Source organism: Chelmon rostratus, chromosome 4 (assembly GCF_017976325.1).
Source record: "Chelmon rostratus isolate fCheRos1 chromosome 4, fCheRos1.pri, whole genome shotgun sequence".
NCBI lineage: Eukaryota > Metazoa > Chordata > Actinopteri > Chaetodontiformes > Chaetodontidae > Chelmon > Chelmon rostratus.
In genome coordinates, this window is record NC_055661.1 from 24,630,371 (window position 1) to 24,732,079 (window position 101,709).

Consider the following 101,709-nt stretch of genomic DNA (forward strand, 5'->3'; position numbering starts at 1 on the left):
AAAAGACTCAACTCTGCAGTCAATGTAAGGAGTTCATATTTTGAAGAATGCTGCCAAGCTTTTATTATCTGATAACAAGTACAAGATAAGTGTCAGGCGTGACAGGACTGCAGGGTTTTGACCTTTGTTACATATTTCCAGCGAAGACGAACAGAAACAAAACACGTCCGGAAAAGCCTCCTCAGGGATTCAAGACTGCCAGGAAACAGCAGTGTCCCTCTGCGCTGTGGGAATTAAGTGGGACGTTGTCGTACTTGAGAGACGAAACAGACCCTTGGAGATTGTTGAACCATGGAATACTGACCCATGGTGCTGAGAGGGAAGTCAAACTGGATGATGATAGCTTTTATTTCGCCCTCCTCCAGCCAATGTTCTTCAACATTATGTCCTGAAAGTCAAGTGTATTAATGAACTCTCCTATAGAAACAGCAGTATAAAAGCATTGCAAAGTTTGTGGGTTTTAACAAGCTCTCAGTAAAGTTTGGACATCAGATTTTCCGCTACTGATAGTGAGTGCAACACACTGCATTAAGTGGCTTTTTTCTTAAGAGAGCCAAAAGATATTTTTGTTGTCATCTGCAGTGGCGAGAACTCTTGAGGATAAATAGATTTTTCGGTCTGTGCGGTGGTGTTATTCTCTCACTGACCCCATTTAATAATAGCGGTTTAAAAGCAGCGGTTGCCGTCGGCACCGGCTGCACAGTTTGTGCCTGTAAAAAAAAAAAAAAAAAAACAGCTGAAAAGTGACAAAGCTTTCCCTAAACGGACGCAAAGAAGGTGAGACACGACTGTCACGCTTGCGCCTCAAAATCCGTTAGAGGGGAAATAGAGTCGAGGAGTGCAAGCGGCTAGCCCCACCCCGCCCCACCCAAAACGGTGACAAAGTCAATTTTGAGGCATTTCTTAAAAGGTCAGCAGAGGATGAGATGAATAGACTGCGGTTCAGGTGACCTCTGCAGAGGCGCAGGTGGACTTGTAAATAGAAAACAAATTGCTCAGCGTGAGTATTGGCATTGTTTCTGTGCACTATGGGAGACCTAAGAACCAATATTCACAGCCTTTCAAAAAGAAAATTGGAAGCGGTTCACATCCTTCTGCTTAACGCTGATCCTGGACACAAATATGGTGACGGTATTGTAATTGTTATTGAAGCGAATATCTGGCGAACACAGGACAAAAAGGTTGGACTGCAGAGTGAAAAGACAGACCTCGGGCTTGGCTGCTGATCGTTCGACAGGGATTCACTTACAGGGAGAGCAAATGCAGCTGCCGCTCACCGGACGAGGCGTGTGTTCGGGGGATGATAAGCTACATGCAGACACAAGTCATTCAGGGAAAACAAAAGAAATACAACCCTCGAGAATGTTTCAGTCGAGAAGCAGAAAAGCGGCGTGTCCTGCTGTTCGCTTTCTTCATTTTAGGGCTACCCGACAGGATGGCGCAACATTCAGAGTGACAATTAATGAGCTACTTTGGAAAGGGCCGGCAGTGTGTTACAGCTGAGAGGAAGATTAATTCTGGGACTGTGGGTGGAAGGTTTGCCCAAGAACATGAAAATAAGAAATCATTTCAGTCAGGATATGAACAATGCAAGGAGTTCATTTAACATTTAATTTCCTACTGTACACTCTACCACAGCAGAGCCTGCAGGAGTTATGAACAAAGACACATCCTGGCAGCCACTGATGATGCTGTTATCAGCTCCCTAGCAGGATTCACACAGCAGAAGAAGAATGGTTTTTATGTAGGTGTATTTTCTACAGCTTCAGAAACTTGATGAAAAACAACAGTGAACGGAGGAAATAGCTCCCTGAAGCTCACCAGTGAGATCAATTTAGAAGAAAAACATCCCATTCTTCTCCGCCAGAGTTCTTAATTAACCCTCGTGCCCTAAACATGAAAAGAAACACTCCACAGAATACTCGTACTGCAATAGATTAATCAGACACGACTTTTCTATCATTAAAGGTCCAGTGTGTAGGGTTTAGTGCCATCTAGTGGCGAGGTTGCACACTGCAACCAGCTGAATACCCCTCTCCTCACTCCTCCTTCTCCAAGAGTGTAGGCGAAACAACCGTGGCTGAAAAGAAGAAAATCTCTCTCGAGTTTGTCCATTCTGGGCTACTGTAGAAACATGGCGGTGCAACATGGCGGACTCTGTGGAGGAGGATCTGCTTCCCCTGTAGATATGAAAAGCTTATTCCAAGATAACCAAAACACAACAATCCATATTTTCAGGTGACTATACACTGATGAAAACATGTTCTATTTCTGCCATATTTTGTCCTAAATCTTACACACTGGTCCTTTCAGCGTTGTATGTCTCTGTTTAACATGTTCATGTTGCAATGGCAAGCTAAGTGAAGGGATACAGACAGGAAACAGCCGAATCATCTTTCCTGGTGGTGGGCAGTTTCTGGGAAATAATTGTTAGAGGTCATGAAACACAGTTGCAATTTTATAACCACTGACATCAAGTAATGATTTGTGTACCTTTCTCGTGTTTTTCTAAGAGTGTACAGCAGTGCTGTGAGGCTGTACTTAGTGCAGCAGCGCTTTGAGCTAAATGCTAACTAAGGCATTTAGCTAAATGCCAAATGCTATCAGCACGCTAACATGCTCACAGAGATGCTACTAACGGCTATACCCGTCATTCTATAGCCGCTGCATGTTAGTATGCTAACATGTACTAATTACCACTATGTACAGTAACAGTTTTTCAGGTATTTGGTCATAAACCAGACCTGATGATAGGACGACAGGAAAAGTGGCATCAGTAGGATGCATCCTCTGGGCACCATGAATGTCCAAATACAAACTTTTATAACACTCTATCCGACAGTTGCAGACCAGACCAACACTGCCATCTTTAAAGGCATGCTGCTAGCGTGCACTCGCCACGTGGTTTCTTACATAGAACCATCGGGGAAGAGGTCCTTGGAAACAGTTTGGAAAGGGGCAAGCACTCAAAAAAAAAAACAAACATGGCAGGTGATTGGACAATCAGATCAATGAATCATAAGACGTAGCAATAGAGTAGTAATTGTAGTAATGGGAAAAGCCTTCAGTGGCGCTCTTTGTTCTCCGACAAACAGTCGCTTCTCTCGCTGTCGTCACATCTAAGCCACGCCCACAGCTGCCAGCAGTTCCTTATAGGACGCTCATTGGTCCAGACGACTGCGGTTCAGCCACAAGCACATAACTGGAAGCCTTGCCACGTGGATTCTCGCCTCTCGCATGAGCTCATGTGATCTTGTTATCTCGCGAACCCGGCCGCTTGGCAAGGTAAGCTAGCATGGCTAAATTCATAGAAGCATGCAGAGCTGCAGTAGTATGTGTAAGACTGAGCAAAGGTGTCCCCCGACCTTCAGTTGTGACAGCTGATGCAAACTGATTGGTGCTCATACAGTATTATTGAAGTATTTGCAGTAAGATGACCTTTCTTGGTGAATGAATATAATCGAGGAAAAGTCAGATTTTGGCATTAAAATTGCCTGCTGCATCTGCAAAGGTTTTCAAGGTACTACATGTTTCTGGCAAGTTTTAATGAATCAGTGTTGCTCTGAGTGCCAGCTACTGTTCCAAAGAAAGAATCATTGGAGGCATTGAAATATGCTTGGAATTACAGTTAGAGCTGAAATATCCACAAATACCTGGAGAGATTTTTTAACTGTTTTTTCCCTCAGAAATGTCAATGTCAAAATGTTGAAGGCAAAAGTTTCAAGCAATTCAAACTACTTCAACTAAAATGTCACCTATCAGATTGGTATTTTAAAGGGCAAAGCAGCTGTTTCATGCTATTAAGCTGTGCCTCAATTCACCAAGACAATTCCATGTCCAGTAACATTACTAGGTCCCTAAAAAAATTAGCTTTTGCACCTCTTATCTCCATCCGTTTGCAATACCTGGGATTTTACACTTCATTGAAAGTCATTTTTTTTCCCAGTGAGGAGATGATTTACAGGGAATAAGGTTTAATGAGTAATTTTGATTTGAGAGCTTGAGCAAGCCAGTCCTCTAATGTAATACTCCTAACGCTCTCTGTTTGCAGTTTCAGAGAGATCCTGTCCCCAAATCGAGATTGAAGCATCGAGGACCACAGATACATGAATAATAAAATAATGAGCATGATCAGGTTGCCAAGCAGTGGGTTTGACAAACAAAGCCTGACACTATAATATTGCTGCTGGTGTCTGTGGCTTTAATATTAAATTTTCGTCCAGTCTGCCCATTCAAGACCAAAGATAACTCTGTACAGAGAAAAACACACAGTTCTTCTGCACGATTGATTTTCTGTATCGCTCTCTTTTTTTGTAATTCAACCAAAAAAAATGTAGTTTTGACATCTTGATTAGACAACCTGTTATTTTTCAAACAGAGCGGTGTATGAATGGACAGGCTTGTGTTTCACTTGCTCCCTGCAGTGCCACTGCTTACACTGTACAGTCTGTAAATATCAGACTTTCATTGAGGCTATTCAAAAATAGACGTTATTATCTTACACTGGTGTTAATTATAATTTTCATTCATCTTTTAGTTATTTAGTGTCTTCATGTGCTAACCTTGTTTCTGCTCACCTTGTTCCTCCCTTTTAGTCACTCTGAAGAGTAATTTGACTAGAAATACTTTCAGAAGTGCATCATAAATTTATCATGCTAATCACATTCATGACTGATTTTAAGTCCAAGGTCTCTAGAAAATGGAAGCTGGATCAACTTGGGGCTCTGCAAGCATTATAGCTACATTTTAAGCCAGTGATTTTTTTCATCAGTGTCATGATAAATGAGTTGTAAAGCAACATTTGTACTAGTGTTTCGCTGAACAGCTCATCCTGTGCAATAATCAAACCATGGCTGCAGCCGTAGCTCATAAAAATTATAAATAGAGTGTGATGAGTTTCACAGAAAAGTAATTTGCCTGACATGAATACACAGAAGGGCGATGACGCACCTATTTCCTCCCTACCTGGCATCTGTCCAGAGAAGTCAAACACCGAGGTGGAGGACGCCCGCTCTGACTTACGGAGCCCCGGAGATGACATGGTAAAAGAAAAATTAAAACATGCGCACAAGATACTAATCCGTTCCCACGAGATACTAATTCGTTCCCTCAAGATAGTAATTCATTCCCTCAAGATAGTAATCCGTTCCCAAAAAATAATAATTTGTGGCCATGAAATAGGTATAATGTGCGCACAGACAGCTCCAGCGCACCCTCTGTGGGGTCAAAGGAAGAGGCATTAGAGGGGCTAAAGCGACCCGATGGACAGGAACAGTCTGATAGAATTTTGTTTTAGGCTCGGAATGAGCTACAAAGACATTCACTCGATTTGCTTACCCAGCTGTCTGTGTGCACATTATACCTATTTCGTGGCCACAAATTAGTATTTTGTGGGAACGGATTACTATCTTGAGGGAACGGATAACTATCTTGAGGGAACGAGTTACTATCTTGAGGGAACGAGTTACTATCTTGTGGGAACGAGTTACTATCTTGTGGGAACGAGTTACTATCTTGAGGTAACGGATTAGTATCTCGTGCACACGTTTAAATTTTTTTTTTTTTTTTTTTTTACCATATAATCTCCGGGGCTCGGTAGTTCTATCTTGAGGGAACGAGTTACTACCTTGAGGGAACGAAATAGTATTTTGTGGGAACAGATTGCTATCTTGTGGGAACAGATTACTATCTTGAGGGAACGAGTTACTATCTTGAGGGAACGAGTTACTATCTTGTGGGAACGAGTTACTATCTTGTGGGAACGAGTTACTATCTTGAGGTAACGGATTAGTATCTCGTGCACACGTTTTAAATTTTTTTTTTTTTTTACCATATAATCTCCGGGGCTCGGTACTGACTGGAACTTTTTTGTCCAATTTACATCAGTTAAATGGTTATTACCTATATTTGGATATTAACAGTGGCTCACATGACTACTTGTATTTGCTCATAGTGATGAACCCACAGAGAATTTTGACCCAAATTTAGCTTTTTCCTTCAGTTTCATGGCTGAGAAGCTTTGTAGGGTGTTTCGTTTACAGGTTGTTCCTGCTGGCCCCAAGACGACAAGAAAAAAAATATTTAAAAAAAATGCTAGCAACTCTTCTTCACACCACCTCGATGTTGTCATTCATTTGTAGTCGTGTTTCTTGTCATCTGGCAAATGTAAGTTTAAAATTGACTCTCTTTTAGCTCTGTCTTTGGTCTCTACCTGCTTAGGAAATATTTGGCTGTTAATGCTAAAGAGCTCCATTGTGTTCCATTATGTTCAGCACGGAGTGGCTACTCATGCCTGTCCGCTGGTTGGCGCTGAGCAGGTAGCAAGTCGCGAGCTGAAGTGCTATAAAGCCGAGGGGAGCAGCAGATTCAGGTGATAATTATCTGTGTGTTCGACACTACGAGCGATACCTCCCACACAACACATTGTCATTTGATACATTCAAATTAGGAAAATATCAATTATAGCCACTTCACAAAATTATTCTATAAATGAAGTAATAACGCAGAGGTTAATTTTTTTTCATTTCACAGCCTTTAAACCACACTTAGACGTACCCTCCACGTTTGTTTTCTTTCAGTCAGCTGAAGTGAAGCCTGAAGCTCTGCTTTACAGCTTTTTTCTAATCATTAAAAACTCAGGAGTGGGCTTAGACTATATTGACTGCTGCGCGAGTGTCTGCCACCAACAAAAACCTTTCAGTGATGATATTTCAGTCGTAATGAGGCTTTGTTCTCTTTCTGTATTAAAGATTTAGGTGTAACTGAACAAAGTTATTCTGAGTTTCGAGGGTGCAGCAGTTCAGAAAGAGAACAGGCAGACATGACGGACACATGCAGTGTTGTCAGCTCCTCTGTGATCTACCGACGTGGATAAATATAACGCATGCAGCTCAGCATCACAGCAGTGCTTAGAGCCCACAGAGACACACAGCTTCCTGTTACTTCACACATGTGCTCACGCATCATCTGCAAGGACTTCATATCAGATGACCGACAGCGGCTTGTGGCTTCTTTGTGTTCCTGCAGCGCTAATGGCCTCGACCCCAAGAACTCTGTGCTCTGATACTGTCCGAAAAAAGGGCTCAGCGTCTAGTCTTGTACTTCTGAGAGAGTGCAACCACAACATCTTAAAGGAGCACAGACACCACCCACTGTGACTTCAGTATTTGCTTGTCTCTTGGCGTGAGGTGACACGGCGAGCACAGCATGTTTACCACACAGCGAGGCCTGTGGAGATACAGTAAATGTCTGCTCCGACTTGTGTGTTGTAATTGAAATGAGGGAACCAGCTGAGCGAGCGGATGCGTCTCGCTGATATAACATCTGCCGCAAGCTGGAACGTGGAAGCCCCAGCGCAGGTAGTCTTCAAAGGAAAAAAAAACAACCATTTAGAATAGAAGAAGAAAAGCACTGTTCCTCAAGGGAATGTATTGATTCCAGAGCCAGCTAGTCGAGGCAGAAATGTTGCTGTTCGGCATGTGGGCAAACATTTTATCAGTAAAGAGCATATTGCAATATCGATGGGTGTTTATCCCCCACATTCTGGCACAAACAACATCAGGCCAGGGATTTCAAACGACTTTTTGTCTCCCGTTTCCCAGAGATTTATTTTGGCTTGAGTGTGTTAAATCAGCCTTCTCGAGAAACTACTACAGCATCAGTTTGACCTTTTCTGTTTTCAGAATTTTTCGTCTTGATAATGTCACCACCTTCCAGCTCACAGAGAAGCCGATTTTTCACATTCTGGTTTGTATCTCAGTCCTCTATCCGCAAGTCCTCGCCTGGGGCACCTGCGGTATGCTGAGACCAGCACAGTATCGCCGGGCGTATCCATCTGTACAAGCTGTAAAACATGCAGCATGATTGGAAATATAATCAAATTGTTCCGCGAGCTTTGTGCAGAAACTAGTTTCATTTCGGAGGCAAATCCTTCCACCCTTTTTTAAATGGTCTTATAGGTGTGACAGTGACACTGCAGCTTCTTTAAACAACACAAACCTCTCTTCAGGAGAGAAACATCTCTTTGCTTTTGTCTGATTTAGTGAATGTCGTGCCTGAGGAGGTGAACAAAAAAATTTTTAATGAAAAACTGAACAACCTTATAAATCCTCACGTCATTTTCTCTGATGTGTACTACAGCGACACAAAACGTACAAATGCTTAGTGGCCGTGTTTTATCACACACCGCTCTGTCTCCACCTTCATTCGCGCTCCCCCGTGCAGTGACTGATATCACGAGACAGCACTGAGGTTTACGAGGATAAGGCTGTCAGCGCCAATATCCAATCAAAATGCCCCAAACGTATAGAGGTTTAAGTGAACAAAGTGCTACTGTGACACACAGAACAAATATCTGGGTCACGACTAAATTGGTTTATTACTCAGGAGGAACATCAGACATGGAGCGTTGGCTTGTTGGCTGTGATAAAAATCAGGCCTGATCGAAGTGCAAGCAACTCGCCTTTTCATATCCTCCTGCAGTCTGCGGCGTCCTGTCACAGGAGATCTACAGGTGATCTCCTCAACTAAGGCACAAACCAGGGACATGTTATCCTGCAGGGGGGGAACCACAGTGCCTTTAAGGCAAAATAAATAAATAAAATACACACAGCCTTCATGTTTTATAATATCTTTTCTCCTGCCCTCCATGACCCACTGATGTGTTTAGATAGATGACGCACATTTTGCTCAACGCTGCAGCAGTATTTCCATCATCATTACATCTCGGCGGTGTTATCCCGCAGGGCGTGAACCAAAGACATTCATTTATCTTAGATTCTGACAGAGAAGGACCAAAGCAGACTTTAAATTAAGTAAAGTTATGTAAATGACCTTATTCAAATGTCTCAGATTGAGTCACTTCAGCATGAGGCACACGTCTTACACACATGAAAGTACCACAACAATATCTAAAAAAGAAAAGAAAAAGCCTTCAGCATGTAAAAGAGTTACAACGCCTTGATGATCAGCGCCAGAGTCACTTTATGCCAGTAGAAATCACCGAGGGCGCAGTGATCATGAATGTCTTGGCAGCATAATGTAACCATTCAACCTTTAACCCTGTTTGTCATCGGCCTTTGACAGCTCGTCCAATCAGGTGACAGCTGACCAGGAAGTGCAGAAAGTGTCTCTCAGGCCTTGACTACATATTTAGGCCTGCAGATAATTTCCTAAATGGATGTTTTTCCCTATATTAAAAAAAAAAAAATCTGTCCACATGATTTTTTTCATTTTCCTAAATATCTCCGTGCACACAGGAATGCAAAACTCAAAACTCAAAAAAGCATGCTAGGGGTGGCGATAAAGCCTACGCCACATACATCAAACACCAGAAAGGAACACGAGCGAGAGCAGTGCGCTTATTCTGTTCAAATAAAATGATCCAAAACTGTAGGTAACCACTAAGTTGTAAATTTATAATGCTAGCTAAACACAAGCTGACTGGTAGTCCGCCATGTTGTTTCAGGTGCGTGCTCATTACACAAAACAACAATATGCTTGCTTGAAACGAGGCAATGAAGTCATCATTTCCTCAAATGCTCAAAGACACCAGAGCTGTGAAAATTGCATGAAATGAAAATGCATGCTGTGAAAAATGCAAAAAAAAAAAAAATCCGTTTTAGTGACCTGAAGTGTTCTAAAACGCAGAGAAAAATTTCGTTGTGCCAAATTTCCATATACGTGTGGGCAAGACCTACGTTTTAAAGGGACATACATATATGGGACACATATCAGTTCTTGTTAATGAAATATAGAAATTATGTGAATGAATTTTGCCACCTGTAAAACTGATACACACACAGGCCACAAACAAGGCTCTCCATCATGATGCCATCGCTGGGTTCAGCATGACAGAAGCCAGTTATTGTCAACAAAGGCTGCTTTGAGTTTCAGGAACAACAATTGAAAAGTGAAATTCATTATGTGAAACATCAAACTCAAACGTTAAGTCTCCACACGGGAAGCCACTCACATTAATCAGCAGGTCTGACACACATAACAGCTTAATTACCTCTGCACAGGAGAGGCGTCTACTCAACAGATGTCAGTGACATTTCCTGGGAGGTTAGGCAATGGGCCAAAAGAGCTTAGTAGTCGTTAGAGTAGTTTTTGGTGTGAACGGCGCCACCATGTGGCATATTCGAATGTGCTGAACTTCAAGGTGTAGAAGCTAAAAACTTTTCTTCCTGGGTCCAAAACTCAGATTTCCGTCTCTTTTGAATAATTTGCTCACTTTAATTTCATCCAAAGCTCATCATGTTTGATTTAATAATAATATAATATGTTTGGTTGATCCCAGTTTCTTGTGGGCATGAACTATTTGTCATACAAAGTCATAAATCCTTACTGAATTGTGCAAATGCAACCAAATTTAGTAGAATCGTGTTCAAAGAAAGTATAATGTGGTGCTTCGGTATGATTTTAAATGGCTGTAACTCAGTGGTCATGTGTGAAATTTTATGAAATTTTTGTTTTTTTATGTATATTTGATACAGATCTAAATTTTCTTTTAATCTCACCAACAAATTTAGAGGATTCTTGTTGAAGCGGTTCATTCTCTGAGTGCTTTTAAAGCTTAATGATATGCAGCACATTTGCTTTTACCTTTGAAGCTCCTGTGCTCAGGTTTCTTGCTTCTTCTCTTGTGTTGCCCACATCCTGCCTGGCCATCAGATGTGAAATATTGGTGACCCATATTAACAGGGGCTATACACTCAATATTTGAGGCATCGTATAATGTGGCAGGAACACCTGAAAAATACAACCCTGATTCCAAAAATGTTGTGACACGGCGTAAAATAGAAATGAAAAATAAAATCCCTTTTTGACATATACAGAATAAGATTCAAGATTCAAGATTCAAGAGTCTTTATTGTCATTGCACATGTCAATGAAATTTTCATTGCAACCCCCATGTTAGATGGTAAGAAAGATAAGACTAGAAAGAGTGAATAAAATTAAGATAACTACAATAAAATAAAATAAACCAACATGCAATAAAAAAAAATATTCGTGAAGCAATTAAAAATATAACAGAATGAAAATATACTTAGGCAATAAAATATACTAAACAATAAACAATAAAATATGGAAGTGAAATGTGCAAACAGAATAAAATATACAAGCAGAATAAAATATAAAATATACACAGTGAAATGTTCCGACAGAATAAAATATGCCAATGAAACTGAAATGTGCTGATATACTAAAATGTATATAATTATAGTATATGTGTGTACATAAAAGTCAAGTACACAGAAGGTGCAGGTGGAGGTAGAGGTGTAGGTGTAGGTGTAAAGTGCGGTGTGCAGTGTTCACAGTTCACACAGTCTCTCACTGCAGTGGGGGGCTGCTGGGGGTAATAGCTCTAACAGCTCTGGGGAAGAAGCTGTCCCTCAGTCTGTTAGTGGTGGTGCGGATGTTCCTGTACCGCTTTCCTGATGGAAGAGGTACAAACAGTCTGTGGCCCGGGTGGCTGGGGTCCGTGGCGATGGATCTCGCCCTCTTTCTGACCCGACCTTCATATATAGAGTCTAGGTCAGGGAGGGGGCAGCCCACGATGCCCTGTGCAGTTTTAACCACCCGTGCCAGTTGTTTCCTCTCCTGTGCCGTGCAGCTGCCATACCACACTGTCACACTGAGGCAGAGGATGCTTTCAATTGTGGCCCTGTAGAAGTTAACGAGCAACCGAGAGGAGAGTCCAGCCCGTTTCAGCTTCCTGAGGAAGAAGAGCCTTTGTTGTGCCTTCTTCACCAGGCGGGAGGTGTTCATGGACCAGGAGAGGTCAGATGTGATGTGGAGGCCCAGGAACCTGATGTTGTCCACACGCTCCACCACTTCTCCGTCCATGAGGAGGGGGGCGTGATCCGTCTTCCTGGACCTCCTGAAGTCCACAATGACCTCCTTGGTTTTCCCTGTGTTCAGCACCAGGTTGTTGGCTGAACACCACTGGGTGAGCTGGTGTATCTCCTCTCTGTAGTGGGTCTCGTTGTTATCTGAGATGAGACCCACTACTGTAGTGTCGTCCGCAAACTTCACGACTGTGTTGGTGGGGTGGATGGCAGCACAGTCGTGAGTAAACAGGGTGAAGAGGGCTGGGCTGAGCACACAACCCTGTGGCGTGCCTGTGCTGAGGACCAGAGGGGATGATGTGATGTTCCCTATTCTCACCACCTGAGGCCTGTTGGTGAGAAAGTCTCTGATCCAGTGGCACAGAGACGCAGGCAGACCCACCGTGTGTAGCTTCAGCGCCAGCTTGTCTGGGATGACGGTGTTAAAAGCTGAGCTAAAGTCTACAAATAGCATCCTGACGTAGGTGTTGGGCTGCTGCAGGTGGGTCAGGGCTGTGTGCAGGGTGATGGAGACAGCATCCTCTGTGGACCGAATAAGCAGATATTCTTGTAAATATCATCATCATCATCTTACAGATGCTGACATATTTGTATTAACAGCCTTTGGGCACTAAGCCAGAGAGGAACATCTAAAAAAAAAAAAAAAAAAAGGCTATCAGCAAGCTCCATTGAATTTCTCTACACTGTATATATACTATGTCTGTCAGTCTTCATGCATATACACATTTCTGCACTCTTTGTTGATGCATACATCTACTACTAAAAAGAAAAATACAAAAAATGCAGCTGTTTAGACCTTCTGCTGTGTGTCCTATTAAGATGCACTGGATGAACAGTCCAGCTAATAACATTAATAATTCCTGCATCCATTTACAATCAAATAATATCAGGTCTCTGGTTTTGTACATGCTCACAGACACAGTCAACTGGGGCACCTAAATGCAAGAGTCATCATTAACGTTATTGATTACACCTGTGCTTTTCCACCAGGTGAATATCCACGGTGAGCAAGGTCTATTTTTCTTCTTTTGACATGCATGCAGAAACCAAGGTGCTCATTTATCTTAGCACAGCAAACATTTGACAAAAAAAGGAAAAATACTTTGGGGCACTGCAGCTCTTTAGCCCTGGAATCATTCATCATCATAAGAATTAGCTTTACAGCGCATATCATCTTTAGAAACTTAAAGATAGCAAACAGCCAAATTTTTAGCAAACAGCTACATTTCTATCATCCACTGAGGATGCCATCTCCACTGCCTTCACAGACCATGAAAATAACAACACCTGCATCAGAATGATGTTTGTCGACTTCAGCATGAAAGTGGCGGTCGAAATCAGCACTTTGGGCTTAAGTACCACACTTTGCAACTGGATATTGGACTTCTTCACAAACAGACCCCAGACAGTTCTGATTGGCAGTCACACCTCCTTCACTCTGATGCTCAACACTGGAGCCCCCAGGGCTGTGAGCCCGCCCCCTGTTCATGGCACAAACAGCACATACACAGTACAACAATTTTTGTACGTAATACAAGACTTAAAATGTAAATTTGCTTTTATTTTGAAATGTATTTCTAAAATTAAAAACAAAATCTCACACTTTTGGAGCTGGTTGACGGGTAAACAAGAGGTAAGACCCAAATGTAGACCCTGGAGGCAGAGCTGAAGCGCTTCAGCGGTTTATTCACACAAAAAAAGGTGCAGAGCTTACAGCATGGTGGGGCAGGCAAGGGCCAAAACCAGGGACGGCGGTCCAAACAGGCAAACAGGGAGCACGCAAGTCCAATAACAGGCAGGGTCCAGGAAAGTAAAGCAAAGGTCCAAAAACAGTGGGAAAGCAAGGTGAGAAGCTGTAGGTGAGACACAGAGGGGTGGGTGGAGATGAGATGTGGCATTTTTTTTCATGAAATAACTAAATATGTAATTTTGCGACTGGTTAAGAAGGCCGACTCTTCCCTGGGATGCCTCCTCGACCCCGTGGAGGTGGTGGGAGAAAGGAGAATGATGGCCAAGCTACCATCCCTGATGGAGAGCATCATCCATGGCGCTCTGGGCAGCTCCTTCTGTGACGGGCTGCTTCACCCGCTGTGTGTGAAGGAGAGATACTGCAGCTCCTTCCTGCTGCTGTCAGACTTTACAATCGACACCCAGCAGACCACACACACCAAAACTGACAATTCACTCACGTGCAATATCAATATTCCCCATATGCAATAATGTGTCTGTTTCACTTGTTATATTATTTACATTTTTTATCATATCATGCTTTTTAATGATGCTTCTTACTTTTCCATGATCCCCTTTGCTGCTGGAACACTGCAAATTTGCCCACTGTGGGATTGATAAAGAATTATCTTATTTTGTCTCGTTCTGATGAACAAGGAGGAGGAGTTCAATCAATGCCAGGAGAAGAATAAGGATGCATTCAAGAGGAAGCACTAAACACTCTCATTTTACAAAACTTTCTCATTGTTTTGCTGTTTGTCCTCCACCAAAACATTTTGACTCCAGGACGTATTTCACACGATTTCTCTTTTAATGACACAAGAGCATTTACAGCAGTATGTGGATGCTTAAATAATGTAATTCTTACTGTCAGCGCATGAATAAGTAAACTAAATAAATATATTGTATTTATAAATACAGAACATGATCTGAAAAAAGTACACTTCTTTCTTTTAAGCTGCCACACTGTCCAACATCTGCAACTACTGCAGGACTCAGGAATAGAAATCACTTCTTACAGGCTGTGCGTTGCAGAACTTTGTCACAAAGTGTAACACGATGCTGGTTTAATAGGATATGAAGCGTTTTGTCTATACGGAGGTGCAGTCCTACAAACAGCACATTTTTCTTAGATGTTTTGTGATAAGTTGTCTCTCTCTTTAAATTCTAACCTTCCATATAAATTACATGCAGAAATGGTATCAGTGCCTACAGCATTCAGAGTCAGAGTGCCTCTGGTTTTGAATCTCTATAGAGCGCCGTTGCTTTGTTCCTCCACAGTGATGTTGGCCACACCGTGAACCTGTGTGAGCTGCTTGCAGTCCAATGAGGCCAGTAATTTCCTCGGCCCGGGCAGGGTGGGGACAAAGTGCTCAATGAGAGACACGGTGGCACGGCTGCCAATATCTCTGCGGGTAGGACAGGAAATGACAGCGGCAATCGCAAAAGATAGACGGGGTAGTTTAAAAAAGTGGGCACAATATGAAGTGTGTTTTTCCTCCTCACCCGTGATTAATCTTCCGAGCAGTTAGAAGGCCGAGTCCTTCCACGTGGAAAATCACCGCCTTCAGCACCTGCGGCAGCGGGTTAGTAAATGAAATCTCTGCTGCCATCTTCTCTCCTACCACGGCCTTCCCGATTGGCTGTGTGGCAGAAGGACAACAAAATCAGATCTGAATTTAGATTTTAATCATCTCACCGTGAAGTTTTCCTGCTGAGTTGTTTGGGTTACCTTAATGATGAGGTCTGGGGTCCTGAGCCGGAAGCTGAACTGGGTGGCCAGGACCTGCTGTGTTTCTTTGACTCTGCCCGACAGAGTCAGCATCAGGGCGGCCTGGTCTATCAGCTGGTCCTTGTAGTCTTTGTACTCCAGGGTCCACGTCAAAGTCTTTACTGTAAACAGGGAATATAGACAAATAATGCTCAATGTGTATCTTCATCTTTGTCACCAAACGTTTTTTTTTATCCTTTTTTAATCCCTTTATTCGATTGTGTTTGATGGAGAGATTTATAAGGTTTTTTTTTTCTTCTCTTCAGTGTCAGCTCACACTAGAGGATTTTAAACATATATTAAGCTTTATAGGGAAGAAGATTCAAATTTTTTTGTTCATTAAAAATTATTATCAAGCATTGTTAAAGCCAAAATTTGACATTTTGGCTTCAAGTCAAATCAAATTTGATCTACACAGCCCAAGATCACATATCACAAATTGCCACAGGGGGTTTATTGGCTGTCTTCCTGAGAGTTAGATGAGATGATTGATACCGTTCTCATATACGTTCAGTAAAATTAAAGTTCAATAAAAAACTTAGCTAGCTTAGCACAAAGACTGTAAAAAGGTGGAAACAGCTAGTCTGGCAGGTTATTTCAACAAGCTATGCTGGTTGTTGACTGGGACCAGTCAAATGTTAAGTAGTTATTCTCACAAGGAATAAATGTTGAAGGACACCTGTAGGGTAAAACCTCCCTGTAACCCACGCTGACTGAGAAGCTCCACTCACCCTCGTTGGGCAGCAAGTCCACGTCCGTCCTGTCCTTTCTGACCGTGGCCTTGTGGACACCGGTGTAGTACATGACTGCCAGCTGGCTGTGCAGGATGACCTCGCGATGCTGTGAGCTGCTGTTCTGCAGCGTGATGGTCAGCTCCGCGTCCCGTCCCATCTTCGGACCTTCGCCGTCCATGGTCACCTCTATAGAGACGTCCTCCGCTGTGGGAGAGGAGTAGGCCTCTGCTTTGGAGCCGTAGCTACACGCTGTTTCCACAGCGATGCGTTCCTCCACCGTGCCTGAGAACGACATGAGAGTAAACGCCTTGGTTTGTATCTAATACTAAAGGTGTGATCTCTGTTGAGTGAGAATGTCAGTGTGTGCAGTTCATTTGATGATACCTTCAGGTTGTTTGTAAAGGTCTGTGATATCACATCGTTCATCAGAGCCAACTGCCTTTGTGCTGATGTAGTGGCCCACAGTCTTCTTCTCGCTGTAGATTTGAGAGAAGGTCCCATCTACATTCCTCTGCCAGTAGATTTTATCACTGTTAACCTGGAGGAGAGGCAGGGAGGTAGAAAACAAAGCCCTGAGCAGATGGGAAACGACACGCATCTTCTGATGTATGCCATATGGCTTATTATTACACAGCACACGTATAATCTGTCAAACACAGCACAGCAACTAAAAGATCAGTTGTTCAGTCCTGTAGGTCAAGTATGTGAGGAAGCAGAGGGTTTTTCTCCTGGATCAATTTTGATTTCTTGCAACTTTTGGCAACTTTCTGCAAGTGCAAAACAGTAAATTATATATTCCACAAACCTCAGCGAACACAAACGGAGTGTCGTGTTTGAGGTAGACCTGACCATTGCGGACAGCAGCAACAGAGGCGGGGCCACAGCGGAAGGTGCCCTGGCTGGTCTCCTGAGGCGTGGCGTCGACAGCCTGCCAGCCTCCATTGCCTGGAGGCAAGTCCGGACGAGCCATCCAGCAGCCGGTCCACACGTGGAAGTTCCTTCAGGAAAAGACTTGAAGGTCAGGCCCATAAACTAGAGAGCGATACACGAGGTATGGTGACAGGGCATACCAGATAGAGTCGGCGTTGAGGACGTCTATAGGCTCCAGGTTCTCGTCCAGGTAAACGTCTGTCGTCAAGGAGACGTCCGTGTCGTGAGCTGAGCTGAAGTTGGTCACAGTTCGGCTGGGAATGCCTAAACACCGCACAACTGAAGACCAGAATCAGAGGTGATCATCTGTGGCTTTCACACACAAGTACAAGCACACAGAAAAAAAAAGAAGCTCACCTGTAGTGAGTGTGCCAGCAAAGACCCAGCACTGGCCATACTTCACGGGGGTGCCGCTGTTTTGATGGTATTCCTTCAGGATTTCCACACTCCCGCTCCAAACTGTTGGACTAGTTCCACTCGAATAGTCTCCGGACCAGTTTCCCTCCAGGACACCACGGTCGTCTGGAGAGTTTATCTGCATCAATTGAGAAAATGTTTGGTTTTTGTTTTTGAGTATTCTTCTGAGTTTGAAGGCATAAACTCACTTTCCAGAAAAACAGAAACACTCATTTTAACAGTTTAAACTTTTTTAATAGGCTAGCAGCTAAAACTGGATTACATTTAGTGAACCAGATGAAACAATGATTGTATTTTTGTGACAAATAAATGGTTATTGGTTATTGTGGTTAAATAAAGGTTTATTAGATGCCAAAACACTGTACAGAAGGTTTTAATACTCAGAGAGAAGATTTTTCTTTGGGAAAACAGTAGACTGTCTGGTTAGAAAGTCATCTACCAATTATCTGTGCTTGCATGTGGCCAACACAGCGCCTCGCCGGATGAGCGTGGTTCAGCTTTTTTGCCACATGACTCTGCACTTGTTTGACAGCCCTGCATTGACAGCCTTTACCTCCATTCAAATAAATGCAGGGCTTAGAAGGTGATTCACATTAATTGCTAACATTAGCATGCTATCATGCTTAAAATTACAATGCTAAAATGCTGATGTTTAGCAGGTGCAATGTTTACATCGTTCACCATCTTAGCACAGCGTATTAGCATGCTAACATTTGCTAATTAGCACTAAACACAAAGCGCAGCTGATATTGATGGGAGTATCATTAGTTTGACCTGCAGGTGGCGCTAGAGGGAAAGTCACAGGATCACCAAAGTCGTCAGGATTCATCCTCTGAGCTACAGGAGTGTCTTCGCCAAATTGAATGCCAATCTAATTGCAATACAATAGTTGTCGAGATATTTCACTAAAACCAGAAATGTCGACCTCATGTTGGCGCTAGAGAAGAGTTATTGAGCTTTATTCTCTGTGGAACATTGATGACTGTACAGAATTTCATGGTAATCCAGCCAATAGTTGTTGAGACTCTGACAGTCTGGCACATTTACACATTACTTTGTGTCTAAATGGACCATTTTACATTAGTGCTCCATCTGAATCCATCATCCTAGACCCCGGAGGTGCTCCAGGTGTCCTGCTGAACCTCCGCCAGGATGTGTGGAAAGTGTTATCATGGTGGTTTAATATGGCACTGAGCGAGGGGTTTCTACCTGGTCACTGTACACTGCACATTGTGAAGAGAAATATGAATGAAATAGTCAACGCGGCCTCACCATGGCTGAGATGACTCGCACCACATTAACCGGATCCCCCCAACCAGACGGAGGAGTTCCACTCTTTTCCAGCAGAAAGAGGCAAGCAGCAAGTATCCCATCATCAAACTGAAAGCACAGGGAGGGTGGAGAGAGCCAGTGAGTTCCTGCTGCTCGGCCGATTCACCACACACAGACAGAGCACACAAACCACTCACAAACCCCTCACCTGTCCGTAGTTCCACGTCCGCACCCCGATTTGATTCTGCGTGCCGTAGTAAATCCGTCCGATATCGTTCAGGACGTATTCCTGCCTCTCGGCCTCAGAATCCATGAACACGGCGTCCTCTGATGCAGAACAAGTGTCACACCTTCAACGACTTTTGCTCATTTATCACCACATTTTGATGTTTTTTTTTTCCACTGTGTCAGTTACAAATCTTATATCTGCTGCTAAAACCAACACATGCAAAATATTCCACAATAAATGAAGCTTGTTTTCAGCCGGTCTGTGAAGATTGAGTTTGACCTGTTGCTAAGCAAAGTATTTTTACTCTTACTATTTAAGCACGTCTCTGACTCATACAAATACTCCTGACTGTGACCTCGTCCACCACGTAAAAAAGGAATTAATACTTTATGTCCCTTTTGTGGGCCTTTTCCTTAAAGTTACACATTTCTGAAACATTTGCTCTCTCGTCAGGAGGAAGATGAAACGATGAACATCACTCACGGCTTGCCTGTGGCTGATTGGCTTATCTTAGCATGAAGACTGAAAGCATGATTTAGAGCTGGTGTAGAAGTCTGAAATGATAATATGGCTGTTATTTGCCAGTTTTCTTATCTCTGAGCAGTTCCCGTGTCACCAGCAGATGAGATACTGCTGTTCTGTACAGATTAAACAAGATACAGCATGTTTATTTGGGAGCTTTGGAGGTGCCAGCTGTTTCCCTCCTCTTTTCAGTCTTAATGCTAACTTGAGCTAACTCTGCACACCAACTGCAGCCCTGTATTTAACACACACAGGAGTGGGATCAATCTTCTTAACTATCCGCCAGAAGGCAAATAACAATTCCTTTAACACTGCAAACTAGAGCATCAAATATGACCACAGAGTTGAATGAACTCACCTTTTTGCCTAAAAAAAGTCAAAACATTATGCTTATTCACCAAATCTTTGCTTGCTGCAGCATATGTTGCTGTACTGCGAGGTGTTTCTGTACCTTCACACCAGGGGTTGAACAGCATGTAGATGTCATTAGCAGGATCATGGGTTGATATGGACTGGCCGTTCGCACAATTCGTCTCCACTAAGAGCTGATATTGGCCAATGACTGCCGTGGGCGGAGAATTGACTGACAGCTTTATCCTTTTGTCATCTTGCTTCACAACAGCAGCCTCCCAGCGACTTTCCTTCAAGTCGTCCACCAAAGGGATGATGACATGGGTTCCCTTTGACACTGTTGGCAGTGAGCCTGGGAAGGTGAGATGAGACACGCATCATCCACATGTGAAGGAAGACGGCATGTGGAAACTGTTGCCGGCTGTTGTTCGTACCATGCCCGAACAGAGGCAGAGCACAAAGCAGCAACCTCAATCCAATGCCCTCATCTTAAGCCACACCTGCATACCTACCTGGAGGGTAAGTGTGAATAAACAGAAACCAAATAAAAAGAATCCGGAATGAACTGTCCTGACAAGGTACACACACACACACACACACACACACACACACACACAGCATGTCATGACAGCATTAGATCTCAGTGTAGCTGTGCTATAAAAGGGATCTTTGCTTTGGCAGCAGCTTGCTGTTCAGTTGTTGCACTGCACTGTCTGTCATCACAATACTGTAACTGCAGGGCTTCTGCACCCTGGGTACGAAGAGAGGAAGCAAAATCTATAATGGGAACTTGGAAAAGCTCACGATTTCCAGTATCACATACAGCTGCTGGGGAAGGCTCCATTTGCAGCCATATTAAAGAGCCCCTGAAGTGAACGTGGAAAAGTGCACCTCCCTGATTTTCATCCGCCCTCGACGGGCGTGATCTCGTCTTTGTTTGCTGTGTTTACAGACGCCTCAACAGAACTGCGTCACCGTGCAGCCGTTTCATCACGAGATGAGCATTTGGACAGATGGGCCGCTGGTTGTGTGTGACAACAGCGATCTGAGCCTGCCTCCAGAGAAATCAATGAAACTGAATTAAGCAGCGCCAAGAAACAGAAGGCTACTTTTTCTGGTGACCTCAGTAATAAACAGGAATTCAAATTATTACCTTTCTGTCAGTGCCGACAAAAACAGGAAAATTATAAGCTTCGTAAATGTAGGATTCATGGCAGAGCTGGCTTGTATTTGATTGTTCGAGTGCACCCAATGAAGTGACAGCTTAGTGTGCAGTAAGCTTTATAATAAGCTCGATACTGCTCTCATATCAGTGCAGTAAATATCCAGAATAGTCCAGGAAGATACTGCTCCTGGTCTCATTAGCCCTCTAAAACACAACCTGACATTGCTACACTTCAGTTTTTTAATGACTAAAACAAACAGGTGATATGTGTGAACTAGAGCACTTTAGAGGTGCTCATGTAGGCGGATTTGTTATCTTCAGCATAGCTGTTGACCCCCGTTTCCAGTCTGCACGCTCAGCTAAGCTGCTGACTGTAGCTGTGTGTTTACTGAACAGAGGTGAGAGCGGTACTGATCCTCTCATCTGACTCTTGGTAAAAAAGCAAATAAGTGAATCTTCCAAAATATCTAAATATTCCTGTATTCTACCCCAAAGCCAAAATGTCAATTTTGCACGTAACATGCCTCATAATCTCAAAATCTGCAATTTTCTGAATATGTTCATCCTCCCAGGGGGGTTAAATCTTTTTGTTTCCACTGACATCGGGGCCTTTCATCTGCCACCAACTAAACTCGTTACATTTTCAGTAAAATAGTGAGTGTGCGGTTCACTCCGCCGCTTGCTCTCATTCTGCGAGGCGTTATGAAAACTGTAGCCTCTCAGAGTCCTTGGCGAGGCTTCGGACATTGAAGTGCACCTGGCGCCACAGCCAGAAGTCAGAGCATTCAACTTCGACTTTCACTCAAAAACAACCTTTTGTGTTGTTTCAGATTGGGCTGTGATTGGCTTCACGCTGCGGGGCGCAGTGTTTGGACTGAGTACAGAAAACACTGAACTGAGATACGAGCAGAAAAATGTCGCTTTGCTGGTTTTTAAATGAAAGTGACAAAATTGGCTTTATCTGCAGCTTATTGCTTGTATGACAGATGGCTTTTTTTGAAATTTTTGGATGATTATTCATAATCAGTGTTGTGATTTTTTGACATTTTTGTCACTATATTGTATTTTTTTTTCTTTCAAGGAAATAAAAATGGCATTATTCTGGTTACGCTTATTTATAAAATAACCATCCATTACACCATGCATGCTTCCACAGTATTAACAATGAACATATGGATGCACAGCCTTTCTGTTAAAGATACACCGTAATTATTCTCTTCAAGCTTCTCTTGCTATCACACACAGCTATAATTGTGGGATCTATATTTGGTCTTTGTCCTCTGCCTCGCAGCACTCAGCACAATGAGAGAGGGAGCAGAGGCACAGATGAACGGTGGGTTAACAGGTGGCGGGCTGAGGCTCAGGCAGTTGGTAGTGGCAGCACTGGATTTTTAGTGAGAGCAGGACAGAGGACTCGGCATCTGTAAAACGCTCTCCCTGGAGCATAGCAACGAGAACTGTTACCATAGCAATAGTAGCCAAAATTCTCCCTCTCCCTCCCTATCTATAAATCTATGCCGCACGCAAATGCAACAAAATCGAAACACTCCAGCAGGAGTACGAGGATAAAAGGTGCGTCCTGTTTCCTCCCACGACCCTCAAGCCATCTCCGTCCTCTCTTTCCTGTGACAGCCAGGAAAGAAGGAACTCTTGATTATCACGTGCAGCTCTGCACAGGGTGCGACACAGGGTCAGGGAGGTATGTGGGCGTGGTCAGGCCGGATTGTGTCCAGCTTCACACTTGGCCTTTCAAGATCAGAGTCATGTGTCATGTGGGAAATTCATAGAAACTGAATCTGTATTAGTAAGCATGTCTGTTGCTTATGGAGTCTTAAAGGAGTCATTAAACACAGCAAACCTGTTTTAAGTTCAAGGTGCAGTTTGTCAGTGGGGGGGTTGAAAGGTCGAGACAGGGTGATCCACATGTGGAACGTCTGGCCCCTGCGAATAATGAAGTCATCACTTTGGTAGAGATTCGTGTGGTGCTCTGTGCGGTTCCCCCCTGATTTGCTTTTCATCAGGTCTATCGATCGCACTTTCAGGAGCAGTTCTGCAAGAAGCAAACACAGGAGAGTGAAGTGCATCATGGGGCTGGATCCACTTCCTTTGATAAATGGCACAAAAACTACTCTGCTTGTTACCATCGAGCTCGCTGTCATCAGTCGCAGGCTTCTCGCCATTTGTCTCCTCCCCCTTGTCCAGGTCATCAATCCCTGTGACCAGAGTGTCTGTGATGTCGTCGTCGTCCGGCCTGGGGCAGCAGCACGGGCAGACCTTACGCAGCCAACGCAGGCATGCATTGTCTCCCTCGGCGCCGTTCTCCTCCGGCTCTTCCGGCTCTTCCTCTGTGTCTTCCCCAAATCTGAGAGTGACGGTCGGAAACCGACCCACCGCAGATCTGTCTCTGAGTGACCGCGTCTCTACAGGCATCCTGAGATAAAGGCCAGCCGCATGAGTAAATCTGGGGCTTTGTCATTGATCATGCATCAGTCCCTTCAAAGACAATAACCATTTTCATACAAGCTTCTCCAAAACGTTAATCATCTTTAATAGGAGTTATAATCCTGGCCTTCACACATCTGATAGCACTGTCAGGCTGTGTTAAAGTGAATCCACTGTCCAATTACTTACAGAAAAGAGGAAACATGCTCTTTGTACACCTTAGAGCTGAGTTTAGCATCACTTTTAATCCTTCTTATCGACACACTGTCGTGATAAGGGCTGACAGCCCCATTACTGCTGGATCCTACACAACAACATGTTTTAATACTGAGAAATTGTAGAGCGAGGCACTTTTTGATTCGAGTCGGTCACGTGCTGGCAAACGCAATCTTGAGCGGTGTCTGCCAGTTGAAATTAATGCTGGAAAGCAAAGAGATAATGTTCAAATGAAAGACTTCCTGTGTGCCTCCTCTAGAGTTCCAGAGAAATTATTAACTTAACTAGCTCAAAATCTTAAATGATGGATTTATTATAGTGGTCACACGTCCCACAGCTCTGTCGTATGAACCGCAGCCTCTATCAACGCCATCCTTCATGTTCCAGTGTGTCCATTTGAACTGATTATGGATGATGTTAACACTATCAATTATGTGTAGATGTGAGGTGATATTGTTATATCATCCATTATATAATCAAACTGCTGGTCAACACAATAACTTAAATGGAAGTATGATATTTTTTTCTGAACGGTTCGATCCACTTATATTGCTGCTGAAAGGACAATGAATCATTCAACTACTGTATCTTGAACTGCTGAACTTCTGTGCACAGAGAGTTATCGCCTGTGGCTTGAAACAGGGAGGCTGCTTTGTCTCCGTCTTCATCGGGACACATCTGGAGCTGGTTCACGGACAATGAATTACAATTTGATTTATTATAAGTCAGTGAAAGCATCCAGGAGGTATTCTGGGGAGGCGAGCACGTGCTCTGATTCACAACTGTGCTATGAAACATATTTAAGACCAGCACACCACAGCCACCAAAGATTTACAGAGTCAATAGTTCACGGGGTGAACTGTCCAAGAACTGAAGGCAAATTCTGCTAAATGTGAGCAGTGAGCTTCGAATCCATCTAATTCCTCTGCCATCTCCTCTCTCGGCTTCTTTTGCTTCTCATTTGCTCGCTTCACCCTGATCACTCTTTCAAGCTTGACTTGCATCTGTCTCTCTAGAAGCAATTCCACCTTTAAAGAAATGCTGCAAAGCCGACGAACGCCTTTCCCACACACACACACTTCGCATTCCTGGGAAACGGCGACTGTTATATGGCGCCCAAACAGGCTCCGATGAGGCAATAGCAAGACTGACAATGAGTTCACGCTGTATTCATATGCCAATGAAGCTCAAGCTGTGACTACAATAAATCACACACAGTGTAGTTGAGCGAGACGCCTCCTCCCAGCTCAGGACTGTGTGTCATATGTGCTGCTGAAAGACGAGGCTAAAGGCGGCTTAACAAAACAATGTGCATTAAAAACAAAGATTACATGACAGCATGATAAGAATGCTTACTGCTACTGCATTAACTTCCTATGGTCTTGTTCTTAGCAGCTAAACTGGGCTGCATTCGTTTAAAATACAGCATGTTTATTGCTAATTGCATTCAATAAAAGTATATGAAACAGTGAATATATGTAGCCTGTGTGTGTGTGACATATAGATGGAGAAGAAGACCACAGCCATGCTAGCAGCTCTGTGAGGCTATAGTTTGGCAGATCATTAAGTATTTTGCAAAATTGAAATGTAGTCTTGGCTATATGAGCTAATTTGCACCAGAGCGACAACAATTAATTGACTAATTGATTAGCCAATCAACTATTCTGATAATGAGCCAGTCATTAATGGTAATAATTCTGAGCAAATTTCCCTTTTTAAAGCTTTTCTTTGTCTAATGTGACAATAAACCACAAACATCTTTAGTTTTATGTTTGCCAGATAAAAACAAGCTATTTAAGACGTCGCCTTGAGCTACAGGAGGTCGTTCAGGCATTTCCCACAATTTTCTGACATTTTAAGTACTAAATGATTAATTAAGTAGCTAGCTGGCAGAGTAATCATGAAAAGGTCAAGAAAATAATTGTTAAATGCAGCCTGAGCACTAAACAAACAAAGAACAGCTGAGGCTGATAGGAATGTCATTAGTTTTGCAAGTATTCAGTCTTGAATTGAAGTTTTGGATTAATTCACATTTCAGCCTGATGAGGGTGTGAGACGAAACGTTAAGGGAGGTTGCAATTCATCCTGAGGGGGACGTTAATATCTGAAAGTAGCTCTGTTTTAGATTTGCCCCTGAAGTATTTTCATCTACAATACACGACAACAGTTATAACTGGGACGCCTCAGTGGGTTTTGAAAGCTCACTGCAGGCTGGGCCCTCGCTGGCCCCCCACAGCGCCTGCCTCAGTGCCAAACATATAAGGAGGGTAGAGGAGAAACATGCATGAACCTGTGCCCCATGTGGTACAGATTACAGTCTGCTCGCAGACCCAGAGAGGGGACTCGCCCACACAGATCAGCAATAAAATCAAATGTTTGAGCTGAACATGAGGAGGGGAAACCCTTATCGAGCTGCACAGCAATGAGAGCGAGACATGTTGCGGATGATAGGACACCCGACAGCTGAACCTGGATCCTGACACATGTCAGGGGTGTCTGCATGAGTCCCACATACCGTATGTACGACTGACTCATACACGCAGAGCAGAAAAATGCGGTCAAGAGTAAAATGAAGTGGGTCTAAGTTCACTCTCACAGCAGCAGCAGCAGCAGATGTAACATGCATGTGATGTTCATAAAAGCTGGATATTTTCCTCCAGGAGGGTGGTGACCCAGTCAGCATCCCTCAGCTGCACTCATGACTCGCCGCCTTGGGACCACTCATCTTGACCCGCAAAGAGGGAAACACCTTCACTGACATGTAGCTCACATCAGAAACAAAGCACAGAGCTCACGCTGATTCGACCCTGAGACAAGTCACGTAAATGTTTTTGTCCAGTATACGGATGTGTCTGCTAACTCAGAGATGTGACTGTTGGACGACTCCGTGCTGCTGGAGGTCATATGTGATACAAAACATACTGAGGATCCCTTCAAATCCTCCTACAGTCAAATATTGGTCTCATGGAGTTGTGAGTGACGACTGTAAATCCATTCAGGAAGCAGATCAACATTGTAAACAAAGTCTAACAAACTTAATCATGCAAGAAATGCCACTCATTGAACTCTTAAGACTATAATTTCCATCATCTTGGCATCACAATAGGACATAAATACAGCAACTCTTTCTCCGTTTCATATAAATCAAGTGGATTACACTATGAGAGTCTGTCCTGTGCAGGAGAACAGTTTGAATGCAAATGAATGTGAGTTAACTTGGTGTTAACAACAACATCGAGTAATAAACCAAAGGCAGCGAACAGACAAAGCTACTGATTCAAACTCACTCAGATCAACGGCAGAATGTGACAGTGCGGGCAAGAGGAAGAAATCTTCTGTTCGCTGCGTCTTTGTGTTTCCACACAGGCTTCAAATTAAGGCGTCCTTTAAATAGTTAGGGGCTCAGACATGCAGCGAGGACACGCCTTCCCGCCTCACAGTCTGCAATCAGACACTTTAACAGCGACTGGAATCCTTCTGGCGGGGAGCCAAACAAACACTTTTACATTCAGTTCATAATGAAGAACAGATGTGTGAGATTTCTAATCGTACTTTCATCACTGTGACTCTTTATGACACCTTTCTAACATCTCTCAGTGAGTAAAGATCATTAATCATTATTAGTTCTATTATTATGAGCAATTGTGATGGTACAAGTCCAGAATGTGTAAAACGTCATCTGCCACTGAACTGTGTTAACAAAGTGTCCCTGAGTCCATGTATTAATCTCCTTTATCCAATCACGTGTTCACAAAGTGTTGAACCTCGCTCCATCCTCGCTGTGAACCACTGAGCCTTTCCAGGATGCTCCTTTCATACCCAATCATGATGCTGTCACCTGTTACCAATCAACCTGTTTACCTGTGGAATGTTCCAAACAGGTGATTTGGAGCGTTCCACAACTGCCTCAGTCTTTGTTGCTTCTGTCCCAACTTGTTTTTAAGTGAGCTTATGTCAAAAAGGATTAGTGAATTATCACATTCTGTTTTATTTATGTTTTTCATGCAGTGTCCCAGTTTTGTAGAATTGGGGTTGCAGTATTTGAGTCCAGCCTCGTGTCCCATCCTTGTCCTGAATGAATCATTTATTCACTCATTCATTAAACTGCAGTAGATCTATTACTTTTTTGAAAGAGAGAGTGTGTGTGAAGGTTAATACAAACCTCTAAAAGAGTAAGAGAGTACAGTAAAAGAGGGGAAATGAAAGGCTAATAAATAACTTTAAAGATAGGATAAATTAACCAATAGGTCTTTTTCTCAGCAGACATTTTGACTTTTGACAGGAAAAAAATCATGCACTATATTTCTGGCAGAAAGTCGTGGCAGCGAGCCAGCATGCACAGCACCAGGACGCCAAAACCGAAGCAGCTAAATGTAACTCAGCCATTGTTAATTTGCTGTTTTACACCCGTGAGCCTCCTGCTTTGGGTGTCTTATCTGTGTCCATCACTATGACAGATGGCCCACCCACAGTGTGGGACGGTCCGCGCCTTGACTCACAGAAAGGTGCGTGTCTGCCCGTCTACTCTTGTGTAAATCTGATAGCTCTGACATGAGTGCAGTCATCCTCACTGACTGGTTCAGTTGGTTTTCACTGAGTTTCTCAACTGTACGATGGGTTAACTCTCAACGACAGCACCTGAATTCTCTTGCATCATTACTATACTGAACACGTGTTAATTAGAGTATTCGATAAATCTTATGATGCCAGTGGACATGAAGCGACCTCACTGTCTGTGCGCACCTGTAAAATATTATTGTGCTAATTTGACAGGATTAAAAACGATTGCTCAGTTTGTAGTCGTGCTAGCAGCGTGGATCTCGTAACAGCAACGTAGGTCCTTCTGTTGGTTGGTCCAGGAACTTTTGAGATGTTCATGGTGCACGGAGGATGCAGCCTGCTGACTTTGGTGATCCAAGGACTTTCCCTATAGCGCCACCAGCAGGTTGAGGAACAGCTTCTTCCCCAGAGCTGTCAGGGCTATCACCCCCTGCAGCCCCTTACTGGAGTGAGAGACTGTGAGGACTACGTGCCACTGCACACTGAACTTTGTCCACCTTCACCTGCACCTTCTGTGTACTTTACATTTAAGTACACATACGCTTAACTAATTGTCAGCTGCATTTCAGTATATACATTTTAGTATATTCAGCTGTTTTTGGAATATTTTTATTGTCGTAGTATATTTTTATTGCATTTATGCATACTTTTTACTGCATGTTAGTTCATTTTATTCTACTTTCTTTATTTTATTTTATTATCTTTCTTTCTAACACAGGGGTTGCAATGCAAATTTCGTTGACATGTCCATGCTCAATGAGAATAACAGCAATCTTGAATCTTGAAGTTGACATTTGTGGGCTTGAGTTTTAACTATTGGATGAATTGCAATAACTTTTCTAACTTTCAATAATTAGTTCCATCATCAAATATGAGATTGTCCATTACTTTGGCTATGACCAAATACCTTCAAAACTAACGACATTCCCACCAGCTGCAGCTGTACTGTGTTCAGTGCTCATTAGCGTGTTAGCATGCTAAACTAAGATGGCAAATAAGGTAAATGTTAATAGCTAAACATCAGCATGTTAGCATGCTGACATTACCTCACAGAGCAGTTTGCAGGGCTGCAGACCTGCACTGTGTCTCCACAGGGGCTGAATTTGATCGTCCAAGTGAGGCAAATGATTTGTGAGAAACTGCAGATGAAGTTTTATGTTTTTTTCCCTTTGTGCCGTGAGCTGAAAGGTGTGGTATTTTCAGTTTGATCTCATTTCAGTGTATTTGTTATGTTTAGACACTCCCGTATGACAGTTTTGGCCCAAAGGTTTAAAATGCCATGGCATCAGCGCAAAACAAACACCAACCCGATATGTCGCAAAGTCGAATTTGTCACATGAAAAAGATACACAAATGAACAAAGACAACTATGTAAGTAGAAGCTGAATCAGATGACACACTGCTGGCACACCTGTGAAACGCCTTGTGAATGTGCTGGGGATGAAGGAAGGTCTGTACATGTGATGCTCGTTTTTCTCTGACAGTGACAAACACCAGAGGCTTATTGGAAGGCAGTGACACAATGTGTGCTGTTTTATTACTGGGTCTGTGACTTACTGTGCAACAGTATATTGTCATATATTAAATGCTTTACACAACCTTTTTAAAAAATGTGAATGAGAATTATGCGACGCTCTGAACATGAGTTACAAGCTTCTCTTTAAATTCAACCGTTTGAAAGCTTGTAGAAGCATGCATTTGATGTTATGTTATAATAAGGACATCCGTGCGCACACACGCGCACACACACACACACACACGCGCACACGCACACGCACACGCACACACAATTAAAGAAATGCAACATTGGTTTTTATGCACTCACTCACATGCACGCACACGCACGTACGCACGTCTAGACATTGAGCTGAAGGTGTTGGAGAGGTTTCTGACATACGCTCTGAAGCATCAGCCTTTCAGACCCTCAGGGGGACGATGTGATTGACGTTCTCCCAAACAAGTGGAACAGAGTCACAAGACGCTTGAAAAAACACCCACTTGCTCTTTCACAGACAAACACGCCAGAGAATGTGAAGGACAATCGAACGACGGGACGACGGTGGCAGTGATTCCCGATCAGAGCAGGAGGTCTGTGACTGAGGGCAGCAGCCCGGCCAACTCCGACTCGATGTTGGCCGTCTGAGTGACAGGGTTGCCACGGAGATCAAGGCGCTTCAGCTTGGGGCAGGAGGCCAGCGGCTGAAGGTCTGCCAATGTGGAGATTTCTGTGCGTTTGGGTTAATGGAAAAGCCTTCCTGTGTGCTGTGGTGAGCAACATAAGCAGCAATGAAGAGGAGGAAAAGGACGCACATATTCCCGACACTGGTGCAAAGGTCAGACCCTCATGTCGAATATGACACTGGGATATTAATTAATTTTTCTAAATATAAATCTTGGAAGCCTAAAGCTACACCGCACAGGACTGCACCGAAACTGCAATTCACGTGCAAAGAAAACAAAACGTGAATGCAGCGCCAGAGTCACGACCTGCAAAGCACATTAATTCCTCTGAAGCGCATCAGCAGAAGCGAAGCATGAAGGGGGAAAGAGTCTGCGGCGATGATGCGCCGTTAAGTGTCTCTTCCCTTCTTAATGATGCCGCTGTGCTCTGTGAAATTGCAGTGCTGATTTTATTTACTCAAAGTTTCAGGTGAAAACAAATTATTCATGCATTGAGCAGAAGAGTCTCGTTACCGCCGCAGTTTTCTAAACTCTGTAAACACCGTCCTTGTGCGCGGTGCCTCTTTTACACCACAGCCTTCGCACGCCGTCAGCTGCTCGCACTCTTTAGCGGGGCTGTTTTGCTGAGCCTTGCGTTCTCAGAGTTGATTCACACATTTCTTGAGTCACGAGCACACTGTGAGAGAAGTGCGCAGATATGCAATGATCTCCATGACAATGATGCCACAGGACTAACACAGATCGAGAACAGGACGCTCTCCAGCAAACAAACTAATCAATGTGAACGACGGATTTAAGGATACTGTTGTTTTTCAAGAGGACTTCCTCCAGTTTGGGAAGGTGGTACACTCCTTCCAGGTTTTCTATGGAGTTGTTATCAGCCTCCAAGACCTGAAAGCGTGAAGAAACCATTTAACCATGTGGAAAAAGATGCAATCAATACCTTTTCCTGGTGTAATCTGCCAGTTGTGGGACACAAAAGATGGAAGGAAACACCGTCCATGTAGGACAGATGATTGGATTTGAATCGCAGCTTTATTACCTCCAGGCACTGCAACATGGCGAACTGAGGAGGCAGCCGCTGCAGCTGATTAGAGGACAGATTGATATGGGTAACCAATAACAGCTGGTCCAGGTGGCATAAGGTGGTCAGGTTCTGTTAGAAAAAACAGGAAAAATGACTTTTCACACATTCCTTAGATGGCAGAAAATAATTTCATGATTGAATTCTGAACCAACCTTGTCAGAAATACTGAAGACGCGCACTTCGGCATACTCCATTTTCAGGATGGTGTTTTCAATCATAAACTTGCTGCACAGGTCACTGTAGTATGCAGAGCGCATGGAGTCCACTTCCTTTATGAAGAGGGAAGTGAGAGCCCTCAGTCAGTGATCTGTCACTCTTTTCTGGTCAGTGCCACACACTGTACACGGTTCGTACCCACCTTCAGCGTTTGGAAATGAGCAAGTGTCTCCTTCTCATATCCCAGAGGGTCTAGCGCCCTCATCAGGAGGATAATGGTCAGTAAGCACCCTGCCAAGGCGAGCAGAGTGTTTCAGTGGCGGCATGAAAACGTCATGATCAGCAGCAGCAGCACACATCACTATTATGTATTAATGTGAAGCTGGCGGTTTGGTTGAGTAAAGAACGAGGAGCCACGTGGATGTAATGCATTTAAAAGCGCTTACACTTATTGAGCGGCTCCAGTTCTTGCAGCTGGTTGCATGAGTGCAGCTCCGACTGCAACACTGAGGTCTTCTCCACTGAGAGTTCACTCCTACAGAGAAAGAGCACAGTCGGTTTTCACACGTTAAAGAAACTCCACAATGTGCCGCCACTGTTCCGAAGACAATACCTGAACAATTCCTGATCCGTAGCGGAGTCCCGACACCAACTCTCGGTTCGACCTTTGGAAGTTAAAAGTTCACAGTGTGAGGACGTTCGAGGGAATATGCGTTAGTAAAGATCACATGTAAGGCTGCACGACTTGCGTCACCTGTGTACAGAGCACAGTCTCTGTGAGTGTGTTTCTCAGTCCAGTGCACAGTCAGGTTGTGTTCATTTGTGATGTCGCTTATCGTTCCAGGAGGAAGAGCGCAGATCTGAGCCGGTGTTAAGGTTTAAAAAAATAAAAAGGACACAATGGCCACAAGTGAAAAAGAAGAGTTTGATTCTGACATAAATTAGCCGCCTTTGAATAAAACCCACCCAGACCCACGTGTGAGTGTGCATAGTAAATCTGTGGCTCATTTCCATGCCAATACAGCAGACTGAAGTGACGCTTTAATGAATTCACTTGGATTTGCTCAGACCAGAAAGACATTCGATCAACGAGTGTTGCTCCTGATTTTACATGACTTTGTTTTTGAGGGAACAGAATTAGGATTCAGTGCCGTTTAATGGAGACAGCAGGCTGATGTAACATTCATGTGGTTCATTCATGTGACGGGAACAGTAGCTGCAGTCGCCAAGAGACGCTTCACGCAATCCACTGCACTGCTACTGTACTCGATCTGAGGTAGTGTGTGTGTGTGTGTGTGTGTGTGTGTGTGCTGAGCATGATAGAGCTGTGGTGGTATTAATAAGTACTCATAGTGGTACTCGGAAGCAGCAAGTACCCAAATGAAAGGAAAAAAAATGTTGTGCCAAGAAATGATCTTTAATTAAACTACATTCCTGGAATAAAACCATCATCATCATTTTTCAAATCATTTTTTTTGCTAGTTCCCATAAACAGGAAGCTCAGCCTGACAAGTTGTATGCAGAGAGCAGGGAATTCAACAGCTGATTCCTCCTGACATGCATGTACGTCAGCTATCTCTGACTAAACTCCCTCTGTGTGTGTCACTGTGCCCTGACAAGTTAGACAAGCTTTACAAAAAAAGCCATAAAGTCCTACTACATGTCTGTGGTAGAGGGAACAAAGAAGTTCCATTCCAGACCACAAAGTGTTGTGAGGAAACTCTTTCTCTTCATGTACATACCACAGCGTCTTATCGACATGTGATATATGACGAACAACGAGAACAGTGGATCTTGTTCAATCAGCAGCACAGCCAATGATAATGTCTGTGGCACTGACCAGCCAATGGAAAAGGATACCCAGACAGGGCTGTGTTTGAAACGCGGGTGGACACTCCTCCACTCCACCCTCTGGGGCTGACCGTCGAGCACCAGCAGCAGGCCGACAGACTGCGCCTAACAGACGGGAGGCAGGAAGAGAGGTTGGCGAGTAAACGCTGCCGTTAGTTACACATATGTCACAATACTGAGTTCACTTTTAAAAAAACTCCTCACACGGTCAGCGAGGATTCATCTTTCATGACACAAAGCTTCAGCAATGAGAGTCTGTGTCGATTCTCTGATTGGTTGAGATCTCAGAGTAACTGTTGAGCTCTCCTCATCCTCAACCAGGTGCTTCTGATTGATGTGGTGAACACCCCCCCCCCCATAGAGCCGGCAGCAATAATACTTTCAACCATGCTTGTTCATGCTGTGTGCAACCATAAGACATCATTACGCAATCTAGTTGGAATATTGCCATTATCACAACTGGGGCTGTCAAAATTGGGCAAAAATGGCATTTTAATATTCCCTCTAAAAAGAAAAAACAAAAAAACACACCATCTGATTATGGACCCTATTTTCCCACGTGTTTTGTGTCCAGGTGACTAATGGAGACAACCACTTTTTATGTTTTTTCAGTGAGTGAGAGCGCAGCAGCTGGCTGCAACAAAACGAGCTGCAATTTAACCCCTCCAGCACACTGCCAACGTACGTCAGATGAAAGTGTTTGTTTTGGCAGATGCCATTAAGTTCCATTTAAATCTATTAAAAAATGAATATACTAATTCTGCAGTGTACTTTATTGTAAATGTAGTGTTAAGTAGTACTTAAGTGTATTTCTAAAAAGTGTACTACATTACAATTGCTTTTAATAGTAATAAAGTATTATTATTATTTCCAAGTCCTTTGTAATACACTATTGGCAGCTTAATTAAAGTGCACTTTAATTTCACTTCATTTTAAGTATATTTAAGTATATTTCCAACACATTGGTGACATAATACTAGTGTGTTTTGAATGCTCCTGAATCACTGGTGGACTTCAATACACATAAAGTTTGTAAAAAGTCATTTTAACATACTATTTATACTTCAGGTACACTCAAGTATTACTCAAGGACTATTCAAGGACACTTAGGTATACCTGAAGGTGACAAAAATAGCACAAGGTGTACTTAGAACAGTACACTCTTCAAAAAAAGTATAATTTAAGTGCAATATTTCTTAACCTGGGTATTTTCTTTTTAAATATCAAAATCGATAAAAAGAAAGTTGTTCTCACGGAACAGACAAGGGCGTATTTTACGAAACTACAGTGACTGTGTGTGTGGCCTGTGAATGCTGCCAAAACACTGGTGACCTACACTCCATACTGCACCTGAACGCATCCTGTGTACACACAGATGGAGCACTGAAGCTGTGCTAGCTTCAATGCTGCTAACACTACACCTCCCTGTGCACACTGTGATTCATTTTTTTTTTTGGTCATTATGAGGGACAAAGTGTTCCTTGTTGGGAGACATTCATTGTCGCCGTTCTGGTACAAGAGTTGATCCTGTGATGTGTAGAAAGTGTTTTGGCTGCATTTTGTACTGTTGTGCTGAGCTGCGTGTTGATAAAAAGGACCGTGGGCAGAGTTTTAAAAAAGTGAACTCTAGAAGTCTAGAAAAGTGTGTGCAACCACAACATTGCAAGATTGAGAAAGCTTCATCCATGAAAATAAGTGAGGATGCTCACATTAACAGGCCTAGAGAAGGCGACGGCTACTCTCTCCTCATCCCGACTGACATATACACAGCTTATCATCTCCTCACGTTCGGCTGTTCAAAAGACAGAACATTTTGACGTATGAGAAATGAGTCAGGAGAGCAAATATTTGCATGTACAGAAAAACTGGTATGTGCCTTCAAACAAATTTGTACATATAGACACAGGTGGACATACCTCTGCCTAGCAACCAGCGATAGTAGAACCAAGCACTCTGGTCGTTGGGGTCAGTGAAGAAAGCATTCTGTACAAGCTCATATTCTGGGAAGGAAAAAGATGCTAAATATGCTGAGCTGCAAAGCACAACTATTTATAGTCTTTATAAAGCTCTAGAGTGCCCCCTGTCGTCACTATTAGGTACTGCTGACTACACAACCTGGCCATTCATTTGCCAAGTTTTTGTCAATTTTACCTTTGAGGAGTTGCTCCTCACAGACGCGATGAGAGTGGGTTTGTGGAGAAGGTGGAGGGGAGGACTGGGGAGGCTCGCGGCACGGTGATGGGGGCTCAGGAGACTCTGGGTGGAGCTGCGGCAACAAGGTGCTGCGATAGTGCCAGCTGGAGTAGTTGGAGAAGTTGGAGCCAATCAGACGATCAGTGAACCCCAACTCCTGATCCACAGGCACACCAGAGATCTTCACAACCATCCGACGGTAATCCCAGCAATGGACTGGTTGAGATGGGAGAATATGGCGTGAGACATGCACAGAAATAGCGTAGTGACGTACTAGGTTGAGATAAAATGACAAGAAGCCTTATCCAAATCTCTGCGATTCTCATATCTCCTTTTTCCAACACTCACAGTTGCGTTCATCCAGGCTGAGGCAGCGATCACATAGGCTCAGTTCTCTGGCCCAGTCTGGTCGAGGCAAGCGGGCTGAGACCCAACCGCGGTGGTGCCAGCTCCCGTAGGACTTTGGGTTCACCTTCAGGCAAGACTCTAGAAATGACAGCTCGGCCTCGTAAACCTTTTGCACTTCATCCTCGTCCCTGGAGCAGATATCAAGAAACAAAAACATAACTCTCCTATCGTAACTCAGATGATTTATCATTGAAAAAGTGTCATATTGAGAATCTGCAGTTGACGAGAGAACTGGTATTGATCTAACTTCACAGTCTCCAGGTGCATTAGGATCTCTCTTCTGTAGTTCCACAGGGTTGCAAAGTCAGGGTTGGATGATAGTAGCTGCTGGGTCAGCTGGAGAGCCTCATCATCCCAAATGCCCTCCTTCCTCTGTCATATAGGACAAAGGTGTGAGGCAAATACACAGAGGGACAAACAGGCAGGCAGGCACGGGAACAGGACTTAGTGAAATGAGCAGGGAACAAAGCAAAACAAAAATATGATAAACAGGCATGGCTTTGTCACTGAAGCTGTTCAATATGCACTAAACATGATGCTTTTTAATACTGCATATTAACTATGGAGCTTACAGATACAAAGGATAAGGCTGATGTTACTCCACCTTTCTTCCTAATGAGGACACAAATATGTAAAAAAAAAAAAAAAGGTATAAAGTTTAAATTTAAATAAAGGTTCAGTGATTTCCCTTAACAGCTGGACATTACAACTTTAAACAAACGCTACTCAAACAGGATAGGAATTTTCCATTTTGTGAGGACCATCTTCAGTTGTGGATCAATGCACATGAAGTGCTCTACTGAGTATTTACAGCAGCAGGACGGTGTTTTTGTAATTCACTAAAAATTTTGTTTTTGTTTTCATTACACAGGACTGCTATTTATTGTTTCATGTGTTGAGTCATTTCACTTATCTGATCTTTATGTGTGGCTCATATTGTATTTCTTATTAATGCTGTGATTTTAAATTGTCGTTTCCAGTATTATCCAGTATTGTCGTGGACGCCAGGACGTCCGGCAAACACAGCTAAGGTGGAATAAAGAATAAACTGATAACACATAGAATCAATTCATTGTTAGTTTTTGTCTTTTTCATTGATTTTGTTTTTTTTCTTCAAATAAGAGTAATGCCGAGTATCACCCGCTCTATCATGTAAAATCTATGGTGGAATCTGTCTTTCTACAGAACCTTAGAAAAGCAGGCATCTCGTGCAGCCACGTATATCTTCAGTTTCTTCTCCCGCTCCTTTCTTTTCTCCTCCTCCTGCTGGGCTGTAGATTTAATTTTCACTCGGCCATGCTGTCAAACGAAAAAAAAAAAAGATCAGTTCACTCTGCTGCTGAAAGGTTACTATAAATAATTGATCACTCCACATGCAATATGAACAACTGTATGAAAGCAGTGAATGTGCCTCCATTTCAAAAAGGAAATGAGCAAATGATAAATCTCTTACCATCCTTTCTGTTGGTGATGGAGACCTCCCCAAAAAATCTGTTTATGCTGTAAAAGGAGGAGTGATATTCAGGGTTAGGCCTGAATAACGTTTACACGACACAGACGCAAACAAAAGTTATGACAAGTCATTATCATAAACTGAGCCGCTAGCTAATCATCGCTGTGTTACATTCAGCCCCCAGTAAGGTTAAAACAGTCAACACAAACAGCTCGAAGTGTGAAGTTAGCTTGCTAATTAGCTCCGTTGTCACTACCAACGCTGGGCTGGGCTCATCCACAGCTCATTCAAGCCCAGGACAGAATAACAGAAACCCGCGATAGAAAATACGTTTCCATCACAGGAAAGCACTGGACCCCGCGTCGCTTAGCCCGTAAAACACCCACCTGTCTCTTGACTTGTCTTGCTTAGTGTTTTTTCAGAGTGCAGTTTGATTTGTCATGTCACCATCAGCAATTCTAACGACTACAATTTGTCACTTCCGTCTCAGGAAAATTGCGTCATCGACAGATTTTTCATATGCGCGGTGTTTTGCAGCCCTCTAATGGAGAGAAGTGCGAACAGCAGCTCAGATAAACTAAACTGACCGGCAAGGGATGCCATGGCCAAATGAATTCCTTTTCCTTTGCAGAAAACATAATAAAAAGGGGGGAAAAATGTGAGAAATAATAAATGTGAATCCATAAAACAACAACTATGTTCAAAGCATGTGATATGACTGAGAACATTGCTTACCCAAATATAATGTTACTAATAATAAGAGCCGGTGCCTCTGTCTTTCCGATTTTGGCCAGACGCTAAACAAAAAAAAAAAAAAAAAAAAAAAAAAAAAAAAGAAAGAAAAAAAATCTACCACTACTATTAATAATAATAATAGCAAAAACATTAGCAACAATTATAATAATAATACGAGACGAGACGTGCGATCGACGTGCTAAAAAACAATAAACATCGTTCAAAACGGAGCACAGCCAACCTTAAAGCGAGGTTTGAGCAGGAGAGGGTAAGACATGCTATTTATATTGTTATTCGATATCAAATATGAAGCCTAACATACGGTTCATTTGAATTTTATTCCTCACCTTTTACCCGACATGATCCGCCGTCACGTGTGCTTCGGGCAAACGGTGTCGGTGACACCTGAGAGAGACAGGTGTGCTGGCGACGGCAGTTTCTACTTCCCGTCATATTCCGCCTTTATTAGTTTTGATCCTAAATCCTCAGTTAAAATTTCCAGTTCATAATTAGAAATTTCACTTTCACGTTTTTTTAGCTACGTTTTTTTATGACTCATTGCCACAAGATCAAAGCACTACAGAGCAAGGATATGAATACTGAATAATGCCCAAATTTCTTGTAAATACATCAGACAGTAACGTTTGCACTCAGTATTATATATAGAAACTTAACTGTTAGAAATGGCCAAGACATCAAGTTATCGATCTATGAGAGAGCAAGTAGTTTTTATGATAAACGACATTCTTTCCATTGAATCAGGCCAGTACCAGATAAAAAAGTTCCTGGGGCAGGGTGTTTATGGAAAAGTGGCAGAGTGCATAAACCTCGGCACTAACGAGAAGGTGGCCGTGAAGATTGTGCGGAAATCCTTCTGCTTGGTTGGTAAAAGAGAGACAAGGATGTTTGAAGAACTTGAAAAAAGCCTCGACCAAAACTTGATCAGAATAACTGAGCATTTTAAATATCAGGGACATCATGTTTGTCTGGTGTTTGAGATGCTGGACATCAGTCTTTGTGAACTGGTGAGGAAGCGGTTGGTTCGTCCACTGTGTTTGTCTGAGATTAGAGTCATCTCGCAGCAGATGCTGGTGGCTCTTAATGCCCTCAAGAGCATACGTGTGGTACATTCAGACATCAAGCCAGACAATATAATGCCGGTTAATCAGAAGCTGCAGCCCTTCAAGCTAAAATTGATTGATTTCGGTTTGGCCGTTCCGGTTCCCAAAATAAGGCCTGGCTGCACCATACAAGCCATCGGTTACCGCGCCCCAGAGGTAATTCTGGGCCTCCCATTGAATGAGGCTGTAGATATGTGGAGCCTCGGCTGCATTTTGGCTTACATGTACCTGGGCAGGCACCTGTATCCATTTCGGAGTGAATATGAGGTCTTGAAATTCATCGTGCAGACGCAGGGTCAGCCTGACGATCAACTGCTGAACGCTGGGATTCATACCTGGAACTACTTCAGCAAGGACGAGCATTCCCCTGGTGCTCCATGGAGGCTGATTAGAAGAGCAGAAGCACAAGAAATGAGCTTTTTGACTTGATGTTTTGATGATGTGATGATGACCAGCGCAGGGGCGAAGAATGGTACTGAGTATGAGGACAAACTGGCCTTTTTAAGCCTCCTCAAACACATGCTGCGTGTGGATCCTAGTGCACGAATCACCCCAAGCGAAGCTTTAGGACACAGTTTTATCACAATGAAACACTTAGCTCCTGACACAACCCGCAACAATTATGTGAAAGCATGCTTTCAGAAGCTGCAGCCCGTTTGACTATTAAGAACAGCCAACTGGATCAGCCGTCAGTGATATTCAACCAATTTGTGGCGTCCAGCGAAGTGATAGGTTGTAATCAAGAATCTGCTACTGGTCTGGATCACCCACCTCCGGGTGAACAAGAGATCACTGCCAGAGTCGACTCAGGTGAGACCGCTGCTGTTGGCCCAAATCACAGGGCCACAGCCACAGCTGACAGAAACCCTGCTGGCAATGATGATGCACCACCAGCCACCGCCGGCCTACATGAAGCCACCGCTGCTGGAACCGATAAGAAACCACCTGGCACAAATAAGGCACCTTCTGTTAATTGTCAGTCAGTTGGCAACAACAACGCCGATGAAGGAAGTCAAGTTAGAACCAGGAACAGGTGGTCCAAGGGACTCCGCAACTTCCCCAAGATGAAGCTTGCAACTTGCTGCACAGCAGATGTTAGTGAGTGAACAGAAATCACTACATCATCTTTACACCATCTCTGCGTATTTCATTTTGACCGCCTTTCATACAGGGATTAGGCAAAATAACAAAAAAAAAAAAAAATGAATCTGAAAATAATCCTAAAAATCAAGTAAAATACAAAGCAAAGCACAAAAGTTAAATTAAATTATATACATTTTAGTATATTGGTACATTTCATTGGTATATTTTATTGTATACTGTTTATATACATTTTAGTATATTTCATCTGCTGTCGGATCATTTCACTGGTATATTTTATTGTTTATTGTTTAGTATATTTTATTGTCTTAGTATATTTTCATTTCTGGTATATTTTTAATTGCATTTACGAATATTTTTATTGCATGTTGGTTTATTTTATTCTAGTATCTTAATCTTATTTTAGAATCTTTCTTTCCTATTATCTTGTTTCTAACATGGGGTTTGCAATGCAAATTTAATTGACATGTCATGCTCAATGACAATAAAGAAATGTTGAATCTTGAATCTTGAAAAGGTTCAGGCCTGCATCAGGAAGTCATACATTTTTTAGGTTTCTTTGCAGGAAGCCAGAGCAGAGGATCTGAAAATGGACTAATGTGCTCTCTCTCCTCTCGGTTCTGCCGAGCTGCAGAGTTTTGAATGAGCTGAGGTCTTCAGGAAATTATTTCTTATCCATTTATTTACTGACAAAAGACAGTGAGTCATGGAGTCTATAGCTGTAGCATCGTTTGGTATCTCACAGGTGGACAGGTGGGGGCAGTGTTGAGTAGCTGATCAGCAGAGGAGAATAATATGAATAATATTCTAGAGTTCCCAACATTCCAACTACTCGACAGATTCTGTTAGATTAGATTAGATTTAGATTAGATAAATCTTTATTAATGTGACAATGAAGAAATGTACTCTTACAAAAGCCCTATCGAACACATTGGGGGTTCAAACAGGAAATAGATAGATAGATAGATAGATAGATAGATAGATAGATAGATAGATAGATAGATAGATAGATAGATAGATAGCCTGTGGGAGAAGGTGCTCCGCTGTCTGTCCACTGTGTGATGGAGAGGGTGCTGATCATTGTCCATGATGGATTATTCAGCGTCCTCCTCTCCACCACAGTCTCAAAAGACTCAAGTAAAAACAATAAGAACAATAAAGGTGCATATAAGAACAATAAGAACAACTATAATTATACTATTATTATAATTACATCATTATAATTATTATTAATCTCATTAACACTGCTTGAGCAATAATCATGTTATTTTATATTGTTATTATATCGGAAATATGAAGCCTTACTTATGATTCATTTGATTATCATTATTCAGCTTTTATCCGACATGATCACACCTGAGTAAGACAGGTGTGTTGTATTATATTCCACCTTTATGACTTGATCCCAAATCCTCAGCTAAAATTTTCAGTTTTCATTCAATTCTGACAAAAGTTCACACAACCTTTTTCTTTTCTTTTTCTTTTCTTTTTTTTTTTAAGTGTAGGACTTTAGCTCTATAGTTTTGATTTATAAGTTTTGATTTTAACAGAGGTGCTTCTGATTAGCTTTTGTTCCAACTGTTTTTTATTCAGTTCATCGTTCAGTTTAGGGAAGATTTCAGACAGCTAATTTTTACCTCCCTTTTCTCCCTTTCACATCCCTGTTGTTTTCTTCACCATGATTAGTCCTCATGTGAAAGTGCTCAGCTTCAGAAAGACAAGCCGTCTACAGCCATGCTAGCGGGTCCGTGAGGCTATAGCCCTCTACTGCACAGCTGTGTCGTAAGCTAAATGCTAATGTCAGCAACATAACATGTTTACACTGTTAATGCTAACATGCTGATGTTTAGCAGGTATAATGTTTAACACGTTCGCTATTTTAGTCCGGCATGTTAGCATTGGTTTAGCATGGGAGCATTAATTTAGCATGCTAGCAGTAAACACGGAGTAAAGCTGAGGCTGCTGGGAAGGTCATTCGTTTTCTGGCGTGCTGTCATCAAAACAACCACCATGTCCTGCATCGTTGAGGTATGTTCCTGTTCAGGATGGGTTGGTGTTTACACTACGAAAGATATGTGGGCATGTGGGCATTCCAGACCACTGGTTTGAGTGATCCGATCACAATGCATCTTGATGATCATTGACAGCTGTATTTAGTGCTGTCCACTGACAGTCCTAACCAGATTAGTATTAACAGCTGCACTTTAGTATCTCTGTAATTTTTGTCTACCCAGACAGTGGGGATGGCTCTGACAATGCCGGACTTTACTTGTGACACTGATGCTCAGAGACTGAACCATACCTCTGAAGGACTTTCTTCTGGCCTTGACTTGACTTTGCCTCAGCCTTGCTCCTTCTTCCACTCGTCATCTTTTCTCTTCAATGATCAGAAATTATCAGTAATTTTTTACCTTCTTTTTCTCCCTTTCACATCCCTCTTGTTTTCTTCACCATGATAAGTCCTCAAGAGAAAGTGAAATCGTACATGTGGGGACACGTTTGGTTCAGCACAATAACACACCTGCCCAACACGGAACAAGAAAACTCCACTTGTGAGTCATCTCAGCCGGGAAATTCTGCAGTGAGACAGTTTCCAGATGGCTTTCCCTTCATCATGAGTTACTTTCTTGGTCAAAACTGCATAGCAGCAAAATAGCATACAAGTCAGATTAACACATGTTTATCACATCAAATTACACATTTGGTACATTATAAGGACAATATATTATGTGATTAGTTTATTGTGAAGACAGGGATACATAACTCACGTAAGAAAAATGGGAAATCTAGGATAGTTTATTAATGAAAGGAATGTTGTATTGTAAGGTGTGCCTAAAATTGTCTGCCGAACCAAGAACACATTTGACGACAGCGCCCAAAATTACCACAGAGCTGCATCATGATTGACACTGAAAGCTCATTTTGACTGATTTTTTATTTAGAATCGAAAATCGTCACGGCCCTTTGTTATTGATCTCATTTTCTAGCACATCAGCCTATTGAGGCAATTCATTCAGGAACGTCAACCTTTGTGCGCGAGTCCAAGTCATCGTACAGTAGCACAGATCCGTATCCCGACGTCCGAGAGGACTTGAGGTTCTGCGGGTTTTCTTCGTCCGTGCTGATTGGGAGTGTGAGCAGCCAACGTAGAACATTATCAAAGTGGCTGGATGGTCCTATGTCCGGCAAAGAGCCAGTGGTCGATGGTGCTGGAGTCCCACGCACTGTAAACAAAACAAAGCATAACTTGACTGCGACCTCATGCTCGGTGCCATTGAAAACGCTGGAATCACATTTCTACTTACAGTCCGGCATCAAGAAGTCCTTGCTGCTCTGAAGATGAGCCGAGGATCTCATTATGTCCTTATTCAGCTTGTCAATTTCCAGGCTGATTTTTGCATCTATGTTCAACTCCTCCTCCTTTCCATCTTTCTTCTTCTGACCAATACCCCTGCCTTTGATCTTGGTCATGTCACAAACTGACAATCGATCAACAAAACAAAAAATTAAGATTGAAACAATAGAATATTTATATTATGATCGGAGAAAAGAAAGAAAAAAGAATACATAATACTCACTCAGTGACTTGGGTTTAGTGTTTGCCGCACTTTCCCTAATATCAGCTTGCAGCTCCAGGAGTTTGTCCCTGAAGCCCATCATCAGCTCCAGCTCCCTCCTCCTGTACTCCTCCTGGACTCGCTGCTTGAGCACATGTTTGAGCTGCCTCCTCCTGAACTTCTCTTCAATTCTCAGGTGGATGTCGTTCATGTCAGGGCAGAAGAGCCGGCCGTTGTTCCCCGCCACCATTTCCTCTATCTTCTCAAGCAGCTCCGTAACCTGACTCATGTCGGTTTTCCTCATGTTGTTCATGACGTGGTATTTGTTCTCGCACTTGTCTACCAACCAGCGTAGGGCACCGTGCTCCCTCTCAATGTGTTCCTCTACGGATTTGTCTGCGAGATTGTCTCCGTATGTGAACAGAACCAGCGTGTGTTTCCAGATGCTGGCATCGAAGAGGTTCACATGCTCCTCCAGGGCGGCCTGTTGAGCTTCTCTGAACGTCAGGTCCAAGGGGACGACCAGCAGGACAGCATGAACCCCCAGGGGGCTCACAGACAGACCTTGAACAATTTCTTTGTCAGTCTCTTCTGTGCAACGGGAGGTCTCCATCCTCCAGCCCGGGGTGTCGATCACTGTGATCAACCTGCCGGCAACTTCGCCCTCCTCCACCTGACAGTGCGTATTCCGACAGGTGGGGAACACTTCTTTACGCAGGAGGTTATTTCCTGTTGCGCTCTTTCCGAATGTCTTCTGACCGAGCAGCACGATCCTCATCCTCTGTAACTTATTTCTGGAATCTGAGAAGACAGCAATTCATCACTGCAGGGTGAAAAACCACATCAGATCCTGCACACACATTAATGAGCAATGAGGTGATTTCAAAGATAAAGAACACAGTAAACAAAGTCATCAGAGGTGATAATACTGAACCTCGTGCATTGGTACACAATTGAACCTTGAGCAAGGAACTAGTTTAACTAGTTAATATATTATAGAAGCGCAAATACAGATTTTATTTACATTCAACGGCCTTTGCTGGAAAAAATGTGAGCCATAGATGGTAACAAATACACTGTTGAGAATTAGCCAGTGTCTGGCATATACAGACTTTTTGAGGCAGATAAATCAGCTTCAGAAAGACTAGCCGTCTACAGCCATGCTAGCGGGTCCGTGAGGCTATAGCCCTCTACTGCACAGCTGTGTCGTAAGCTAAATGCTAATGTCAGCAACGTAACATGTTTACACTGTTAATGCTAACATGCTGATGTTTAGCAGGTAAAATGTTTAACACGTTCGCTATTTTAGTCCGGCATGTTAGCATTGGTTTAGCATGGGAGCACTAATTTAGTGTGCTAGCAGTAATCATGGAGTACAGCTGAGGCTGCTGGGAAGGTCATTCGTTTTCTGGCGTGCTGTCATCAAAACAACCACCATGTCCTGCATCGTTGAGGTACGTTCCTGTTCAGGATGGGTTGGTGTTTACACTACGAAAGATATGTGGGCATTTGGGCATTCCAGACCACTTCAGGAAGTGGTTTGAGTGATCGGATCACAACGCATCTTGATGTTCATTTACAGCTGTATTTAGTGCTGTCCACTGACAGTCCTAACCAGATTAGTATTAACAGCTGCAGCTCAGACAGTGGGGATGGCTCTGACAATGCCGGACTGATTTACTTGTGACACTGATGCTCAGAGACTGAACCATACCACTGAAGGGCTTTCTCCTGGCCTTGACTTGACTTTGCCTCAGCCTTGCTCCTTCTTCCACTCGTCGTCTTTTCTCTTCAATGATCAGAAACATCTTCTCATCTGGGACGAAATGCTCCCAACCGTTTCCAGCCACAGTCCAAGTGATCTTCTCCAGCAGCTCCGTGATTTGAGCACCATCATCTGCATTCTTGTTATCAATGACGTGATATCTGTTCCCACATTTTTCAACTAGGGTCTGCATGGCCTCTCCCTCCCCTTCGATGTACTGCTCGATGCTGTTTGCTCCCAGCCAGTCTCCCCTGGTGAAAACTACGATCGTGTGCCTCCACACTCCTTCTCCGAGAAGCTCCATGTGTGTTTTCACTGCATTTAAGTGTTTGGCATTGAAGGATGCGTCTGCGTCTATCACCAGCAGGAACACATGAGGCCCAGGGGGGCACAGAAAGGTGCTGCGCAGCACTTCCTCTTTGATCGCTTCAGGTGTGTCAAAAACAGGGAAGCCTTTCCACCAACCTGGTGTGTCAACAAGAGTTATTTCAGTTTTACCCACAAAACCCTTCCGGGCCACCGACTGTGCCGTTCTTTTTCCATCTTCTGGCCCTTTGATGCCAAAGATGGTGTTCCCTACTGAGGTTTTCCCAACGCTTCGGCTTCCCAAGAGAATCATCTGGAGTTTTGGGATGGTTTTCATCTCTTCTGTTAGACACAACAAAGCCTGATTAGTCAAGGAGTTTACAGAAATTTATACAAGTTATTGAACTTACCAAACTACTTGACAAACGGTTGTAGAGCAACTAAAAAATATTAGATTAAACTGGTTAATAAAAAGACGCATTAATAAAATCAATACATCACCAAAACATATTAAAATATACAGATAAAATTTGGCAAAAATGAAAAAATATCTAAATACAGAATTTGATCTTGTAAATCAATGCAATAGTAGTACTTAAACAGGCTATTTTCTCTTCACATTTTGTTTTCACAGTTGTTCACACCAAGCATGAAGCAAGGCGCGTTTGTATGCAAAGTCGATGCAAAGTCCTGTCTTTGCAGGAATAGACGGCGAGCAATACGAATACATTACAAGCTATTCATTTAAAGCTGTAATCTATGATACAATAGTGTATTATAGATGTAGTGTTTGAGCGCAGCTGCTGCCACATTCACCTGGAATGAGTGTTTCCATTTGCCGTCTTTGTTCCTCCACCCTCCTCCGTCTCTCTTCTGCCCTTTCAGCCACCCGCTGTTGCTTCTCTTCAATGATGGCAAACGTCTGTTCATCTACCTGGTAGTAGCCGCCATTGTTGTGCCACACCAGCTCGTCTATCTTCTCCAGCAGCTGTGTCACCTGAGAGGAGTTGCTCCTCTTCTTGTTGTTGAACACGTGGTACCTATTCCTGCATCTTTCTATGACCCACTTGAGCTCGTCGCCCTCGCTCTCAATGTGCTGCTCTATCGTCTTCTCCCCGAGGAAATCCCCACAGGTGAACAGCACCATGGTGTATCTCCAAACCCGCTCCCCCAGGAGCTTCATGTGCTCCGTCACGGTCCTCCTCTGCTCCACAGAGAAAGCACAGTCTATGGGAATGATGAGGAGGAAAACATTTGGTCCGGGTGGACACTTGGATGCGTTGAGTTTAAATGTTTGCTTCTCCCGCTCTGGGATCTCAGCGAGGGAGAGGGAGCCGCTCCACCCTGGAGCATCGACCACGATGAGCTTCCGGCCCTCCACCTCCCCATGTCTCATTTCAGTCACGACTGTTCTGGTTCGGCCAGACTCAAACCTTTCCTTTCTCAGGATGGTGTTGCCAGAGGAGCTCTTTCCAGCCCATCTCTGACCAATGAGGATGAGTCTGACCTCTGACAGGGTGACAGAAAACAATAGAAAACATGATCACAGTCACTTTTTGAGCCAGATTTGAAGAAATAGTGAATGACAGTTTTACCAAAATGCCATGTTTTCAGTAACTTTGTGAAGCAGCATCATTGGCTTGACGATAATGCATTTTGTTATCAAACTGGCAGAGAAACTTTCATGAAAGGAAGTCAGCAGATTTCCTCCAGCTGAAGAAGAGAACATAGGTTATCGATGTTATCACACTGGCTGTCTGCTGCCTCAGACGACTGACAGAGGAGCAGAGCTGTGGTGAACTTGTGCTTGTGTTGTTCCTCTGGGGTTTTACGGCAGAGTTATTTTTGACTTTCTTAATCCCTTTTTGAGAGACGGGGTGTGAAGAATAACACTAAGGTGAGACAACACCAAATCAGCGGGGTATTTTTAGAATGACCCTGAACCGAAACAAATCATTCTGAGGCAACTTCAAAAGAGGCTACAAGGGAAGAAGATCAACAAAATCAGCCGAGGATGACTCATCTGCTCCCGCTGTCACTTGTGCTGTGCGCTCTCTGATAAAGAATATGCAAGCGAAACGGAAAATACAGTGAGTGACTGGAGAAAATTGAAACACTGCATGATGCAGTGCAGTGCAACACAATAACCAGATAACCAGATGCTTCATGTCCTAAAATGTTCTTTTTTGTGTCTTTATATTTGTGTGTGTGTGTGTGTGTGTGTGTGTGTGTGTGTGTGTGTGTAAAATAGACAATCCCTCTACACCAACTACAGCATCAGAACTTACTATAGAGCTGAATTGCTTGGTCAACAACAATTATAAATACTAAACTGGATTACGTGGATACATTGGATTGCATAGCAATCTAGAGGTGAATCTATCTATCTTTTGTCGTGAGGTGTCATGTATTTAGGCAAAACTGTTAGGGTGGAGTTCTTTCCTTAAGGAAGTCTGTGTGAAGGTGACGGTGTTTAGCTATCCACTGATGGTAATCAACTGTGATCTGTGTCTTGTGGCAAAACATTCAGGTCTAACTGGTTTTGTTGTTGCTGCTTCTTGCTTTTATTGATTATTATAACTGACTTGCATTAACACTGCATGTGACGAACGACTACGGTGAAGTACAGTAAATTCTTTCTTGCATGTCGCTGGCTGTCGTTGGAGGAAACTGATTTAACCTCAGAACAGTTCTGCATGTTGCACCAGGCAATAGAGCAACACATAATCTGAACAATATAAAGAGAGGTGCTTTTAAAATTGTTTTCAGTTATACTACATATCAAGTCCTTGGTAGTTATAAGGTGCATGAGCATGAAGTCACTGCATCTCCAAACAGGTTAAACTACACAGCCGGCCTTTTATCTTCAACATAACTGCTTGATTAACTCACCGAGATCGTTTTCCATTTTAACAGGTCTTTTTTTTTCTTGGCCAAGCTACTACCAACTAAACCCCCCGGAGGATTCTGCAGAGGTCAGCGGATGGAGTCTCTCCTCGGGTAAAAATATGAGAGGAAAACAGGTTTTCAGGCATTTTGCACAGCTAGTCCGCACAGCGTCGACTGAATCCAGTGAAACAACAAAGCCCTCTGCAGCTACCCAGTCCGATAATAGGCAGTCTCACAATACCTACGGTCTAACCGGTTTTCCTCACGTTGCACAACAACTTGTTCAAACGTGTCTGTCTGTAACTCAGTGCAGGAAACCAACACCTCCATTACAGTAAATAACAAAAGCCTGCAGGATATGTATGACACACCTTTGTTGCCTTGGGAAATCTATTTTGGGCTATGGGTGACTACGAGTCACCTCCATAAATCCTAAGTTCAACCTCAACTCTACATTTCTTTAGTGAATCCATTTATGATCAGATCAAACTCTGACTTGGTCTCTTCAGTGATATTTTTGCAGATGGCAGCAGATTTTCCTTCAGCTTGTCTCGTTATGCTGAAGGACTGTTCTATACATTTTAATCTCTGTCCTAACCAGAGCTCTCTCACCTCTGTATGCCAAGCATATCTTTGGGAACTGAGAGCAAAAAGTCGACTTAAACCAGATTTTCCTACATGATTTTGGCAGCCTGACTGTGTCTGCATGCATAATTCAGATGGCACTGGATGAGCTTGTGTTAGCTCTTTGTTGCCTTGTACTTGCCTCTGCACACTGACTTGTGCTTCTCATTATAAGAGTCTCTCCAGCGAAGCTCTCATAGATAAATAAACGTGCTCACTGACACAGACAAGATTTAAAACGTTATCAGAAATGAGTACATTTGTTTTCATCTCAGATTTGCTGCCTACTATGATGAAAAGAAAGTGAAAACAAACTCTAATGAGGTCCTTTTTCGTCCCTCGAGGCACTAAAAACTAGAAAGGCTGCAAATAAAATGCTTGGTACCACTGTGGAATGAATCCAATCGAAACCAATGATGAACTATTGTGATATGCATATGTATTTATTTTACAGTAATGTAATACATCATGCTCTCATAATTAGCCTGACAGATACATAATGGTATGTATAAGAAATGGCTTCTAAATTTGCATCCAGTAGACTGTGAATTACGGTACACACCTGTCTTTCAGTCTGCCATTATGTGCATGCAGAGTGTGTACAGGGTTCATGTCTGATGTCAAGGCTCTGACCTTGCCAGTCCTAAAGCGATAAGATCCACACGGCAGAGATTGGGGAGTGACCGTGAATGGATTATAAGACAATGAACCCCAGGGTACAGACTTGTAAAACCCACCACCCCTTCTACTTGAGACAGGACATCCAGACTGAAGGAGACACGACCACTAATGCCTTGTTCTTCCTTATAGTTCTTTCACATGTCTTTGTAGTTGTTCTCCATATCTAAAACATGTACGAAACAATTCAATCAAGTACAATCATAAATACCAGAGAGCAAGACAAAGCAAAGAAAAATATCAAGAGCAGTCACGAGGAACATAAAAGAAGCTCAAAAACAAGACAAGTAATGATTTCACACTGTTGCCAAGAGAGAGGGACATCTATATTTAATGGGATATGGTCAATTTAAATCCTTTGATGAACTCTGAAAATGGACTTAAAAACATTTTGTGAAATTTCCCAGTGGCTGCTGGGTACAATCAAACATGAACGAGATAAATACTGAATACATTTGCTGAACAGTGGGACAGGTGAGTCGCAGCTACTTGAAGTGATTGTCATCGTCATGACTTTTTCAGAATTTAAAGCATCTTGTTAAGGTAGGATGTGTTAGTAGTATCAAAACAATTTACAACAGCTAATACGTGGATAAACTAAACAATAATACAAACTTTCCTCAATATTTCAAATGTTCATTAACTTTTCAGAAATGTGGATTTTCAGGTAAAAACTTCATCTAAAAAGATCATTTGTCAAAGAGACACACGATTTGATGGTTATCTGTAAATGTTCTGAATCTTCAGGGTATTTCTGGTTTTCATTGGAAAACATTATGAAGATTGTCTTTTTGATATTATTGCAGACTTTGTTCAGCTGAAACCATTTAAAGATTATTCAAAGAAAGAACCATTTAAACAAACCACAGGCTCATTGGGCCAACAGTAGAAACTCTTTTTGACTCTCAGTTACTACAAACTGTTCTTACTTCCTGTTTCAAGCAGCACTGAACTGCGTTATCTCATAGGTTTCACTGCAGGTAGTATTTTCTATATACTTCAGGTGAGACTGATACTTTAAGTGCCAGGATATAACTGCTTATCCAACAGGTTGGACATCTCCATCCAGGACAGGTCCCACTGCACTTCTGTCACGTCCTGCTTAGTTGCAGGAAGCTCCACTGCTGGTAGATCCTCTTTGGAAACCGGCCAGCAGTTCCGGATGCAAAGCGTCTGGTACCTTTACATAAATACGAAAATCAACGCTCAACAGTCTGTTTGACTTGTGAACCCTGTCTAATGACACATGTACTGTACAAACAGAAGCAAAGTGGGCTGAAGGTTTCCTAACAAATGCTGTGACTTACCTGTAAAGACGAACTAGACAAACAGTTAGAGGAATGAGGAACAGAAGCACAGCTCCACAACAAACAATGATCCATTTCCAGGAATCTGATGTGGAGAACAAATAATATTAGTTTGAATGAGCCGAACGATCAGACAGTAAAAAAGCTGTACGACACTACATCGTAGGTCTCATAAACAGCTACGATCACACCAAGACACCTTTGAAAGTGGATTCATCGGATTAATGGATGCTGAGGTCATATTACTGTAATAAACAGCTGAAACAAAAGTTACAAACCGTAATTTGAAAAAGAAACTGAAAACTTTGTAATCATCCCTTCAGATTTCACCACTGCTGAACAAATAGCCTTTTTAGACAGTTGAAGAGATATAACAGCTTCAGCTTATAAAACTTCAGGCACATCACAAATATAAGGCAATTAAAGATTAATAAGCAACAATTAAAGCCTTGTTAAATAATGACTTATTAGAAAGCGGAGCTCTTTGCTTTACCCAGTGTTATTCTTATCATCGACTTTTCCTTCTAATGGGTGTATTAGCAATACGAAATAATTTTACCACTTCTGGAGGCTGCCGTCCCATCTGACGTGACGTTACCTAAAAGACACAACAGTTGACATCTTTCACCGATCCACTTTCACTGATCTCACACGAAGCAGAGTGATGAACATCATCAGCCACATGTCTGACCTCGGCCCGGTCTCACTGAGAGCCAGCTCCCCGGGCTCTCCATCTTTCTGTCCTGGGACGCACACCTGTAGAGGCCTTCGTCGTCCCGTGTCACATTCTCAATAGTCATCTTTATTACTCTGTCTGACAAGGAAGACGTCGAAGTGACGATTTCTGCTCCGTTTTTAAAGAAGGATGTGTTACTGTGGTTGTCGGTCCAGTACTGGCAATACAAGACCACTGCATCACCCTCAAATACGGGGAAGGCTGGAGTCTTCAGGATGATGGTACCATCTGTGGACGGAAGATAGAAGACAAACTGCTTGATGAAGCCTGAGTGTGTGATTGCTGATATACTGTGGAGCAACATGCTGTCTGTCTGGACCATGTTTTACTTTATCTTCTGGTTTCTCCCCCAGTTTCTCCAGCGTCTTTAACGTCACTCTCACACAAGACTCACAGCTTACTGTGATGTTGACTGCGTTGCTGCGGCCCTCGGCGCCCTCACACCAGTACAGCCCACTGTTTCCGCTGACAGCAGTGAACACACACGAATCAGGCCTGTCTGCGCTAACAGCGCCGCCTAGTGGTGAGCACCGGTCGGTGTGGAGCACTCTTTTCCTCACTCTTCGGCCCGGAGAGAACAGCCTGAGCATCCAGCCTGAGGAGTTAGTCTGAGACGCGGGGCACCGCACAGCGAAACGCTCCCCCCTGAAGAGCTGTCTGGTGCTGGGAGTCAGAGTCAGCGAGGGAGGGGGCAGCTCTGGTGGAGAGACAAAGGGTGTAGAAGAAGAAAAAGTGACAAGTCAATCAGAGATAAAGCTCTTTCATACTGTCAGAAAAATCGTTCCATCTTGTTTACTATGAATGCACTTGTGGTTCTGTATGTCTGGCTGCAGAAAATTGCATATATATAACTACAGCATACTATCACAATGACAGCCTGGGGCTCCCAGCAACAGCCACAAGAAAATTAGGGCTGCAGCTTTTGTCAATTATGCATCAAAGCTGTGCAACACACTGCCACAGAGATGAGGGACGACAGCTATGTATTTTTTAAAGAAAGCTAAAAACTTACCTCTTTACTTCAGTCTTTAACTAGCTGTGATTTCCCTGATACAAGCCTGAAACCTGTTATACCTCACACTGCTGCTCTTCTTTTAAAATGTTGATTTTAACTTACACTCACTGAGCAGCAGATTGCTGAAGCACACATTGTACAGTGCATGCTGAGGTCCTGTACTACACTGGTTGACCTTTTACAAAGAATGCAAAGTAATTCTCTTTTCACCTGAAACTCAACTTTATTTTATTATACTGCACATATTTTTATATTAATTATAGTTATTCGTCTGTTTTATGGCTCTGGGTATGGCATCTGTCGGCTGGTGCAGCACTTTGGTCCAGACTGAAATATTTCTACAACTGTTGGATGTTGAAATATTGTACAGACATTTGTGGTCCCCACAGGATGAATCCCTCCCTGAAAATTTGATTCAGATATTAACGTTCCCCTCAAGGTGAATTGGAATAACTTTGGTCACTTTTCCATCTACTGCAATCGTCATGCATAAATAGCTAAAAAACTAATGTCATTCCCATCAGCCTCACATGTACTTCGTGTTTAGTGTGAGTTAGCGAGTGTCAGCCAGCCGCGGAGTGGAGGGGTGGCCTTTTAGACGCCGGCCCAATGTTTTCTCAAAATCTCTGAATCTTTTAGGTTTTTTGAAATAACTTCAACTTTGTGTAACATCCCCTCGGGCCCTCTGACTGGACAGGCAAATCAATTGAGCCCAGTTCTATTACTGAGGAAATGTCACCATCCACAGGTCCTAACATTGTTATAAGGGCTTGTTGTCTCGCGTGTGTCGTGTCACAGTCAGTGTGTGAGGTTGCTAGCCAGCTACCTAACCGGTTTATGGAGATAAGGTCAACCTCAGCCCCCAGCTACAGAGAGTGGATCAGCATCAGCCAGTAAACCGCGGCTGATGTTTCAGGTTTGTGAATCCACAGCTAACCCGCCTGTGGGCCGGAGGAGCATTTCTTGTTGTTTATTTTACTTGCCGTCTATTGACACAAACGCGTCACATCATTGGCTGCGTGGTTTATGGTTAAAGGCGGTTACTGCATTGGCCTGAAACACATTTTTGTGAATGCTAATAAGCAAAGTGTTATTTCCATCTTAGGATTCAATACTTAGCCGGGATATATCCTGATAATAATGACCACCAGAATTAAAGCATTCAGGCTAAGAAACTGGGATATTGAATAAATTCCAACTAAATATTTAATCATCCAGTTCTTAAACAAATCACCTCAAAGCCTTAAAGAAAGCTTAAAATTGATAATGAGTGTTGCCCACACCAAAGAATAGATTAACAGTATTGCTTCAGTGAATGTTGTAGGTTTTGAGGTCTCATGCAGCTGCACATGTCTGCAGCTGCATCTCCCCTGCGTGTCGTTGCATACAGGAGTAACCCGATGCCTCGCTGCAGAGTTTGTGGCTCCCGCTGCTCACCTGACACACTGAGCTTGGCCGGTTGGCTGTGGAACACCACAGAGGTGGCGTTGCTCCCCCGCCGCTCGGCTTGGCACCAGTAGCTGCCCGCGTCCTCCCTCGTTACCGCAGTGATGGAGTAGCTGTCGCCGGAGAACAGGTGCCTGGGGTCTGGGGTCGGAGCAAGGTGTGGTTTGTGCCTGAACCACCGGTAGCTCCACGCAACACTGGAGTTTGACTCCACTGAGCACTGCAGCAACACACAATCACCAAGGTAGATGTTTGACCCCGGAGGCCACACGGACACACTGGCTCTCAGAGACTCTGCAGGAAGACAGAGACGCCATTATGGTCTGTTGTTTGTGCCTACTGTAGGTGTGTGTGTATGAGACAGGTGCACTCTCTTTCTGTATGGGTTTATTGTCTTTGCCAGTACCTTCAGATGCAGCAACTTGGAAAACAACTGCGGCTACACCTGAAATGCAGAGAAATTACTTCGCACAAACACCTCACAACACGTGCACACATATCTCCTTATGTTCTCACATACCACCACAGCTTGTTTCTGCCACATCGGTGGCATTTTGGCTACATTATGTTTAGCCTACGGTCTGCTCTGCCAATCAGGAGTAAAATGTATTAACACGAACACCACAGGCAGCTCAGATGGTTTGTTCCCACATGGCGGAGCTCCACACAGTCAGTTATGGTTCACTGCCGATTGTGGATTATATAACAAAGACAATCTTAAGTAGAATTTCAAAAAAGTTCATCTCCGCAGGCAGATTTAATGCATCTAACGCCAACAAAACTTCTGTCTGTGAGACATAAAAACAACCTGTGATTCTGCTGAGACGTTGCTAAGAAGACGCAAACCATCCGAGCTGCATTCTTTATATAACAGACACAGACGCAGTCACAGTGCTGCCACACAGTGTGACAGAGAGGAGTGCTTCCTGTTCCTTAATGAGACTGTTCAGACGGTTATCATCCCCATGGGAACAGAAGGAATGCACACACATTCGCTGTATCTTCCTGTTGGACACCACACACGCATTTGCATTAGTGTAACATAGTACTACGACCATAGTGACACATTTTTGCACAGAGCTCTTGGTTGTCAAGGATGGAATAGCCGACACAACCATTTGGCAGCTTTGTCCAAATCATTTCCATTAGCCTTATTCAGATTCTGGCTGGTGCACATCATTTTAATTTAGCACTGTCTGAAACTCCCAGCTGCAGGCTAACAGCCCAGTATAATTTATAACCCTGCATACCATACTGATATACTGATATCTGCATCAAATAAGAGAGTACTGGTCTATTCAGCACTGCTCTGACAGCTGAACACAGACAGTACTTCAACTCTGTTTCGCCCACCAGTAGTGGACTTTCTTTAATGAAAGCGCAGATTCCCGGTAGAGGCCAGTCTTAACCGGTCATTCACTGGTTAAAAAAGAGGCAGGTGTGTGCCAGTCAGCCAGGTTTTATCTGTGATACTCACCCAGCAGTGAGGAGATAAGGATGGTGTTCATTCCGTCGAATGCCCAAAATTAGACTTGCAGCTCCTCTGTGATCCTTCATGAAAGAAAAGCAGAGAGAATAATTACGATTTTAAGATTTCCACCACTTTAAAAATGACGTAAAGTCCAGAAATCCACTGTTGTTCTCCACTCTTTTTTTTTTTAATTTCAGAAGCTATGACACAGAGAATAATAGTATCTCTTAGGAGGAGTTTCAGCTGTCTATCACAGCAAACCACGGGCAGAGATGGTCATCTTGGTGGAGACATTTCCTTCCTCTGTCAACTAGTGAACAGGCGGAGCCATCAGACAGCAGAATGCAGGCAGAGAGGTGACGATCCCAAACCACAATGCAACCAATTTACTCACAACAAGCAGTTTTACAGATTCCCTGTAAAAATCTCCTGCCTGACTGATATCATCGTCATCACCAATGCAAATGCAAATGTGTATTTTTCACATAATTTCTCATATTTTCTCGATTGATTTGCTCTCACATTATGCTTCTGGTGTATGTCTGCCAGTGCTGAAATCAATTTCTGCTTTCCGTACTTTTATTTATATATATATCCTCTTACTCAGGTCGTCGGGTGTGTTTTGTCAACATATTTTCTTTCCGGCATACTTGCTGATACTGATGCTTGTTTTCTCTTTGAGGAGCATTATGTTATATCCAGTTAAATCCAATCAGATAAAGTTTTGGTAAATTAAATGAGGCCATTGTGAAGCTCTGTGATGGTGGCTCTGGCCATCGCCATCTTCATCACCATCTGAGCAACAACCTGCATTAACTTTCCTGCTGTAGTCTCTTTCATGTCTAGCTAACACACATGAACTATGATCTACACCTTAGCTTGCTCGGTTTGCAGGCTATAAAGCTAATTAGATGCAGCACATGAAACAGCACGTGTCTGAAAGTGTCACTCTCTAACAGCATGCTTTCTGCTCATAGCGTGCAGTACAAGTTGCTTTCCCCTGCTGGGGCTCAGCCTGCCAACTGCTGTCAATCAACAGACATGGACTGGCCCCTCCAGACAGAAAAGGAGCATTTCTGATTATTCCCAAGGACCTTTTTTTTCTTCCATTTAATAACAAAAAACTTGACAACACATTTAAAAAATGCATTAGCATTAATGGCTTTACACTCTTAGACTTGTTCTATTGTGTTTTTATTGTCACACATTACGAGCCCCAGAATTACTGCTAGAAAGCAATTATTGCTCATCATAATCTTATGAGTCTGTTAAAAATAATGCAGTAAAATAGCATCAAGTTTTTCACTGCACATCTAACTTTTTGCAGCCAAACTGCGGTGTAAACAGGAATGTCTAACTAGTGTGCGCTCTGTGCCTTCACAGGTAACTACAGCCGCCTCATTAGCCCCGAGTGATCCCCGCCTTCTCCTCATCATCCCTCCCTCCACCTCTCTGCCCCTCCCTCCACCTCCCATCGCTTCCACATCCAGCCTCCCAGCATCCACAGGGTTTCTTCCAGGAAGCGCGTCGGGCAGTCGGATGCTCTGCTGGAATGCCTGGGAGAGAGAGCATCCTTTATGTCCATTTCTGAGAGAGGGAGGTAGGGAGAGAGAGAGAGAGAGAGAGAGGAGAGCCAGCGGGGAGGAGGTGGAGGAAAGGAGGAGGAGGAGGAGGGGTGGCGATAGGAGAGAGGAGCAGACATGGCTTCTAAGGAGATCACAGCCTCTGGTTTCGTAAGTGTGAGCAAGGATATCACAGGTGGGTAAAGGCTGCCGCTTGCTTATTTTGATCCGTGCGTGTGTGTCTCGTTGCGGGCTATAACCGCCGTCACCCCCGGCGTGTCTGCGCTCACGCTCGGGATGCTTTTCCCCCGCGCGTCTGGCGGAGGCTGCGACCGTAACAGACGCATTGGATGATAGTCATGAGCTGCACCTTTACATCTCATCCGGAACCTTTCCGGGGCGCCTTCTTTTTTTTCCTTCTCAGTGCATGCGAATTAGTTAATGTGGAGATGAATTATTCACGGTGCAGGGGAAATATACCTTGCTTGAAATCTGCCCCTCGGGGCGGATCAGGTAATAAAAAAACCCCAGCCTTAGGCCAGAGAGGAAAAGGGGCGTTGTGGAAATAATGGTGTGTAACCGTGTGTGGGGCTGATAGCGTTTTGTTCCTTGCACGTTTTTTTTTTTTTTTTTTTTTTTACCAACACTCACTATTTTAGCTATCCCTCTATCTTCAAACCTGAACCTTTGAGTATTTTACCTTTGTTTTCCTGCAGCCTATCCGGCCAGAGCGCTGTAGTGATTGCGCGCGTGCGTGCGTGCGTGCGTGCCAAAGTGAAGAGAGGGGCGCCGATGAAGGCAGATGTTCACAGTATCTCGCCAACAAAAAATGCATGAGCTCCACCAACCCGACAGCGCGACAGAATGCACAAATATTGATGCCTATTTTTTCTCAAACAGCAACAGCTTACACATGTCAAAGTCACAGCGCACCCTTCAATTGAGTGCCGTGCACGAGCGCACCGCACGCGCACAAACACACACACGCATGCTCAGGGTATCCGGGACTCTGCTGCTGTGTTAATTACTTCTAATGGCTCTATTAGGCGCACTGTGATGATTAAGCCGGTGGAATCCCTGCCTCTTCATTCAGTCACCTGCCGCGGGCCGCGCCTGCTCTGACTGACAGGTGGAGCACCGGGGCCACCGTGGCCCTGGTGGCCTGCAGGCCCGCACAAGGTCACCTGAAAGAGACTTCAGTCCTGATCTCTTCTCCGGTCTTACTGTTATATCAGTGTTTCCATCTCTGGCTCTACTCTGCATTCTCTGAGGTGATCATCTAACAGCAAACCAATTTCTTTTTCGGAAAAGTGTTTCTGTATGTTTTAAGGCTTGGCCCAATCTTTCTTTTAACATACCAACACTCAGATACTGCTGCTGTATACATTTGAACAGTAGCAGAAGACGTATTCATACCTTTTAATTGAGTTGAAGTTGCAATAGTACGATGTAAAATGCTCCAATACGCATCTAAAAAGTGTTGTAAAGTGTTTAAAAGTATCTATTTTGTAGCACATTGAGCCCCATCAGCGTCATAATATTATATTGTTATTATCACAGATGCATAAGAGTGTAAGCAGTATTTTAATGCTGTTCCTGGTTAATGTGATGCTACTTTAAACTACTTTATAAAGAGTTAGTTCATTCTATAATTCATCATATTTTGTTTGCTGATCGTATCTTTAATACCTGCAACCTCAGTGACTTCTGCTAACAGACAAATGCAGTGGAGCAAAGAGTACAATGTATCCCTCTGAAATCTGGTGGAGGAGAAGTGCAAAGTAGCATAAAACGGAAATACTCAAGTAAAGTACAAGTGTAGTACTTGAATAAGTAGACTTAACTACATCCCACCACTTTGGACTTTGCCTCACAGAGACTTATGGAGACACACTGCTCCATAAAGACCAAACCTTGCTTTACCATCTGCTGTGACTGTATCAACTCTCCTGCCAAATCCAACCATTCCGGCTTTAGCATCGATTTGCTCGTAAAGTCAGGATGCTGTGCAGCCACTGAAATGGAATTACGAGGCTGAATCATGACATTCCTGCCAGCGACTGTATTATTCTGTGATAGTGTGTCGGTGCCGTGTGTTCCCACCCTGTGAGCGGCAGGCGGGTTTACGTGCCGTATGCATGTCAGGGGTCACAGCTCTGACGGTGATGCTGTTTGACAGGAACAGTTCTTAGTGAATCACAGACACTGATGCTCGCATGTGTCATGGTGCTCTTGAGAGAAGGAAAATGACACTGAAGCATATTGTGAACCATTTTGACGACGCCACCAGATAGAGTGGCTCGGTGATAGCGTGGCGCTGAACTCATCAAGCAGTACAGAAGAAAATGATCGCTAGTCGATTGATTAATCCCGGCAATTTCCCAATAAATTCCATTCTGTTTTGAAGCACAAGATAAAAGCCGTCAGTGCTTCAGTGTTACATGCTGATTCGCATCTAAGAGCTTTGTAGCTTATTTATAATCATCAGGGTGTATCCAGACTCAGAGCTCACTGGTTTATTTTTATCATCTGAAATGCCACGACAGGTCTGTTCAAATGACGAGCCTGACGGATCTCTCAGTTATTAGATGAAGATATGAGTGGTGGTCTGTCCACCCAAAGGTCAGGTAGGCTGAGTTTGATCTGGACTCATTTGATTCGTTTATCTTAAATGACCGTTTAAGACGTTTCTACACCTTTATTAGAGATTTGACTGTACAACCCCGATTGCAAAAAGGTTGGGACTGTGTAAAACATGAAACAGAATGAAATCATCTGTGTTTACTGACAACAGTTTTACAAAGTGTTCCTGAGTCCTTGCAGTAATCTCCTTTATACAATCATGTGTTCACAAAAACCTTGTTCCATCCTCGCTTGTGAACCACTGAGCCTTTCCAGGATGCTCCTTTCAAACCCAATCATGATACACCTGCTACCAATCAACCTGTTCACCTGTGGAATGATTCAAACAGGTGTTTTTGGAGCGTTCCACATCTTTCCCAGTCTTTTGTTGCTCCTGTCCCACCTTGTTTGAAACGTGTTGCTGCATCAAACTCAGAATAAGCAGATATTTACAAAAATCAATGAAGCTGATGAAGTCAAACATTAAATATATTGTCTTTGTACTGTTTTGAATTCAGTTTAGGTCTGAAAGGATTAACAAATTATCACATTTTGGTTTTTTATTTCTGTTGAACAGAACTTTTTTGGAATTGGTTTTTGTAGTAAGATCGGTCTCAAACCAGGGACACTGCAGAACCTTAACCCCTAGAACACTGGGGTCTCCCTGTTTTAGAACATTCACTATGAATTATGTGCACTGACTAGTGCCAGCTATCTTCCAATTTTTGATTTTTATATGTTTTTGCTTGGCAATTCTGATACGATGTGAAAATCAGCTTGCAGAGGCACGAGTTACTGGTAATCTACTGTAAACACCACATCCCCTTCTGTTTTTGTCTTGCTAATGTTAGTGTTGAATGATAATACATTGTAGACTTTTCAAACCAATCTACACTCACTGCACATGCAACACTAATGTGACTGACAAAAATAAATGCATACATAATCTCCGCTGTGATAAATTACCTGTGCTGAGCTTTCAGTCTTTGCAAGCTGATTTTTTACGCTGCACGGGAATCACTGAAGCCAGAGTCTGTCTGGAATGTAACACAAATAAATCCAAAAGACTACAGCAAGCTTTGACAAATGCTGAGCGCTAATGTGTTTTTTATTAAAAGCTATGAAACATGCAAAAATGTTTAGCAGGGAGAATGAGTGTTTGTGCACATATTTCTAACATTATTTGTCTCCGTCTTTTGTTTTTCTTCCACAGAGAGCATCAAGAAGATTGTCGATAAATCATCTATCAAGTTTATTCATGGCATTAAGCTTGACACCAAAAATGGCAAAACAGAGGACAGAATACTGGTAAGTTGCTGCTTTTAGTGTGCTCACTGAGGGCTGGGCCGTTTTTAATGGGCCTCTGTGCTACAGTAACACCGGGATGCTGATGTAGAGCACCTTAATCCTGCAACCTAAGCAGTCTGATGCATGCATCATGTATGTACAGTACCTTTGATGTTAACTTCCACTGCAGTGTTAATGGATCTGACAGCAAAGGTGGAGGTTCCCTCTGGTTTAACAGCGCAAGGTCCTGCTTCTGTGTTCACTTACTAACAGCATTATAACCGCTGACCCTCTTCTGCGACTGCTGTTGGCGGCTTGGCGGGATGAATATTGGATAGACAGTATCTGTGGGAGCGGCTGTGGGTTCCTCTGTGTCTGCAAGCCCCACTGTGGAGGCAGTAGGAGGCTGAGCAGCTCGCAGCCTTTGATTCTGGGGTGCTTTCATCAGAGAATATGGGGCAGAGATATCAAATCTCTATTAGCGTGAGTGAAGCTCAGCCAGCTATCTGGATACAATCTGGTGCAATCAGCTCCTATGGACCAGAGTTTGGACTGGACTCTGAAAGAATGCCCGTATTTGCGCTTGTGTGGATTTGTGTATGTGCATGTACGTATTCTGCTCATGCACAGGGGTAACATACACACACAGTGCAGAGCAGGTTTTATTGATTCAGTGCGCCAACTAAACCATATGTCTGTACAAGCAAGATCTTATACAATTCCCAGTCCAACTGCAGTGAAGTCGGTGTATTTTTTATGCTGTTTAAAAGACTAGCGACTCCCGGTGCCCCTCCTGAAGTCCCCCCGATGAGCCAATGAGCTTTCATCCCCCAGCCGAGCAAACTTCAGCCTGGCAGAGCGGCGCTTCCACCCAACGGATGCTTTAATGATTCGTCGTGCGGCGAGGATGGGTGGTTAGGAGAGTTTCAGCGTGTACAGCCTTTGATATTCAGCCACTTTGATATGTCTATCTGCCCGAAACATCTTTCCAATAATCTCTTTCCAATCCGTGTCTCATTTACTGCTTCCTCTTAAAAAGCTGAACTGGAAAGCGAGAGTTCTCGCTCCTGCTGGGCGCAAAAAAGGAGACGGGAAAATAGTTCGAAGTTGATCAAGCACACTGCGTTCGCCTTATCGGGGGACTGCGTGAAGGTTTCGCGCTTTCGCGGAGGTTTGGGTTGAAGCTTCTTTAAGGTCGGGATCAGTGCTTTTGACTTTTTGAATTTATCTTGATGATTTCTTCCTCAGCAAAGGTGTCAGACACGAGGAGATTAGAATATCTGTCCTGTAGCTGCTCTCATGCATAATCACAGGCCACAATAAGCCTGGTGTGTGTGCGTGTGGTCTCTCTTTGATGTGGAACACTTGGGCGAATCCTTCTCTCTCTCCTGCTGCATCAGCATGATTTACTCCTGTTTACTCGTTCGCTCTCTCTTAACTACCACCCGTAACCCCGACTCATCACCGTAATGTGATACAATCTGGTCTTTTTAATCAGCTCCTTCAGACACACACACCCCCCCTCTCCGTCTCCCTTTCACATGCACATTTGAGCGACTACAGCTCAGACGCCTTGCTTGCTGTGTGGGTGTAAGGGGCTGTCAGTGTGTGGTTCTGACAGGCCTGTGTCAAGCTCCTCTCTCCGAAAAAAAAACAACACAACAGCGGAGTGGGAGAGCTGTAATTTAATTACTGCTTTTCGCTGGGGAGAGACACATGGTTGGGGGGAGCGCCTGTGTCCTGAGGGAGTGTTTTAGCAGGGCCATCAGAGAGAACGGAGTAAATGATTGGGAGCGACGGAGCAGAAGAAGAGAAGAAAAAGAGCAGAGGGCAGTACTCAGGGGCTGGTGGAGAGCAGCCAAATGCCAAAGAATCACCACTCTTTGTTTGCCTTGATGATGAGAGACACTGACTTTTTTGGGGTGTGTTTGCCAAAAAAAAAAGGGGGAAGAATTGCCGCTCTTGAACGAGAATCAGGGGCAGAGTGTGATTTATCCAACGTCTCCATGCCGGGAATAAGTGGGCCCAGGGATGCTGCGTGGGCTCGGTCAGATGGAGATGCACGAGTAAGCTCTCTGTTTGCTTTCGGATTGCCGGTCACGTACAAATTCCCATCAACTTTGCATTGCACTAAAAATGATCCCACGCACTTTAGACTGCAGACGGCAAATTAGCGGAGGTAGTGTAGCGGAAATGCTAATTTGGCATCCTGACCCAGCATGACCGGCATTTCTGGCTGTGGAGCAGTTCCCTTTACTGGAAATGTGGAGAAAAACAAAACTTCTGACTTAAAATGGGTAGTTCGTCCCTCTAAGTTCTGATATTAACGACCTGGAGAGATGCTGATTGACTAGAAATTATCGACTGTTGAGCCCGATGCTGCTCTGTCTGCCTCAAATTAAATACACGAGCCACTCTCATGCTTGCCCACAGCAGTCGTAATGTAATGCTAATGAAATTATATTTGTGGGAATGCGATTAAAACGTTGCAACATGCCATCATTTCTCAGCCTGTATCGCAGCATGTTAATCTATTAATGTTGGACAACGTGTCTCACACAGAGGGCTTTTAGCTGGATCAATACATGAATATAGAGAGGACTCCTCATTTCCCTCTCATCATTGCCATGGAAACTCCTGGGACTATTTTCTCCCCATGGGGATTGTGACTGTGCAGCGAACTTTTCCGTAATCTTGATTGAATTAATTTTACTCCCTTTGTTTAGGTCCTCACAACGTGGCGTCTCTATTTCCTGGCGCCCAAGACTCCCGCTAAGGTACTTCTAACCGCTCTGTGTCTGCAGTCACTGTACAGCATGAAGCTTTTTCTTTCACGATGCCTACTGAAATCTTTGCTTTGTCGACTGAATCTGTGACCGCAGGTCGAGTCCACATTCAACTTCTTGGAGATCCGAGCTTTGAATTCCCACCCTGAGCACCAGGTGAAGTTTCACATTAATACTGAGCTCTGTGTGCGCTCCGCTCCATTGTTGCCGCTAATCGATTGTCTGTGCAGTTGTATAATAGAATGGTTACATCACTTTAGCCTTCAAGGAATCACAAAATGCTTTTATCAAAACAGCCACAGTGACAGTTGATGCTCTCTTATTAACTTTGTCTCCTCTGGCAACAAGAAAAACTGCTTAGGGAGGGTGGAACGGGAGGTCAGACTCATTTTTATAATTCGGTAAAAAAAATATTCTTTGCATGTGAGGGGAAAAAGATCAAATGATGGCTTTAGTGTACTATAATGTAGTATAGCACCACTATACTGTACTATAATGTAGCTTGATCACATATCAGGTCTTTTTAAGTGTTTGTTGACAGAGTTAAAACCTCCTGTGAAGCATCTGTGTCTGGATGCTGATATTTAAACAGGTAATGAACATAGTTAGAAATAAATAAAATAAAATATGTCTTCACAGGAGAAGTTGTAATTGTTGAAAATACTAAACGTTAAATGGCTTAAATGTTCTTAAATTTGCTTATAACTACTTTATAATGTCTTTATCGTGATAAATTTAAAACTATATATTTATATACTGCTTATAGATTAAAAATAGGGCAGTTAAAATAAGTTATCTTAAATTTAATTTACTTAAATGTGTTCTCCACTTCTGATGTTCTTAATCCATGAATACACACAGATTTAAATTGCATTACATTATCTTAATTTTTTTTCTCTCTTTAAGTTATTAATAGTGAAACAGATACTATATATATATAAATTTTTTGAGATATTCAAGGGAGTTTTGTAATTCTTTGTGTGTCTTCCTTTTTCAAAAACTGAAGGATTCAATGCAAATTAATGAATGCCACTATAGCAAAGGCATGACACGCCCTGCTCTGCCTCTGATTGGCTTACCTTGATATTCTTACCCTAACCCTAACCAATCATCACTCCTCAACTGAACCAACCCAACCAATGATGAGCAGCAGCCAGTCAGAGGCTGTGGAGGGCGGGTCATCCCTTTGCCATGGTAGGATTTGTAATTTAGTGAGATTCAATCCCAACCCCAGTAGTTTTCATACAGTCCCTCACAGTTTCATTTCCTGTGCAGGTCATCATCAACACTGACAAGTCCAGCTACTCCCTGAGGTTCGAGTCACGCGAACACCTCAACCATGTGGTCAGCCACATCAACTTCGCTCTGTCTCGAATATTCAACAACTCCATTTTTGCGTAAGTGTCGCTTCCTCACAGGAAAAAAAGGAAAAATCAGATAATCCGAAAGTTTAAAGAAGAATGACCTTTATTTATCCAGTAATCAAAAGATAAATGATTCCTTACAGTATCTGTGCTTCTTTCATCTGCGCAGGCCTTCCATCTGTCATTCAGACAGCGACCTTTCTGAGGGCAGCAGGAAGTATTCGCCCAGCTCCGAGACTTCAGTGGAAACCCAGAGGGCCTGTGGTAAGAGAGACATTATCATCAAACATGGGAATTTGCACACATGCATGCGCATGCACACAAACAGACAGGGGCACATGCTCGCAAATTGGCAGACTCAAGAGGAAGTTGGCACACAGGCTTCGCAAATGGTCTCCCAGATGTTCTTTTTAAAGTGCTCTGTCACACAAATAAAAGATTGACAATTTGTACAAATGTTTCTGTGTGCATTTTCCTCCATTTTCTCTGCCGTTATCGCCGAAGGAAGCAGCTGTTCGCATCATCTCATTCATTTTATCCCCCCCCCCCTCTTGTTTTTTCGCTCCCGCCTGCCTCTCTCAGGAGGCTTCTCCGAGACGTACTCCGCTCTGTGCGACTATAATGGCATCAGCTGCAAGGAGGAAGTGCAGTGGGTAAGAGCTGTGGGACTGTGCCTGTGTCGCTGTGAGTGCTTTTGAGTGTTACGTACAGCACTGGGCACAAAATGAGCAGGGGGGGGGTCGTGTGCTGCGGCAAACAGGCTCATGGGTAATGTTGCTCCTAGGACGTGGACACCATCTATCACTCCCAGGACAACCGAGAGTTTAACCTGCTGGACTTCAGCCACCTGGAGAGCAGGTGAGGGACGAAGAGCGGTCAAGCACTGTTGCCTCCAATGAATGTTACCCCATTTACCTCAGTTTTATCTTTTCCAGGGATTTGGCGGTGATTGTCGCATCGATGGCGTACAACACCTGGTTCACTAAACTGTACTGCAAAGACCTGCGCATAGTAAGTCTAAACCTCTGTGGTTTGCTTTGCTTTGCTGCAAAAGTTTTAATTAAATCTTTAGTTTAAGTCTTTCTTTACCCGCTACTGCTACATCTCCATCAGCATTGAGCCAATTGAGATGACAGTGAACTCAGCTTTGATAAATTCATTGCGAACATGCAAAAGCGCCATCTGGAAAATCACACATAATCCTTCTAAGCTCATTGATCTCGCAGTGTTCATTGACACGGCCATCACATGCAACGCACACACACCATAGCACGCTAAAGTAAGAGCTTCATGCAAGTGTAGCAATAACACTCAGATGGACTCATGCTTCTGTCTCTGCTGACATCAAACTGCAGTTCCTTCAGTGAGGCTCCAAAAGTGAGTCAATCCCCATAGACCCCCATAGCAAAATGCCCAACTTGACAGCAGAATTAAACATGTTTACAGCCTGGTAAAAACAATGGTTTTGCTCTCTACAGCTAATTTCTCCATTCATGAAAACTGTATGATGGTTAATTCTTGTACAACTGGCTTGTTTAAATTATATTAAGGCTTAAAGTTATGCATAAATATTGGCCACTTTGAGTGACAGCTAGCCGGCTAACCAGGTTTTATTCGACCCGCCTTAGCTTGGAAGTTTATCAGCCAGGTCCTGCCAAGCAGTGGTGTGATGATGATGTAGGAAGAACTCCGCTGATACAAGCTTAAGTTGAAGATAACTTTATTAACAAGCAGTATCAGATCAGATGCAGGCCATCCGAGAGAGCTTCAGGGTCAGAAAACACAATATTTATAATATGACGGTTTATCTAACCACCCATACCTTTCCTATCTTAAAGACCAGATCATGCCCTGGGCATTGTCCCACTGAGGAATATTCTCCTTTGTGACAATCTATGTCTACATCTATAGTAAATTTAGTCCTAATAGCCCCCTCTATAAACTTTACCACCTCTGGTTTATCTTTTCCTGATCTGACATATATTTGATATTAGATTGATCTGATCATTTACCTCAGCTTCACCCATGCTCCACCTCTTTGCCCATTTTTGGATTAGCCGGGAGTTTGGTGCAATCGGCCACTGCCATGATCGCGGCAACTGGAGCTACTGTGAGCTTCACGATGGCTCTTCAGTCATGATGTCACAGAGACTATGTCCATGTTTCATACAGTCTGTGGTGTTTGTGTTATTTTGATTCATGTTTCTTATTCTTATTTGTGAACATAACACATAACAGAATAAATTGTCAGTATAAATGATCTATCTAAATCTTTCCTTTTCTCTAAAGGGGTCAGAGGTCACCGAGCAGGTCCTGCATACAGTCAGCAAATCCTCCAGCCTGGAGGAGATCACCCTGGAGAACGCAGGGTTAAAATCGTGAGTTTTTTATCCCTCCATCACCTCCCGTTGACTTTTCATCCTTTCAGTCTTCTTTTAACGCTGTTTGCTCAAAAGGGAACAGATTTTTCCCATGAAGATCTGTTTGCTTGTCACAAGGAGTACCACTCAGCCGCTGAGAACAGTGTGATGTTTTCTGCGGCTCTGAAGGGAGCTTTCTAAAGTCGGAAACATCAACCTGGTGATGGGATCCAGGGTTTGCAGGGTTTGGCCCAGACTAGCAGCTGAAAGTCAGGACATCTCAGCCTCTGCTGCACACATGTTGACTGTTCTTTTTTCACTCTAATTTAAAGCAATGGTGGAAAGTAACTAAGCACATTTACTCGAGTACTCTACTTAAATACAATTTTGAAGTACCATTCATGAGTATTTCCATTCTCTGCTACTTTATACTTCTACTCCAGTACAATTCACAGGCAAACATTGCACTTTTTACTCCACTGCCTTTATTTGACAACTTTAGATTTACCTTGATCATACAAAAGATCATCAACAAATAAATTATGATGTAATATTTTAGATTAATAAACCTTTATTGATCCCAGGGGGACATTTACAAGCTACCCTGCAGATAAACTACATAAAGTAGTTAAACCACCTTCACCAGCCTCAACACATTAATGCATCACAAATTATAACCCAGTGATATAATATACTTTATTCTGATACTTGGCATTCTGTGTATTGAGTACTTTTATATTTTGGTACTTTAAGTATATTTTGATGCTTATGCTTTTGTACTTTTAGTCAAGAAAAAAATTCAAATACCTGACTTTTACTTGTGACAGAGTATTTCTAGACTGTAGTATTGCCACTTTTTCTAACGCGAACGATCTGAGTGTTTCTTCCACCTGTCCAATGCTAAATGGCTACAGCGCCTCTTAAAGCTTGTCTACATGTACAACTTGTGTTTTTTTTTCTGTCTGAAACTCTGGACCCACGCCACAGAGACTTTCCACAGAAGATGTCAGCTGCTCTCTCAGAGAACCCTTCCTCGGTCATCCACTCGCTCAACTTGGCCCACAACTCTCTGGACAACCAAGGTACAGTGAAATGTCGGCTTCATGTGTCTGTGTCGCTGCTTCCACCCTGAGCTTCAGGTCCTGTGAATGAAACATAATGAGGGGGGTTTCTGTTACCTTCTTGGTTTTACGTTTTTTTAATAGAAATGTTCACAGACATAGTAAAGGAACAATAGTCCAGAAAAAAATAATTAAAACTAAAAAAGGGGTTGGGTTGGGGATGAAAAAAAAGACCCCAAACATCCACAACATTTTTCTGCGTTTCACAGTTAATTGAAAGAAGCTTTTCCATTTGAATGATAATAAATGAATGGAATATTTTTGCCTTTGATCATGCCCCACTTCAATACTTGTTGGTGGCTATATGAAAAACTCTTTCAGCCCAACGTGACCAAGAATGAATCTGAGGGGTTTAATGTTGGATTTTCAAATTAAACCAATTCAGCAACTCCATTTTTATACCTGTTGTTTGCATGCTGCAGGTGTGTCCAACTTAATCCAGCAGGTGTGTCGCCTCAGCAAGGGCCTCCGTCTCCTCAACCTCTCCAAGACCTCACTCACCTCAAAAGGTTTGGGCCCGTCCCTCCTTCTCTATCCCTGTTTAATCCAGTAGTGTTAATAAAGTGTGAGCACCGTTTGCAGGATCTTGTACAATTCACGACAGTAGCAGAAAGTGGAAATTAGTCACATAACACCCACGTCGGTTTTCTTCTACAGATTTATCTGATTGAGCAGCTTTGGGTTAGTTTATAGGTTAATAAATATAAACCCTCCAACGCCTTAGAAAATTCTCCCTCCTGAAGAGCTTTGCTTCATGTTTTGGCCCTGCCACAGCTCCATATTGACTTAGCGTATGATGTCTTGTGCAGCCCTGCAGGCAGCAGGCCTCCTGTTTCTGTCTCATCTTACCTTGTACCCAGTGGAGAATTTAAATATTACATTGGAGCAGATACGATGCGCTGCTTCCCATTACATCCAACGATATCTGCCACTGCAGATGTGTATGAATAATGTAGGGACACAAAATGTTTTGAGAGTGTTCTCTGTCTTTTAATATTGTACAACCCCCCACCCCCCTCCCACTACCGACTCTCTCTTTTTCCTTTTATCCATCTCTCTCTCAGGAGTGGTGTCTCTCTCTCAGGCTCTGTGCTCCAGCGATGAGTACTCCAACTCTCTCCTGCACCTGGACCTGAGCAAGAACCCCGGGGTCCTCTCGGGGGAGGACGCCTCGGTCAGAGAGCGCAGCCCGCCTGGGAACAAAAACACACACTGCTCCATTTATACGCCACTTTTCTGGGCTTAATGTGACATCTCTCTCTCATTCTGACCTCCTCTTTCCAGAACTTGTACCTGTTTTTGTCTCAGCCCAACTGCCTGGTCCATTTGGATCTGTCGGGCACGGACTGCTCCGTGGACTCGGTGAGTATTTAATGGCAGAGGTCGATCGAATGTTTATGTGCAAAAGAGATGCATTTCTCGGCCCAGATTAACCGTCTCCACCCTGTGTCTCATGCAGCTATTTGGGGCTCTTCTGAGGGGGTGTTGCGCTGATCTTTCCTTTCTGAATCTTTCCAAAAATTCCTTCTCCCACAGGTTAGTCATATCTTTAAGATTACCTAAACAATAAAGGCAGCCGCTAAGCCAAATCTGGAAATACATCACCCTTATTTCGCCTCGAAGGCCTCCCCCTTTCATCATCCATTCTCCCTCCCTCGCCCTCTCCCTCTTTCGTTTTTGTCATTATCTCCATCTCTTGCTTAATGGGAAATCAGAAATGAGCTTTGTGGGAATGGAACATTGTGTTTCCTCTCTGTGGGTGTGTCTCCTGCCGTTTAAAACCAGAACTCTCTGTGCTGTCTGCATAGATAAGACTCATGAATATTTAAGCGGAGCTATCTATCATTTGACCCCTCTCGCTCCCTCCTCTTATACCAAAGCATTATTCACTCTGTTTCTCATTCTGTGCCGGTGCTCCGAGCTCAGCGCTGCACTCATGTTTACCCGGCATGTCGACAATGTGGCCGGCCTCATCCCATCCCACTCTCTATCTCCTCACTTCTACGTCCCCTCTCTTTCAGCTCTTGTTTTTCATCCAATAGAAAAGTGAAGGACACGCTGCCGCTGTTCCGTCAGTTCTTCAGCTCGGCCTTCAGCCTCACTTATGTCAGCCTGGCCTCTATGAAGCTGCCCCCTGATGTTCTGAGGTACTCGCCACGCCGCCTTTTATTCTCCTGTCAGATGTGCTCCCTTTTGTCCGAACTCCTCTGCAGCGACGGCAGATTTGAAGCACGTCCCCAACTTCCTCTCCTTGTCTTTTCTCACTTGTCTCCGCAGGGCTCTCCTCACGGGGTTAACCTCCAATCCTCATATCAATGACCTTCATCTGGACATCAGTGGCTGCGAGGTAAGAGTTCACCTACATCTGCGTTGCATCCCAAGCTCAAGTTAAAGGGATAGTTCAGTATTTTCTCCTCATGCACTTTAATGGTATCACGTGCTTATCCTGTGGACTCTAATATGGATCGGTAAGATTGTGAGCTTGTGAAAAAACAATTAATTTCAAAGCTGTGGCATGTCAGCCATCATAAACCTGTGAGAAAAGACTGCAGTTGGAGAGACTGTTATGATCTGAGTCCAGACTCAAAGCCAAAGACCATGTCTGAAACTCAAAGTTCCCACACTCTGAGTGACACCAAAGTCACACATACAAGTCACAAGTACACGTTTTGGCCCTAATTTTGCAGCTGAAGTCAGGGCCAAAAAGAACTTGCAGAACAAGCAGGTTGATTGCTTTATATCAGACATCCAGTCAGTTCCTGTTTGTGTGCAGCCACGGCTTTGTCGATGCAAACAGCTCTCCCAGGTTGTTAGAATATTCATATATTTGCTTTTTTAACCGAAACAATGCCGAGCTAACAGTTAGCAGAGGATGTTTTCGCTGCCGCTAAGCAGAGCAGCTGCAGATCACACGCAAAGCGACGCTCACTGTTCAACAGACCTTCACGCTGCCTGCAGAGACATAAGGAAGGCTTCCATAAATCTGCCTCACTGTGGAAAAATAGAACAATTCCCCCAAGACTAAAATGACTGAAATTCATGCCTGTGCATATGTTGGTTTTCCACGTCTCTCTCTCTCTCCCTCTCTCCCTCTGTGTCTCCAGCTGAGGTCTGCGGGAGCTGCTGTAATCCAGGAACTCTTCCCCAGAGTCTCCTCTATCGCCACTCTGGATATCTCGGACAACGGTACAGTGGAACTCCTCAACACATCCCGCTGTGACCTTGACTGTCTGTCCTCAGGCAGGAGATGTTTGAGTGAGCTGGTAATGAATCAAGCCGTGTTGAGCTCTTCGTGTGTGTGTGTGTGTGTGTGTTTGTGTGTGTTGACAGGTCTTGATGCAGACTTGCTCACAGTCCTGCCGGCCCTCTCCAGACACCCCTCCCTCAAACACCTTCATCTGGGCAAGAACTTCAACATCAAAAACAGGTGCTGCCGGTGCTCTGTGTCTCGCTTTACTGCAGTTTTGTGTGTGTGTGTGTGCGAACACGAGGGCGCGTGCACTACATATGCCAGCTTGAATGTCCGTGCCTGTGATTTTACTTCCGTTTTCATAAGCCGCCGCTCCTCGGGCCGACAGCTCGCCAGCAGCAGGAAATGACTCGCGCCAGCTCATCCAGCCTCGTCTCTGTGTTTGTCCCTGCGGTTTGTGTCTGCAGGGTTCTGGACGAAGTCCTGCAGAAGCTGGTTCAACTCATACAGGAGGAGGAATGTGTGAGTGAGAGCACAGGAAATGTCCACGCTCATAAAGAGATGCTGTAAGATGCAGATTTAACAGCTTGCTGGCGCTGGGTTTGCCTCATCACAAATCATCCAAATAGGAAATGGATCCGCTGCAAAGACACAGAAAACAATCACAAATCTAGTTTCACTGCATCGTATTCTGGAAGAATAATCAAGATAATAAACATGCATGACTTGATTTAATGAAAGCAGCATCGCAGCGCAGTTCTTACGCTTGCAGTTGGTATTCTGGATTCTTGGACACATTGCCATATGTTTTACTATAGATGTGTCACTATCATTAATTATTACTGTTCCTCTGTTAGCCTGGCAGGCACAGTGTCTACATCACTTCACACACATATTGTAAATAATTCACACATACAGCATGTAAAGCCTTACTGGCGAGCAGTCACATCACTCTGCAGTAAATTTCACTGCACTTCATCCTCACGGCTCCCCAGTCCCCTCTTCTCTTTCCACTGCTCAGTTTCCTGTTTTTTTCCTCAACTTTATTTAGTCCTAAATATCACCCCTCCCCTCTCCAGGCCCTGCAGTCTCTGTCTTTGACCGAGTCGCGCTTGCGGTCTCGGGGCACCGTGCTGGTCAACGCCCTGGGCAGCAACACCTGCCTGAGAAAAGTGGACCTGAGCGGGAACAACATGGACGACATCGGCGCCAAGATGCTGAGCAAAGCCCTGCAGATCAACACCACGCTCAGGTGAAGGGAGGAAAGTGTAGAGGGAGGATGTTTCTTTGTTTTTTGCAGCATAGCTTGTGCTCCATATGGAGGTTTGTATTCGGTGCAACTGACATTTTTTCCCTGCAGGAGTGTGACATGGGATCGCAACAACACCTCCGCAGCAGGATTTCTGGACGTGGCCCGGGCACTCGAACAGTAAGAGCATTAAAACATCATCAACACGTCGTCTGTATATGCTCGCTCGAGTTAGTCAATAAATAAGAGGAGATCTTATAGACCTGCAACAAGAGCGGTATTGATTGTAAGAGACCGTGATAGATTTACCTTCTATTTTAGAGCATTTAAACACACTGGAATTTGCAATGTGAGCCGAGCAAATTGTTGCTTTCCACTTTGCTATCTTAAATGGTCCAGACTTACCTTTAGGCGATGGATGACATGGTTGCAAAGATCAAAGTATTACTCACTCGTTGCATGGCATAGGAGGGATATTTTGGGATGAGTTTTGTCCATTGGGGGTATTAACCTTAACTAACCTCTGAATCTGTAACCCACTTTATTTTCTCTCTTTAGTCCGTCACTGTCTCCTTCAGTAACTCGACCCTTCCTCTGGTCTTCTTTCCTCTTCTGCTCTTTCCTCTCTCAGTAATTTCACCTTGCAGTACATGCCTCTGCCCCTAAGTGACATCAGCCAGGCGTACCGCAGCGCCCCCGAGAGGACGGAGCAGGCACTGACCAAGGTTGGCTTTGACAAAGTCATTGTGAGAGATAAAGACTTCAGCAGATGAATCAAAATCTAGTGATTTGATGAAATCTTTCTGGTTTGCAGCAGAGCACCGTTGTCATGTTGTCTTGCATCTTCAAAAGCAAGTTTTACAACCATTTACATTTGAATCATTAATTCATAAAGTGCTCTGGATCACAAATGACCTGAAGTTTTAGGTTTCAGACACAGAAAAAGATAAAGCAGAGCAAATCTGAGGCTGTATGAGTTGAGTATCTATACCCCAATTCTGCGTGATGATTGTCATTTTAAATGTTCCTAAAGGAGTACTTAAAGCCTCTGTAATCATTATTTTTACAATTGTTTTTTAACACTTGGACAGTCTAAGTTCAATATTTGGTCTGTTTTGGCTCTGTTTTGGGTCTCCTCCAACTGCTGAGGGAAATATCTGGCTCTCTAACTGCTAAATGCTCCACTATGTTCACCAGCTAGTCGCTAACTTTGTCTGTTTTTACACTGACGTTTAATACTTTGTTTATATAGAAATATTAATAAGAGCCATTTTAGAACAATGTGGTGTATTTAACTGTCTCTATGCCATGGTATAGATTATATATGTGTATAAAACACATACATCACAAAGTGTAAATCTTGGAAATTGGAATGGAACATTCGCATCTATGAAAAGAAAAAAGACGAGGAAACTGAAAACATCAGGAAAGTAGCATATCTGCCAGAAGAGATTAATATGTGATGCTTCAGTTGAAGCTTCTGTACTTTGATGCTGCTGCAAATGGATGAAAAAAAAAAAACTCCAGTCACCTACACTTTTCTTCATCAAAGTGTTGCGATCATTATAACTGGATGGATGGATGGTGGCAGCCTTACATGGCAAGACGAGGTTGGCGGATGTAAATAACTCAGGGACATGTAACACGTGGCCAGTTTGGTCCAAATTAATAACTGTTTGAGTGTTTTGTATCTTTTCTGTAGCCTGAGTTCCATTTCAGGATAAAAGTAAATGACCAAAAACAATGAAAATATCAAAGAGAAATGTAGTTTGCTGATTCCACAGGCTGCTCTTAGTCTTACTTTAATATACGATCATCAGGATCCAGAAATGTAAACTATGAAACGATACAGCAGCCTCTTCTCTGCTTCCTTTTTGCTTCATTGCACTTTGTTTCCTCTGCAACAATCTACCTGTTGCATCATCACCTCGTCAGTTCTGTTGACATTTACAACTCTCTTCCTCCTCTCTGCTGCACAGATCCAGCGGGCTCTGGTGAGGAACAACCAGACCCAGCGCTTTTCGCAGAGGCAGGCCCTGCGTCTGCACCAAGGCCTGGTCACGAGCACCGCCGAGCAGGTAGTGCTCATCTGTGCCCCGCTCGCCTCGACGTGTGCTTACGCTTGTTTTATGCGTGTTCGGCGCTCATAACACTCCCCCGCCTGTCTGTTTCCAAGGTGATGGAGCGCCTCTGTGTGCGTGTCCAGCAGCAGGTGTGTGTGTTACGAGGAGCTGGAGAGATGGAGGAGATTCAAGCTGCTAAACAAGTGCTAAAAGAGGCCAGGAACTCCCGCGCTGTGAGTTGAAATACACAAGCGTAGTATTTTCAGTGCTGTCACACAGACATCTGAATGCATTTTTTCCCTCTAAGCTGTACCCTTCACTGTGTGAGCTGGCCCATGTGCTGTCTGTGGACGGGCCGGTGCGGCAGAGACTGGACTCTCTGGCTGGTGAACTCGCCAAAGCTGCTGACAAGGAACTTCAGGTAGGTCTGAGAGCCTCTTTCCACGCCGTGATCCGTCACGGACGGCTCAGTTACTGATCGCTGGTGTCCATTGCAGGTGATCGTCGACTCCATGGTGTCCCTCTGTCGCGAGCTCTGCCCTTTATCTTCCTCTGCGGCAGAGAGGCTGAGCCCACCGCTCTCGTCCGTCTCCGAGCGCGTGTCCATCCCTCGCTCCGCCATTCGGACAGCTCTGATGGAAAGAGCGGCGCAGGACATTCACCGGGCCTTAGAGTAAGAGGGAGATGCAGAAAAGCAAAACAGGGGGGGGCGGCTGTGAATGGTTGCAGCAATAAGTCTGAATCTGATACGCAAGTTATTGATTTCCTCTCACTTTCACCAAACCTCTTCCTGTTTGTCTCTCCCAATCCTCTGACCCAGAGAAGTGAAGCTGTCAGTGGTCTCCTATCTCACCAACTCCATCGTGGACCAAATACTGCAGGAGCTCTACACCACCCATAAGACCCTGGTAAATACAAAGCACTTATTGTAAAAGATATTCAGTGTCTGAGCAGGCATCTGAAGAGCGCTGTCTGTCTCAGACTCGGCAGGTGTCTCACCTTAAACGCTGGGAGGGGACATGTGAAGATGGGACAGGCTGGAGGTTTAACCGACACAGAGACTCTCTGGACATCACGGATGAGGAGCTCAGCACCAGCATAGTGAGTGTGAATATACAGACGCAAGAATTATGTCAGGCTCATCTTTCCATTTGTCCTCCTGCGTCTCATGTGTCTTGTGTCTTAACATTAGTTTTCTTATTGTTTTATTGATTATTATCTTACAGGCAATTCAAATTCACGTCATAATCTTAAGATATCTGACTGTATGTCATCGACAGTCCAGTTTTCCCTGCAGACACGCGTGTGTGACGGTTTTCTTGCTAGCAGCCAAAACTATTTTAAAGAGATTTAAAAGGATTATAATATTATATCTTATATCTTATCTATTGCTAATATGAAAAAATAATGTACAAGCCCAAAAAATATGAAAATGGTCAGCCACTTTTTTACCACTCTGCTTCTACCTCCAGCATTTACTTATCATATAATGTTCTTTGAACCCTCCCCGAGGTGCTATTAGTGTGACTTCCACATATATTATTCTCATCTTCTTCAGTTATCTCCAGGCCTCATTCTGTCTTCTGTTCCTGTCTGACATGGACAGTTTTTGGAGTTTACCATTGTGGAAATATGATATTATATGTTTGTTGTTTTTAATCTTATATGCATCAATGAATAGGTTGACTATATTGGGGTCACTCTCCTGCCTTACCATATTATTCAATATGGTTGAGTACTACGACTACTCAACAAAAAACACTGCTTCATTCTTGGCAAAACCTGGAGGAAGCGATGCATTTACCTCTGCGGTATGGCATTTGAAACATTACACTGACTTTCTTGACAAGAAGGTCAGAATTTCAAGAGCCCTAACTCCTCCACTGGAGACGTTTCAGCAATACTTGAATTGATATTTGTCATCAATTCGTCTGTGTTTTGTCCTTTAGAAGCTTCTCGCTGATTGGCATGATTGAAACACAGAAATTAAAGTCAAATATTAGAAGGTTAATAATTCTTACACCAGAAGCTTGACTGGCTTTAAACTTCAACAAATCAAGTAATCTTGATACATGATACCCAATAGCCTAAAAGTGATGATCAATGTAAAGTAGTTTCAGTACTCTGTGCCCTCATACAGTGCTGTGTGTGAGGGTGTCTTCTATCATTATACCTACAGTAAAATGAGTTGATACCTTTTTGACAACCTTTTTTGAATTCCCAGTCCCTCCCCTTCCCTATTTTGTACATAGTAGCTCCAGTTTCCTTTGCTTCCTGCTCATTTTTTGAAAACAAATAACTACCATCGTATCCTCAGTTACCCTCAGTTTAACCAGGTAAAGTTTGTGTTTCTACATGTTGCTTCGACACCAAATAGCCCTTCTGGAAATGAGGAAACTGAACCTTAAACTAAATCTGAATTGCATCAATATGACTGCAATGTGGGAAAACTGAGTGAACCTGAACAAGAATAAATAGCAAATCTGATGACGCACTAAAAGAGCAGTTCGATATTTACAAGACAGCAGGTAAAACTGCAGGAGTAAACCGTTTCTGTGACATTATCTGAAGAATCTGACATAAGCCCTGGGCCCTTTTCAACTCAATCAGCTCAGTCATTAACATTTCAGTCATACGCCTCAAGCCTTGATGTCTCCTTTAAAACCTGCCAGAAATTTTGTCTGTAAAGCTGAAAATATAAGGGCACTTGTTCACAGTACAGCACATCTACCGCCCTGGCTAAGGCTGCTAATATAGATCATTTTATACCAATTTAATATCAGGAACAGGCTCTCAAAAACCAACTACTTGCTGTTTGGATATTATGTCCTCCAGAACTACCTCAGACAGATTGTAGAAGCTGCTGTGATAGCTTTTTCACCACAGGTTCAAACAATCAGCAGTGCAACCATTCTTCACAAAACCTTCCCCAAACTCGACAGTTTTAAATCATTTTCATCTAATCTAAGATCGTTTTTGGGGAAAGTCCTTGGATGTCCCCTGTATATTGAACAAAATATAATTAACAGCTCTGAATTAGCCATTTTGGTAGTTTAAAATGCTCCTAGCTCTCGATGTTGATGGCAGTCAAATTTTACTTTTCACTGACTGCTGACGTTAGCTAGTATCTTCTGTGGAGTGCCTCAAGGATCCATTTTAGGCCACATCATTTTCTCTCTTTACATCTGTTCTCTTTAAATTATTCGGATGTATATTTCCATCCGGCGTTATGTTGATGACACTCAATTGTTTCTCACTGTAAAACAAAAGCAATTCGAAGACCCACCGGTGCTGGCTCGAGGACATGCTTTATGACAAAAGATAGTAACTTTCTCCAGCTACAAGAAACAAGTGCAAGTCTGTGTTGGTCATGTTAATCCATCTTTCTCCTCTTTTAAGGCTCTTTTAACTAATTGCTTGCATCATACTTCTAACATGCTCACAGTGATAATGCTAACATGCTGATGTGTTGCAGGTATAATGTTTACCTTTTGCATCATCTTAGTTTACCTTGTAAACATGCTAACATTTGATAATTAGCACTAATCACAAAGTAGAGCTGAGGATGATGGGAATGTCAGTAGTTTTGCAGGTTGTGCCAGTTGAAACGTTGACCTCATGCTGGCGCTAGATGAGAAATCAGAGGATCACTAAAGCTATTAAAACCCGTTTGGGTGTCTGAATGTGTGGGGCAAATTTCATGGCAATCTATGCAGTACTTGATAAGATATTAAACTAAAAACCACAAATGTGAAGCTAATGGTGGCACAACAGGAAGAGTCACCAAAGCCAGTATGATTTGTCCTCTGGGGACCTTGAATAAGTGTACAAAATTTAACTGCAACTGATCTTGTAGTTTAGATATTGGACTAAGATAAGATTGACTGACCAACTGACAACCAGCTATCTGCCACAGCTAATCCTAGTGGCAAAAGGCTACTGACCTCGGCTGTCATGATCAGTCGTTTCCGTCGTTTCCGAGATCCAGTTTCTTTCCGCCGACATTTTCTGTAATCAAGCTTTTCCTGCCATGCACCCTATGATCTGGAGGAAGTTATTCAACTGATCGGACCGTTATTCATCCACCTTTTTCTGTCCCAGCGTGTGTTTATTATTTTGTATTGTCTGCTTTTACATGTTCAGTTTGTAAGCCTTGAAACTTGAATAGCACTTTGCTTCATGTGCTATATTTAAAAGTGAATTGATTTGACAAAGCTCCACTGACAAAAGCACTGATTGGCCTAACGGAGGGCTTCTGTCATTTGTGCTGCTTGGTCCTGGCTGTATGTCTTACTCTCATACTATCCCTCAGCATCTCAGTATCTTTTATTTTTCATTTTTTTCTCCCAGGACACAATAGCCATTAAGAAGCGCAGCTCGAGAACAAGACGAATACGACCTGTCTCCACCAGGCTGAGTGAGTTCTGCTGTATATCCTCTTAGCTCTGACCCCATCCTGTCGCTTTCAGGGCTCCATTAGTGTGTTTTCTGTTGACTCTTTTATCCCTGTTTCCACTCTGTCATTCTGAGAAGTATATAAGATTTATATACATATATATATAAACAAATAGGTCAGTTTATCTCGCCTTCTCAGTTTCACATCCCCTAAAACCCTTTCATCGCTCTACGCTGCCATCAGGTCTGTGTGACGACTCCAGCTCCTCTCCGCCCCCCTCCGTGCCATCGTACTCCTCGCCGCTGTCCCGCTCGGCTTCCTGGGAGGGCCTGTCGGAGCTGCCCACACAGGGTCTGCCTCTCCATCATGTGACGCGGGTTCGGCCGAGGCCTCCGCGGAGGCACAAAGGCGGGCACATCCCTGCGGAGACGGTATGCGTGGTTATTGCCTGTATCCGATCTGCATCCGTAGTTCCTGCCTTTCTATCCATGTATGCATAATTCTCCCATTTCCTGAAGTCCGTGCCTGCTGGCAGAGACTGGTGTCTTTGTCAGAGGTAATCTATACAAAGTGGATGGCTGCAATTGGATTACGTGATCTCACTGAAGCCAGTGTAATCCATTTTTTTTATTGCATACAGAACATTTACAAATGAAACCCAGTGCAACTGAACTGACCTCTATAAAATGAATGTGTGTGTGTGTGTGTGTGTGCAGCACTGCAGTGAAAATGGAGGAATAAGCCCTCTCGATGACGGACTCCCAGATTTCTATACTAAAAGAGTTCTGCCTGACAGGTGAGAGCTTCTTTTACTGTTTCCACTTCCACAGTCCTTGTCTTTATGAATCTGTATTTATGTGCATCTCTTCTCACAAAGCTTCCCCTCCATTTACATGCCCTAACTGTAAATAACATTTACTCTAATTTGCTGCCGTTTCTCAAAGCATGCTGCAAGTTTTTGATTGCGTTCCTACTTTCTAAGCAGTCATTATTTTCCATTTATTTCACTGTGGTTTGGGATCAACTTGTGGAGTCTTCAGATCTGCTTCAGATAGACGATTCATCACAGCAAGGATTTTTACACCGTTAGGGATCGTTATAGCTGTACCAGTTTCAAGGATGTCCAAGAGAGTCAGCTGCTGAACAGCAACCTTTTCCAGTAAATACAAGAAGACGTTTACTTTTGTTTGTCTTCTGAGTTTGATTTCCCAGTAATGCAACTTGTGAACAAAGTGCTTTTTTGCAATGAACACCTGCGTAAATCTCAGAGCACCAGCAGCAGAAGAGTTTTCTAAACAGTCGCTGTTACTTTTGTCAAAAATGATGAAATTGCTGAACTGAAGGATACCTGGGGGGTTGAAATCACTTTAATCAATAAGAGGAAATCATTCTAAAATGTATGGTGTGCTTTGGGAAAAGTCAGCAGTGCACTGAATACAAATCTTTACCAAAGGTAGCTTAGGGGAATAACAGAATGTGAGCATGTACACTGTAACTCCAGTAAGAGGATTTTTCATCCATCGCTGTAATAATTTCAATGTGAGTGTATTACAAAAGAGGGGAAACTGTCTCTGTAGCAAACCACACAATACGAACAGAAACATTGCACCATAAAAAGCCAGTAACTGTGAAAAATGAGTAAAAATAATGATAATAATAATATCATTCATACAGAAATTTCCAAAAACAAGATGGAAAGTGCTTTATAGAGACAGAAAAACAAGATAAAAGTAGGGCTGAAACAGCAATAATGACAAGTACAAACAAGTAAAGGAATAAAAACAGAAGAATAAGCGATCAGTGCTGAAAAAGTGCGTTTGAAGAGAGGTTTAAAAACACAGCTTGTCTGCCTGCAGGTCGTTCCAGAGTCCTGACTCCTGGTCCCCTCAAATTTTAGCCTTAACCTCGACTTACTGAGAGGCCTCTGCCGGAGGATCTCAGGCTGCATTCATGCTCAAAGGGGTTAGTAAGTCAGTGATATAATCAGGGGCCAACCCCAAATGTGCTTTTTCATTAAAACTTTATAATCAGTTCTAAAACGTCCAGGTAATCAGTGTGGAGGTGCTACAGTAAGTGTTCTGTGGACTCCTGTGGTGGATTTTGTGAGTTCTCTGGCTGCAGCATTTTGAGCTCGTTAAAGTTCTACTGAGTGAGACAGGAACCCAGCGAGTCACAGTAGTCTATGCAGGATGAAATGAAAGCGTGGATAACAGAGATTTTACGAAGCTTCACCCGTTGGTCAAAGTTAAGTTTGTCATCAAAGGAAACACCCAGATCTCACTGCTGGGTGTGATGCAACAGGAAGGAGAACCTAAGTGAGAGGAGAAGTGCTCGGTGGAGGGCTCTGGACCTAATTTCTTCTCATCTGATGACAGCGATATAACCTTGGTTGATGCCTTCAGTGGCATACCAACCAACACAGCGGGTTTAAAGTTGTATAAAAAGAGTCTTTACTGCCTCTCATTCACTAACTGAATGAATACCATCCAGTATATCAGGCTGGATTACATTTGACGTAATTACATATTCCCTTATGTGTGATCTTTTAATAAGAAACAATAGGTTATTAAATATGTAATTTCCCAATTAAATCTCAGTTCAATGGCATTTCAGCTCACATGACACTCGTGGTCACATTCACACAATCGAACACACTATGTGCTGACTTACAGTGAGAGAGAAAAGAAACGTTGCATTTCGTAAAAATCAATGATTCTTTCACCTCTGTGTGTTCAAACATATTTCCCGAGGCTTTATTTTAACAGGGTTATGTTAAGATTATTCCTTTTCATAATTCAAGAAGCGTGGTTGTGTTTTTCTGACCAGTGCGCCGTCTGTCTTTGAAGCAATCTCATGGCGAGCTTCGGCTTGTGCAGCACATCCTTCGGGCTGCTTGTGCATTCAGAGGCTATTGAATCTGCTGTCCATCATCTGTGCTGAAGTGAAACATTAATTTTGTCACTCTTTGATGATCAGCGAAGCTGGAACTGGCTGTTTGCAGCGTTTGGGGCTGTGTAACGAGACATGATTGGTTAGTTAGTGACTGCATGTCGTTGATCAGAGGAGTCTGTGTGTCAGTACGTTACAACCCTGATTCAAAAACAGTTGGGATGCTGCATGAAACAGAAATAAAGACAGAATGCAGTTAACTGTGTTTACTGTCAACAGTACTGAAGCGTTCCAGAAAACCTCTCTCCATCCTCGCTTATGAACCACTGAGCCTTTCCAGGATGCTCTTTTCATATCCAATCATGATACTATCACCTGCTACCAATCAACCTGTTTACCTGTGGAATGTTCCAAACAGGTGTTTTTGGAGCGTTCCACATCTTTCCCAGTCTTTTGTTGGGCCTGCCCTAACGTGTTTGAAACGTGTTGCTGCCAAATTCAGAATAAGCAGATATTTACAAGAATCAATGAAGCTGATGAGGTCAAACATTAAATATATTTTCTTTGAACAGTTTTCAGTTGAGTTTATGTCAAACAGGATTAGGATGTTTTATTTATGTTTTGCACAGCGTCCCAACTTTTTTGGAACCAGGTTAGCACTTGATTGGATGTGGCGGTGGTGGAAGTCATTAGCAGGTGGGGATTTTGTTAAACTTGCAGTCAGTCTGCTTTGGAAATGAATGTTGGTCCCTACAGCAACCATGCAAAACACAAAGAAGCTGCAGAGACATCGGTGTGACCCTTTCATGTACAGATGTTTAGACATTTACAGTTCGGAAAGCTTTTATTTTGGCGGAGCTGAATTCAGGAACAGCAACTACATCTTATCAGAATAATGTTGCTCCCTTCCATGCTGCAGATGGTCAGGTTAAGTCAATGCTTTTAAATGCAATTTAGTTAAATCATTGTGTACTGAGAGGCGTAGCCTAGCAACGCTCTAATCGCCGATGCGCCAGACATGGACGTCTGTGATGACTTCAATGGCATCCAAGCCGTGATGACAGGCGTGGGCACACAAGATGATTGTACTGCACTGGAGTGTATGTGTGACATTCAACCTCTCTCACCTCTTTCAGTCAGCTGTCCTCTCTGCACAAAGCTCACTCGCTGAGGAGGAAGAAGAGGAGAAACATGCTGGCCATTTTCGGCTTCCGTAAGAACCGCAACCAAACTTTGTCCAACCAGGGGCCGGAGAATGAGGCGGAGGTTTACGGAGACGGGTGTCACACCGTTGCTACAGCACCTACAGGGTTGGTATACGCACAAACAGGACATACACTAATTCCATTTAACATTTATTATCATACCCATGAGATGCACTAAATAACAATACTCCACATCACAAACGCCTTGTTCCTCTTCCTCCCATATTCTGCTCCACCGCCTCACATTTTCCGCTGTTATCTCTTCTCGGTTCCTATATGGACATTCAGCAGCACTGAACTCCATAAATACGCTGACAAATATCGCTCTAAATCTCCTTCATTTCTTTGTTGAAACAAGAAATGGCTGATAGCTGCCAAAGTGCAGGCGGGCTGATACCAGCGTGTGTGCACAGATGTAGATGACAGCCGGTGGCTCCGATTCTCAGCCAAGTGATTAGAAATGAACACGCTGCATGTCAAATACGGATCAGGATAGCAGGATGGCTGCTTTCTGCCAGAAAAGTGATACTTCCTAAATACATTGTTCTCAAAAGTTTGTTACATTTCAGTCTTAATTTTGAGTCTGTGGAAACGTCGGCAGGGTGACGTCGTCAGTGTACTCTAACTTGCAGGACGGCCACAGAGAATGTATACACACTCCTTCAGCCTCCGAGGGCCGCTGCCAGAGCCGGATCTCCCGGCGAAGGGGCTGATGGGAAAATGAACGATCACCAGGGGAAAAATATGCTTGTTTTGAGTCCGCCACCAGTGCCGGGCATCCCTCACCCGAGCGTGGGAGGAAGTAAACACCCCTTTTTTTCTCCAAGAGAGGTAAAGTCAGCGTGACTCACTACAAGCAATCATTTTACAGAAAGTTTGCCTCTGGTACCATCTTTGCTTTGGCCTCTGCTTGTTGTGTTTCGACAGAAACCCGAAATGGATGCTGTGTTTGAACAGCCGGTGGAGACAGACAAGTACTGGGTGGACGACAAACAGAGGACGACAGAGGTCCTGCAGGCAGACAAGCCGTGGATAGAGGCGAGGCAGGGTGATCAGCATGGCGAGAAACACGCAGAGAGACAGCGGTTTGATAACAGGCTGCAAGAAAGAACTTTTGGAGAGCCGAGGACAACAGACAGACAAACAGACAGGTACTGGACTGAGAGCAGACACCCGGACAGACACGTGGACAGACAGTGGACTGTTGACAGACACACCCAGCGGCAGATTGACAGAAAGATGGAAAGACAGTGGATGGGCGGCAGACAGATAGACAGGTCGTGGTCAGAGAACAGGCCGACGGACATACAGCTGGACAATCAGTGGACTGAGAGCAGACAGCAGAGCAGGAAGACAGAGAGACAAGTGCAGGCGCTCCATTTGGCTCAAAGGCCGCTGCCGCCGTACCCGTCGGACCGGACGCCTTCGCCGAAACAGGAAACAGACCCTCTGAAAAGCACAGAGGCAGCAGCTGCAGACTGGCATCAGCAGGACACGCAGGGAGACAGACAAATGTGCCTGGATGCTGGTGGAGGGTTTACGGAGGGCTGGAGGAGCAGCGGAGGAGGAGGAGGAGGAGGAGGAGGAGGAGGAGGGCGAGCTGCTCCCAGTGCATCCAAACCCGATCCCCCGCCACAAAGCAGTAAACCAAACCTGTCCAAGCTGAGGCAGAGACATCGACTCGAGAGCTCAGATGCTCTACCTGCTCTACCAGGTATGTCTCTGTCCTCCATGTTTACGTGCCGCAGGTCAGGAAAGGAGCGTTCAGCTTCAGGTTTCGAGTGTATTCGTTGCCGAAATCACAACAGCTCGGTGACTGTCGCTTCTTTTAACCCGCAGGTACAGAGGAGGAAGGAGAGGCAGAGAAGGATCCAGGAAAGATGGAAAAGAAAGAGAGAGAGAGAAGAAGAGACTCGGAGGGTCAGCCTCCTCCGATTCCAGAAAAGGTGTGCAATTTATCCATGGGTGGCTGGTTTGTCTAAAAGAATTTATATAATCTACAGCATTCACACACCCACCAGTGGTTTCTGTAAATCCACAGCACATTCGCCAGTTGCAAATGATTTGTTCATGTTTTCTGTTCCGATCCGGTAAAAAAAAACAGCCAAAGACGTCCTCGTATGTGACTTTTCCAAAAGAATCAGCCAATGAGAGGAACTTACCTCCTCCTCCTGTGCCGCCTCCTGTTCACAAGCCTGTGCACGGATTACCAGACAGAGCTGCAAGTCAAGGTAACAGCGAGAACACAAACAATCCAAAGCAGGTGACACATGTAGAACTCGGGTAAAAAGCTCAGTTGTGTTGACATTCCCATCATGAGAAACATTTTTCAGATGCCTGCCTGATTTTGATATCACGGTAAACGTTCACTTTTTGTTGTGTGTTCAAACCCAAATCTTCATTTTCATTACTTCCTCCCTGTGTATTGCAAGTAGCTCAAAGTTTCACCTCATCAGATTCATTGATTTTTGTAAATATCTGCTTATTCTGAATTTGATGCAGCAACACGTTTCAATCAAGTTGTTACAGGAGCAACAAAAGACTGGGAAAGATGTGGAACGCTCCAAAAACACCTGTTTGGAACGTTCCACAGGTAAACAGGTCGATTGGTAACAGGTGATAGCACCATGATTGGGTATGAAAGGAACATCCTGGAAAGGCTCAGTCGCTCCCAGCGAGGATGGACTGAGGTTCACCACTTTGTGAACACGTGATTGGATAAAAGATGTTAGTACATGGACTCTTCAGAAAACTGTTGTCAGTTTTTATTTATTCTGTTTTTATTTAGTCCCAACTTTTTTGGAATCAGGTTTATATGACAAATCCCATATATTTGCACTGAGCATCACAAATACCATATATTACCATATATATTTGAAGAATATCTGTATATCAGCGTTACTAATTGCATGTAAAAAGTTTATTTTCTCATTTTTCTCTCATGACTGTCGTTCAGGTGAAGAAGGATTGAGACCTCAGGCACCAGTGAAGCCACAGAGAAGCAGAAAGGCCATGTCATGTGACGCAGGTACAGTCAGTCTTCTCTGCCTCACACACGCTGTTATCACTGACCCAACCGAATGTTTCACGATATATTCACGTTGGGGAATTTGTGTATTTACGTTGACCTGTGTGTAAATCGTCTGTATCTAACTGTTAATTGTTGTTTTTTTGTCCTCACTGAACTCAGGCACTGACAGGGAAAGCCCTAATAACGTTGAGAAGCCCCCAAATCGCAAACCCCCCGTGAAAAAACCTAGACTACCCCAAAACAGAAATAAGTCACTGGACTTGTCTGGTACATGTCTCTCTGTTTTTATTTATGTGTGTGTGTGTGTGTGTGTGTGTGTGTGAGTCAAGTGGTAATCAAACAGCACAGCATGTGTTACTATTGTGGAACATTATAATTTAATTGCTGAAATAGAAAATACAACAATGATTCAGCGGAAACTTTCCTGTATGTTTCCAAATGTTGTGAACTCCCAGCTGAGCACATACTGGTGACATGTTCGCTGTTTCCCTGCCATTGATCGGCTTCCTGTCCCGCTCTGCTCTGCAGACAGCCTCAACTCAGCCCCCGGTCACAGCGAGCTGTTGTGACGCCCGAGAAATTCACCCGCCGCTGTCCAGCCAACGCGTTGCCATGACAACTGTGGAACATTTCATTCAACGGGGAAACAAAGAAAAGCATACGAGGAGGGGAGAGCCAGAGAGAAAGTGTCTAACAGCGCGACATGACAGACACCATAAAGCATCAGTCACTGGCTTCTGTTGAAACACTCACCTCCCCTCATGTCACTTTCCTCCCTCTGCACCCCGACTGTGTTCTGTCTTTGCTTTTCCTCACATGAAAACACACTCAACTCTTTTTGTGGCTGCAGTATTTTAACGGTATTTGCTACTTTAGAAAACCCAAATGATCATTGTCTTTTGTGTTGGTGGACGGTGGGCCGAGTGTTCGAGCATTGTGGCTTTTTGCTAGACGGAAAAAAAAGAGTCTTTATTAGAATGTGATTTCTTAAATCTGCAATGCATTTTTGACCGCTGATACAGTCGATTGCCTTGGTTGACACTTGAAAATGAGTTGCTTCTTATCAGATGAAACTTGATTATTTATATCTAGTTTTGCTTTCACGAACTGAAAGGTAATATATTTTATAGAAAAAAAATAAATATTATGTATGAGCACCCTCACTGTACGAATAAAACACTATTGGAAAACAACTATGACTCTTGCTGTGGCTGCATTTTTCCAAATTATTGTCAGCTTTTAGCTCAAACAGGATGTGATTCTTATCTGTAGCTAAATCATGTCATATTAAATTTACTCTTTCAGTTCAGGATTATCACCCAACTGTTTGCAAAGCTGTAAAAAGCTCTAAAAACCTGCTGCACAATAACTGTCCAGCACCGGACAAAGTTAGCAACCAGCTAGTGAGTGGAACATTAGCATTTAGCAGCTAAACAGTCTATTTATATGGATTTCCTCTCCGAAAGGAGAGCTAATGATGGGCTTACATTTAATAGGTTCGACAGAAACACGACTGAATGAATGCTTGGGCTGCATCATGTTGCTGGATGTGTAAATAGGAAGCTAGTTTGCTAACATGTTTGTCATATCAACTTAAAGGTCCAGTGTGGCTTCTAGCAGTGAGGTTGCAGATTGCAAGCAATTGCATAGACCTCGACTTACCCTCCCCTTCCAAGGGTGGAGAAAAACCTACAATGGCTGCTAAAAACACTAGTCCCCTTCTAGACCCGCTATTTGTCCATCCAAGGCTACTGTAGAAACATGGCGGACTCTGTTCAAAATGATCCCTCTGTAGTTATATAGGGCTCATTCTAATGTGACGAAAACACAGTAATTCCTATCTATTAGTGATTATGCACTAATGAAAACATAATTATGAAAGTTATTCCATTCCAGCCAATAAATCCCCTTAAATCCAACACACTGGACCTTTAAAAAGTGATAATATGTCAGTGTGTTTCAGGCTTGTTGCTGCTGCCCTCAAGTGGCCAAAAAAGTCAGTTACAGTAACTATGTGCATGTAAAACTGCTAATTGCATGCCTATAACTATTGCTAATTCATGACACTGTCTAATTAGTTCACTATCAGCCTGCATAATAAATAATTAAGCTTATCAAGTGAAAAACAAACAAACATGGTTTTCCAGTTACAAGTCTCCAACTGACTGGTTCATTTCCATGATGCTAAATTTACTTCCTGACTTCAGAAATGCCCCTCACTGGTTGGCATGGCAACCTCGTATATTCATAGAAGTCAAGAGAATGTGAGAAAACAGCAGGGGGCGACTGATGCCTACAAATGAGGCAGCCACTGGGCACACACACACACACACACACACACACACACAATTGATTTGAGTAGAGCAGCAGTCTCGCAGGGTTGTCATTAGCAACCGTGCCGTGACCTTTTTTCTAAAGATGCTGTAATGAGTCAGAACGCTGCCATCGAGTGAGGAAATCTTTGCAGTTTCTGGAAATGGAGATAAAGAGGCTGTTTTTCCACCAAGTCAGTGATTTTTAACGAGTAAACAGCCTCTGGGGAAATGCTGAGGAGTTTTTTCAGATGACTGAGACTAATTGTTGTGTTCACTCAATGCTACACATGTATATTTTGTTAGAAATGCATCTGTTGCATACCAGAAAACAACTCTCTCCCTTTTCTCCAGGTGTGGCGGCTGCTCAAATGAGGGAGACACTGCATGTGTGAACTTCAGCCGATCTATTTAATCATTCAGCCTTGTTAATTCATCACTGCAGTTTTCCAGATAAAAGATGATTTAATATCCTGTCCTGCAGTCTGTTTGAGCAATGAGCGAGTCTCTCCTGAAGCAATTTAGCATCTCAAATTTTGATTTATGGTGTGATTACAGGCAATGTATTGGCAAGCTTGGCAACAATCACTTCATAACAGCACAGTGAAATATAACCCCAGTGTTGGTTTGACTTTTACTCCCACACCACCTCAAATGTAATGTGGAATCCACCCCGGTGACTCCTTTCCTGTAATAATATCCCCCTAAATTAATGTGTCCACTGTTATTGACAAATTGTCAAGCGAACAGCTGCAGAAAATTGAGTTTTGACACTATCAATACACTGAGAGTTTGCATATTTTAACCAAACTGAAATAAAGATCATTTGATGAGAGTTTTGCTCAGATTTTTTCTATTTCCTTTTTAATTTCTCACATTTTTCTAGCAAGTTTTTTTGCTAAACATTTAGACTTTTATTCTGCACACATAATACTGTTATGTTTGTTCAGATCATTGCGTGCCCCAGTGTAACCAGTGTCTGCTTCATGCTCACCAATTAAGGATTAAGTACCTTGCTCAATGGCATCTCAACAAATGTTCTTAAAGGATTATTACTGCAAAGGTTGTTTTTTTTTTCATTCAATTTTTTTAACAAAATCACACAAATTTCTTGACAAAACTAACCAAAAAGTTCATGCAGCACCCACAGGACAATTTCCTCTGCATCCTCACACCTTAAAGCTGAACTGAGCGTCATTCGGCTGGGTTACATGCTGCACCGTATTCCTTACGGCTGATGGGAAGACACATCACATCACACAGGAGGCACCCGAACACATCCTACACTTCTCATCATTCTTCTGCAGTTACCAAGCAACATGATCACATAAAGGCAGAGGGAAGAGAGGAGCCAGGGAGAGAACATGTGTGGGTAGAGGAGAAAGACGCGTGAAAATAAAAGGATGCAGGCAGTCCAAAGCAATGTGCAATGTGCCGCCCCCCCCCCCCCCCCCAAAGTCCAAATTTTCTCCTCTTCCTTCCGGGTTGAAGGAGGATCCACCGTTTGTCAGAAAAGCCCTTAATGACTTGGGAAAGACACAGCATAAAACTTGAATGCTATTTACTTGTGCATTCACTACATCTACTAAAATTGCCTGTTATAACTATTTAATCCAGAATGAGCTTGTTTAACATCTTCCTCCATGCTGTCAGAGCATGAACAGGCTGTGAAAGTCTATTTGCATGTGGATCCTCACAGCAGGCCCACTGGATGATTTTCGTGCCACAGCAGTTACATGGGAAATGACTCATGAAAGCAGGCAATGATAAGATGAAGTGTAATTTACCGTAATTACAACTACGTCTACAAAAGGTCATAAGTGAGCTGTACAGCTAGGTAGTCATGGGAACCGTCTCCCTCACAGGTGACAGGTACTGCAGCGTTTGAAGTCACCTTATGGCCCGGCAGCCTGTTTGTTATACACAGCAGCTCAAACAGCAGCAGTCGCAGGTGAGTGGCAGCTAATCGACATGCACGCTTGACCTGCACGGCAACTGGCTACAGCTAATCAGGATTATGAAATGATGTTATGTAAGTGCAGTTAGGAGGAAGTGTGAAGAAAGTTTTTTTTTTTGCTCTTTGCTACAAAAAAAAATGTGCCACCACAGGTGAAGTCAGAGGAATGTGTGGAGGAGTGCAGCACTAGCCAAAAAAGACAATAGATTACTAAACTACAACATTAGTTTTTGTGTTAAGTGTGATCCCAAAAATACTTCCAGCATGTTTCAACAAGACTAAGAATCTACAGCCACACTAGCAGCTCTGTGATGCTTTGAGCTTTATGCTAATGCCACCATGCTAACAGGCTCACAGTGATAATGCTAACATTCTCAGGCAAAGCAGGTATAATGGTTACCGTGATAGGTTAACATATTTGCATGCTATTAGCAACATTTGCTAATTAGCACTAACCACAACGTACAGCTGAGGCTGAAGTGAATGTCATTAGTTTTGCAGACATAAAACAAAGTATTGGACTATTTGAAATTTTGGCGTGATGATGGCGCTAGAGGGAACAAACAAGAACATATCAAAAGCACACATACCCACCCAAACAAAAACAAAAATACATAAATAAAAAAGTACAGTCAGGCTTGTTGTGGACTTTTTCCAAGTACATATACATTCTCTCATAAATTGGGTGTCCACATTAAACCATATGCTGAAACTAGCTAGTTTGATGCTTAAGCTGCATCTATGTTTGGTTCTGTAAGGTTCTCTATGGATCTGTCCAGAACCTGTCTCCCTGTGTTTCCTCTGTCTCCCTTCCTTCATATGTCACATGTGTTCTGTCTTTCTCCCTTTGTGTCTTTGTCTTTGTCTGAGCTGAGGTGGGCGTGGTCACCTGCCCCTCCTGCGTCCAACCCACCTGCACACCTGTGGCTCATCACTAATCACCTGCACAGTATAAAAAGCCTGGTTCTTCGCTCCAGTCTTTGCTGGATCATCAGTAATTCTCAGCGGTATTTTGTCTCAGCTCTCCTTTCAAACTAGTTTGTGTTTTTGCTTCATGCTCTCCAGTGATCTCACTCCTGTGCTTTGTCACTCTGTCCTAGAAAACCCAGAGCCATACACCACTTGGATCTGCTGCCGTAAGTCAGCCAACTCCCTCCGCCTCACCTCACCGGTCTATCATTGTCCCTGCCAGCCCGGCTCAGCTCGTCTGGACCGCACATTTCATATTGACTGTTCATTATGACAATATACAGTCTTCTTTTGCACTGATTTCCGCCTATCGCTCTGCAAAGCTCCCCATTATGACAGATTCAACTTAACTACTCTACTGCAAAGACCAAACTAGCCAAAAATAGTTGCAGAAAATGACATTTTCGCTTCCTGTATTTATCATTGTGTTGTCTCTGTTGTCATCTTTGAACACTACACAATAGCGAAGAGGCTAACAGCTAAAAATATCTAACGCTAAAGTGGCATTGAGTGATGAAACTGTCAACTACAACATGATTATACAACTGTACCCTATTATTAGCCAGAGGAATTATGACAAACACATAATGATGGCCTACTGTTATAAATTAGTAGATGTTAATTAGAAAGTTATCTTACTCAATATATTTGCTTTTTAACACTATGATGCCAAGTTTCCAGCGTTGCAAGCTCTATAACACAGTGTAATGCTATGTTTGCATTAGTTTGTGTACTGTTACAGGAGTAGTTTGTGTACTATATGTACTAGTAACCTTTCAAACCGATGCCCCACACCGACTGCTTTTTAACAGAGGGCTTTATACCTACTTAAGGCCAGCTGTAAGATTTAAGTTGTAACTTAAACCTATGTTAGAATTATTTCCACTGGTGCAACCTTTAAATCTCTGTCCTAAGTTAGAAATTACACATAGCTGGTTCAACCCAGTGCAGGTCTTTTTAAGGTCATGCAACTTGCCTTTCAAAGCAAACCTGTTTCAGGTGGATCATTAAGACAGTGCCACACTGAGGGGGTTTCAGGTGTTTTCCACAGCTGGAGTGGAACTGTCTTCATGGTTATAAGGCCATAAAGGCAACTAATTGTCTTTGAGGCATCCTTAATGTGTTCAGTGTCTCAGCTGTGTCAAGCTTGTGGTCAGGATACACTATCAAACCAGCAACTGACTTCCAGTCAGCCTCAGACAGCAGGACAAGCTACATGCCAAGGTGCCAATGGCAGAATTATAACACTGTGATGACAACTCAGGAAAAATGCGTATGGAATGTAGACATCCCAGATGTGTCCAGATATCTGCACACCCAGTTCTTTTCCCCATGATTTAATGGTTTCCTTGGGGGGAGAGATCTGCCTTTGTAGTCTGCTGTTTGAGAAAGCCTGGATTAGGGTTAGATTACTTAGGGTCTTGTCAGAATTGTTTGATAAAGGCAATAACAAGGGAACGTCTCTCTCCACCCTTAATCAATGAACTTCTTGAGATTCGTCAGCTAAAACTTAAAGTTTCTTAGACCAGTTGTTCAGTAATAAAAGAGTGGCAGATGTAAAGTTGATTAATATATAATAATGAGCATCATCAGAGTTTTGTAGCGTAGACAATGACTGAGATATAAATACAATGGACATCTATAAGATTGTATTTCAATAAAAATAATAATTCATTAACAGGTATAAGTATTATTAATTCATACCAGCATGAATTACTCACCTTGGTAGCATTAAAACTGTGGAAGGAAACAATCTTATCCAAAAGCAACAAATTACATTTTCAAACTTAAGTGAAAATTGCAGACCGTAATTAACTATACTACTACTACTACTACTTCTACTACTACTACTACTACTACTACTACTACTAGTAATAATAATAATAATAATAATAATAATAATAATCCCATTAATGAGAATGTTTAAAGGGACACTGCATTTGTGCTGTAGCATCATTAAATTTTCTGGCACATAGTGTAGTAATCATAAATGCTGCTCGACCACTTACACACAAATACACAATTTCTAGACACGATTTACACACACATGCATGCATATATATGATACAAGCATAAAAAAGAATGAATCTGAAATGCTGCGCAGTCTGTGAGCGTCACAATGTTGCAGCTGGACATCACTACAGTTAACACACTTATTCAAAGTGGGGTTTTTTGTCTTTTTTGTCTCCAAAATGTCTTTGTTAGAATTTTCTGAGAACACTGTGTGCATGTTTTATTGTTAAATCTGAGGCATCAATGCATTTGACTTGCTCTTGTCCTAAAAATACAGCATTTGTCTTGGGTTGGGCTTGCTGTTGCAGTAGAAATTACAGTAAAATGTCATAATCCTGAGGATGGTGAAGAGTCAGAGCAACAACGAGATGAGACGAGGAGGGGCGGAGAGAGGGAATGAATTAACAGCTTTAGTGTCATCTCTCAGTCTGGGAGAGGAACCAAAGTATCGACCACCTTAATCCGTTCATCCCGTTCTTCCTCCTCCTCCTCCTCCTTCCTAACCTCCGTCTCTGTCTGCTGCCACCCCCCTGATTTCCATCTCTGTTCATGTTTTTATGATTTAAGTCGTGTTATTCTATATGTTTGTTTGTATGTGTCAGTGTTGACGAGGGCTTGGACATTGTAAGCCTTCAGTCCAGATTTAGATTCACATTGCTATTTCTGTCCATGAATGATGACATTTTGTTATTTATAAAGGCAAATGCACAGTTGATTGATTAATATAAAATGTACCAAACATGCTAGATCTTAAATTGAAACTTTCATCAATATGATGGCAAATAATTGACATGCAGAGAAGCAGTAATGATATGCATAATTTTCCCATGTTGTTTCCAGATTAAACAGCACGAAATAAATGGAAGTGATGTGTTCATGATTAAGTATGTCTATTGATCTGAGGTGAGGATAGGCCGTTGAGGCTGTGGTGGCTGAGGTAACAGCTTATGTCTACATTACAGATGGTTTATGAAGGCATGGGTATCTAATAATCTGACACTGGTTTTAGGGGGAGAATCAGCGCTAATCCTTTGACTAGCCTGATAATTCCACTCACAATGAGACCCCACGTTTGGACAGCATGAGTAAACACACTCACACATACACACAAACACCAGTAAGATGGTCTGGAATGAAAATCAATAAAAGACAGCACATAGATTAAGACGTATGAAATGTGTAATATGGTGGCTGCACAGTCTCAAAGTCAGACTTAAATGGGCAAGTTAAATCTTAACAGTTGAAGTGATGGATTAGAAGCCAGTTACAAAAACACTGAGATTAGAGGCAGCCACGAGGAGGGGGAGCAAGGAAGTCCAATGATAAACAGTGCTCCTCGAGGCAGAGGGAACACAGAATATTCGCTTTGACTGAAGAGATGAATATAACAGTGTGTGTCTTCTGGTCATAATGAACGCTCCACAGCATGCTATACTTGTTTTCTGTTTAAATTATATATGAATTCAATCAGAAGGGGAGGAAATCAGAGAGCCGTGAGGTGTCCTGCTGATATTACAGTCATGTTTCAAGTCATGGTGGGTAGGCAAAATAATGCAAACACATCAAGAGGCTTTAAAGAGATAGCTGAATATTTTGTGCAATATGCTTATTCACTTCCTTGCAGAGAGTTAATTGAGGAGATTGGTACCATGCTTAGGTCTGTATGCTAAATATGAAGTTGGAGCAAGGACACGGTCAGCTTAATAGCATAAAGACCAGAAACAGGAAGAAACAAAAATCCACTAAAACTCACTAACACATCTGGCCACCAGAGCTTCACGTCTGGCCTGCAGAATATTAATGAATTCAGAAAATGTGAGCCTCTAATGTTCTGACACCAGTGGAAGAGGTCCAGTCAATTAGCTCGGCGACCCCTGACAATGAGCCAAAAACTCCATAATTCATAGTTCATCCATTCTACAAAAGCTGTAGTAAAGCTTAGAGCTGACAGAAAATGTGAGATCAGGGATGATGAAAATTAAAGATGGCTGAATTCCACATGGCTGCTTCAGTTTCCGGGTCCTGGTATCAAGCCTGCGGGTTCACTATCGCGCTGTCATGGCTTAGTGGGGCACATTAATAGTAAAGAGCCATTGTTAATGTAATAAGTAAGCAAGAAAGATTCTGTTTTTTTAGATAAGACTTTATTATTAATCTTACAATAAAGAAATTCTCTCTTACAGAAGCAATAAGGTGCAACATAAGAACAATAAAGGTGCAAATAAGAACAAACGGAGCAATAAATTACAACTGTACAAACCACAAAAAGGATTTCAAAAAAGTTAAAAAAAATAAAGGATAATAAGGTATCCTATGTACAGTAAGTTTAAGAAAAAATATAGAAAGTGTCTAGAGAGTCTCTTTTGCCCAGCAGTAGTGGATTTGGATGTTTGGATGTTTGTAATCAGAGAAGAACAGAGGTTATTGCACATAATAACTATACATTGCAGTTGTACAGTCTGACAGCAGCTCCTTCCTGCACTGAGGGTGTGCTCAGCTCCTCTACAGCCCGGTGCAGTGGGTGAGAGTTGATGTCCATGATGGCTGTGAGCTTGGTCAACAGCTTCCCCTCACCCGACTTCTCCACAGAGTCCAGTGGGCAGCCCAGGACGGAGCTGGCCCCCCTGACAGGCTTGTTTAGTGTCTTCCTGTCCCGCTCTGTGCTGCCCGGGGCCCAGCAGACAACAGCGTAGAGGATAGCAGAGGCTGCCACAGAGTCGGAAAAAGTCCTGAGCTGGGGTCTGCACACCTGGAAGGATCTCAGTCTCCTCAGGAGGTGGAGGCGACTCTGGCCCCTCTTGTACAGGGCAGCAGTGTTGTGGGACCTCAACGACAGACATCTCAAAACCTGGACAATAAAGCCAAAAGTGTGATTTTTTTGTGTGCAATCTAGATGAAAATACCTTTTAAAAATTAGCATGCGTGCATTCATGTTTGTGACTAATTGCACTGACCCAGGATTAGACAGGTTAAATCAAACCATTAAAACATCTTTTTTTCTGATTATGAGACGCCTTCATGTATGTTTTCTCACTCTGTGTGTGTGTGTGTGTGTGTGTGTGTGTGTGTGTGTGTGTGTGTGTGTGTGTGTGTGTGTAGAGAGTGAAGGAGACAGATCTTTCGAGCGAGGGAGGGACGGGGCCCCTTTTGAGGTGAGACGTGTAAGCCTGCTGCTTGTAGCAGAGTTAGACGGGATTAGGACATGTATCTGTGGGATCAGGCTGAGTTAGTGGGACCCTACAGGCCTCCACCTCACACCATCTGTCCAAACAGTCACGGCCTGTCCTCAACTCTGTCACTCTCTCATTCGCTCTGTCCCGTCCCGTCCGTCCGTACTCTCTCATTCACCTCTGCTTCTTGTGTGCTCTTTCTTGTCCTCTTTTCTCCTCTGCTTGTGGTTCAGTGTCAAGTTTCTCCCACTCCGGCACCTTCTAATTCATGACCCTGTTTGGCCTTTAGAGCCTCTCAGAGGATAAAAGGATGTGAAACCAGGTTTATGGGCTGATGGAGAGGTTAACTAAGGAGGTTCAAGGCAATGGCGGAAGATGCTAAAAGGGTCAGTTTATCCAAATAACCAAAACATATCCTTCTACATGCAGATAGTTTGAGATACCCCTGCTCCCAGACCAATACAAGGGAGGTGGCCCATTCTTAAATCTTTCTTAGTCCCAATAAAACTGGCAGTTTGTGAGGAATTGTTCAACATTGTGGGAAATGTTTAGTCTTATTCACTTTCTTGCAGAGATGTAGATGAGAAAATGATACCACTCTTAAAGTTACAGCCAGCAACAGGTTAGCTTAGCTTACCATAAATACAGGAAGCAAGGGGAATGGCTAGCCTACGTGGCACAGAATATATTATCCTTCACAAGGCAATATTATATTTATGCTCTTTTTGTATCTAATGACTCTATCTTTAATGTCATTCTCATGTTTAAAGTAAATATAAAGCTAGCACCAGCTGCTGGTTATCTTAGCATAAAAACTGGGAACAGGGCGAAACAGCTAGCCCAGTTTTGTCTAAAGATAACAAAATCCACCTATCAGCTCACTAATCAGTACATTATATATTGTTTTATTCATACAAAAACTGAAGTGTAAGTAAGACTTGTTGTGGTTTTATGGGGGTTATGTCCTGGACTATTACTTCCTGGAGTCTTGTTGCCTGTGATGACCAGATAACAAGAAGCAGACCTGCTTCCCAAAACTATTCCTTTAAAGTCCAGTTTACGGCCGATGCATAAAGGTCCCAACATTTTTGTCAATGTCTTTACTCTAGGCAAAGATAACATAAGCATTTCCTCCCTCTAAATATGAAGCTATAGCCAACAGTTAGCTTAGCTTAGCACAAAGACTGTAAATGGCTCTGTCCAATGATAACAAAATACACCTACTAACACATCTAAACTCACCAATTAACACATCATATCTCATTTTCTTAATCCAGACAAAAACCTGTGTGTAAAAACAACCCATTGTGGTTTCATGGGTGGTTATGTGCACAATTTCTTTGCCATGCACAGGACAAGTCCTTTAAAATCCTGCAAACAACCACTTCCCAAAGGCCCAAAAATGTTTATTATTTTATATTATTATTATAAAGAGAGAAAATCTGTAGATGAGCTCCGGAAATTTCTGTGAAAGGTTGTAAAATTCAGTATATTACGGTATTCCACCACACAGCATGACAAAATACAACCTGCAATCAGAACTATTACAGCATCTACTACTCACTACTACTACTACCTCTACCCATTATGATAATCACAGTATGGGATCCTCAAGTGCTAATTACTTAAATATAGCTCTAGAAATAAAGCTGCAGGAGATCAGTGAACAGTCTCAGGCTGTGGATCAAGTCCCACCTGAATGTGAGGTGCACTGAGATGCAGCAGCTGCTGGACAAATGTGTGCACGGCTGCAGATGCAGGGTGGTGGTGTGTTTGCCATGAAGTATGAGGTAAGTTCCTCTGTGTCTCTCCCTCTCTTTGTCCCTCACCCTCATGGGAGGCCCTGTTGGTTTAGCTGCTAAGCTTTGCCCGGAAACACAAATGATGGACAGATAGAGAGGTTAAAGTAGAGAAAGAGAGGAAGAGACTGAATGAGGAGAGTAGTAGCTGTGTTTTTTTTGTTGTTGTTGTTTGTTTTTTTAATGTGGCATTGTCTCCTAAAGAGTTGTCATATTTTAAACGCCCCCTCAATGTGTTCTCTGCACATCAGAGATCCTAATTGTTGTTGAATTGCAAAAAATGGTTAAATCCTGGTTGTGAGTCTTGTGCTGTTTCCATGAGTCAGCGTGTCTGGTTGCCTTAAAGGTTTTGTTTACTGTCCAAATCAGATTTGTGAAGGCACTATTAACTCACTGATTCCTCACCGAGACACTATTAAGACACAAAGAGACTCCGGATTAGCAAGTTTAGCTTTTAAGGAGCACCGAGAAACGCTTGTTGTGCATTTCTCTGCTCGGCAGATTTAAACGGGCCAGAAAAAAAAAAAAAAAAAAACAGAATTAATGGCAGGGCAGTGTGGAGACACAGCGGGTGCTCATTTTGTGAGGCCAAAAACAAACCCCTTTGAGGAAATACTGAAGCTATTTAGACTGCTGATCACTGATGTGTGTTCAGTTAGTCTTTAATCATTCAGGTTAACAATAAATTCAAACAATTAATTGATTCAGATGCCTAAACTACATCCCAGATAGATTTGATTAAAATGAAACCACAGTAATTGCTGCTTTTTAACAGAGAAATGCCATCTTTTCTTGAGGAAATGTGATCGGTGTTGATTCTGAGCAGCAAAGGTTGAGCTTCACTTTAGGTCAACTTAAGGTGGGTTGCGTATTATTACTGAATCCTGAGCCTTGAGCGTCAAGATCCATCTTGAACACTGTTATTATTTTGGCTGATTTTATTCCTTCATCATATTTGTGTTTCATCAAATTACAAAACATTGACACACAACAAACCTGGAGGAGCCAGGTGGTTTCTGCAGCTCTTGGCAGCATAATTTAGACTCATTATATCATTTGTAATTAAATAAATAATGAAAGATCGAATAGAAATAAAAAATGACTCACAAATTCTTGCTTGGGAGACCTGAGTGGGTCAATCTGGCCACAGTCGTGCAGAGCGCTGCCTCCTCGGATTCCTGTCAAAGTCCCAGTTTCATGGCCAGCATCTTTACAAATTACATTTTTACCTAAAAGTGATGATAGAAGAAGTATTCAGATGCGTTATTGAAGTAAAAGTAGGAATAATATAGTCTCCAAATAAATAAAATATTTAACGGCAAGAAAGTCCTGCTTTCAAAATATTATTGAAATAAAAAAAGTATTATCTGCAAAATGTGCTTGAAAATATTAGTTTTATGCACAAACACTCCCCTCAGAGCCTCATATTATTAATGACACATTGTATTATTGGATGTTATTAGCTTGTCACTGTGTAGCCATTTTTTTGATGTTCAGTTTAATAGCACTGCATCATATGATATTAGCTAGATATGTTTTGTATGTAAAATCTTGTTTTGAAAAGCAATTAGTAACTAAAGCTGTTATTGAGTAAAAAGTACACAATTTCCCTCTGATGTGCGGAGAACTAAAAGAATAAAGTTGAAATACTCAAGTAAAGTACTTTAAAATTGTACCTAAGTGGCAGTTTAGTAAATAAACTTGGTTTCTTTCCACCAATGTTAAATGATCTTTTGCTAAGACACCGTCTTAAAGTATTACTTCAAACAGAAAGCCTCACATGTGTCGTTTAGCTCATGCTATAGAAGTTCTGCTGTGTATTTATGGTCATATATTGCAATTGCTGTTGAGTGTCCACTGTGGGGCGGTAGGGAGTCTGCAGACCAACTTGTGCCAACTCATGTGTCAAGACTTTGTTTTACTCGGTGACAACTGACTAAACTTTACTTTCTGATGACAAACTGAATCTGAGCTGACACCACGACATGTTGCTCAGCAGAGGAGTGTGTGAAAACTGCAGGTGTGTCGCAATTTATGTGATTTAACATGTGATGAAATGTCTGATGTGCTCATGTATGTGAGATGGTGTGAAATA

The 101,709-nt window shown here is 43.0% G+C and overlaps 5 protein-coding genes across 8 annotated transcripts; 1 reads left to right on the forward strand and 4 right to left on the reverse strand.

Moving 5' to 3' along the window:
- Positions 1-14,372: 14,372 nt before the first annotated feature.
- LOC121605413 (protein-glutamine gamma-glutamyltransferase K-like) lies at positions 14,373-27,013 on the reverse strand. Its single transcript, XM_041935310.1, has 14 exons — positions 26,917-27,013; positions 23,113-23,402; positions 22,830-23,021; positions 19,907-20,158; positions 18,913-19,031; positions 18,705-18,812; positions 17,373-17,550; positions 17,156-17,294; positions 16,891-17,083; positions 16,470-16,623; positions 16,083-16,367; positions 15,313-15,473; positions 15,087-15,223; positions 14,373-14,989 (listed from the first exon to the last, which is right to left on the reverse strand). The coding sequence occupies exons 2-14, from the start codon at positions 23,399-23,401 to the stop codon at positions 14,830-14,832; spliced, it is 2,367 nt and encodes a 788-aa protein (XP_041791244.1). The 5' UTR covers position 23,402; positions 26,917-27,013; the 3' UTR covers positions 14,373-14,829.
- Positions 27,014-29,696: 2,683 nt separating this feature from the next.
- rabggta (Rab geranylgeranyltransferase subunit alpha) lies at positions 29,697-43,049 on the reverse strand. 2 transcript variants are annotated; one of them, XM_041935097.1, is made up of 17 exons: positions 42,778-43,049; positions 37,519-37,565; positions 37,254-37,364; positions 36,313-36,437; positions 36,006-36,193; positions 35,616-35,873; positions 35,381-35,464; positions 35,174-35,256; positions 33,474-33,569; positions 32,368-32,473; positions 32,227-32,278; positions 32,060-32,148; positions 31,816-31,904; positions 31,610-31,726; positions 31,413-31,526; positions 31,174-31,261; positions 29,697-30,414 (listed from the first exon to the last, which is right to left on the reverse strand). In XM_041935097.1, the coding sequence occupies exons 2-17, from the start codon at positions 37,519-37,521 to the stop codon at positions 30,266-30,268; spliced, it is 1,752 nt and encodes a 583-aa protein (XP_041791031.1). In that variant the 5' UTR covers positions 37,522-37,565; positions 42,778-43,049; the 3' UTR covers positions 29,697-30,265. The 2 variants fall into 2 exon arrangements, with proteins under 2 accessions (XP_041791031.1, XP_041791030.1); XM_041935096.1 differs by lacking the exon at positions 42,778-43,049 and adding an exon at positions 37,905-37,995.
- A 149-nt stretch (positions 43,050-43,198) lies between these two features.
- LOC121605248 (GTPase IMAP family member 8-like) lies at positions 43,199-49,204 on the reverse strand. Of its 2 annotated transcripts, none has more exons than XM_041935095.1 (6): positions 48,996-49,204; positions 46,920-47,612; positions 45,747-46,442; positions 44,054-44,833; positions 43,781-43,954; positions 43,199-43,699 (listed from the first exon to the last, which is right to left on the reverse strand). In XM_041935095.1, exons 1-6 carry the CDS (start codon positions 49,009-49,011, stop codon positions 43,485-43,487), a joined length of 2,574 nt encoding a protein of 857 aa, XP_041791029.1. In that variant the 5' UTR covers positions 49,012-49,204; the 3' UTR covers positions 43,199-43,484. The 2 variants fall into 2 exon arrangements, with proteins under 2 accessions (XP_041791029.1, XP_041791028.1); XM_041935094.1 differs by having other exon boundaries at positions 45,747-46,445; positions 48,996-49,203.
- An 841-nt stretch (positions 49,205-50,045) lies between these two features.
- LOC121605336 (Fc receptor-like protein 6) lies at positions 50,046-56,550 on the reverse strand. Of its 2 annotated transcripts, XM_041935210.1 has the most exons (8): positions 56,276-56,550; positions 55,205-55,243; positions 54,790-55,092; positions 52,732-53,034; positions 52,293-52,565; positions 52,161-52,199; positions 51,602-51,686; positions 50,046-51,474 (listed from the first exon to the last, which is right to left on the reverse strand). In XM_041935210.1, the coding sequence occupies exons 1-8, from the start codon at positions 56,304-56,306 to the stop codon at positions 51,312-51,314; spliced, it is 1,236 nt and encodes a 411-aa protein (XP_041791144.1). In that variant the 5' UTR covers positions 56,307-56,550; the 3' UTR covers positions 50,046-51,311. The 2 variants fall into 2 exon arrangements, with proteins under 2 accessions (XP_041791144.1, XP_041791145.1); XM_041935211.1 differs by lacking the exon at positions 55,205-55,243.
- A 10,124-nt stretch (positions 56,551-66,674) lies between these two features.
- LOC121605285 (capping protein, Arp2/3 and myosin-I linker protein 3-like) lies at positions 66,675-88,564 on the forward strand. Its single transcript, XM_041935152.1, has 33 exons — positions 66,675-66,748; positions 66,826-66,901; positions 68,180-68,268; positions 69,238-69,332; positions 69,794-69,880; positions 70,436-70,545; positions 70,656-70,733; positions 70,831-70,907; positions 71,414-71,518; positions 71,649-71,718; positions 72,476-72,557; positions 72,702-72,798; positions 73,029-73,083; positions 73,641-73,813; positions 73,922-73,990; positions 74,442-74,535; positions 75,790-75,888; positions 75,987-76,106; positions 76,181-76,294; positions 76,371-76,546; positions 76,694-76,781; positions 76,855-76,974; positions 80,224-80,290; positions 80,513-80,700; positions 80,986-81,065; positions 84,295-84,468; positions 84,996-85,194; positions 85,291-86,077; positions 86,203-86,309; positions 86,468-86,594; positions 87,320-87,391; positions 87,554-87,661; positions 87,923-88,564. The coding sequence occupies exons 2-33, from the start codon at positions 66,851-66,853 to the stop codon at positions 87,961-87,963; spliced, it is 3,999 nt and encodes a 1,332-aa protein (XP_041791086.1). The 5' UTR covers positions 66,675-66,748; positions 66,826-66,850; the 3' UTR covers positions 87,964-88,564.
- Positions 88,565-101,709: the final 13,145 nt, after the last annotated feature.

Excerpts from the sequence above, each read along its gene's own strand:
- LOC121605413 (XM_041935310.1), bottom strand. The coding sequence starts at position 23,401 with ATGCCTGTAGAGACGCGGTCACTCAGAGACAGATCTGCGGTGGGTCGG. Across the intron at positions 17,551-18,704 it reads TGCGAGTCATCTCAGCCATG|ATAAACTCTCCAGACGACCG; the intron begins GTGAGGCCGCGT and ends CAATTGATGCAG. Across the intron at positions 17,295-17,372 it reads TGCTGGCACACTCACTACAG|TTGTGCGGTGTTTAGGCATT; the intron begins GTGAGCTTCTTT and ends TCTGGTCTTCAG.
- rabggta (XM_041935097.1), bottom strand. Across the intron at positions 35,465-35,615 it reads TGAGGAGCAACTCCTCAAAG|AATATGAGCTTGTACAGAAT; the intron begins GTAAAATTGACA and ends TTTCCTTCCCAG. Across the intron at positions 32,149-32,226 it reads ACGGATCAGGAATTGTTCAG|GAGTGAACTCTCAGTGGAGA; the intron begins GTATTGTCTTCG and ends CTTTCTCTGTAG.
- LOC121605248 (XM_041935094.1), bottom strand. Across the intron at positions 46,446-46,919 it reads AATGGAAACACTCATTCCAG|AAGAGATGAAAACCATCCCA; the intron begins GTGAATGTGGCA and ends TGTGTCTAACAG. Across the intron at positions 44,834-45,746 it reads CAGGAGAAAGCCCTTCAGTG|ATTCCAGAAATAAGTTACAG; the intron begins GTATGGTTCAGT and ends CTGTCTTCTCAG.
- LOC121605336 (XM_041935210.1), bottom strand. The coding sequence starts at position 56,306 with ATGAACACCATCCTTATCTCCTCACTGCTGG. Across the intron at positions 55,093-55,204 it reads CCAAGTTGCTGCATCTGAAG|AGTCTCTGAGAGCCAGTGTG; the intron begins GTACTGGCAAAG and ends GTCTTCCTGCAG. Across the intron at positions 53,035-54,789 it reads GGCCAAGCTCAGTGTGTCAG|AGCTGCCCCCTCCCTCGCTG; the intron begins GTGAGCAGCGGG and ends TCTCTCCACCAG.
- LOC121605285 (XM_041935152.1), top strand. The coding sequence starts at position 66,851 with ATGGCGTACAACACCTGGTTCACTAAACTGTACTGCAAAGACCTGCGC. Across the intron at positions 75,889-75,986 it reads TCACGAGCACCGCCGAGCAG|GTGATGGAGCGCCTCTGTGT; the intron begins GTAGTGCTCATC and ends TCTGTTTCCAAG. Across the intron at positions 80,701-80,985 it reads GGCACATCCCTGCGGAGACG|CACTGCAGTGAAAATGGAGG; the intron begins GTATGCGTGGTT and ends GTGTGTGTGCAG.